The sequence below is a fragment of the Nelumbo lutea genome, chromosome 1 (genome assembly GCF_056320005.1).
Source record: "Nelumbo lutea isolate HS-2025 chromosome 1, American lotus-T2T, whole genome shotgun sequence".
In the NCBI taxonomy this organism is placed as follows: Eukaryota; Viridiplantae; Streptophyta; class Magnoliopsida; order Proteales; family Nelumbonaceae; genus Nelumbo; species Nelumbo lutea.
This window is the reverse complement of record NC_142684.1, coordinates 102,572,952-102,717,130: the sequence shown is the minus strand read 5'-3', so window position 1 is coordinate 102,717,130 and position 144,179 is coordinate 102,572,952. Positions and strand designations below refer to the sequence as shown.

General features: G+C 39.2%; 2 protein-coding genes and 1 non-coding gene across 4 annotated transcripts; all 3 read left to right on the top strand.

The window, feature by feature from the left end:
* The first annotated feature begins 6,208 nt into the window (after window positions 1–6,208).
* On the top strand, window positions 6,209–6,315 carry LOC148876487 (small nucleolar RNA R71). The gene has a single exon (XR_016106260.1). It is a non-coding gene; the product is annotated as a small nucleolar RNA R71 (small nucleolar RNA).
* A 19,117-nt stretch (window positions 6,316–25,432) lies between these two features.
* Window positions 25,433–113,554, top strand: D2HGDH (FAD-linked oxidases family protein). The gene is made up of 15 exons (XM_088966973.1): window positions 25,433–25,791; window positions 26,336–26,706; window positions 27,228–27,329; window positions 28,282–28,329; window positions 31,397–31,467; window positions 59,525–59,643; window positions 63,695–63,790; window positions 63,894–64,003; window positions 89,024–89,104; window positions 107,858–107,958; window positions 108,963–109,071; window positions 112,154–112,259; window positions 112,483–112,568; window positions 112,658–112,783; window positions 113,161–113,554. Exons 1-15 carry the CDS (start codon window positions 25,689–25,691, stop codon window positions 113,257–113,259), a joined length of 1,728 nt encoding a protein of 575 aa, XP_088823099.1. The 5' UTR covers window positions 25,433–25,688; the 3' UTR covers window positions 113,260–113,554.
* On the top strand, window positions 95,736–131,821 carry LOC148876485 (putative ubiquitin-conjugating enzyme E2 16). Of its 2 annotated transcripts, XM_088966976.1 has the most exons (7): window positions 95,736–95,751; window positions 127,329–127,395; window positions 127,537–127,640; window positions 127,785–127,887; window positions 127,973–128,036; window positions 131,206–131,294; window positions 131,382–131,821. In XM_088966976.1, the coding sequence occupies exons 2-7, from the start codon at window positions 127,366–127,368 to the stop codon at window positions 131,475–131,477; spliced, it is 486 nt and encodes a 161-aa protein (XP_088823102.1). In that variant the 5' UTR covers window positions 95,736–95,751; window positions 127,329–127,365; the 3' UTR covers window positions 131,478–131,821. The 2 variants fall into 2 exon arrangements, with proteins under 2 accessions (XP_088823102.1, XP_088823100.1); XM_088966974.1 differs by lacking the exon at window positions 95,736–95,751 and having other exon boundaries at window positions 127,031–127,395.
* The last annotated feature ends 12,358 nt before the right edge of the window (window positions 131,822–144,179 follow it).

The window sequence follows — 144,179 nt, the reverse complement described above, 5'->3', positions numbered from 1 at the left end:
TTCAGCGACTCGCAAGTGGTTGTAAACTAGGTGAACGGAGAGTATGAGGCCAGAGAGTGAAATATGGCCGAATACTTGGGCAAATTCCAAGAGTTAACTAGTCACTTCCAACACTTTGCTTTGCACCAAGTTCTACGGGTTGAGAACAAATGAGTTGGTCCCCTATCAAAACTTGCAAGCTATTCGGAATCGGCCCTTGTCCAAGTTGTGACATCGAGAACTTAACACATCCCAGCATCGAAAAGAATCAAGTGTCTCCCGTCGAAGCTGCACCTTGCTGGATAGATCCTATTCTTTCTTACTTATAACATGAACAACTACCATCTGACAAGAATGAGGCAAGTAGAGTCCGACGGCAGTTGGCACAATATGCCATACTTAAAGGCAAGCTGTACAGAAGATCCTTCACCCTACCCTATCTCAAATGCCTTCTCCGAGAGGAGGGCGAGTATGTGCTAAGAGAAATTCATGAGGGCATCTACAATAATCATATAGGAGCAAGGCCCTGGCATAGAAAGCACTCAGACAAGGATATTTCTGGTTGACCATCCAAAAGGACGCTATTAAGTTGGTATAGAAGTACGATCGATGCTAAAGTGGGGAATGGACCTCCTTAGACCTTCCCCCAAGCCATAGGGAACAAGAGACAACTCGTCGTGGCAGTAAACTACTTCACTAAGTGAGTCGTAGCCGAGGCCTTGGAAACCATTATGCCTAAGGCAATTCAGAGCTTCTTTTGGAAGAATATCATTTGTCAATTTGGCATCTCATACATGTTTGTCACCGACAACAGCTGACAGTTCAACAACTCCAAGTTTAGAGAATGGTGTGGAAGCCTAGGAATAAGGCAACAATACACCTCAGTCAGCTACCCTCAAACTAATGGGCTAGCCGAGGTCACCAATAGGATGATCCTAAATGGATTAAAGGCAAGGTTAGACAGAGCTAAAGGACTCTGTGTGGACGAGTTGTACAACATTCTATAGGGGTACCGAATGACACATCGGACTGCCATGGGTAAAATTCCCTTCAACTTGACATATGGAACAGAGGTTGTCATCTAGTAGAGATGATCAACCGACCCTTCGAACCAAGGCATACCAGAAAGCTGAGAACAATAAAGAATTAAGGAACAACCTTGACCTATTGGAAGGTGTCCAAGAGCAAGCCCAAATCAAGGTCACAACCTACTAGTAAAGAGTTTTAAGACACTATAACTCCTAAATTAGAAATCATCACTTCAAGGAAAGTGACATCATCCTCAAAAAGGTCATGGTACCTAAGCCTGACATTAAAAAGCTTGGCCCAAACAGGGAAGGTCCCTACAAAACCAAGCAAGTAGTAGGACCTGACACCTTTCGGTTGGAATATATGGGTGGAAGACCAATGCCTCCTACTTTGAACTTTGAAAATCTCCAAATGTACTATTAATAGAAATGTAAGGGCTTGTTCATTTGCTCTAAAGTCTGACAACTAAAAGTGCAATAATTGCATTAAGAGGTATATTGGTATTAGTAACATTTTTTTTCCTCTGAATTCTGAATTCTGAAAATTATCAAATATCCATTTTGACCCCATATATGAGAGTTTTTGTTTGTCTTTTTTTGAGGGTATCATTGGAAAATAAAAAGTTGTATGATTACACTTTAAGATATAAGAGATAAGAGGAAATGAACAACCAATTTTCTCTAAAAGTTAAAAAATTCCTCTTAAGAGATAAGAGTTATGAGGAAACGAATAGGCCCTAAATACCTTAGTGGAAATTTGTGAATGAAAAGTGCAAGTTCCTCTCATTTTTTATCGAATCTTTCTTTGTGTAAATGTTCTCATCCCCTATAGTCACCAGGACCCCTCGTCCAACCAACCGCAACATACAACCTTTCTTAAGGTTATACGTTTAGACCAGACATTGGCCCCCTCGGCTGACCGACTGTAGCATACAACATTCCTTAAGGTTATATGCCCATACCAAATGTCGACCCAAGGCATACAATCCTTTGCGAGTCATACACCTAGTTGCCTTTTGCCCTTTTTAACTTAGGCTAGAACCCCCGAGACCTTGACAATTGTTAATAAGTGGCCCACAATCCCAGCCTCAACCTCAAAGACCTTAAGAGGAGAGAGTCTTTGTGAAGGCCAAAGAGCTGACATCGGCCACTCACTTAATAAAAATGCAATGAATGATGCAATAAGTAAACAACACTTCTCTACTAAGGCAATCACCTTCTTTCTTCTTTGCTTTTGAGCACCTTATGATGTCAATCTCGGCCTAAAAGATTCTAAGGTGGAACATCTTCACGAAGGGCTCTTATGATGTCAACCTTTTAACAAGAAACTCAAGTTCCATTAATTTAAGTGTCTTTACAAAAAAAGGCCTCTTATGGGGAGGCGTCGGCCCCTTACAAAAAAGGAGAGAGAATAAAACAAGTACATGGAATAATCATTGAAAAAGGGGTCCTTGGCCTTGGACAAATATTTTTACTAAACATCCCCAGTTTGAACCTCGACCTTAGCATTCTCTTCAGCCATTACACCCTGCCTGATGGTCTAGTGAGCACCACCTTCAGTCTCAGTCATGTCCACCACATTGACCTTCTGTTGGTTCTCGCCCAAGGGATCTAATTAACTAATGTCAAAGTTCAGGAAGAACTTCGACACATGGATTCTATAGTCCTCATACCCCTCCAAGTAGGTTGTGGAGGCAAACTTGGCCAAGTCCTTCTTGTGCTCCTCTGAGGCCTTTAACCCTAGCAAGTGCACTAGTTATCAAGTAGTATAAAATATCGTTCCCACGATGATTTAACAAAACCATTTGATTTGTCTTTCTTTGCTCCTGATGCTTTCTTTCATGCCCTAAACAGAAATATGAGTCCAATTAGGTGCTAATTCAGTATAAAAGACAGAATATTTGGGGATAAAAATATGATAAATTCTACTCTCATCAAATCTCCCACACTTAAACTCTTGCCCGTCCTCGGGCAAGACAAAACTCAAAACAAAATTAAAACAGAACAAGCTAACTAAAAGATGACCTTGGATTTTTCTCAACAGGGTATTGGTTCTCCCGCATGCCTTGATCCAGTATTAATGGTCCTTCTAGTCATCCATTTCTTTTCCTCTTTAACTTGTCAAAGAATAATCTTAAATCGCCAATCCACATGTTCCCAAGTGAAATCGACAATTAAGGGAAATAGGCATCTCTTTGCATGAATAATTTAGGACTATAGTAAACCCTCTTTGTTTTCATAATCACATGCAGCAAGATTCAAAAATACCCTCTCTTGATTTTTCATAACAAAACAAGGAATGTTACTACCATAAGCTTGCTTATGTGTCACATTTCCACCACTTATCATGAGTCCACTGCATCAAAAGGTGAATTAGGGTTTGGGATCTAAGGATGAGTGCATTTTATGCTCCATCTCACCCTTTTCTTATTCTTTTAGTGTGTGTGCATTTTATGCTCCATCTCACCCTAGTTCTTTTTTTCTTTCGGTGTGAGTGCATTTTATGCTCCATCTCACACGAGTTTTTTTTTTTTTGGATAACATGTTCCAATACATGAACTCATTATCGTGGTCTCAACATGCTTACCAAAACAAGTTCTGCAATAATCAAACCATATTTTTCTATTAGAAACCAAATGCTCACAAGGGTCAAATCTGTATTGCATCTTGCTCGTTGATCATTCAAACTACTAGTATACTTTCCATAGCCAAAAATTTCAGCTAGATTTGTCTGCATCCTTTCCTGTCTATCCCACCTAAGCACATGATTCAGGGTGGTTTGCAATCATTCAAAAACAAGTCTCTAAGGAGCAAAAATTTCAAAAGGAAGGGTTAATAAGATGATTAAAGCATACTAGAGTCTGAAAAAAAAATTATCAACCTCTTAATCCTCCCCCACACTTAAGATATACATTGTCCTCAATGTATAGAATATGCATAACAAGAACAAGGGGAGAAAGATTTAAGAGGACTTCCCTGAATAACTTGTTGAGATCCTGCAGATGTGAGATACGAAAAAAAAAAAAAAAAACACACTCAAAAAAGAAAACTGAACAAAACAAACAACTAAACTTAATGGGTTGCCTCCCACAAGCGCTCTTTTAAAGTCGTGAGCTTGACTTTCTCCTTTCTTTCATGGCGGTTTCAAGGAGAGAATGGACCCATGGTGGATGGGTTGTTCTCCTTCAATGTAATGCTTCAACCGCTGTCCATTTACCTTGAATGTACTCCCATCATCATTATATATTTCAATCGCTCCATGAGGGAATACTTTAGCCCCTTTAAAGGGTCCACCCCACTTGGTTTTCAACTTCCTATGTTTCCCCCTTTCATCCTTCATAGGTGGGTTTAAACCTGGAATAGGGACCTACATAATAAATGGGAAGGGTTTTATGTGAGATGGAGGTAAAGATGCATTATGAGTTGTAATTTCAAAAGAATCTGGCTCAGAAGTCAAATTTTGCAATTATGATTTCAATACAAACTTCTGCTCTGCTTGTTGCAATTGATTAGGACTATTGTTAAGTGCAACTTTCAGCGTGTCTTCTAATTTAGATGTGTCTACTTCGGATGCACCAACATCAATGCTATCGATTGCATAAATTTCATGTTCAATTGTGTTGGGATGTTCCATGGTGTTAAATACAATGAACACCACTTCTTCACCATTGATTCTAAGGGTAAGTAGACCTTTTCGCACATCAATTAAAGCATCGCCAGTAGCAAGAAAATGTCTCCCTAGAATCAACGACATTGTCCTATCTTCCTCCATATCCAACATAATGAAATCAGTAGGAATAATAAAATTGCCCACTTTGACCAAAACATCTTCTACTATTCCCATTTAATGCTTCTATCAGCTAATTGTAGGATAACAGTTGTAGATATTAGTTCATGCAATCCAAGTTTTTCAAAAATAGAATAAGGCATGAAATTTATACTAGCACCTAAATCACATAAAGCTTTTTTTCAAATTCAGTATTCCCTATGGTGCAAGGTATAAAAAAACTCCCTAGATCCTTAAGCTTTGGGGGCAATTTCTTTTGAAGAATGGCTGAACATTCTTCATTTAGTTTTACCATCTCACCATCCTTCCACTTTCTTTTGTTGGACATTACCACTTTTAGGAATTTGGCATACTTCGGCATCTGTGACAAAACATCAAGAAGATGAAGGTTAATATGAATCTTTTTGAAAACTTCTAAAGATTTTTCAAATTGCTTATCTAGTTTAGCCTTCAAGACTCTTCTTGGGTATGAAATAGAAAGTTCAATTTCATGTAGATTCAGTTTAGGGGTACTTTCTTCATTCTCCTTTTGTAGATCGGCCACTTCAGCTTCCTTGCCATTTCTTTGAATTTCGTCTTGGGTATGAAATAGAAAGTTCAATTTCATGTAGATTCAGTTTAGGGGTACTTTCTTCATTCTCCTTTTGTAGATCGGCCACTTCAGCTTCCTTGTCATTTCTTTGAATTTCGCCAACTGTTTTCCCACTTCTTAAAGTTATGGCATTTACTTGCTCTCTGGGGTTCCTTTCTATGTTGTTGGGTAGCCTTCCCTCTTTCCTTTCTGATAACATGCTTACAATTTGCCCCACTTGAACCTCTAAGTTTTTAATCGATGCTTCTTGCTCTTGGAACCTTGCTTCAGTGGCATTAATGAACTTAGAGATCATTTCCTCCAGATTGTTCTTTTTTTTCTTGTGGGGGCGGCTGTGGTTGGAAACCAATAGGTGCCTTGTTACTCCATGAGAAGTTTGGGTGATTCCTCCACCCTGGGTTGTATGTATTTGAATATGGGTTGTAGTTTGTCCTGCCAGCATGAGAGATAAAATTAGCATTCTCATGGGAAATAAAGGGACTATTTATTTGACAATCAGAATTGGCATGTCCTATTTGACCACATAAATCGCATGAGATGCTAGATGGTGTACTAATGGCTGCAATACTAAAATTATCCAGTCTCTTATTTAGATTGGCTATTTGTGCAGATAGGGATGCAAAGGAATCAATGTGGTGTACTCCCCTTTGATTGGTTCGATCATTGCTCCACTAGTAGTTGTTTGATGCCATCTTCTCCACTAAGTCATTTGCTTCCTCTGGAGTTTTCTTCATGATAGTACCACCTACGGCAGCATCAATAATGGACCGATCAGAGGGGGTAATACCATTATAAAAAGTTTGTATTTGTCGCCAAATTGGTATCCCATGATGGGGACACTTCCTAAGCATCTCCTTGAATCTTTCTCATGCTTCATACAAAGATTCCCTCTCAAATTGAGCAAAGGTAGTAATATCATTAATTAACTTTGCTGTTTTGGAGGGTGGGAAATATTTAGCCAAAAATTTATGGGTTAGATCATTCCAAGTGGTGATACTTCCTGCAGGGAGTGAGTTAAGCCAATCTCTAGCTCTATCATGCAATGAAAAAGGAAATAATCTAAGCCTAATCGCATCATCACTAACTCCATTATGTTTAAATGTATCACATATTTCTAAGAAATTAACAATGTGTGCATTAGGGTCATCACTTGGTAACCCACTAAACTGAATGCTGGTCTGGATCATTTGAATTATTGCAGGCTTTATTTCAAAATTATTGGCATGGATGGTAGGCTTGCAAATGTTAGATGTCACCCTATCAATATTTGGACAAGCATAGTTCAAGAGGGTGCGATTTCCTTCTGCCATCTCTCCTTCTATCTCTATGGCTAGTTCGCAACTAACAACCTCTTCTCGTGCTTTTCCTTTGTTGGCCCTTTGCAACAAGCGAAGGGTCCTTTCAATCTCAGGATCGAATTCTACTAAACCTTCCTGTCTAGTGCGTGTCATGCACTAGTAAATCTGAACTAGCAGAATTCGAACAAATAAATAAAAATAATAAAAACAAATAAAAGAAAATAATAACAGAAATAAAATGTCCAAATTAATCAAGCTTAACAAATTCCAATATTATTTAGGATTAAATCTCCGGCAACGGCGCCAAAAACTTGATAGCTATATATATATAACTCTAGCAAGTGCACTAGTTATCAAGTAGTATAAAATATTGTTTCCACGGGGATTTAACAAAATAATTATTAGAACCACAGTCTTCTCTAATTATTTGAACAATCAAAATTCAGTTTTGAGCAAGAACTACTGAAAATAAAAACTAGAAAAAAAAAAATAGAGCAAGGGTGATCACTAACTGAATATGCAATTGATGAAATCGCTGGGACTTTTAGGTCCACCTAACCAGTGTAATGAATATTGATGGGTTTGATTAACCAAGATTATTTGTCATCCCCATAAGCTGAGGTCTTCTCAATTTTATTTAATATCCTCTCTCGAGATATACTAAACCTAGGTAACCCTTTGATCTCTCAAGTAGAGCTCCCAAGATGGAAGTGCATTAATTCCAAGAAAAAACATTAAGTTCAGATGAATCATGTATATATATCTCTATATACCATTCAATTCACACTATGAATTATTCCGTCGATTATGTGAATTCCTCTCTCGATTCATTCACATAACACAAATCAATTAAGAGGTGGTCAAGCTCTTAATTGCATTAAGCACAATAATTCATAGACTATATGGAAATCACAATCTTGGATAAATCATAAAGATAAAAATATATTCATTAACATGGTTATGCTTTCCACAGCCCTAGCAAGAAACAAATCAGTTCATGATAAGAGAATTAAAGCAAATAAAGGGAAAGAAAGAACTCTTGAATTCGCCCATGGTGCTGAGATCTCCTCTTCTCACCGCCACCTTCTTCTTGAGATTTTTTGAATTCTTGATCTTCTTCCCTCTGTTTCTTGACTTCTTTTCTCCTCTCTTGGTTGATTTCTCAATGCAATTCGTGATCCCCACAGAGATTGAGTGATTGTGTGATGCCTAAAGCTGGTCCTTCCCCTCCTTTATATAGCTTAAGGGGAGGGGGTGGTCTCCTACTTCCTCTTGAAGTTTATCTTACAAGAATAGAAAGTCCTATTCTAATCCTACTCTTATCTCTTTATCTAATGAACTCAATCCTTTTATCTTTCTAAGATTACATCAAGAATTTAGATCTGGAAGGACTCTTCTCAGTTTCTTGTTCTTTGATTCGTATTAGACCTCATTTGTGAATTGAGTAACTGCCAAGCTTTTCTACAAGTTGGGCTTCAACTACGGATTGGGCCTTCCTATGAATTTTTTGCGACTTCACACCCGGATTTTACTTCAATGCATACCGAATCTGTAAAAGCCCAAAACATAAAAGTTGTGGCTTTTTCTCTTATCTTTCCAGTGAGTCTTGAATTAGTCCAATCGGAGTTCGGATACGTGAGTTAGGCCTAGATTACTGAATGGTGCCGAAACTATGAAAAATCATCCGATTTGTCTTTCTTTGCTCCTAATGCTTTCTTTCATGCCCTGAACAGAAATATGAGTCCAATTAGGTGCTAATTCAGTATAAGATACAGAATAATTGGAGATAAAAATATGATAAATTCTACTCTCATCAGCCTTATAATCCTCAACGGCCCAAGAAGATGTCTCCTGAAGCCTCTACTCCATGGACTCCAGCATGGGCTTCGTAGACCTTAGCAGATCTTTCTTCGCTGCTACATCAGCTTCTAGGCCAGCCTATGCCTCAAACGCTCAGTCTCTTCTTGTGATTGGTGCAATTGTTGTACCAAGACCTCCACTTTGTTGTAGAGGCCCACTCCACAAGAAGCCACCTACAAAAAAAGAATAACTTTACATTAGGTGGAAAATTTTAACTAAGGGAGAAAGTAACATCACCAAGGAAACAAGATCTCTTCCTACCTCGGCTATCTTGTCCAACAATGTGTCCCAAATGGCATGGGTAGAAAGTTGGGTCCAGGACTGGCGATCCCTAGAGGGAATCATTCCAACCACCAACTAACAGTTGAAGCCTACATTGCTTAGGATGTCCCCCCTCCCTAACATTCCAAACCGGGTGGAACATCCAACGTTGCGAAAACAACTCATCCTCTAGGGGGTCCGAAGAATGAGGAGCTGTTGGTTCTAATCCTCCAATAATGCCCTCAGCTCGACGATCCTTCACTGAGACCTTTTCCGAAGCCTACTGCTCGCGGACAGCTTCGTCCGGCCACTTTTGTACGACCACTTTCATCCTTCTAGCCTCGGTGCCACCCCTCAGCTGAGGTGGGTTCTCTTCATTCTGCCTCCACAGCGTCCCCTCGGCCAGGCCCTTTTGGGACTTCACGGCTGCCTCTAGCAGTAGCAACATGTCTTTCATGTTATCCTCCATTTCTTCCAACAAGAGAAATAAACAAGTCAGAAAAGAAGCAATAAAATTCAAGTAATGTCGCAACTGGAAAACAATGGGAGTGTCCATACTAAGGGGGGCAGGACTAAGTTAGTGTTAGATAGTTTGTATGCCCTTAGCTCCAATTAGTTTTGATGTACTTTAGACATTTATTGTAAATGAATAAAGTGCATGTTTGATTCAAGTTGTGTGGTATGTTTCTGTGTAAGACCCTTAATTTGGACACTTAATGAGACTCGTGTTAATTTAAAATGTTCACAGCCAGTGAGTCAGTTTGGGGAGACCTATCCTGATAAGGCTATCACTGATGTGCCACTAAGTTGGTTGGGGAGGCGCTTGTCTCAGCCACCAGGGTGAGACCCGAGGTACATGCAGTGAGGGTTCAACTTGAAACCCTAAACCGGACCAGATTTTTAGTATTGCCCTGAACCTTGGTGATGAGTGGGCAAAACTGGAAAGTTACACCTGACCCCTAGACTCGATTATGATACTGCACTAGGTGGCGGATTGGGCTATCTTTGATATTCCAATTAGTGAGATCCTCAGAGGGGGTCAAAACCTGGGTATGTTGGGATGGTTCATGAACCCATCTGAGTGGGTGATCATAGTGACAGGATCAGCCCCTTTGTCGGACAAAGGTAATGATTGGGGATGCACTCTCTCTGATGGAAACCAAGACTGCTAGTAGCCGATTTCAACCGTTGGAAATTTGTTTTGCAAAATATATTTATAATGATATAATATATTATGTACGGTTTCAACTCATTTGCAAAAACGGTTTTAATCCCCGGGGTCCATCCTAGTGGAGAGTGCAGCACTGTGCCTTGCAATCGAGGGAGAGGTCCTCTCTTGTCGGGTAGTGTTTTTGGATCATTATGGGTTGAGAGGTTAAGTGTAAGGCCATATAGGGTTATACCTGATGGGCTAATCTTGCATCTGCCCACAGTCCCTAGGTTTTTATAAGATGGCTTGGCCCAAGGACCACTTAGTGTAAGTGTTGGGCCCATAGAGTCCATGTGATGGGCTCAAGGGGTTCACTGGGCTTTCTAGTGAATTTGGCTAGGCCTTGTAATAGAGGTTGGGCTGAGACCATGTGGCTGATGTGTAGATCAATGCTTAGGTCCCACACCATACAAAGAAACCCAACTGGGCAGCAGTTTGGAAACCTATTGAGCACTTGATGCATATTGGGCCTAAAGCCCATTTCGAACTGGGCTGATTTGATCAGTCACTTAAAGGGGCGGATCTGAGGTTAGGCCAAGCCAAAAGTATTGGGTCTTAACCCTATCCACTCATGGAGACCAAATTCAAATTAGTATTTGAATTTGGTAACCTCCTGATAAGATCAGGAGTGGGCTGATCTAATCTACAGATAGGATTAAGAGGACTCCTTATCCAAATACCGATTTGGATTAGGATAACTCCTAATGAGATTAGGAAGTTTCTTAATCACTAAGAAAATGAGGAGAAAACCCTAATTTCGAATTACAAGAATTCAAACCCTAAGGGTAATTTGTAGAACACACTGCAACTTGAGATAGGATCTTAGAGAAAACCCTAGAGAGAAGAAAGCTATTCACCACCTTTTGCTCTAGTTCTCTCCTCTAGTTTCAGCCGCCATCTACGGCTAGTTCATTTTTCTCTATAAGGGAAAGATCAAGAAAGGTTCTTGATATCAATCTTTGCTGAAAGGTTGATCGTGTGTGATGCTCATTGCTTCCATCGAGTTCTTTAGAAGAACCTGGTTCATGGGATGAACACTGCTGGTTCAGCTTCATTATCATTATGTCATCTTCAGTGGGAGCAATTCTTGGAAGTTTTGTTGGGTGTGAACACTGACGTTGGGAGATACTATTTCTCCGGATTAGGTATATCCCTTCCCCTCTCTTTTGGTTCAGATCTGGTTCGGTTTTGGTTTAAGTTAGATCCTTGAATACTGTATTCTAAATTTAGGGAATATGATTCCCAATTGGAAGAAAGGTAAGAAATTTTTGAAATTTGTCCACCCATTCCTAACCATTTTGGCATCCATATGATGGACCTTACCATTCTTTCAGTGGTATCAGATCAACAGGTTTGAATCTTGAATCAAATAAAAATCAGATATGAACCTGTGCAAATGGGCAGAAGGTGTTCTTCCTGAATTTGCGCAGATTATTTTAATTTCTAGAAAATTATTTCTGGATGTGGGGAGATTGATCTGAAATTTATTTTATAAATCTGAAATTGATTAAGAACTGTTCTTTATTTATTTCTTGATTTATTGGGTTGTTCGTACATGGAGATCGAAGAGCAATTTCAGCGCAGAATGTTTGCACATTCTTTTAGCAGTATTCTATTCATTGGTTCTGTAATTTTTTTTCTTTCTAGACTGAATGTATAGGATTCAATCAAGTTGTAATTAATTAATAGAAATTAGGTTTTCTATTTTTTTTTTCTTTCTTGATTGAAGTTGGCGGCAGTGCTGAAGGTTCACAGATATCGCTATCGCAATCTGCGTTTTTGTAGTTTATGAAACTGCAACCTTGCGTTCTAATCTCTGTTTTGCAGGTGGATTTAGTATGAACAACTCCTTGTCTGATTTTTGATTGTCTGTAATCAGATTTGTTAATTTCAGATCTTTCTTGAAATTGATTCTTGAATTGAAAATTAGTTTCAGACCATTTCGGACCAGATTGGACAAAAGATGTTTGGACCGAATCTAGGGTTTGAAGGAGACTGTCTTCAATCATTTTTCCCACTTTTAGGTTTGAAACTAATGTTTAATTATAAGAATCAATTTGACCCAACCTATAAAGCCCATTTTTAAAGAGTTAAAATTGCACAAGCCCACTTTTGTGCGAAAGCTATATGGGCCAAACTACTAACCGCTATTCAGCCCATATACCTAGATAATGTTAATTGTTAATAATATGGACTTTTAAATAGGCTTATTAATAAGCTTTACAGCAAGTGATTGATTGGATTAATTCTTCCATTGCATGTGATGTATGGATGTATGATGTGCTATGACCATGGGCCATAAGCACTTGGCCCATGATGATGCGATAGTGGCTCTTGCGCACAACGTGGTTGAATGCACATCATTTCCATGGTGTCCCTTACGGTCATTGGATAACCCCTCCCTTCATGGTGGGCCCCACAACCCTGAAAAGAGTCACGTGCAGAAATCTTAGCCAATTTGGGCCATCAGAAATTTGATTTTATGAAAGTCAGTAGGAGCCATTTTGGTTTGACCTAAATTAACTAGGGCATAATTTTTGTTCCCTCTAACAATATGAGTGCATGTGATAGGGAGATTCATTTGATGAACTCTCTAAAGGCCTTTCGTCATTAGCATGACGATGGGTCCTTCAGTAATGAGGAAACACACCGTAAAATTGGGCTATTCATTTGCTGTTGGATCTGTCAAAGTGTTTCATAAGATGATAGAGCGTCATAGACCGATGTGGGAGGGGCTTCATTAGAAAATGGAAAACCTCTCATGGTACATTGGAGTAACTCAAATATGATGGGTGAGCATTCACTGGACAGAAAGGTTTACCCTAAAATGGCTATGAACCTTGTCTAACAGAGGCCAAAGGGAAAACTCATACAATGAGTGGATGTGATCCTTCACAGAAAAGTGGTGGGGTTATGCAGCTGAAACAGTTGGCTCCATGCACCCTATGTGATTTCCCACATTTCCAAAGACATTTCGTCATCTCTGTCACTGAGATAGGAGGGAAATCTCATAGATGAATAAATGAAAATGGAACATAGATTAAAAGTCATATCTATGTAGATTACTTGAATCAAACTAAGGTTGTGGACTAACATTTTGTTGTTTAACCAAAAAATGGCAAACGGTCAATATGCAAAGCTTCTCGATGATAATAAGCTTAAGGGCCCAAACTATGCCGATTGGTATAAAAACCTTATGTTGGTCCTAACTTCAGAAAAGTTAGATAAGGTGGCAAAGAATCCTACACCGGAACGTCCGAGAGACAGGGCCTCAGAAGCCCGCAGGAGGGACTACCAAGAGTGGGAGAAGAAAAACTCCCTAGCCCATCCCTGGATAATCAGATACAGAGGTAGTTTGATCAAATCAAACTCGCCAAAGACATATTAGATAGTCTAAAGACTATGTACGAAGAGCAGAATTGTTCTACTCGCCAAAAGGTCCTAAAGAAGTTCATGACCGCACAGATGAACAAAGGGCAGCAAGTTCATGACCGTTGTCTCCGGATGATGGGCTACATAAACGAACTAGAGGCCCTTGGGTCCAGGCTAGATCTGGTGACACTGATAGACACCATTCTTAACTCCTTGCCTTCGTCCTTCAATCTGTTTATCATGAATTTTAACATGAACAAGTTGAACGTCAGCTTGCAAGAGCTCAGCAATATGCTGCAACGAGCCAAAGAACTGACTAAGAAGGATGAGCCGATAGCCATGCTTGTTGAAACTGACAAATCTGGCAAGAAGAGGAGGGCAAAGAGAAAGCCCTAGAAAAAGGCCACCAAATCTAAGAAACAAAAGAAAGACAAGGCATCCCGATGCCTGTCACTTCTGCAAGCAGGCCGACCACTGGAAGAGGAACTATCCCGCCTACCTGGAATCTAAGAAAGGTGATCTCGAAACTTGTGTCATAGAGACTAATCTGTTAGTTACTTCTGTATCCGGGTGTGTTGACTCCGGGGCTTCAACTCATGCGTGTAATTCACTGCAGGGGTTCAAAGTAAGCAAAAAGCTGAGTGAAGGGGAAGTGACACTTTACTTGGGGACTTCTACAAGTGTTGCAGCTATGATGATAGGAACCGTAGAATTAGTCTTTAGAGAAGGAATTCTTGTACTTAAGGATTGTTTTTATGTATAGAACTTAAGAAGAAATTTGATTTCTGCTTCCAAACTGTATGCTGATGGATATACTATCTATTTTAGTAATATGATTACTATTAAAAGCAACAATAAATTAATGGCATGCGGGGAACTGGAGAACGGTCTCTATGTTCTACATCCTTCTCTAGAAACTAACTTAGCCGAAACTACGTCAGTCGAAATCCCCAAGAAAAGAACTCGTGATATAGTTAGTCCCACATGCCTGTGGCATTACCGACTTGGCCATATCGGTATTGATTGAATCACAAGGCTGGTAAAGGATGGTCCTTTGGATTTTCTAACCGTAGAAGATCTTCCCACTTGTGAGCCTTGCCTCTGACTAAGATGAAAAACGGCCATTTAACGGTAAGCCTAAAAAATGTACAAACACACTTGACCTTATACATACTGATGTATGTGGTCCCCTGAGTATTAGAACTCCTAACCAACACATGTATTTCATCACCTTCACCGATGATTACTCACGATATGGTTACATGTACCTAATGAGACAGAAGTCCGAATCTTTTGATAAGTTCAAGGAGTTTAGACAAGAAGTCGAGAAGCAGTTAGGGAGAGAAATTAAGGCCCTTCGATCAGATCGAGGTGGCGAGTATCTCTCTGATGAATTCAGGGACTACTTGAAGGCCAACGGGATAATATCACAGTTAGCTCCTCCTGCTACACCACAGCATAACGGTGTTTCAGAGAGGAGGAATAGGACATTGTTAGACATGGTTCAATCACTTCTCACGCGCTCCCACATCCTTTTGGGAATATGCATTAGAGACTGCTATCTACGTGCTGAATCGAGTTTCAACCAAATCGGTTCCGAAAACTCCATATGAACTTTGGCCGAAAATAGACCAAGTGTTAGACACTTGAAGATTTGGGACTGTCATGCACACGTTAAAAGAACGAGTGCGGACAAGTTGAAATCCAAGATCAGTTGTTGCCTATTTGTAGGCTACCCAAAGGATTCGGTGGATTATCTATTCTATGACCCAACTGAGCAAAAAGTGTTCTACAATCAAAATGCCCAGTTCTTAGAAACTGATTACATCTTGGACACCCATCATCAAGAAATAGTTCTTGATGAGGAGAGCTCAGGAGCAATGGGAGGTGTCCCACAAGTTCCAGGTAGTGACCAACCTAGAAGGTCCACCTGGGTATCCAGGCCACCAGTCCGTTATGGTTATGACTAGGATAGTTACCTGGTGGAAGCCTTGACTAGTGAGGAAGATCTTGTGACTTATGTGGAAGCTATGTTGGACATAGATTCCCAGAAGTGGGTGGAGGCCATGAGAGCCGAGATGGACTCAATGGAGGTCAATGGAGTCCAGACTCCATTGAAACCTACAAAGCTCGTTTGGTGGCGAAAGGGTATACTCAGAAAGAGGGCATCGACTATGAGGAAACCTTTTCGTCTGTGGCCATGCTTAAATCCATTAGGATCCTGGTAGCTGTAGTAGCATACAATGACTACGAGATTTGGCAGATGGATGTCAAAACCACGTTCCTGAATAGAGATCTTAATGAAGATATCTACATGCAGCAGCCGCAAGGCTTCATTGTTGCTGGTCAGGAACACATGGTATGTAAACTTAATAGATCCATGTATGGACTTAAGCAAGCTTTTAGGAGTTAGAACATCCGTTTTGACACTGCTTCATATCGTTTGAATTTGAGTAGAATCCGGATGAACCTTGTGTTTACAGGAAGTCCAGTGGGGATAAGGTTACATTCTTGGTGTTGTATGTGGACGATATCCTACTCATTGGGAATGATGTAGGAATGTTGACTTCCGTCAAGGTGTGGCTTTCACAGCAATTCTCCATGAAAGATCTTGGAGAAGCCTCCTATATACTGGGTTTTCAACTCTATAGAGATAGATCGAAGCGGATAATAGGATTATCCCAGGCTGCTTACATTGACAAAATTGTCAAAAGGTACAGCATGGAGAACTCCAACAAGGGAAACGTTCCTTTTACGCACGGAGTCACTCTCTCCAAGAATATGTCTCCCAAGACTTCTGAGGAGATTGAGGGCATGAAAGACGTTCCCTATGCCTCAGCCATAGGGAGCATCATGTATGCCATGCTGTGCACACGCCCTGACATTGCTCAGGCGGTGAGTGTGGTAAGCAGGTTCCAGGCCAAACCAGGGCAGGAGCATTGGATTGTTGTGAAGAACATACTCAAATACCTTCGAAGGAAAAAAGAGTTTTGTCTAAGTATTCGATGGTAGTTCACTACAAACCCAAGGGTATACTGATATCGATTTCCAATCGGATCCAGATGATAGAAAGTCTACATCTGGGTATGTTTTCACGATAGGAAGAAAAGCAGCAAACAGGGGTCCACGGTAGACTCCACAACCGAAGCGGAGTACATTGTTGCAAGTGAACCTGCCAAAGATGCCGTGTGGATGAAAAAGTTCATTTACGAATTAGGAGTGGTTCCATCCAACACATCACCCATCCCGTTGTTGTGTGACAATAATGGAGCGATTACCAGGCTAAGGATCCTCGAGCCCACTCGAAGTCAAAGCACATCGAGAGGAAGCCATGTACTATGGGAGATCATTGGCAGAGGGGACGTCCTGATTCATAGGGTAGCATCAGGGGATAATGTGGTAGACCCATTAACTAAGCCACTCACACAGAAAGTGTTTGAGAAACACGTAGAAAGCATGTGACTCCGGTTTGTACCAAATTGGACCTAAGTGCAAGTGGGAGCTATTAGACAGTTTGTATGCCCTTAACTCTAATCAAATCGTACCGTGTGGTGCCACTGGCTAGGTTGGTTCATGGGCCAAGTCTTGGGCCAGGCTGGGCCACGAATTGGGCTAATGTTAAAATTTAACATAAATTAAAAAATAGACAAAAAATTAAAAAAAAAATCTTAAAATTTTATCGATGTACACAATTGTTTATATATGCAATAATAAAGTACAGGTTGGGCCACGAATTGGGTCGCAGGTGACAAGGTTCGTTCAATTGTACCATGCTATGCTGGCCTATGGACTTGAAGCCTTAGGCCTGGCATGGCTTGCAGTCTGTCATGTCAGACTGGCTCAAAATTGTGCCAGGCCGTGAATGACACAACCATATTTACACCTAGGGGCAGAGCTAGGGGTGGTAGAGGGGAGCCATGGCCCCCCTATGCTTTGAAAATCCTCATGGTAGCTATTTAAATCCAAATATATTTTGCTCCTCCTACCCATATTTCCTATCTTTTGGCCCCTATCCATGTTCACTAGGCTTTGGCCCCCCTCAATAAAAAATCCTAGCTCCACCCCTGTTTACAATTCTACCTACCACTATCCGGTTAATACTCTCTCTTGTGGTTCACTATGGTTGGGCTCTTAGGCAACTCGATGTAAGTAATGCTTTCCTACATGGCTACCTCGATGAGGAAGTGGCACTTTGGGCCTAGTGTCACTTTTGTCCCTAGGCTCTTAGACAATCCATGGGTTTTTTTGATCCCACATGACCACATTTTGTATGCCATCTTAAGCATTCTCTTTGTGGTCTAAAACAAGCTCTAAGGGCCTAGTTTACCTGACTACAATATCATTTGGTTCATCTTGGATTTAGTGAATCTTGGGTAGATAATTCTTTATTTATCCGTCGGTATGGTACTATGTCATCCTTCTTCTTGTATATGCAGACGATATACTCATCACTGAATCTTCTACTTCAGTCATTACTACTATCATCTCACAGCTCTCTACCACATTTTCTCTTCATGACCTTGGTGATGTCATTACTTCTTAGGATTGGAGCTCCATCATACTGTAGATGGTGTGCATCTTTCAGAATGAAAATATGTTCATGATCTTCTCCTCAAGACTAAGACGCATGAAGCTAAACTTGTTCATACACCTATGGTTGCTTTTACCCATTTTGATGTCACTCAAGGTTCACCTGTCTCTAATGCCACTGAATATCGCAGTGTGGTAGGGGTGTTGCAATATATTACTTTCACTCGGTTGGATATTAGTTTCTTTGTTAATAAAGTTTGCCAATTTATGGAGGAACCTATTGATGTTCATTGGAGTTCTATTACGCAAATCTTTGTTATTTGAAGTCCAATATTGATCATGGAATTCTTTTTCATTCCTCTCATGAACTGGCTCTAGAGGCATTTCCAGATGTTGATTGGACTATTGCCTGGTTGATCACTGCTCCCAAAGAGTGTTTTATGTTTATTTGGGTTGTAATCTAACTTCATGGATCTCTCATATCATAGCCTTGCCTCCACTATCGCTGAAACTATTTGGCTTCAGATGTTGCTACAGGAGCTCGATTTGAAGCTTCCTCGACCTCCAGTAATCTAGTGTGACAATTTAGGGGCCAAATTTCTCTCATCCAATCCTGCTCGCCACGCTTGAACTAAACACATAGAGTTAGATCTTCATTTTATACGAGAGAAGGTTGTAGATGGGTCTCTCATTGTCAATCATGTATGTAGTCACAATCAGATTGCTAACATTCTTACAAATCAATCATGTATGTAATCACAATCAGATTGCTAACATTCTTACAAAACCTCTTCCCTCCACCAGATTTCATCAGCTCATAGCCAAGTTTACAGTCTCTAAGAGACCACTAAGCTTGAGGGGGGATGTTAGAGGAGTCTCTTAGTTGCCCACATAACTGATTCAACAAATTATGTACAAGGTTATCATTATCTTAGATAAACTAACCCAACCCAATCTCTTAGCTGACATTATCTTATCTAACTAGTTTCCTTTTTGAACTCTAACATTGTACATATTGTAACAATCATCTATTTAAATACATGAGAGACCAGTTACAATTCGACTAAGTTATTCTTCCATTTCTCTGTTATTCTATTTGTTTATAATTTTAATCAATTACAAGTTGTTCACAAAATCCAAAAACACATTCCTCAAATTTCTTTGCATGCTTTGGCAAGATTCAATAATCTCCACATCCTCATCAATGGGATTTTGGTTCTTATTGACCAAGATACCCATGTTCTATTTTTTTCACCTTTATGTAGGGTCTATGGAAAGTTTATTTTCCCTAGTGTCAACACTCGATTTTTGCTCGGTCCGCTGCCTGAACCTCCAATTTGCCCCAAACATCCAATTAGACCCTTCTGATCCCTCCAAAGCACCCAACTTTCACCCTGAAATCCCTCAGATCCATCGTCAAACTTGCCCGATACCTATCTAATAGCTCCAATCAACCTACACTTACACCTCAACCATCAGATTAGACATAACCATCAATTCTCGGACACCCCCAAATGCTCACCTATGAAATCTCAACCCAAAATACCTCCATTAGCCCTTTAATCGCACCAAGATTCCATTTCAAGGTCCCATATTAGCAGAATCAAGCCCTTTCTAGATCTACCTGATCTAGGCCCAGTTGGGCCAATTTGACCCCAATAATCAACCCATAATCCCCGAAAAACCCACCTTACCAAATTTTAGCCAAAAATACCCACATTTACCTTTCCATCTAAAAAGATTCTATTTCATCAAATCTTGTTAACCCATAGACACAAAACCCCCATTGTAGTCTGACCCATCTCAACCCTCCATTTTCTGACCCAAAAATCCCCACCATTGAACCAGAAACCCAGCCTAACCCCCTTAAACCCGGTTTGACCCATTTTCCCAAAATTACAAAAATACCCCCTCTCACTAAATTACCAAAATGCCCTTGACCAAAGTTTACTAGAATATCCCCTAGCAAAATTACCAAAATGCCCTTAACCAAAGTTACCCCAAAATACCCCGACCTAATTCCCAAAATACCCCTCCCACTGAATTACCAAAATGTCCTTAACCAAAGTTCCCCAAATTACCCAACCAACATTACCAAAATATCCCTCCTTCCAAAAATCCCCTAAATTCCCAAAATACCCTTGACCAAAATTACTTGAACTACCCTTTGACCAATTCCCAAATTACCCCTGTCCCTGATCTAAATCCCAAAAATGTCCCTCCTAAAATTATCAAAATACCCTTGACCATAACTACCTGAAAGACCTCTTCAACCAAATACCAAAATACCCTTGACCTAACCCCAAATTACACCTCCTTCCAAAATTACCAAAATACCCTTCATTTGCCCCTTCTCTCCAAATGCCCAAAAATATCCTTAACCAAATAACCAAAATACCCTTCTGGTGAAATTCCCAATATACCCTTTGATCAAATTCCCACATCACCACCCAGACCAAATTACCAAAATACACTTCTCTAAATTTCCAAGTTACCTTTAACAAAATTACCAAAATACCCCTCATACCAAACTACCAAAATGTTCCCATTCCAAATTGCCAAAATATGCACCGAACAAGATTACAAAAGTTTCCTCCTTCCAAAATACCAAAATACCCCTTTACCAAATGCCTTTCATACCCTAAAATGCCAAAATTACCCCTTCATTTCAAATTCCCAAAATACCTTCATTGTGTCCAAATTCTCGAGATACCCCTCATTCCTTAAATCCCCCAAATACCCTTTAAACCAAAAATTACCAAAATGCTCTTCACTCTAAATTACCATAAATTACCCTTTGGACCCCAAATATTGAACCCTCCTATCCCTTTAAAACTGGACTTACCTAAACCGCACTTTCTTTTTTTGAAAATTGATAGAACCTCCCCTTGCCCTCCATTATAAATAGAGGCACCATTCCCAAGGCTAAGGGAGGGGAGTTTTTGGAAGAGAATAGGGGATCGAAAGGGGGAGTTCGGAAGGGAGAGACTCTCGGCTTTCCTTTTTGAGGAGCTGCCGAGCTGAGAAGGAAAGGAGCGCAGAAGAGGGGAAAGCTGGAGAAGGGGGTCTCTTCTAACAGAGAATAGGAAGCTCTCGGTGGTTCCCTTTAGAAAATCTATCGAATGGAGAGCTATTAAACAATTATGCCCTTAGCTCCAATCAAATTGATGTACCTTTTAACATTTATTGTAAATGAATAAAGTGCATAATTGAGTCATGTCATTGTGGTGTGTTTCTGTGTAATACCTTAAACTGGACACTTATGAGACTCATGTTAATTTAGAATCTTTACAGCCATTGTATAGATTTGGGGAGATTTATCCTACCAAGGCTAACACTGATGTACCACCAAGTTGGTTGGGGTGGCTTGTCTCAGTTGCCTGGGTGAGACCTAAGTTTCTTGAAGCCCTGAACCGGACCGAAATTCCAGTATTGCCCTGGACCTTGGAGATAGATGGGAAAAACTGGAATGTTACACCTGACCCCTAGACTCAATTATGGTATTGCACTAGGTGTCAGATTGAGCTATCTTTGATATGCCAATCAGTGAGATCCTTAGAGGGGGTCAAAACTTGGGTATGTTGGGACAGTCCGAGAATTCATCTGAGTAAGTGATCATAGTGACAGGATCAGCCCCTTTGTCGGACAAAGTGAATGATCGGGGATTCATTCTCTCTAATGGAAACTTAAAATTGTCGGCAGTTGATTTCAACTATTGAAATTTGTTTTCGCAAAATATATTTATATAAAGATACACACACACACACACACATATATATATATATATATATATATATATATATATATATATATATATATATATATATATATATATATATATATATTATAGTTTCAAAATATTTGCAAAAGATTTTAATTCCTGAGATTCGTGTAAGTAGAGAGTGCAGCATTGTACCTTGTAGCCGAGGGACAAGTCATTTCTTGTCGGGCAGTGTTGGATCATAATGGGCTGAGAGGTTAAGTGTAAGGCCATTGAGGGTTATACCTGATGGGCTAATCTTGCATTTGCCCACAGTACTTGGGCCTTTATAAGATGGCTAGACCCAAGGACCATTTAGTGTAAATGTTGGGCCCATTAAGAGCCCATGGTGATGAACTCAGGGGTTCACTATGTCCTACAGTGAATTTGGCCAGGCTTTGTAACAAAGGCTGGGCTGAACCCATGTGGTTGATGTGTAGATCAATGTTTGGGTCCCATGCCACACAAAGAGAGCCAACTGGGCAACAGGTTAGGAGGTTAAGTGAGCACATAAACTTAATGGGCCTAAAGCCCAATTCAAACTGGGTTAATTAGATTAATTTAATAGGGGCAAATCTAGGTTTGGATCAGTAGATCCAAATAAGAGGATAAGTATTATCCATTTAAAGAGTCCAAATCCAAATAAAGATTTGGATCAGGAAACTCCTAATTTGATTAGGATCAAGCTGATCTTAAACTGCAAATAAGATAGGGGATTATCCTTATCACTTAAAGAGTCCATATCTAAATAAAGATTTGGATTAGGAAACTCCTAATCAGATTAGGGGGTTGTCTTTTTAAGGCTATAAATAAGAGAGCAGGGTAGACATGCAAACACACAACAGACATTACAGTAGTCTACGGAGTTCTTCCCTGTTTTTGCTGCCCCTACCCAGTTCAATCTCCACTTGTGGGAGTGATCAAGAATTGTTCTTGATATTGTTTCTTGGTAGAAAAATCAATCTGAAGTTGTGCTCACTAGCCCTCTACTCCATTCTTGCTGAAGAATTCGGTTCTTGCTAAAGAGTCGTCCTGCTGGTCCTTCTTCACCACACACTGTGTCATTTTCAGTGGAAGTGGGTTTCGATTTTCTCCTTGGGCGTGAACACCTTCATTCGGAGTTACTGCTACTCCGTATCAGGTATATCCCTCTCCTCCATTTCGGTTTCAGATCTGGTCCGGTTTGGTTCGAGATTGATCCTTCAAAATATAGTTTTCTAAATAGGGAATGCAATTCCCAGATGGGAGAGAGAGAAATTTTTGAAAATTTGCCCAACTTTCCTGTTGGGTTTGGCCATCCATACGATAGATCTCTCATTCCTTCAAGAGCAGATAGTGTTTTTCAAAGAGGCAATTCGGCTGAGGAAAAAAAACAGAGAGAGATCGAACTGGGGAGTTTGAGAAGAAATTCGATATAGCTGAGAAAGAAGAAAAGAGGGAGAAGTTTTTCCAAGAATGAAAAATAGAGAGGAAGATATTGAAGTGACAAGGAGAGGGGGAACGGTTCGTTCATTCCAAGTTTGGCCATTTAATACATTGACCATCTCTGCTATCACTGTCGTCAACACCCATTCCGAATTCTAGTGTCAGGGTTAGCACCCCTAGTTCGCCATTCCATCACCTCCAGGGTAGGGTGTTGACAACACCAAGTTAATATGAACCTCTACTTGAGTTTGACCATTCCGATTATCCCTTTTATAGCATCATTAGACTGAAAGCTACAAGAGGTAAACACCGATTACCTCATATTCATCTCTCGGCTTCCTTTATTTCCCTTATTCCTTTGTATTTATTTATTTTTTTGTATTGTTCTTACTTTTCTGTCTTGCATTCAAATTCGAACTCGAGAACCATCAGGTTCTCCAACAGCCGAGAGGTTATCTTATTTTTTTTTTCTTTTACCCTCCAGCCCGACCAGTCAAGTACGATGGTGGGGGTTCTGATAGAAAAGGGGTGATTCATCCTTTTGCTTAGGCCCCTGTATCCAAAAGGGGGGTGATTTGGAGGGGAGAAGGGAAAACCTTATACCGTTTTGAATGAAGAACTTAAGCTCTCGGTCTAGATGTAAGATTAACTAAAGGGATATAGCATTCGCACTGACTAGAGAGAGGGGTGCCTAATCCCTTCCCTCTCTCTTTCTCAACTTATCTAGAATGGCCTTGTCCTGGCTAATCAGTATGGAGTTGTTAATTTTAAATGATTTCTTAAAATTCAAATCTGGGAGACCCATCACTCCCCATTTTTAATTCCTGATGGGTGGCGACTCTATAGCATCGGCCATGAAGTGAACTGCCGGTTTTTCCCAACATTCACTCCTAGGCATCACTTGCCCCATCTCCATAGTGGGTAAATAACTTTCGCACCTAGAGGGAAGTTGCCAACACTTGGATGAGACAAAATTGCCCCTTTAAATAATGGATTTTATGAATAAAAAAGTTAGTCTTATTTATCTGACAAATAAAAGAACATTTACCCGGTAAGTAACTTCTTGGAAAGCAAACATGGCCTCAAAAATAATTACCATGTCAAGTATAACCCCATCAATGAGTATCATACATGTTTGGGATGTGAAGCTATAAATCCTATTTGAAGCTTTGTTGACAACAAGTTGTTAGTAACGGATCCGGAAACAAAAAAATAGAAGGGAAGGTTTTGATTGCTCATGCCTATAACACCTTTTCGGCATCATGGATTTATCCTTCAATGCCTTCATAAGCATGTAAACGCGGTGATGTAATTGTTCTTGAAAGCCTTGGTTTACATGCCCATAACCTGCAAGGGATGTTTTAGACATTAAGCACTTAAGCACGCAAAAGTTTTGAATCGCTTGATGACTAATTAGATTTGGGCCAATAATACAATTAGGGAGCAACTTTGGTAAGGCTAGCCTGAACCAATCCCCGAAAAAGTTGGGTTGGGTGATGGTCAGGCTAAGATTAGGGTTGATTTTTGCCAATTTGACTTCATTTAACTTTCATGACCTGCACCAAATCCAAGTTTACTTGTTTTCATTCTATAATTTTATTTTTATTATTAATAATTTCATGATTTTAAATTTTAAATATAGATCTATCATAATTCATAATATACTTTAATCGTTTGAAACATTCAATTTTCTATTTTTACTTTTATTATACTAAAAAACCAATAAAACATTAAACAAGTAAATATCGATCGATAAATATATTCCATATGTGATTATAAAACATGGAGTTTAGGTTTCTTGGTGATGGTGCAAGACAAAAAGAGTGTAAGAGATTTTGGCAACGTTTGTTAATCGATTTACAACTCCACCTTTAATTCACATTTACATGCGTTTTCCAATGTAAAAGCGGACTGATGTAAAACTCCACACCCATCTACTTTTTCAGACATTTTTTTGTCAATGTAAAATTTCCATAAAAAATTAATATAAATCATTTAATTGGTTGATTTTTCCATTGATAATCAATGTAAATAATATATGAATTTACATCGATTATTACATAAAAAAACTCCAAGCGATCAATTCAAATTTTAAATGGGTCGAGTGAATTTTTCCATCAATTGACATTTATATCGATGATTTTCCTACCGAAACCAAATACAGAAAAAATAGCAGAAAATGTGAGAATTGGAATGGGCCCAACCCAATCGAAAGTCTGATTGGACGGGTTGGGGTTCATAACCTTAGATTGGGCTCAACTCCCTAATCCGACCAAATCCGGCCCGATTTGTACCACTACATAAAATAGAATGCTTATAGTATAGGAAATAAATGTCAATTGATGACCGTCCAATTGATCCTTATGATCATGCCGTACAGGTGTTAATGTTGTGCGTGGGCCATGCCAATTTTCAGCCATCAAGAATCGAGATCATTTTTGGTCGTGGGTCCTTTTCCATCTTCAATCTCTGCTGGTTGTTTACACACGGGTGTTATTCTTCCATAAACTGCATAAAGCAGTTGGCAGTCAGCAGTAGCACACAAGAGGAGAGCTGAGCTGATCACTGACGCTACTTGAACTAACAATGGAGAAATGGAGGATCTCACGGCATATCGTTAAGCGCTCCTCGACAAGTCTTTTTAAGTCTCTTCTAAGCACTAATTTTGAGAAGCCAATCAATACGTCAGGTTATTCTTTCTCGTCAATTTAACTATCCTTTAAATTCGTTCTGATCAATCTGAAACGATTTCTTCATCCTCATGATTTTCTTAATTCCTGTTTGCAATCAATACAAATTTTCAGATATTTACCGAAAATGGAGCTGTTTATTGGAATTTCAGACATAATTTAAAACAGTGGAAGTAGATGAGAGAGCTCTGATTTAGTCAAAGAAATTATTTATTTGTTGTTGATCTTACAGGAGTTAATGATGTTGGAGATAGTGTTCAATTAACTGTTTCATTTGTTTGTACTCGGACTTTTGCCGAATGTCGTTTGAAAATTTATTATTAGAACCGCTTCGACAAATGTCAATTATAAATTCGAGTTTGTCTAACCTCTCAGCTTCAATCCGTCGCTTTAATATCACTTTACTAGCATTGAATCGCTGCACCTTAGCCTTTTTTGTTTAGTTTTCTCAAATTCTGAATGCATTTCCTTTTGAAAGAGCAAAGTGAGGTTTGGAAGAGCTTCTTCTTTTGATATCTGCTTATTGAAGATTTCTTTGTGCAGGTTCTACGTATAAATCGGGAAGAAATTGCAATCCATATGTTGAACAATATTTTCAATGTCAAAAGCGTCATGTCCAAACATGCTGCCATCCTTTAAGAGATTACACGGGAAACCTCCATGCTTCTAAAGCAACGAATCTCGAACATATATGCAGGATCCAGTACAAGTCTTTTGGTTCGGTAGCAACACAGATTCAGAGGAACCCATCCTTTTCCACGCTAAATTCTGATGATGTTGATCATTTTAAGAAGATATTAGGGGAGAAAAATGTCATTCAGGACGAAGACAAGCTGTTGACTGCAAATGTAGATTGGATGGGAAAATATAAAGGCTCAAGTAAGCTTTTGCTGCAGCCTAGGAGCACCGAGGAGGTTTATATCTTTCACTTTTCTATGTTTCTTTCAAATTTTGTGTTGAAGTGATCTACTACTTTCAACACAAAACTTCTCCATTTTTGAAGCTTCCCTGAAAAATTCTGTATTTACCTTTAATGTCTATTTGAAAGTTTACTGGGTTCATTGCATATAGTCTTGTAAGCTGGCTGATTATGCAGCTTATACCGTTTCATCTTTTTAAAGATGTAACATGTAGCATAAATGGATTAGTTTCTTCTTCAGGTTACACAGCGGGGGGTAGTCCATCCCCCATCCCCTTAACCCCCTAAACCCTGGTGGCAGCGGGGTTTTGATCCCAGGTCTCTGCTACAGTGAGTCAGAGATCCTACCTACTGAGCCACCATCAGTTGGTAACATAACAACTTTTCAATATCATATAAGCACAGTTCTGCAAATTGTTTCTTACTTTTCTTTCTTGTTGCTGAAGCTTGCTAGAAAACTTAATAGATTTAGCTAATTAAAGATTACTTTTCTGGTATTTCCAATATTTTCTACAGGTGTCTCAAATTCTTAAATATTGTAATACTAGATGCTTGGCTGTTGTTCCACAAGGTGGTAATACAGGTCTTGTAGGTGGAAGCGTGCCTGTTTTCGATGAGGTGTGTGTCACTGAATACTTTTGTCTAGCACATAACTCCTACTTTTGCATTAGATCAGAGTTTGTTATGATTTACTATGGCATAGTGATTACATTCACATGCAAATAGAAAAGTCATGGAATTTACATAAAGCTTAATGCAATTCTATGAATCTGAGGTCCTTTTCAATCTAAGGTACAGTGATATAGAAAGAGAATCTAAGGTATTGAAACAGAATCACAGGTACAATTTGTCATGATTGTGCATTATATTTTTTCATCAATTAAAGACAACTTGACATAAAAAATAGGTCAATAGTTTCAAATAAGTCAAAATTTGAGGAGTCCAACTATGGTGCATTTCAAAATTTTTATGGTACATTACATCAAAATTTCAACCATTCACATTAAAGATGTCACATGGTCTACTTACTTTTCTACATAACTCTTATTAGGCCATCTTGGTTACCCGAGGCACACACACACACACATATATATTTATGGTAACCATGCAAGGATTTAGTGAGGTTCAGCCATTTGTTTAAATTGAACATCATATGATGACTGAAATGGTGGGGCCAAATAGGTCTACTTGTTCATCATCTCCTCTTCTCTTAACCTGCCAAGTTTGAGCCAAGGTATTTCTGTTGCCTGGCAGAATTGGAGGTCTTTTATTTTAAAAATAAAATGTAAAAAAAGAGAGTTCACTGGTTTCTATTCACACTGGAAAATGTGGATACATTGTAGGAATGGGGCTAATGCAATTTGATTATGCTAATATGGATATATGCTTGTGTTCTTAGTTCTTATAGGCTCTATGATGAATTCTTGTGTATTTGCATTTAGCTATGAATGAAAGCACAGGCTGACCTAGACAAACTCATTTACGTTTAGTAGATTTTGGTAATTCCTGTTTTAGTCTTTCTGTTTCTCCTTCTTGCGTCTGAACAAAAAATTTTATGAAATATATGCAGGTAATTATCAACGTTGGTTCCATGAATCATATCATTTCTTTTGATGAGGTAAGAATTTTTTATTTGGGGTGAATTTTGCTTCTGAGTTTTAACATCCTCCTCAAATTTATAGACAAAAGATATGTTCCTCCTAGTCTATTTTTGGGATTCAGCCTGTGATTTTTAAGCAGTTTGTTTCTAGATGTGCCCCTTGATCCAATGACAGAAAAATAAAACTGAAGTAGACGAGTTTTGTAATTTGATCCATTGATACCTTAAAGCTACTTTGCCCTTTTTTACTTTTTAACCAACTTTTGTCATTTTGTTATTATTGCCAAAGAGTTTGTTTTGACTCCTGATACATTTGTTGTACTTCAATCTAGGACATTGAGAAAATAAATGACAGTTATGTTCATAAAGTGAAAATGATCCTAGGACATTGAGAAAATAAGCTGTTAATAGGATGGCTGCAGACAAAAAGTCTGGGGGTGTGGACATTTAGACAGCAGATGAGGGAGATTTTTTCCTTAGCAAGGGAAGCTGGAGTACTCTTTAATTGGACAAGGAGGTCAGCCAATGATGGTGTGTGGTTGATACTTTGGTAAAGCAAGGGACTCAAAGGGAGAATCTTTTTTGGGATATGTTATAAATCTTGAGATAATATATGGGGTCAACACTCATGCTGTGAGTGGTTGACATTGTATATTCTTTTTGTTGGTTTAATGAAAGTTACTGTTTCCAATGAAAAAAATGATCTTAGGATACTGAGAAATAATAATTTGGGTCCTCTATGAATCTTGGGAACATCATTTTTGAGTGAACAATGAATTGAAAACCAAATTTGTTTCTTGATTCAAATGCATGCCTAAAGGTTCTCTTTGAAGGAAACAAATTGAAAAGGAAAAGGAAAATGACTGAGAGATCTTCAATCTCTTTTATGACTTGGGTCCAAACAGTTACCAAGGCTTTATTTCTCCCCATGCAAGGTGTAAGCAACAAGTTTACCTTCATAGTTCACTGTTATATTGCAACAAATTAAGGGATGGCCAGGTTGTAGAAATGAACAGGAAGGAAACAAGTACTCTACTATACACGTCTGAGGAGGGAAGTTATGAGATCCATGAGGATCAGATAATAGATACAGATACTGCAACAATAATGATTAATGTATTCATATGAAGAAGTTCCAATGGAAATGCCTGAACTATTAGGACTATTGAAAAAGATGATAAAAAACATAAGTAGGTTTTTCTCCAGAACTTCCATCTAATAAATTCAACTCAACAAATAATTATAACAGCGACTTAGGTTCAGTTATTGAGTCCCGTGTAACCTATCCTTTCTATCTAGGATTATGTTGAGTAAAGTGATGTAAACATATAAAGAAAAAATGGATTCATGTGGTAAATCATGGGCAGGAATGGTGATGGGATGAGTTTTACTGTGCTCCTCTTTTTTGTTTATAAGATTGGATTTGGGTTGAGGGAAGCTAAACTTGTGATGGACCTGGGCATGCAGCAACAGTAGAAGACCAAGTTCAATATCATTTCTCTCTCTCTCTCTCTCTCCCTCTCTCCCCCCCCTTCTCTTCTTATTTTCATTCCTTTTTTTTTTTTTGTTTTTTTCTCTATATTCCATTTACCCCCTCCTGCCTCCTTCTCTAGCCTCTTCTATATTTTATTTTTGGATGAAGGGGATGATTTGTTCTGTTTGGTTGGCTGACTGGACACCATCCCGTAGCCATCCCTTGTGGGCATAATAGGGAGAGGTGGGTTGTTCTATAATAACAATTCTTTGTCTAGAAGACAGGTGGCTTCTGAAAAATGCCTTTTATTCAATTTGGAAATAATATCAAGAAAATGCTCTTAAAACTATAGTGCACCAATCATAGTTAGTGCAATGAGTGCTTTCTCCAGAAAGAGGTGAAAGGTATTACAAATTCATATTCAGGTCTTCAGATTTCTGGTGCAGATTTCGATGTGCAATGATTAATAAGCAGTTGGGGTGTATCTGATATCTTTTGTGATAGGTTAATACCGCTTAGATTAAAGGGAAATTTTCATAAAAAAGTTGTAAGGCCAGCTATGTTGTATGGAGTAGAGTGTTGGACACTTAAGAAATGTCATTCTAAAAAATGAGTGTGGCAGAAATGTATATTCTGAGAATGATGAATGGAAAACCTAGAAAAAATAGGATCAGAAATGAAGTCATTCGGTGGAATGTAGTAATAGCTCCAATAGTTGATAAAACAAGAGGAAGTTGACTAAGATGGTTTGGTCATGTGCATAGAAGATCTTTCACAGCCTGCATAAGAAGTGATCCGTTGCAAGTTGAAGGGGCTAAAAAGGTAAGGGCCGACCGAAAAGGACACTGGTCAAAGTAGTAAGAAATGATTTAAGTGCTAATAATTTAACAATGATATGGCATTAAATAGAATGGAAGGGCAAAGCAGGATTCATGTAGTCAACCTAGGATAAGCCTTGGATGATGATTGGAATCAATGGCTGCTTTTCCCCCTAAAGTATGCATCTTGCAATAGCTCTAAGGTGCCCAATCAGAGTGTTATTTTGGAATATTTTTCAATTTCTGAGGCATTAAAAAGTCTAAGACAAGTAATTTAAGAACACCAAGTCATAAATGTCAACAACAAATACTGACATGCCCAAAATTATGTGATGTTATAGCTTCTTTGATGTTATATTAGTCCCTTGTGTTGAAAGAATTCTCTGATTTTAAAAGGGGATGATTTGGGTAGGCATTGGTCATTTGTATTAGATGTTCTACACATATTAAGAAATTATTTTGTTATAGATCAAGAAAAAATGACTTAGTGGAGGAAGTTACTGGATAGATGGTTGGTTGGTAATCTCAGATGATTTGGGTAGGCACTGGTCATTTTCTGCAGGGGTATTACTTTGTCTATATGTCCTTACATGTTGTTAGATTGTATTTTACTTAGAAAATTATTTGTTGGATTAATTCATTGCAGCAAATCTATATACATTCATGTGAAGGCAAGTATACACAGAGATCTGTTATTAACTTACCATTGTTCTCAAAGTCCATATTTTTCCATTCATGCATAAATGTATCCTTGGTTTCTCTTTGAATTGTTTATCTTACAGAATTCTTTTAGGTCAGCGGTATACTGGTGTGTGAAGCAGGATGCATATTGGAGAACCTGGACTCTTTCTTGGTTAACCATGGGTAACATTCTTGCACTAAAATTTTTCCTTGATGCGAGTGCATCCAACAACTATAATTGATCCAAATTTTATAGTTCCAGAATGCTATCAACTCATTTTGACTAGACCTGTTCACAGGCTGGGTATCGGGCCTGGTCCACTCAAATTTTTGCAAAATTTCAACCTGAGTCTGTTGGGAACCAAGACCCAGACCCAAACCCGAGGTCCAGACCTCCACTTACTTGCACCTACCTGAGAAAGAAGGCACGTAAGCAGCACCCAACTGCAGCAAGCAACACGTCAGCTGGTCCCTCTGCATGAATTCGTTAGAGCTCAGAGTTTGTTGTGAGAGCTCAGAGTTGGTTGAGATATTTTGTAACTGAAATCATTATAAGAATGGGTTGGGAGAATGAATGAAGCATGCAAAGATTGAACTCTCTTCTCTCTCTCTCTCTCTCTCTCTCTCTCTCTCTCTCTCTCTCTCTTCTCTCTTAGGAGGAAGGGTCTCCCTCGAAGAGACTCCTGAGGTGAGCAGCAACTCATCAATTGGTATCAGAGCTGCGTCAACTAACTTGAACAATCGAAGATGACCAACACCAGATTGGTGGTGCTAGACGAGAGGGAGGACAAGATCGAAGTCGATTTCCACCAGGTGGTCATGGGGCTTAAGGAGATCAAGGAAGCCATGTCGGTAATGGCATCTCAGAAGGAGAAGACTCCTCTGGCCGCAGGCCGAGAAAGTGACAATGAAGAATCCAACTGGGGCAGCAATAGGGGGGGGGGGAATTACGTCCCAGGAAGAATCATGAAACTGGATTTCCCAACACTCTACGGGGGAGATCCGATTCCCTGGATCTTAAAGGCCAAGAAGTATTTTGAGTATCATGATGTACAGGGACTCCAACGCAAGACCACCGCCTCTTTTCATCTAGAAGGGGAAGCGATTCTATGGTTTCAATGGTTCCGGCGCTCCCAACCCCAAATTTGAGGGATGAGAGATCCATCATATGGATGGCCGAACCCTACAGGTAGGTTGGGCGAAATTTCAAAATTTCTCTCTCTCCCATGTGGGAATCACATTCCCTATTTTAGAAAATTGCATTTTCAAGGATCAATCTTGAACCTAAGCCATACCAGATCTGAAACCAAAAGGTAGGAGAGGGATATATACCTAATACGGAGTAGTAGTAACCACAACGAAGGTGTTCACGCCCAAGGAGAATACAAAAAACTACTCCCATTGTAGATGACATAGCGTAGGGTGGAGCAAAATCAGCGGGGTGGTTCTTTAGCAAGAACTGAATTCTTCAACAAGAACTCAATTTTGGGCAGGTGAGCACGACTTCTGATTATCTTTTCTCCAAAAGATAATATCAAGAACTCTTCTTGATCTCTCCTACAGGTGGAGATCAAACTGGTAATGGCGGCAATAGTAGGAGAAGGCAAGAGTAGAAGATGGTGTTAGTCCAATTGTATGTTGTCTTCTCTCTTGAATCAGTAAGACTGAAGGATGATTTGGGGTTCGCCCTTCTCTTCTATTTATAGCCTCAAAGAGAGGTTCTCTTAATCCCATTAGGAGTTTCCTAATCCAAATCTTGTATTTGGATCTGGACTCTCTTTAATAGATAAGGATAATCCCTTATCTTATCTATAGATAAAGATCAACCCTCCTAATCTAATTAGGAGTTTCTTGATCCAAATCTCTATTTGGATCTGCACTCTCTGAGTGGATAGGGATAATCCCTTATCCTATTTGCTGATCTAAATCCCAGAACCGCCCCTCTTTAATTAATCTCATTAAGCCAGTTCGAATTGGACTTTAGGCCCATTAAGTCCATGTGCTCACTTATCCTCCAAACTACTGCCCAGTTGGATATCCTTGTATGGCGTGGGACCCAAACATTGATCTACACATCAGCCACATGGGTTCAGCCCAGCCTTTGTTACAAGGCCTAGCCGAATTCACTGTAGGAGATAGTGAACCCCTGAGTTCATCACCATGGGCTCTTAATGGGCCCAACATTTACACTAAATGGTCATTGGGTCAAGCCACCTTATAAAAACCCAAGGACTGTGGGCAGATGCAAGATTAGCCCATCAGGTATTACCCTCAATGGTCTTACACTTAACCTCTCAGCCCATAATGATCAAACACTGCCCAACAAGAGAGGACCTCTCCCTCGACTGCAAGGTATAATGCTGCACTCTCTACTCACATGGATCCCAGGAATTAAAACCTTTGGCAATTATTTTGAAACCATAATATATATATGTATATCTCTATATAAATATATTTTGTAAAACAAATTTTAACGGTTGAAATCGACCGCCGGCAGTTTTGGTTTCCATAAGAGACAATGCATCCCCGATCATTCACCTTGTCCGACAAAGGGGCTGATCTTGCCACTATGATCACCCACTCAGATGAATTCTCGGACTGTCCCAACATACCCAGGTTTTGACCCCCTCTAAGGATCTCACTGATTGGTATTTCAAAGATAGGCCAATCCGGCACCTAGTGCAGTATCATAATCGAGTCTAGGGGTCAGGTGTAACATTCCAGTTTTGCCCATCTATCTCCAAGGTCTAGGGCAATATTGGAATTCTGGTCTGGTTTAGGGTTTCAAGAAAACCCACACTACATGTACCTCAGGTCTCACCCTTGCAGCTGAGACAAGCCACCCCAACCAACTTGGCAGCACATCAGTGTCAGCCTTAGCAGGATAAATCTCCCCAGATCTATTCAATGGCTGTGAAGATTATAAACTAACACGAGTCTCATATGTGTCAAGTTTAAGGGTATTACACAGAAACACACCATAATAACATGAATCGAATATGTACTTTATTCATTTATATTAAATGTCATAATGTATATCATTCTAATTGGAGCTAAGGGCATACACTGTCTAACAAAATCTCATGGCATTGTGCATAAGATTCGGTCCTACTGGGTATGACGATTATGATGAGATGCTATTGAAGGGATGAGAGATCCATCACATGGATGGCCGAACCCTGTAGGAAGGTAGGGCGAAATTTCAAAAATTTCTCTCTTCCATCTGGGAATCGCATTCCCTATTTTAGAAAACTGCTTTTTCAATGATCAATCTTGAACCGAACTGGACCAGATCTGAAACCAAAAGGGAGGAGAGGGATATACCTGATACGAAGTAGCAGTAACTCCCAATGAAGGTGTTCACGCCCAAGGAGAAAACCAAAACCCGCTTCCACTGAATATGACACAGTGTGTGGTGAAACAAGATCAGCAGGACAGCTATTCAGCAAGAACCGAATTCTTCAGCAAGAATGGAGTAGAGGGTTGGTGAGCACGACTTCAGATTGCTTCTTCTACCAAAAGCAATATCAAGAACAATTCTTGATCACTCCCACAAGTGGAGATCGAACTAGGTAGGGGCAGCAACAACAGGGAAGAACTCTGCAGATTTCTGTGGTGTGTAACTAAGGATTTCACCCCCTTTATTTATAGCGTTCTCAGGATCAGCCTCCTAATCTAATTAGGAGAGGGTTCCTTAATCGGAATCTGATATTTGGATCTGGACTCTTGAATGAATAAGCCTTATCTTATCCTTCAACTAATCCTAATCAGATTATAAATCCTATCTTGCCTCCTTTTAATTAACTGACTTAAGCCTAGTTCGAATTGGGCTTTAGGCCCATTAAGTTTATGTGCTCACTTAACCTCTTAACCTGCTGCCCAGTTGGCTTTCTTTGTATGGCGTGGGACCTAAACATTGATCTACACATCAGCCACATGGGTTCTGCCTAGCCTTTGTTACAAGGCATGGCCGAATTCACTATAGGAGACAGTGAACCCCTGAGTCCATCACCATGGGCTCTTAATGGGCCCGAAATTTATACTAAATGGTCCTTGGGTCCAGCCACCTTATGAAAACCCAAGGACTGTGGTCAGATGCAAGATTAGCCCATCAGGTATTACCCTCAATGGTCTTACACTTAACCTCCTAGCCCATGATGATCAAACACTACACGACAAGAGATGACCTCTCCCTTAGCTGTAAGGAATAGTGTTGCACTCTCTACTCACATGTATCTCGGGAATTAAAACCTTTTGCACTTATTTTGAAACCATATTATATATATATATATATATATATGTATATCTTTATATAAATATATTTTGCAAAACAAATTTCAATGGTTGAAATCAACTGCCGGTAGTTTAGGTTTCCATCAGAGAGTGCATCCCCGATCATTCACTTTGTCTGACAAAGGGGTTGATCCTGTCATTATGATCATCCACTCAGATGAATTCTCGGACTATCCCAACATACCTAAGTTTTGACCCCCTCTAAAGATCTCACTGATTGGCATATTAAAGACAGCTCAATCCGACACCTAGTGCAGTACCATAATCGAGTCTAGGGGTCTGGTGTAACATTCCAGTTTTTCCCATCTATTTCCAAGGTCCAGGGCAATACTAGAATTTTGGTCCAGTTCAGGGTTTCAAGAAAACCCACACTGCATGTACCTCAGGTCTTGCCCTAACAGCTGAGACAAGCCACCCCAACCAACTTGACAGTACATCAGTGTCAGCCTTGGCAGGATAAATCTCCCCAGATCTATTCAACAACTGTGAAGATTCTAAACTAACACGAGTCTCATAAGTGTCTAGTTTAAGGGTATTACATAGAAACACACCACAATGACATGAATCAATTATGTACTTTATTCATTTACAATAAACGTCAAAAGATACATCAATCTGATTGGAGCTAAGGGCATAACTGTCTAATAGCTCCCACTTGCACTTAGGTCCAATCGGGTACAAGCCGAAGTCCCTTACTTTCCACGTGTTTCTTAAACACTTTCTGTGTGAGTGGCTTAGTCAATGGGTCTGCCACATTCTCCGCTGATGCTACTTTCTGAATCAGAATGTCCCTCACCAACTATCTCCCGCAGTACATGGTACTTCCTCTCGATGTGCTTCAACTTCGAGTGGGCTCGTGACTCCTTAGCCTGAGCTATAGCTCCATTGTTGTCACACAACAATGGAATGGGTGATGTGCTGGACGGAACTACTCCTAATTCCTGAATGGACTTCATCTAGACAGCCTCTTTAGCAGCTTTACTTGCGGCAATGTATTCGGCTTCGGTCGTGGAATCTGCGGTGGAACCTTGTTTACTGCTTTTCCAGCTAACTGCACAGGCCCCCATTGTAAAGATGTACCCAGATGTAGATTTTCTATCATTTGGATCTGATTGGAAATCGACATCAGAATACCCTTGGATCTGTAGTGAACTACCATCGAATACCAGGCAAAAATCTTTTGTCCTTCGAAGGTATTTCAGTATGTTTTTCACAGTTGTCCAGTGTTCTTGTCCTGGGTTAGATTGGTATCTACTTACCACAATCACTACTTGAGCAGTGTCAGGATGAGTGCACAGCATGGCATACATGATGCTTCCTACGGTTGAGGCATAGGGAATCGCCTTAATGCCCTAAATCTACTCGGGAGTCTTGGGAGACATACCCTTGGAGAGAGTGACTCTGTGCCTGAAAGGAACATTTCCTTTCTTGAAGTTCTCCATATTGCATCTCTTTACAATTTTTTCAATGTACGTAGATTGGGATAATCCTATTATCCTTTTCGATTTATCTCTATAGAGTTGAAGTCCCAAGATATAGGTGGCTTTTCCAAGATTTTTCATGGAGAATTGCTGTGAAAGCCACACTTTCACCATAGTTAACATTCCTACATCATTCCCAATGAGTAGAATGGCATCTACATATAAAACCAAGAACGTAACCTTATCCCCACTATAAACACAGGGCTCATCCGGATTTTGCTCAAAGTCAAACTGTTTGACGGTAGAGTCAAACCGGATGTTCCAACTCCTAGAAGCCTGCTTCAGTCCATATATGGATCGGTTAAGTTTGCATATCATGTGTTCCTGACCTGTAACAATGAATCCATGCGGTTACTGCATGTAGATATCTTCAGTAAGATCTCCATTCAGGAATGCAGTTTTGACATCCATTTGCCAAATCTCGTAGTTATGGTATGCTGTTACAGCTAACAAGATCCTAATAGACTTCAGCATAGCCACTGGCGAAAATGTTTCCTCATAGTAGATTCCTTCTTTCTACGTGTACCCTTTCGCCACAAGACGAGCTTTATAGGTCTCAATGTTACCATCTGGGCCCTTCTTCCTCTTGTAAATCCACTTGCAACCAATTGCTTTCACCCCAAAGGGTGGGTCCACAATAGTCCAGACCTTGTTGGTCTCCATCGAGTCCATCTCGACTTTCATGGCATCTATCCACTTTAGGGAATCTATGTCTAACATAGCTTCCACATAAGTTGTGGGATCCTCCTCACTTGTCGTGGCTTCCACTAAGTAACTTTCTTAGTCATAGCTGTAACGAACTTGTGGGACATCTCCCACTACTCCTGGGCTCTCCTCATCAAGAACAACTTCTTGTTGAAGATTCTCCAGGATGTAATCTTCTTCTAAGAAACAGGCATTTCGACTGCAAAACACCTTTTGTTCTGTCGGATCATATAATAGGTAACCTACAGAGCCTTTGGGGTAACCTACAAATAGGCAACGCTTGGTCTTAGATTTCAATTTGTCAGCATTAGTTCTTTTAACATGTGCTGGACAACCCCAAATCTTCAAGTGTCTCACACTTGGTTTCTTACCGGTCCAAAGCTCATAGGGAGTCTTTGGAACGGATTTGGTTGGAACCCAGTTCAGCACGTAGATCGCAGTCTCTAATGCGTATCCTCAAAAGGATGTACGTAATTCTGAGTGGACAAGAAGTGATCGGACCATATCCAATAGGGTCTGGTTCTTCCTTTCCGACACACCGTTTAATTGTAATGTAGCGGGAGGGGCTAATTGTGATACTATCCCATTGTCCTTTAAGTAGTCCCTGAATTCGTCAAAGAGATACTCACCACCTCGATCTGATCGAAGGGCTTTAATTTCTCTCCCTAACTGTTTCTAGACTTCTTTTCTGAACTCCTTGAACTTTTCAAAGGATTCAGACTTATGTCTCATTAGGTACACGTAACCATACCGAGAATAATCATGGGTAAAGGTTATAAAATAAACGTGTTGATTATGTGTCCTAACATTCAGGGGACCACACACATCAGTATGTATAAGGTCAAGTGTGCCTGTAGATTTTCCAGGCTTATTGTTAAATGGCCGCTTCGTCATCTTACCCTGAAGGCAAGGTTCATAGGTTGGACGATCTTCTATGGTTAGAAAACTCAAAGGACCATCCTTTACCAACCTTGTGATACGATCTATGTTAATGTGGCTAAGTCGGTAATGCCACAGGCACGTGGGACTAACTATTTCATGGATTCTTTTCTTGGGGATTATTTCCGACGTAGTTTCGGTAATGTTGGTTTCTAGAGAGGGATGGAGAACATAGAGACCATTCTCAAGTTCCTCATATGCAGGAATTTGTTATTCCATTTAATAGTAATCACATTACTAAACAAAATAGAATAACCATCCATGCACAATTTTGAGATAGAAATCAAATTTCTTCTTAAATTAGGTATGAAAAGACAATCTTTCGGTACAATTGTTCATTCTCTGAAAACTAGTTCTACAGTTCCTATGGTTGTAGCTGCAACAGTTGCAGAAGTCCCCAAGTAAAGTGTCACTTTTCCATCACTCAATCTTCTGCTTATCTTGAACCCCTACAGTGAGTTACATGCATGAGTCGAAGCCCCGGAGTCAATACACCAGGAAGCAGAAGTGACCAATAGATTGGTCTCTATGATGAAAGAATTGAACGCACCTTGTTTCTTAGTCTCCAAGTATTGAGGAAAATTCCTCTTTTAGTGGCCGGTCTGCTTGCAGAAGTGACAGGCATCCGATGCCTTATCTTTCTTTTGCTTTTTAGTTTTGCTACTCTTCTTTTGAGCATTCTTTTTAGCCTTCTGCTTTTTCTTGCCCAATTTGCCACCTACAACAAGTTGATGATATGTCTGGCCGAGTCATAGTAAGGTAAATAAGGCTTCCAACAAGTTGATGATATAATGTAGCATCAAGGAGTTGTCCATCATCGTTACTGAGCTTAAGGTTGAGTTCCAATGGGGTATCAACTTGCTTTGAATCAGAGAGATTGGCCATCTTAATTAGGTCACTAGCATATTTGTGTTGATTAACAAAATATCCTCGAGCACTTCTGGTGATCTCAAGACCAAGAAAGTAGGTTACAGGACCAAGATCCTTCATTTTGAAGGATTGACTGAGAAGTTGCTTCAACTGAGTGATCCCTTCCAAGTTATCACTAGTAATAAGTATATCGTCAACATATACTAGTAGAAGAGTCATTCCTTGGGGATGACGAAGAATAAAGAGGGAATAATTTGAGGCACTTTGCTGAAATCCTGCTTCAATAATAACCCCTCTGAACTTCTCAAACCAGGCTCGTGAGGCTTGTTTAAGCCCATACAAGGACTTCTTTAGTTTGCAGACTAGAGTAGAATCATCACAGTAGCTTGGAGGAGGCTTCATATACACTGTCTCACGGAGATGCCCATGAAGAAAGGCATTCTTGACATCCATCTAATGAACAGTCCATTGTTTAATAGTAGTGATAGCAAGAATAAGCCGAACAGTAGTCATCTTAGCCACCGGCGCAAACATTTCCTCATAGTCGATGCCATGTTCTTGTTTGTACCCTTGAGCAACAAGGCGAGCATTATATCTATCTAGGCTCTCATCAGAATTCAATTTGACTGACTACACCCAATGACTACCAATAATGGAGGCATCTGGTGGAGGAGAAACAAGCTCCCAAGTATCATTTTCCAATAGGGCCTGAATTTCCAAGCCCATTGCAGCTTTCCAATGCCCAATTGCTGCAGCCTGTTGGTAAGACTTAGGGATATCTGTAGAAGACAAAGTAGCAGAAAAGGAACTATGGATAGCAAAATATCCATAGCAGTCAGGAGGACGAGTAACTCTGGAAGAGCGTCGTAAAGGAGTGGGAGTAGGAGGTGAAGGATCACTTACACGAGAAGTAGACGTGGATGGTACAAGGTTTGAGGATGTCAAAGGAACATGCATTGGGGTCGATAAAGGAGGAGGCATAGGCATTGGTGTAGCTGGATACTTCCTATGATAGACTTGAAGAGGCAAGACTGAATCACCTGCAGGAGTAAAGTTATGTAGAATAGAGAAGGATGGTGCAAGTAATTTAACAACACATTAAAAAAAGGACAAATTCTCAAGAAAGATAACATTTCGAACGGAGACGATGAACTTTAGGATCATAACAGAGAAATCCTTTATGTTCTAAATTGTACCCCATAAAGGCACACATAGTTGATTGAGTAGTAAGCTTAGTGCGCCTATGGGGAGGAAGATGTATAAGGCAAATGCAACAAAAAACGTGAAGTGTAGAGTAGTTTGGAGAATGATGAAAAAGACAATAGAAAGGTGATTGATTACTGTTTGCTGGAAAACAAGTTTAGGCCCAATAACTAAGGCCCAATAACTAAGAACTTAAGACACAAATAGACTAACATAAACACTAAACCAGCCAAACCAACACTCCCCCTCAAGCTAAGCATGGATGTCAGTCATGTTTATCTTGCCAAGTAGGTCTAAGAATTTCGTTGAAGCTAGTCCTTTTGTTAGCACATCTACAAACTGCATCTCGGAAGGAGTATAAGGAATGCAGAGTTCCCCTGAGACTATCCTTTCTCTAACAAAGTGTCGGTCAATCTCAGTATGCTTTGTCCTATCATGTTGCACTGGGTTATTTGCAATGTCGATGGCAGCCTTGTTGTCACAGTATACCCTGAGAGGACACTCGACCTTTATCTCGAGCTCACCAAGAAGGGTCCTAAGCCACAATAGTTCAGCAACACCATGATCCATAGCTCGATATTCAGCCTCTGCACTTGATCTAGCAACCACATTCTGCTTTTTACTTTGCCATGTAACCAAATTCCCTCAAACAAACGTGCAATACCCAGAAGTAGACTTCCTGTCTCCAACAGAACCAACCCAATCTGCATCAGTATACGCTTCAATTTCAATTTTATTGTGTTTTTTGAACAGAATTCTTTTTCCTGGGCAAGTCTTCAAGTACCTAAGAATCCTTTCCGTTGCTCTCATATGAGGAATCTTTGGAGAATGCATGAACTGGCTGACAACATGTACAGCATAAGCAATATCTGCTCGAGTGAGAGACAGATATATCAACTCCCCTACCAGTTTTTGGTATCTCTCTTTATCAAGGTAGTCCTCTCCTACTCATTCTTGTAGACCATGGTTTTGTTCTATTGGAGTATTTGCTGGTCTACTCCCCATCATACCTGTCTCCTCTAGAAGATCAAGGACATACTTCCGTTGACATATATAGATGCCCTCATGTGATCTAGCAACTTTAATTCCAAGGAGTTATCTCAGATGGCCCAAGACTTTGATCTCAAACTTAGAAGCCAAGAACTCCTTCAATCTTTTTATCTCTTCTAGATCATTCCCTGTAATGACCATATCATCCACATAGACGATGAGTGTTGGAAGCCTGCTATCCTGTTTCCTTATGAACAAGGTATGATCTGCACCACTTTGAGTGTATCTCACTCTCTTCATGGCCCCACAGAGCTTCTCAAACCAAGCCTGAGGAGATTGCTTAAGACCATATAATGATTTCCTCAATTTACACACTTTCCCATCAAAGCCATAACCTGGTGGAGGATCCATGAATACTTCTTCATGTAGATCGCCATTTAAGAAAGTGTTCTTCACATCCAACTGATGTAGCTCCCATGAGAAGTTTGCAGCTAATGACAATAGAACCCAAATTGTGTTGAGCTTCGTGACTGGAGCAAAGGTCTCTTTGTAGTCAATCCCTTCTTTTTGAATAAACCCCTTTGCCACAAGTCTGGCCTTGTATCTTTCAATGAACCCGTCCTCCCTATGCTTCACAGTGAACACCCACTTGCATCCCACAGTGCTCTTCCCTTTTGGTAGATCCACTAATTCCCAAGTCCTTGCTTTCATTTCTTCATTCATAGCCTCTCTCCATCTTGGGTCAGACACTGCCTCTAAGTACCTAGTAGGGACATGCATGAAAGGGAGAGCAAACACAAAGGAATAATAACGAGGAGATAAACGTGAGTAAGAAACGAATTCAGCAATGGGGTGTCGGATAGTACAAGAACGGGTAGATTTACGAAGAGCAATAGGGAGATCCAAATCAGAAGTATGAGTGATAAGATTACCTGGAGTTGCTGAGACAAATTGATCCGAGTCCGATTGGTTGCTGCCATGAGTTAGAGGGTCTTTTTTCATTCTGTTGTAGGTGATTCTTATATCTTTTTGTTGCCTACTAGTGTCCTCAGTTACATCTGCAGCATCCAGAGTGGTAACAGGTTCAATGGGAGCCTCACTAGATTCACCTAGGATGCTACAACTAGGAGGATCAGGGGGAGAAGATGGAAGGCCCAAGGCAGAAAGAGGCACAAAAAAAGGGGGAAGAAGAATCCTCTTCCATCCCACTAGTCTCCCCCTAAAGAGGATTTTGGGAAGAATGAAAATAGGATTGAGACTCAAAAAATACCACATCTTTTGTGACGTATTTCTTCTTGGTAACGGGATCATAACACTTGTAACCCTTCTGTGTAGGAGAGTACCCTAGAAAGATTCCTTTCGTAACCCTAGGATCCAACTTGGTCTTCTTTGGATCCCTTACATGTATAAAACATACACAACTAAAGACTCTAGGTGGAAGAGGAAAGTCTGGAAGATTAGGACAAGGGACAAAGAAAGGAGTTTTCATACCCAACACCTTGGATGGCATCCGATTTATCAGATATGATGCGGTAAGGATTGCTTGAGACCAATAGTGCTTGGGAACTTTGTGCTGAAATAGTAAAGCTCGAGCGGTCTCCAATAAGTGTCTATTTTTGTGCTCAGTAACCCTATTCTGTTGAGGGGTACTAGCACAAGATGACTGGTGTAGCATGCCTGCATCCTCCATGAACAGGTTCAAGGATCTTTCAAAATATTCAGCAGCATTGTCTGAACGAAATTGCTTAATCTTCTTGTCAAATTGAGTTTCAATCATTTTACAAAATGCCATGGTTATCTGTGGCACTTCATCATGTCCTTTTAACAAGTAGATCCATGTGCATCGAGAATAGTGATCAATAAAACTGATAAAGTAACGAAAGCCATCTAAGAAACAAGAGGTGAAGGGCCCCAAACATCAGAATGGACCAAATCAAAAGGAGCTTGAATTTTGTTAAGTGGGGCCATCGATTTGTGTTGTTGAATGGGCCAATTTGTGTTTAGTTTATTTTCTTTTAAATTAAGAAGTTGTTGGGCCTTGGGCCCATTAGCTTTTTATTTTTAAAAGGGTTGTAACTATTTAGTTTGAGTTGCTGCCCTACTAAGGGCATCTTTGTAATATCTCATATTTAAGTTAAATATAAATAGAATGAGGGGCTGGCAGCTAGGGTTATGATACACAATCCTAGTTGACCTTCTCCTTTCTTCCCTTTTTTCTTTCTATTGCTGAAATCTACAACTTTCTCCTCTTCCTTTCACAAGAAGCTTGACCGAATCAGCAGATAGTGGTTTCTACTAATTTCATTACTAGAAATTGGATAAAGAGTTCTACATTGTTTTGATAACTGACACACTTCACAAACTAAATTTTGACTTGAAATACCCTTGAATAATTCAGGAAACAACCTTTGCAATGATGAAAAAGGTAAATGACCTAGCCTTGCATGCCACAAGTGTAACCTAGCTATTGACTCTTCATTATTTTGACTATTAGCAGCAGATGATTATAAGGCCAAACTGATGTCTGCATCAAAATAGTAGAGACTTCCACACTCATGACCGCTCCCAATCGTTCTCTTCGTCAGTCTGTCCTAAAAGACACAATGAGCAGGAAAGAAAGTTACGCTATAAATTAAATTCTTGGTAAGCTACGAAACATATAAGATATTAGAAGTAAGATTGGGAACATGTAGAACAGATTTAAGAGAGAGGTCCTTGCTTAAGTCAAACCCCCCCCCCTTCCCAGAGATGGTGGAGAGAGAACCGTCAGCAACTCTCATCTTATCTTGGCCAGACACCAAATGGTAAGAAGAAAATAAAGAGGACATGTGTGTCATGTGGTTAGTTGCACTAGAATCAATAATCCAAGAAGTAGAGTCTATAGAACTAGTTGCACTATAAATAGAGACAATACCTGATCTGGCAAGAGAGGTGGAAGCAAGGGAATTAGTACTTAGACGGGTTAAGGCCTGGCTAAGGACCTCTACCTCATCAGCAGTGAAACCCAAGGACCCGGATGTGGTGGAATTAGCAGTCTGTCCCATGGGAGGAGGTGTAACTGTAGATGTGTTCTTCGAGCTATCACCACTATGACTGGTAACAAGGTTCCCACTTGCTGTTTGATTCCTCTGGGGCTTCTTGTCTTTCCTTAACGCAGCTGGTTTCAGATGAGGATAAAGAACCCAACAAGTCTCTTTTACATGCCTTTCACCTCCACAATGAGTGCACTTAAGAAGCCTCTTGTCTGAATGCTTGCTCCCTTTTTGGTTTGAAGAAATCAGGGCTGAATGTTCAACAGGCTGTATTTGAGTGTCAACTTGCATCTCTTTCCTCCTAACCTCTTCATTCCTTACTAGATAGTAGACATGAAGTAAATTTGACATTTCATACCTTCCCAAAATTTGAGACCTTATGCTCTCATACATTGGGTCTAAACCAGCCAAGAACTTAAAGGATCTACCCTCTTCAATTTGTTTATCATGCCTCTCATTGTCTTTTACATTCTCCCAACCAAGAATAAGATGATGATCAAGTTCTTCCCATAGTCCTTCTAGGGTTGCAAAATACGTTGCAACTGTCATATCTCATTGTCTCAATGCATCAATGTCTTGGTTTAGCCTATAAATTCTTGCATTGTTCTTTCTCTGTCATAAGTTTTAGACACTTTCTCCCAAATCTTAGCAGTAGTGGGAAAATGTTGAACAGTCCTGGCCACTCTTGGAGTCATCGAAGCAAGCAGCCAGGACATAACAATAGCATTTTTCTTACGCCATATTGCGTACTCCACACTACCCACTTCAGGTTCCTTCTTCTATCCATCTAAATAACTCGTAAGTTCCCGAGAAGTAATGAAGAGCATGGCTGAAACAGACCATTCTCTGAAGTTATATTCATCCAACAATACACTGGTGATCTGCAAGCTGTGCAGATTTGGGTTTTCCAGATTAGAAGACCTCCCACCAGTTCTATTATCCCTAGAAGACACTTCTCCCGATATTGAAGACATCTCCTTCCTCTTATAGTGATCACAATTGAAAACTCAGTACAAAGAACACGATTTCAGACTTATCGAAGCTGTTACAAGTCTGAGAACCCCTCGTAACAGGTCTGAAACCAAGAACAATCCACCTCTGTACTGTGCTGAACTCTTTGAAGGGATGAGAGATCCATCGTCTGGACGCCCAAAGATTGCGGAATAAGGGGGCGAATTTCAAAAATTTCTCTCCCTTCAATTGGGAATCGCATTCCCTATTTAGAAAATCATATTTTCATGGATCATTCTTGAACCATAAACTGAACTAGATCTGAACCGAAAGGAGTAGGAGAGGATTATACCTGATACGGAGAAATAGTATCTCCCAACGAAGGTGTTCACGCCCAAGGAAGGATCCAAAGACTGCTCCCACTGAAGATGGCACAGTGCAAGATGGAGCGGATTCAGCAATGTTCTTCTCCAAGAACTCTGCCTTCGCAAGAAACAGCAGAATGGCACGTGAACACAGCTTCCTATCATTTATTTCTCAAAGAACTGATGTCAAGATCGAATCTTGACTTCTCCCACAGCTGGAGATCGAACTGGAAAACAGGGGCGGCAAGAACAGGGAGGCAACAAGAAAGAATTCTGCAGGGATGCTTAATTCTTCTTTCTGTAATTTCAGCACTCAAGAGGATATGAATATCTCATTCATCTAAAGGCTGCCGCCCCCTCCTTCTTTTGTTAACCTAAAGGATCAGTTCCTAATCCAATTAGGAGCTGCTTATCCAAATCATATTTGGATCAGCCTTCTCTTCAGGTGATAAGGATAAACCCTTATCTTATCTGCAGATTAGATTTGCTTTCTCCTAATCTCATTAGGAGGTTTCTAGATCTGAATCACATTCAGATCTGGACTCTCTGAGTGGATATGGTCAAGACCCTATCCTATCTACTAATCTTTCTCAGAATTCGCCCCATAATTAACTAATTAAACAACCCAGTTCGAAATGGGCTTTAGGCCCATTAAACTTATGTGCTCACTTAACCTTCCTAACTGCTGCCCAGTTGGGCTTCCTTGTATGGCGTGGGACCCAAGCATTGATCTACACATCAACCACATGGGATTGGCCCAGCCTTTGTTACAAGGCCTAGCCGAATATACTGTTATGGACAGTGCACCCCCTGAAACCCATCAAATGGGCTCTATGGGCCCAACACTTACCCATAAAGTACATCATTCTGATTGAAGCTAAGGGCATACAAAACTGTCTAACACTCTTCTGGACTAGGCTGGGCTTTGACTTCTGTTGTCGTAGACTGTGACCACCCTTACGATCTATACTAGGACTGTTTCATTCAGTCCTTCCACCTAGATCTGTTCCACGCAGATCTCTCTTAGCAGCCTAATGGCTACTACCTGCTGCAGGGTGTTTAGTAGGGCATAAGCTTCTGGAAGAAACTCCTCTTGGACCCTACAACCAAGGGAAACCCTAGATATAGACCTTGCTGTGTTCTGCGGTCAGCCCTAGGGTTTCTTCACAGCGGCCAAGATAGGAGAGAGAGAGAGAAAAAAAAGGAATAGAGAAGAGGAGAAAAGAGGCGGTTGTAACCAGATAGACGGATTAGTGCTCTGATACCATGTTTGCTAGAAAACAACAGCTGAAGAAGAAGAAGAAGAAGAAGAAGAAGAAGAAGAAGAAGAAGAAGAAGAAGAAGAAGAAGATTTGAGAATGGCGGCCTCCTCACTTCAGCCGGCCCTACAATCTTATATAGATGTTTACAAAGTAATGTTACATGAATGGACTAGAATGCCCTTGATTAGTGATGGGACACTTAGACAAATAAAAAATTAAACAAGTTTAGGCCCAATAACTAAGAACTTAAGACACAAATATGACTAACATAAACACTAAACCAGCCAAACCAACAATTACCAAGAACTGAAGATGGAATGAAGTTAATGAGATATACAGCAGTGCTGGCCGCCTCCACCCAAAAGGTAATGGGAACATGGGAGTCAAGAAGAAGGGATCTCACCATACTCAAGATGTGCCAGTTCTTGCGTTCAGCTACTCCATTTTGTTGAGGACTTCCTGAACAAGATCTTTGGGATAGAATACCATGTTTCTTTAAATAGGTTTGAAATTCTCCATTTTCCCCATCAAAATATTCTCCCCCTGAGTCAGAATGTAGAAAACGAATGGTGGCATTGTGTTGGGTCATTATTATGGTGTGAAAGTTCTCAAAGGTGGGAAGTACATCTGATTTCTTTTGAAGGAAATAAATCCAAGTATATCTAGTGCAATCATCAATAAATAAAACAAAGTATTTGTATCCAAGTCTAGATATAACGGGAGACGACCAAACATCACTATGTATTACTTGGAAAGGAACAGTAGCATGCACAGATGAAGATGGAAAAGGTAAAATATGAATTTTACTAAGACCGCAAGTTATGCAAGATTTATCAATATTCTTAGAAATAGAATTAATAGTAGGTAAACAACCAAAAGAAAATAGATGATCCAAGTTCTTAGCATGAGTGTGGCCTAAACGTCTATGCCATAAATGCCACACATTATTACAACGAGAATGTAACACATCACTAGTAGTAGAAAGAAAACAAGACGAGGATGTAGGTCTCTTCTCGAACTCAAGAGCAAACAGCCTCCCAAGCCTACTCCCCTTCCCCTTCACCTTCCCATTGCGATGATCCTGTATGACACAACCATCACGAGAAAATAGAACAAAGTTACCATTATCAACAAGTTGACCCATAGAAATAAGATTGGTAGTTAACTAAGGAATAAAAAAGGTTTTTGGGAGATGAAAGGAAGATGATTGAGAGGTAGAAGGAAATAAATCATCACAACTAGCAATTTTTAATGATTCATCATTAGCAGTAATAATCTAGTCAGTAGAAGGGTAGGGTTAAGGAGTCTAACCAAAGGAGGCCCCAATCATATGATTTGAGGCTCCAGAATCTATAATCCATATATGGCTAGGAGAGGAGCAAGTGGTAGAAGACTTTCCAGACAGGCCGATAGCAAAGAAGGCAGATGAAGTAGCTGAAGACACAAGCTATCGTATCTTATCCTCAATCAGAGTACCAGAAGGCTCCCCCTTTGAGTCTGAGTTGGAAGAGATAGTAATGTCAGATGAAGACTCCGTAACTGTTTGAAGTGCCTTGTATTGACCCTTCTTGGGAGGTTGGGTAGGGCATTTAGTAATGATGTGATCCTGTTTTTTGTAGTAGGTATAGAAATTCCTTTTCTTACGGTGAAAGGCCACATGTTCGAACTCCTTGCGCTCATAGCACTACATCTTGGAGAAGTCCTTTTTGCCCTTTGGCTTGGTAGCTAGGAAAACTGTATCATGTCCATGTTCTTTCTTGCTATCAAGGGAGGAGTGAGTGTATAGTCTAGTCTCCTCCCTTAATAGTTCACCCAATATGGTGTCTAGGTCAGCCACATTTTCCCTGATGAGTATGCTGGATCTTATCAACTCATAGTCGGGTCTAAGGTGCATAAGAAAGTGCATGATCTTCCTTTGATCGAAATGCCTTTTCATAGTTGTCACACAACAATCAGTTGTTGTGGCCCCAAGATGAACAAGTTCATATTCTGTCCATAGATTAACAAAACCATCATAATATTCATGTATTCTTCTCTCCCTCTGGGTGTATGAGAATATGTCCATTTCAATTTGATATTGTTTGGACATATTTGACTGCTGATACACCTTTTCAAGGTAGTCATACATCTCCTTAGCAGTTTTTAGGCCTCTCATAGGAATAGCTACATCAACAGTGACTAAACTTAATATCTAGGAAACTATTTGGGCATTACTGATTTTCCACTGTTTCATCCCTTCAGCATCTGTAACATTAGGAATGGTTGTGGTACCATCCAGATAGCCCCACATACCCTTCCCTTCAACAAAAAATTGGAAATGGAATTTCCAAAGAGCATAGTTTGTTCCATCGAATTTCATAGATATGATGTCACTCCTTTCAGATTCCATATTCAGTCAAGAAACCAAAGGAAGACTATAGAAAAGATAATAACAATCACTAGAAGTCGAGAGGAATACCTTGAGAAGGAGATAATAATCATTGGGAATCATTGAGACCCTCAGAGTAAGAAAACGAAGTCTGAAACCTCGGTAAAAAAATCAACAGTCCAAAAAAGGAAACTGTTAAGTAGCAGCCGCCCAAGGAAGAGGATCAAAACCCCTTCAAAACATCACCAAATCAAGAGATATTTGTACAACAAATAGATCTGGTCTAGGCGACACCAGATCTGAAGTTTTGCCCTGATTCGAGATCTCCCAAGAGAGATCTAATGAATTCTCTCTTGTAGAGTTCAAACTCTATCTGTATAGTAGGTAGGGTTGATAAAAAACTGTTAGACAATGTATAACCTTAGCTCCAATTAGATTGATGCACTGGTGCATTTATTGTAAATGACTAATAGTACATATTTGATTCATGTTATATGGTGTGTTTGTGTGTAATGCCCTTATACTGGACACTTATGAGACTTGTATTAGTTTAGAATTTTTACAGTTGTTGGATAGATCTGGGGAGATGTATCTTGTCAAGGTTGACACTGATTGATAGTTATGAATATAACCCTAGCATGTGTACTAGTTATCAAGTAGTATAAAAAATATCGTTCCCACGAGGATTTAACAAAATAAGTATTAGAACCACAGTCTTCCCTAATTATTTGGACAATCGAAATTCAGATTTGAGAGAGCAAGGACTACTAAAAATAAAAACTAGAAAAAGAAAATAGAAATAAGGGTGATCACTAACCGAATATGCAATGGGTGAAATCGCTAGGGATTTTGGTCCACCTAACCAATGTAATGAATATTAATGGATTCGATTAACCAAGATTATTTGTCATTCCCATAAGCTGAGGTCTTTCCAATTTTATTTAATATTCTCTCTCGAGATATACTAAAACTACACCCATCAGGTAACCCTTCGATCTCTTGAGTAGAGTTCTCAAGATGGAAGTGCATTAAGTTCGAGGAAAACCATTAAATTCAGATGAATCATGTATATATATCTCTATATACCATTCAATTCACATTATGAATTATTCAGTCGATTATATGAATTCCTCTCTCGATTCATTCACATAACCCAAATCAATTAGGAGGTGGCTAAGCTCTTAATTGCACTAAGCACAATAATTCATAGACTATATGGAAATTACAATCTTGGATAAATCATAAAGATAAAAATATATTCATTAACCTGGTTAGGCTTTCCACAACCCTAGTAAGAAACAAATCAATTCATGATAAAAGAATTAAAACAAACAAAGGGAAAGAAAGAACTCTTGAATTCGCCCATGGTGCTGAGATCTCTTCTTTCCGCCACCTTCTTCTTGAGGTTTCTTGAATTCTTGATCACCTTCCCCAAGTTTCTTGATTTGTTTTCTCCTTTCTTGATTGATTGCTCCTTTGCTTCTTGATTCAATCCAGAGATTGAGTGATGCCTAAAACTGGTCCGCCCTCCCCTTTATATAGCTTAAAGGGGAGGGGGTGATCTCCTACTTCCTCTTGAAGTTTATCTTGCAAGAATAGAAAGTCCTAGTCTAATCCTACTCTTATCTCTTTATCTAGTGAACTCAATCCCTTTATCTTTCTAAGATTACATCAAGAATTTAGATCTGAAAGGACTCTTCTCAGTTTCTTGTTCTTGGATTCGTATTAGACCTCCTTTGCGAATTGGGCTGCTGCCAGGCTTTTCTGCAAGTTGGGCTTTAGCTGTGGATTGGGCCTTCCTACGAATTTGCCCTGACTTTGGGCCCGGATTTGACTTCGATGCAGGCCGAATCTGCGAAAGCCCAAAGCACGAAAGTTGTGGATTTTTCTCTTATTTTTCCAATGGGTCTTGAATCAGCCCAATCGGAGTTCGGGTATGCGAGTTAAGCCCAAATTACTAAATGATGTCGAAACTGTGAAAAATCATCCAATTTGCCTTTCTTTGCTTTTGATGCCTTCTTTCATGCCCTGGACCGAAATATAACAAATGAGTCCAATTAGGTACTAATTTAGTATGAAAGACAGAATATTTGGGGATAAAAATATGATAAATTCTACTCCCATCACTGATGTGCTGCCAAGTGGGTTGGGGTGACTTGTCTCAACTACTGGGGTGAGACATAAGGCACATGTAGTGTGGGTTTGCTTGAATCCTTGACCCCTAGACTCGATTATGGTATTGCACTAGGTGTCAGATTGTGTTGTCTTTGATATGCCTATCAGTGAGATCCTTAGATGGGGTCAAAACCTGGGTATGTTGGGGCAGTCCGAGAATTCACCAGAGTGGGTGATCATAGTGACAGGATCAGCCCCTTTGTTGGACAAAGTGAATGATCAGGGAATGCACTCTTTCTGATGGAAACCTAAACTGCCAGCAATTGATTTCAAACTTGTTGAAATTTGTTTTGTAAAATATATTTACATATATATATATATATAATATATTACAGTTTCACAAAATGTTTGCAAAAGTTTTTAATTCCTGGGATCCATGCGAGTAGAGAGTGCAACACTGTACCTTGTAGTCGAAGGAGAGGATTTGGTACACTCTTTGGGCGTGAACACCTACGTTAGGAGGAACATTCTTGTGTGGATTTCATATCAGGTATATCCCTCCCTTAATTTGGTTTCAGATTTGGTCCGGTTTGGTTACAAGAACGAACCTTGAAAATGCAGTTTTCTAAATTGGGAATAGAATTCCCGGATGGGAGTAAAGAAATTTTTGAAATTTCGCCCAACCTTCCTACAGGGTTCGGTCTTCCATTTGATGGATCTCCCATCCCTTCAAATTCATCAGTTTTACACACTCAGAAATCTACAGAATTCTTCCCAGTTCTTGCCGCCCCCTACCCAGTTCGATCTCTGTTAACAGATGTTATTTTATATATGTATTGTACCGCAGGGGTACTATTGTACTTTTCCTTTCTTTATGTTTAGTTGTTGGTGCCCTAGTAAAAATAATAACATACTGCTCCGCTTGCAGTATCTTGTTGGGCTCTCAGTCCTCTCGTCTCTCCTCTCCTCTCTCCCTTTTTCTCTTCTTCCTGTACAACATGGTATCAGAGCAGGACGTCTAGGTCTGAAGGGTGAAGTCGAGCAATCTGCCTTTTCCTCTTCTAGCATGTAGAAGACTTTGTTTCGAGGGTGACAGATTTTCAGAAGTTATCATCTGCTGTCCATCTGTTGTTTGGCTGCCCTGATGTTCGACTGAAGTAACCTTCTTTTACTTTGTTCTCATCTGCTGTTCGGCTGCCCTGAGGTTTGACTGAAGTACCTTTTGTCTACTCTCTTCTCCTTTCTGGTCGTGTGCCTGTACTAGACCTGTACTAGGTCTGCCGAGGTGTGAGGTGAGCTTCATCCTTTTCTTTTCCTTCTTGTTGTGGGGTTGTTTGATCCCTATGAAACCGTAGGTCATAAGGACCTTGTTTATGTGCTGCAACAGCAGTTTTTCTTGGATCCCTATGAAACCATAGGTCATAAGGACCTTGTTTATGTGCTGCAACAGCAGTTTTTTGGTGGACTGAAGGTCTGGAAGTGGCTGGTACCTTCTGTAACAACTTGTTGAGGCTGTGTTCCTCTTTTTGGGTGTTGTTTTTGAATCTGAAATCATGAGTAGTGAAGATTCTGCTACATCCGGAGTTTCCTCAACGCTGAATGGAATGAGTGGGGGTGTGGACCTATCCTTTCCCATGGCTGTTGTCCCTCTTGATGGTTTAAATTATTTAGGGTGATCAAGAGGATCAAGCTGTACATCACTGCAAGGGGGAAGATAGGTTATATTAATGGGAGAATTAAAGAACCACACTCTGGGAGTGCTGAATATGATAGATGGAATCAGGAAAGCAGCATGGTTATGTCTTGGCTTTTAGTCTCTATGCAACCTCAAATAAGGAGGAATTTCATGTGGGCTGAAATGACATATGAGATCTTGGAACAAGAAAAATCAACATATTTGGAACTGCGACACTATGCAAAAATCTACCAACTACAGGCAAAATCGTCTATTTGTAAACAGGGGGAGAGGTGTTTATCTATATATTACTCTGACTTGACTTTTGTCTGGAAGGAGTTGGATCATTATCAGAGTGTGGAATGGAAGTGTGATGAAGATGCAAAACTGTACAAAAAACTCGTCTCCCAGCAGAGAGTGTTTGCTTTCTTACATGGTTTGAACCCTACATATGAGTCTATTAGGGTCCAGATCCTCGGTTCTAAAGATCTTCCATCAGTCCAGGAAGTTTATGCTCTTGTACAATCTGAAGAAAGCAGAAGGAATTTGATGAACAGTTCTGGTGGAGATGTAGTTGTGTTGGCCGCGAAAGGGAGTGTTAATACTAGTGGAGGAATCTCTTCCAAGAAAGGAGATCTTCAGAAAAAAATGGATGACAAAGAAAAATTGTGTACTCATTGCCAGAAGCCCCGACACACCCAGGATTCCTGCTGGGATCTTCATGGAAAGCCGAAATGGGCTCAAGATCTAAATAAGAAGCAAAGTTCAAATGTCAATAAAAGGACATGACAACAAGGTACAAAGAAACACACTATGGCCAACATAGCTATTCGAGAGAATCAGCCCCTCATCCATATTGTGACTCGGACACATTCATCTGGATCTGACCCAAGGGAGGATATTATGAATTCCTTCCATGACTATTTAGAGCTCTATGGTAGAGAAATTCGTCAGATGGATGCTCCTTCCTCAACCTCACTTGCGTCTACATCAGGTAACTCTGCCACAGCTTTCCATGTTGCTTCTCATACCCTTGACTCTCCATGGATCATTGATTCTGGAGCGTCAAAACACATGACCGGTACGTCCTCTTACTTTCAAACCTATCACCTTCTTTCTGGAAGAGACAAGGTGAGACTAGCTGATGGATCATACGCTTCCATAGCTGGTCAAGGAACCGTCTCTCTTCCCCTTGGCCTTACCTTCTCTGATGTTTTACATGTTCCAAAATTTCCCATTAATTTGTTCTCTGTTAATAGTGTTACTAATTCCTTAAACTGCTCAGTGACCTTTTTCCCTTCTTACTATGTGATCCAGGATCTGGCCTCGGGAAGGATGATTGGTAGAGGACGTATGGTTGATGGACTTTACATTCTGAAGAATAAGGCTGGTCTTCATATTATAGAGTCTATGAGTCAGTCCTATAAGAGTCAAGTTTATTTATGGCATTGTCGCCTTGGTCATTTGTCTTTTGAGTCTTTGAAAGTTGTGTTTCCAGATCTGTTTAAGTCAGTGTTCGTTTCAGATTTCTCTTGTCAAACGTGTCAATTGAATAAACATTATAGAACTCACTTTCTTCCAAAAAATAGTAAATCTGAATTTCCATTTCACATTGTTCATTCTGATGTGTGGGGCCCTGTTACTTTACCATCTGAGAGTGGTTACAAGTATTTTATTACCATCATTGATGACTATTCTAGATATACTTGGGTATATCCCATGCGAACCAGGGAGGAAGTACCAAAAATTATCCAAGATTTTCAACAGATGGTCTTCACTCAATTTCAAACTGAAATCCAAAATTTTCAGTCAGATAATGTGAAAGAGTATTTTCATAGTGATCTGACAAAATTCTTTGCTTCGTGTGGTTCACTTCACCGTAGCTCTTGTGCCAGAACACCGCAACAAAATGGTGTTGCTGAACGAAAGAACCGATATCTCCTTGAAGTGGCCTGGGATTTACTAGTCCATATGAATGTCCCCAAACATTTTTGGCTTAAGGTTGTCCTTTGTTCTACCTACCTCATTAACTGTATGCCCTCTCGTTGGTTAGAGTGCAAAGCCCCACATCAACTTCTCTTCCCTAAGGCCCTCCTTATTCCCATTCCTCCTCGCGTATTTGGTTGTCGGTGCTTTTCCAAAATCTGTCTCCCACTCGTGGGAAATTGGATTCTCGTGCTATTCCTTGCATATTCCTGGGGTACTCCTTCACTCAGAAGGGATACCGTTGTTTTGATCTTGTTTCTCGGAAATTCTATGTTTCCATGGATGTCTCTTTCTTTGAAAATGAGCCTTTTTTTTCCTGTTTCTCCTCAGGGGGAGTGTAGGAATGAGGAGAAACTGGTTCATCTACCTCCTCTTCTTGATCCTCCACCTTTTCGTGTCTTCTTTGGCGTTGCAAAGGCCAACCAAATTCAAGAGCTATGGAGAATCTAAAAGTTGTACCTCTTGTGCCATCAAACTCCTCGGGGGCGGGTCATACTCACTCAAGTACCGTGGTTCCCAATGATGTCCCTGACCTCATTACAATTAATACCTCTATTGCTAGTGACCTTGACCGTCCTATTGTTCATAGGAAAGGTGTTAGATCATGCACCACTAAACACCCCATTTCCAACTTTGTTTCCTATGAAAACATTTCACCCTCCTTTCATGCATTTCAACTCTTTGGGCGTGAATACTTGCTTAATTTTGGTTTAAGATCCGGTATGGTTTTATTTCAAGAATGAACCTTGAAAAATGCAGTTTTTTCTAAATCAGGAAATAGGACTCCCGGATGGGAGAAAGAAATTTTTGAAAATTTGCCTAGCCACCTTGCATGGTTCAGCCATCAATATGATGGATCTCCCATCCCTTCAAAAACAACCCTATACACTCCACCAGTTGAAGGCAAGGTTCAAAGTATCGATATGATACGGGTTTTGGTTGTATCGTATCGGTACTTAGAATCGGCCGATACATACTTTTTTTTAGTTTTTTTTTCAAAGTTTAGTTTTTTTGGGAAGCTTATAAGATATTTTTTATTATTAAAAAAAATTGGGGGTCCGAAACACCTGGAACCGTATCTTTTTCAAAAGATACGATACGATACGCCCCGTATTGGGCATATCGTATCGATACTTTGAACCATGGTTGAAGGGTTCAGTAGATCTCAGTGGAGAGATGAGATTACAACCCACAGAAAGTGATAAAGAAGCAAGAATAAGATCAGAGAGCAACCTGCTCTGATACCATGTCAGTTTCAGTCGAAGAAGAGAAGAGACAAGAGAGTCACATGAAAATGGATGGGTGTGTACAGTACCACACGCCCAGAAAAAGATATTTATATATTAATGTGAGAATGGACAGTTCTGTCCTTACAAATGTGAGATATGTACAGTAATGTACAAAGAGATATACAAAAGAGCCAAATAAAAGAAAGTAAAATTACAAAGCTACCCCTCATCCTCTCTACACAGAGAAGTTGGATAGTGCATTGGGTGCCCTCTAGAGGGCTTATTTGGGATGTAGAGGAGGTAAGACCAGAGAGTTGTAAATAACACCTGTAATAAATCTGAAAACAAACCAGAAGAAAAAAAAGAAGGTGGAAGAAGAAAGAGTTCAGAAGGAGAAGAGAATGGAAGGAAGAGGAAGAAAGAAGAGAGCTATTTGGTCCTCTCTTCAGTCCCCTAAAACACTTTTATTAAACCTGATTGCAATTCAGGTACAGTTTCAAGGGTGCCCTCAGTGGGGTGGCTACTCAATAAAGATAATAAAAGAAAAACGAAACTGACCCATAAACTAAGGCCCACTAACTAAACAAAACACATCATTAACAGCACAAATAAAATAAAAAGATTAAGGCCCATTTGGCCCATCATATCTACAGCTTTGTAAAATATCCTACAATTGGGAATGCATACCATGAATCTGTGACGTAGTCATCCATATATAAGAGGTTCTCTGAGGATCTCTTTCGTATTTCCTTTTCCACTAAGGATGGTGTATCTTTGCAAGGCACAATGAGTAGTCCTTTTATCATCATAGGGTCTTTAGGCTGTCTAGTAAAGCAATCTTCCCTTCTCTTATGGTTAGAAAGGATTAGATGTAGCACCAGTTAAGGGCTATGAGGTTGAAGTAACTGCTGAGGTGTTGGCCATGTAAAGTGTTACCTTGTCCTTCAAACCTGAAAAAAGGATAAAAAAGGGCTGGCAAACGTAAAGAGTAGCCTAGTGCATGAGTATCCTGCCAATGCGGGGTCTGGGGAGGGACAGATCTACACTACCTTTACCCCTGCACCTATGTCACAACAGAGGTTTCCAAATCTCAAACTTAAGTGCAATTGCAGAACGACCTAAGAAAAGAGGGAGAGATCAAGATAGAAAATTGAGGAGCCATTGAGAGGATCAATAAATATAGGTTTTTGGAATGAGCAAAGGCTTCAAAGCATTTTGAGGTATATGTAACATAGTCTACTTATTTTTATTTTTTAATTGACAAGTTGGAACATTTTGAGTTTGATTGTAGATTGGCTCAAAGCATTTGGGCTTCAAGGACTTTGAGTCCCTTTCTAGGGGGCCTTTAATCCATAGGGATGTAGTTGAACCATTGATGAAATTTTTGGCTACTACATGTTTTAGAACCTCAAAAATCTGGAGGATGCTTTTATGGGCCTAACCCTCCAGGTAGGTGTTTGGTAGTGTGGTTCTTTTCCCAGGAAACACTGCCATGTCAGCGGCATGTAGGCATTTTGAGCAACTTCTTATTTGGTAGGATTGGTTCAAGTAAAAGTGGTTGTGTTTCTTTTACCTCAGTTTCTATGAAAGTGACTTTTGGTGAAAACAACTTTTTGAGGTTTCTTACTCCCAGGGGCATTTTCAACTCTTTTGTACTATGTGGCGTCTAATGGCACCTAGGTGTATTAAACCAGAATAAGCAATTGTGTAACGAACTATGTGCAAAACTCACCTGCTCTTCTGATTTCCAAGGTGAAAATGTTTCCTCAGGCAACAAACACAATACCAAACACTGCCTAGGAAAGGAGATATTTCTAGAAGAGTTATTCAGCATTAAAATAGAGATAAGAAGATTGGTGATGGACTGACTCACATCATTGCTAGTAAAACAGCACTCTCCAGGATATGTTCAAAATTACCACTAACTGATTCAACACAAGTTAGTAAAACAGCACTCTGATTGCATGGGCTGGTTTGCAATTTACCTTTTGATGTAATCATTGGTTTATGTGCCCCAAGGGCACATCTGTCTTTATACCTTTATGTAATGGTCGTCCTACACATATAAATAATATAGCTAGTGCCGCCAGCCTATTATTTTGGATCTCTTTCATTTTTCTCTCATCTCTCTTCTCTCCTTCCTTTTAACTTTTCTGCACCAAGACAATACTTTTCTTTTGTAACAATTAAAAAGTTAAATTGTTCAGATAACAAATATTGTGAACTGGAGTCAAGGGGATGGGCTTGATGTATTGGAGAAGAGTCTTGTTTATTGGATGTTGTTCCTGTTTTTGTTTTTTACTTCCTGCAAACTTTTTCTGCTAATATCCAAGAGAATGACTATTCTCCTATCATAGACTAGCACAAACATAGTAGACATATGGTACATACACATACTGGCATACTTGAAACCAGACATCCACATGCTTTTGTGTCATATACCTATATCGTTGTATTGCATATCTGTGCACCAATACCATTCCTTCTGAATTGGCATTTGGCAAAATGAGAGTTGGATGAGAAATCTCTCTATAGTAGCAAATAGCAATTTTAGCATTCTTGAAAGGTGTTTATTGTTGGATAAATGGTTATTTGCAAAAAGTTTTTGTCCATGCCAATTATATTCTCCTTATATACTCACCCTTTCCCATGACTTATGGTAGAAATTTCAAGTTTCTGATCCAAAGAAAAAAATTATCTGCATATTTAATAGAGCTCTCTTGATGCCAATATTTTGGGTAGGATGCATTAGATAAGCTTTACTGTTTATCTTCAGGTTTATGATGCCACTTGACTTGGGTGCAAAGGGAAGTTGTCAAATTGGGGGAAATGTATCAACTAATGCTGGAGGTTTGCATTTTGTACGTTATGGATCACTTCATGGGAATGTCTTAGGTAAGGATAACAACAGATATTATTTGTCTTAAAAGATAGTATTGTTCTTTATGTGAATTTTTTTTGTTTTATATTGTAATGCTGATATCTGCATGGTGAAACTATGAGGTACATGGTTAGGATTTTATTTATTTATTTTGCTTTTTTTTTTATGGATGACGAGAATTTCATTGAAGACCATGCTTTTTCAATGTGAAATGGGTTCAAGATAGTCAATCTGAAATATCTCAGCTTTATTTTTGTTAGACAGTTTTGTATGCCCTTAGCTTCAATCAGAATGATGTACATTATGAGTTTATTGTAAATGAATAAAAGTACATATTTGATTCATGTTCCCTTGGTATGTTTCTGTGTAATACCCTTAAATTGGACACTTAATGAGACTCGTGTTAGTTTAGAATATTCATAGCCAGTGGGTCGGTCTGGGGAGACCTATTCTGATAAGGCTGACACTGATGTGCCACCAAGTCGGTTGGGGTGGCCTATCTCAGCTGCCAAGGTGAGACCCTAGGCACATGCAGTGTAGGATCAATTGAATCTTTGAGCCGGACCAGATTTCCAGTATTGCCCTGGACCGTAGAGATTAATGGGCAAAACTGGAAAGTTACACCCGAACCCTAGACTCGATTATGATACTGCACTAGGTGTCGGGTTGGGTTGTCTTTGATGTACCAATCAGTGAGATCCTTAGCGGGGGTCAAAACCTGGGTATGTTGGGACAGTTTGAGAATTCACTTGAGTGGGTGATCATAGTGACAGGATCAGCCCCTTTGTCGGACAAAGGTAATGATCGGGGATGCACTCTCTCTGATGGAAACCAAGACTGCCGGCAGCCGATTTCAATCGTTGAGATTTGTTTTGCAAAATATATTTTATATGAGATATAAAAGTATATATACATTATGGTTTCTAAAATGTTTGCAAAAGGTTTTAATTCCTGGGATCCATATAAGTAGATAGTGCGACACTATTCCTTGCAGCCGAGGGAGAGGTCCTCTCTTGTCGGGCAGTGTTTGATCATTTATGAGCTGAGAGGTTGAGTGTAAGACCATTGAGGATAATACCTGATGGGCTAATCTTGCATCTGCCAACAATCCCTGAGTGTTACAAGGTGGCTTGGCCCAGGGACCACTTAGGATAAGTGTTGGGCCCATAGAGCCCATTTGATGGGTTTCAGGGGGTGCACTGTCCATAATAGTGTATTCGGCCAGGCCTTGTAACAATTGCTAGGCTGAACCCATGTGACTGATGTGTAAATCAATGCTTGGGCCCCATGTCATAGAAGGAAGCCCAACTGGGCAGCAGTTAAGAAGGCTAAGTGAGCACATGACCTTAATGGGCCTAAAGCCCATTTTGAACTGGGCTGTTTTAATTAGTTAAACATGGGGCGAATTCTGAGATGGATCAGTAGATAGGATAGGGTCTTAACCCTATCCACTCAGAGAGTCCAGATTTGAATGTGATTCAGATCTAGAAACCTCTTAGTGAGATTTGGAGAAGGCTGATCTAATCTGTAGATAAGATAAGGGTTTATCCTTATCACCTAAAGGGATGTCTGATCCAAATATGATTTGGATCAGCAACTCCTAATTGGATTAGGAGCTGATCCTTTAGGGTTACAAAAGAAAGAAGGGGCGGCAGCCTTTAGAAGACACATATTCACATTCTTTTTAGAGCTGAAATCACAGAAGAAAGAATTAAGCAACCCTGTAGAATTCTTTCTTACCGCCTCCTTCTTCTTGCCGCCTACCTTGCCAGTTCGATCTCCAGTTCAGTGGGAGAAGTCAAGATTTGATCTTGATATCAGTTCTTTGTGAAAGGACTGATAGGAAGCTATGCTCACGCGCCATCCTGTTATTTCTTGCGAAGGACTAGGTTCTTGGAGAAGAACACTACTGATTCTACTCCATCCTGCACTGCGCCATCTTCAGTGGTAGCACTCTTTGGATCCTTCTTTGGGCGTGAATACCTCCATTGGGAGATATTATTTCTCCGTATCAGGTATAATTCTCTCCTACTGCTTTTGTTCAGATCTGGTTCAGTTTATGGTTCAACATTGATCATTGAAAATATGATTTTCTAAATAGAATGCGATTCCCAGTTGAAGGGAGAGAAAAATTTTTGAAATTCGCCCACCTAATTCCGCAAGATTTGGGCGTCCATACGATGGATCTCTCATCCCTTCAATTTTCACCTCTTTTACAAAGAAAACCTTGTTTTCTGATCCTTTAAATTGAAATAGATGCAGCCAAAGCAAAAGGGTTTAGAAAATGAGGTGTCAGGATGACACATCAAATGCCAAAAGTTATGCACTATATACAAAAAGATGATTGTCTATACAATACAATTCACAAGATCCAAAACATCTGTCTCCAAATGCCTGAGAAAGATTTTATTATTTAAGGACATAAATCATGTGCATTTTTTGATATTGACATATAATATAAATAGGTATTGCTTATAGATCCCATTCACTTAGTACTTTTGATAAAAACTTTGATTATTTCAGTTGGGACTTGATTACAGGAACGGAACAATCCAAGACTATAGTCTGGAATTCATTCCCTAGCATCTACTTCTAAAAAGGGGCAATTTCCCAATGTTGGTACCTAGCTAATCAGCTATTTGCAGTCTTTAGATGTGTGGACAGGATATGGACCTATCTTTGGTATTTTTTGCACAAGGTGGCCATTCACAGACTATAAATTAACTTCTCATTCTCAAAAGTAACTAATGAGAAGTGATCATGTTTCATGGTATGGGTAGAGGATAAATAAGAAATGCGATTAGGAAGTGAAAACCAAGTTAGGGATGATTAAATCATCCATAATTATTTACATTGATGTGAGTTAACAATATTACCCTCGTAAACTTGGATACACTTGTTGCTATTTCTTTCCTTCCTCGAGTTGTGCACAAGTACCAATCCTGCTCAAAAACATGCATAATACCATCATCAGACATCAGTAGGTATCCAAAACAGATAGTTTAAGTAAATGCTAAATGTTTTAAAACGCGGAGGCGTGACGCGAGGCATTCCACTATCTAGAGGCGTGAGGCGTAGTTCAGAATGCAAAAGGCGTAAGCCTCCCGAACACAAGGAGGCATAAGCCTCCTTAAGAGGAGGGGGGTTAGGAGGAGGAAGGGGAGGAGGATGAAGAGGAAGGGGGGATCTCATTTATTCTTTATTTTTAATAAAAATCTTTTATATTAAGAAGAATAAAGATGCAAAGCATTAGTTGAAAGGGGGGGTCTTGTTGATATAATTTCCTCCTTTTCCTTTTATTCTGGTGGAGAACTTTCCACCTTGATGTAATTCCTTCTATTTGAAGTTTAATAAAATTTATCTTTATTGACCAAAAAAAGTTTCAACTCTAATAATTCAGTCACCCAAGTAGACACTGATCTTTATTTAGCTTCACCACTAAACTGATAAAATACTAGAATGTTTATTCACTTCTCTATGTTAATATATTTCCACTCACAAGTTAACAACATACACTAGTCTATTTCCAATCATCTAGAGCCCCTTAATATGGGCCTCAATCATCAAATTTCATTGTTAAGAGAACGCCCCTATACTTGAATATTTCAAGTATCTCAGCATCCACTATGAAGCTTCTTGATGAGGAGCTTAGAGAACTTCTGTACATTGATTAATCACTGACACTGCATAAAATATATTTAGTTTGATTAGTGAAAGTAAAGAAGTTATCCTACTTGTTCCTGGAACTTTCCTTCATCAGATGATAGCTCTCATGTTCATTTGAACTTGTGATACCAACCTTTTAGCTTGCATTTATATATGTATATTTCGTCACATTTTCAATGTTTGATAATAGAATGCTAGAACTCTGCATTATGCAGATCTCTTATGGAATTCAATCAAAACCATGCATAAGAATTAAACTAGTGGTTTAATCCCAGCTTCAATCATTGGCAACAAAATTCTTTTAGTGGTTACTATTTTGCCAAAGAAAAGATTGCATCTTTTGAAAGGAATACTGTATAAATTTCCTGTCGTCCTGTTTCTCTTGTTCTGGTCTTTCAGGTCTTGAAGCTGTCCTAGCAAATGGTACTGTGCTTGACATGCTTGGGACTTTGCGCAAAGATAATACAGGCTATGACTCGAAACAGCTATTTATAGGTATGCAATGCCAACTTACTGATAAATTCCTACTTCAGCATAAAACAAAATAATATTTTACTAGAGGATATCATTACATGTGGCTTTACCTTCATTGTTATAGGAAGTGAAGGATCTTTAGGAATTGTTACTAAGGTCTCAATACTGACACCTCCCAAGCCATCCTCAAAAATTCTAGCTTTTCTTGCTTGTAAAGATTATCTTAGTTGTCAGGTATGGTCCATTTTTATGCCTTTATTTTGCTTAATATTTTTAATCACTTTACTATCTAGATCTCACTGCAGAGAGCATTAGCAAAATTAAGGGGTCCTTGTCGGACTAGTTGGCACTCCAAAATAAAATATTCATGTTAATAAAAGTGTATCACGTGGGCTAGATTATGTTTGTTTCATTTAAATAGGGAATGAATTTTTTCCCATATTTTCTTTTCCATTTTGTTCATTTTTTTACACATAGGAAATGTTCTTACTTTCTAAGCATACAAATTGAATTGATTTGGGCAGTTGTTAGAATTGTGTATACTGATCTTGCAATTTGTCTGTGAAATGAGCATAATGATGCTTGACCAGAAACAGTAGAAGGGGAGAAATATGATCTTCTTGGGGAGTCCTATGCAAGGTTCAAAAGTATCGATACGCCCTTGTGTATCAGTACTTAATATTGTGCAGTCTAGCATTGTGGGCTTGGGCCTATTTATGTTATGTCATAACATTTACTTGTATAACTTCCTTCCTGGGCTAAATGGGCCTGGGTCTACTTTGTTTTTATGTTTTCTTACTGCCTACTAATCAGGGTCAGATTTGTCATTGTATCTCTTTCTTATTGCCCTAGTATAAAAGTTGTCTTGGAGGGCTGGAGAGAGGAGCCGCCAATTTCTTCTAAACCTCTTTTTCTTCATTTCTCTTCTTCTTCTTCTTCTTTTTCTATAGAACTGAATACAGACAAATACAGGCATGGTATCAGAGCATTGATACTATCCTCTTCACTGATTCAAAATCTTATATACTGTTCTCTTTTCTTTTTCGTTTTCTTTACGTAGGTTGTAAAGAAACCTTAGTTCTGCTCGTGGTTCTCCAAACCCAGTTGCTTTCTTGGGTTTTCCCTTGGGAGAAGATCCAAGGAAACCTAGAATAAGTTCGGTAATTCTCCAATAGGGCAAGATAAGCTGTGAGTAGTCTCTGGACTACTAGAGTAACCTGCAGTAAGCAGGTTAAGATTTTGAACTGCAGGAAGGTGCAGTCCAAGAAGGTTTTCAGATATCTTTGTGGAAGACCTTTTATGTTCGGTTAGAGGCTTCCATCAGACTGGGAGTGGAGTACAGGTTGTTGCCCTCTACTTCAAATTTTTAGAAGCTGGACAGTGTCTGGTTGCAGATTAGGTGTTTGTTTTGTGTTGCAGCCCAAGTTCCTCTATTTTTTTCCTGCTGTTTTGTGTTGAAGTATTCTCCAGTCTACATGCCGGTAGCACTGATTGTTCTCTTCTGTTTTTTGGCTGAAATTTCACATCAGAAACAATTCCTATCATAAAATGGAAGACTCTCTCACGGTACCTTGGTATTCACAAATATGATGGGTAAGCACTTACTGGACCGAAAGGTTTTAACCTAAAATGGCAATGAACCTTGTCTAACAGAGGCCAAAGGGAAAGCTCATAAGATGAGTGGATATGATCCTTCACAGAAAGTGGTGGGGTTATGTAGCTGAAACAGTTGGCTCCATGCATTGTATGTAATTTTCCACATTTCCAGAGATATAATCGCGTCTTCATCACTGAGATAGGAGGGAAATCTCATAGATGAATAAATGGAAAATGAATATAGATTAAAAGCCATATCTATGTCGTAAACATGAATCAAATTAGGTTGTGGACTAATATTTGCTTTGCCTTTTATCAGAAATGGCAAAGGGACAATTCGCCAAACTGTTGGACGATAATAAGCTTAAGGGCCTAAACTACGCTGACTGGTTCCATATCCTTATGCTAGTTCTGAGGTCTGAGAAATTGGACAAGGTTGCTAAGAACCTTGCTTCAGATCGTCCAGGTGATAGGGCTTCTGAGGCTCGCAGGAAGGAATATCAAGAATGGGAGGAGAAAAACTTTCTTGCCCGATGCTACATCATAGCCTCCTTAGATAATCAGATACAGAGACAGTTCGATCAGATCGAAGTGTCCAAAGATATCTTGGATAGTCTAAGGACCATGTATGAAGAGTAGAATCGTTTTACTCGCCAAAAGGTCCTAAAGCTACTTATGACCATTCAAATGTCCAAGAACCAACTGGTTCATGACCATTGTCTTAAGATGATGGGATACATTAATGAACTGGAGGCTCTTGGATCTGGGCTAGATCATGTCACCAAAGTTGATGCCATCCTAAACTCTTTGCCTCCTTCCTTCAATCAATTCATTATGAACTATAATATGAACAAGCTAAACGTTAGCCTTCAGGAAAACGACAATATGTTGCAGAGGGCCGAAGAACTGATAAAGAAGGATGAGCCCATGGCCATGCTTGTTGAAGGTGGCAAATCGGGCAAGAAGAAGAGGAAAACAAAGAAGAAACCTCAGAAGAAAATTAGCAAGCCTAAAAGGCAGAAGAAGGACAAGACATCAGATGCTTGTCACTTCTGTAAGCAGATCGGGCATTAGAAGAGGAATTGTCCTTAGTACCTGGAGACCAAGAAACAAGGTAATTTCAAATCCTTGTCACTTTCTACTCATGCATGTAATACATTGCAGGGGTTTAGGACAAACAGAAGACTGAGTGACGGAGAAGTAACTCTTTACTTGGGGACTTCTGCAACAGTTGTTGTTACAGCTATAGGAACTGTAGGTTTACTTTAAAGAGGAGTTGTAACCTTAAAAGATTGTCTTTATGTACCAAATTTGAGAAGAAATTTGATTTATGTTTCAAAATTGTGCATTGATGGTTATTCTATTTTGTTCAGTAATGTGATTACTATTAAACGGAATAACAAATTCATTACATACGGAGAACTTGAGAATGATCTCTATGTTCTCCATCATTCTCTGGAAACAAATTTAACCAAAATTACGTCGGAAATGGTCCCAAAGAAATGAACTCACGGTACAGTTAATCTCACATGCCTGTGGCATTACCGACTTGACCACATTAACATAGATCATATCACAAGGTTGGTAAAGGATAGTCCCTTCGATTTTCTAACTATAGAAGATCTTCCAACATGCGAACCTTGCCTTCAAGGTAAGATGACGAAACAACCATTTACCAGTAAGCCTGAAAGATCAACAGGCACGCTTGACCTTATACATACTGATGTATGTGGTCTCATGAATGTTAGGACACATAACCAGCACGTTTATTTCATAATTTATCGAAGATCATTCATGGTATGGTTACATGTACCTAATGAGACACAAGTCTGAATCCTTTGAAAAGTTCAAAGAATTCAGACAACAGGTCGAGAAATAATTAGGAAGACACATTAAGGCCCTTTGATCAGATCGAGGAGGCGAATATCTCTAACGAATTCAGGGACTACTTAAAGGATAACGGGATAGTATCACAACTGGTTCCTCCTACTACACCACAGTTAAACGGTGTGTCAGAGAGGAGGAATCAAACTTTATTGGATATGGTCCAATCACTTCTCGTCCACTCGGAATTACCTACATTCTTTTGGGGATATGCATTAGAAGCTATGATATACGTGCTGAATCGGGTTCCAACCAAATCCGTTCCAAAGACTCCCTATGAGCTTTGGAGCAGTAAGAAACCAAGTGTGAGACATTTGAAGATTTGGGGTTGTCCAACACATGATAAAAGAACAAGTGTTGACAAATTGGAATCTAAGACTAGCCGTTGCCTATTTGTAGGTTACCCCAAAGGCTCTGTAGGATATTTATTCTATGACCCAGGAGAGCAGAAAGTGTTCTGTAGTCGAAATTCCCATTTCTTGGAGGAAAATTACATCCTGAACAATCATTGTCAGGAAGTTGTTCTTGATGAGGAGAGCTCAGGGGTAGTGGGAGATATCCTCACAAGCTCTAGATAATAATCAACCTAGGAGATCTACTCGGGTATCCAGGCCTTTAGTTCGTTATGGCTATGACCAAGAAAGTTACTTCGTGGAAGTCATGACCAATGAGGAGGATCCCGTGACTTATACGGAAGCTATGTTGGACATAGATTCCCTAAAGTGGGTAGATGCCATGAAAGGTCTAGATTCTTGTGGACCCACCCTTTGGGGTGAAAGAAATTGGTTGCAAATGGATCTATAAGAGGAAGAAGGGCCCCGATGGTAAAGTTGAGACCTAGAAGGCTCGTCTTGTGGCGAAAGGGTAAACTCAGAAAGAGGGAATCGACTATGAGGAAACATTTTCTCTCGTGGCCATGCTTAAATCCATTAGGATCCTGCTAGCTGTAGCAGCATACCATAACTACGATATTTGGCAAATGGATGTCAGAACTACGTTCCTGAATGGGGATCTTACTGAAGATATTTATATGTAGCAACCGCAAGGTTTTATTGCAACAGGTCAGAAGCACATGGTATGTAAACTTAATCAATCCATATATGGACTTAAGCAAGCTTCTAGGAGATGGAACATCCAGTTTGACTCTACCCTCAAATAGTTTGACTTTGAGCAAAATCCGGATGAACCTTGTATTTATAGGAAGACCAGTGGGGATAAGGTTACGTTCCTGGTTTTGTATGTATACGACATTCTATTCATTGGGAATGATGTAAGAATGTTGACTACGGTGAAAGTATGGCTTTCACAACAATTCTCCATGAAAGATTTTGGAGAAGCCTCTTATATCTTGAGACTTCGACTCTATAGAGATAGATCGAAGAGGATAATAGGATTATCCCAGTCTACTTACATTGACAAAATAGTCAAGAGATACAGTATGGAGAACTCCAAGAAAGCAAATGTTTCTTTCAGGTATGGAGTCACTCTCTCCAAGGGAATGTCTCCCAAGACACCTGAGGAGATTGAGGGCATGAAGGAAGTTCCCTATGCCTCTGCCGTAGGGAGCATCATGTATGCCATGCTGTGCACTCGGCCAGACATTGCTCAGGTCATGAGTGTGGTAAGTAGATACCAATCTAACCTAGGAGAAGAGCATTGGACTGCTATAAAGAACATACTTAAATACCTTCAAAGGACAAAAGAGTTTTGTCTAGTATTCGATGGTAGTTCACTATAGACCCTTGGGTATATCGATGCCGATTTCCAATCAGACCCGGATGATAGAAAGTCTACATCTGGATACATCTTCATGATGGGGTCCTGCGCAATAGCTGGAAAAGCAGCAAACAGGGGTCCACCGCAGATTCCACAACCGAGGTCGAGTACATTGCCGCAAGTGAAGTTGCCAAGGAACCCGTCTGGATGAAAAAGTTCATTCAGGAATTAGGAGTCATTCCATCCAGCACACCACCCATTCCACTGTTGTGTGACAATACTGGGGCCATTGCACAAGCTAAGGAGCCATGAGCCCACTCGAAGTCAAAGCACATCGAGAGGAAGTACCATATACTACGGGAGATAGTTGGAAGCGGGGACGTCCAGATTCAAAAGGTAGCATCAACGGAGAATGTGGTAGACCCATTGACTAAGCCACTGACACAGAAAGTGTTTGAGAAACACGTGGAAAGTATGGGACTTTGGCTTGTACTAGATTGGACCTAAGTGCAAGTGGGAGCTGTTAGACGATGTATGCCCTTAGCTCCAATCAGCATGATGTACATTATGACATTTATTGTAAATGAATAAAGTACATATTTGATTCATGTTATTATGGTGCGTTTCTATGTATTACCCTTAAATTGGACACTAATGAGACTCGTGTTAGTTTAGAATCTTCACAGCCATTGGATAGATCTGGAGAGATTTATCCCACCAAAGCTGACACTGATGTGATGCCAAGTTGGTTGGGGTGGCTTGTCTCAGCTACCAGGGTGAGACATGAGGTACATGCAGTGTGGGTTTTCTTGAAACCCTGAACCGGACCAAATTCCAGTGTTGCCCTGGACCTTGGAGAGAGATGGGCAAAATTGGAATGTTACACCTGACCTCTAGACTCGATAATGATACTACACTAGGTGTCAGATTGGGCTGTCTTTGATATGCCAATCAGTGAAATCCTTAGTGGGGTTCAAAACTTGGGTATGTTAGGGTTGTTCGAGAATTCACCTGAGTGGGTGGTCATAGTGACAGGATCAGCCCCTTTGTCGGACAAAGTGAATGTTTGGGGAGTGCACTCTCTAATGGAAACCTAAACTGCACGCAGTGGATTTCAAATGTTTTTGAAATTTGTTTGCAAAATATATTTATATAGAGATATACTTATATATTATGGTTTAACAAGTTGTTTGCAGAAGGTTTTAATTCTTAGGATCATGTCAGTAGAGAGTGCAGCACTGTACCTTGTAGCCGAGGGACAGGTCCTTTCTTGTCGGGCAGTGTTGGATCATAATGGGCTAAGTGGTTAAGTGTAAGGCCATTGAGGGTTATACCTGATGGGCTAATCTTGCATCTGCCCACAGTCCTTGGGCCTTCATAAGATGGCTGGACCCAAGGTCCATTTAGTGTAAATATTGGGCCCATTAAGAGCCCATGGTGATAGACTCAGGGGTTCATTGTGTCCTATAGTGAATTCGGCCAGGCCTTGTAACTAAGGCTAGGCTGAACCCATGTGGCTGATGTGTAGATCAATGATAGGGTCACATGCCATACAAAGAGAGCCAAGCTAGCCAACATTAAAACGAGGTGGGCCTGAAAGCTTAATGGGCCTCAAGCCCATTTCGAACTGGGTTAATTGGATTAATTAATTAGGGGCAAATCTGGGTATGGATCGACTGATGAGGATAAGAGAATCACTCTTATCCACTTAAAAAGTTAATATCCAAATAGGGATTTGGATTAAGAAACTTCTAATTTGATTAGGAGTAGTTGATCTTGATCTACAGATAAGATAAGGGATTATCCTTATCACTTAAAGAGTTCAGATCCAAATAAAGATTTGGGCCAAGAAACTCCTAATTAGATTAGGAGATCATCTCTTTAAGGGCTATACATTAAGAGCAGGGCGGACCTGGAAAGGGTTACACAGTTTGACTATTTCTGCCTCCAGTTCTCTCCCACTACTCTTGCCGCACCACCCTATTCGATCTCCATCTCTTGGAAGTGATCAAGATTTGATGTTGATATTGTTTCTTGCTAGAAGAAACAATTCTGAAGCTGTGCTCACTACCCCATTCGATTCTTGCTAAAGAATCAGAGGTTCTTGGTGAAGAACCTTTGCTGATCCTACCTTATCCTAAGTTGTGTCATTTTCAGTGGAGGGAGGATTTGGTACTCTCTTTGGGTGTGAACACCTACGTTGCAAGGAGATTTTTGCGTGGATTCCATATCAGGTATACCTCTCCCCAATATTGATTTCAGATTTGGTCTGGTTTGGTTACAAGAATGAACCTTGAAAATGCAGCTTTCTAAATTGGGAATACGATTCCCGGATGGGAGTAAGAAAATTTTGAAATTTCGCCTAGCCACCCTGCATGGTTCGGCCATCCATATGAAAGGGGGAGATGAAAGAAATCTAAAGTGCTCGCACTATGGGGGAGAAAGACATACTGAAGATACCTGTTGGGTCTTGCATCCTCACCTTAGTTGAAAAACAGCCCACTTGATGTATGGAACTGTTTGAGATTAGATGCAAACCAGAAAATGAACAAACAAGAGAGGAAGAGAAGAGAGAGCTGGCGGCAATGAGTGTTAGAGAGTAAGAGGTTCGAACATAACCTCTCTCTAACACTTTAAACATCTTATTAATAAGTTAATCTTTGACAAATTACAGAGAGGCCCTTGAGTGAGTAGGAAAATACAAAAAACAGAATATTACAGAGTATGGGCCCAGAATAAGGCCCACAACAGAGAGAAACATAACATAACATAAAATGACAGTCTATGGGCCATTCGGCCCATCTTCTCTACACTCCCCCTCAAGCTGAGCATAGATGTTAATCATGCCCAGCTTGCCAGTGTCATGTTGAAGCCTTTCCTTGGAAATGCCCTTGGTGAGAAAATTTGCCAATTGTCCTTCAGAAGTAATGAATGGAAGACACACTTCACCGGAGGAGACTCTTTCATGAATAAAGTGTCTATCAACCTCAATATGTTTGGTTCTATCATGTTGTACCGGGTTGTGAGCAATGTTGATGGCAGCCTAATTATCACAGTACAACATCATGGGTTTGTCATGATCTACCCCAAGTTCTTCCATTAAGGACCTTAGCCACAACAATTCCGAGACTCCATGTGCCATGGCTCTATATTCTGCTTCTGCGGAGGATCGAGCCACAACTGTTTGTTTCTTACTCCTCCAAGAGACAACATTACCAGCCACCAGACTGCAATACCCTAAAGTAGATCTTCTATCATCAATATTTCCAGCCCAATCAGCATCAGTATAGGCTTCAAGTTTCAGATGACCATGTTTGGCAAATAGAATTCCTTTTCCTGGAGAGCCTTTCAAATAGCACAAAATCCGTTCTGCTGCTGCCATATGGGTATCTCTAGGAGCATGCATGAACTGGCTAATGCAACTGACAGCATACGCAATATCTGGCCTAGTCATGCACAGGTACAAAAGCTTCCCAAGAAGTCTCTGAAAGACCCCTTTGTCTTCCAACAAAGTTCCATCCGAAGCTGAAAGTTTGTGACTCATATCAATAGGAGTTGCAGCTGGTCTTGCACCCAATTTTCCAGTTTCAGACAACAAATCAAGGACATATTTCCTCTGAGAAATAAGAATCCCATCCCTGGATCTGGCAACTTCTATGCCAAGGAAATATCTCAACTCCCCTAGATCCTTAATCTCAAATTCTGTATGGAGGAAAGACTTAAGGCCCAGAATGCCTGAGGCATCATCACCAGTCACTATAATGTCATCAACATACACAATGAGATACACTGCTAGAGACCCACCTTTCTTCACAAAAAGAGTATGATCTGACTGTGTCTGAACATAGCCGAATTTAACAAGTGCAGCTCTAAATCTCTCAAACCAGGCTCTAGGAGATTGTTTGAGGCCATAAAGAGATTTCTTCAGTTTACATACCTTGCCTTGCATATCTTTCCCATACATTCCTGGAGGAAGACACATGTAGACCTCCTCATGTAAGTCACCATTCAGAAATGCATTCTTTACATCTAACTGATAGAGAGGCCAATCAAAGTGAGCTGCCAGAGATAAAAGAACTCTCACAGATGTCATCTTAGCAACAGGGGCAAAAGTCTCCAGATAGTCAATCCCATATGTCTGTGTGTAGCCCTTTGCAACAAGTCTGGCCTTGTACCTCTCAATAGTCCCATCTGCCCTGTATTTAATGGTAAAAACCCACTTGCATCCAACTGGATCCTTCCCTTCAGGCAAATCCACCACCTCCCAAGTACCATTTTCATGTAGAGCATCCATTTCAGCCTGCATGGCATCTCTCCATTCTGGAATCCCAAGAGCTTCTGATACAGACCTAGGAATGGGGTTAGAAGCAACTGAAGAGAGGTAGGCACAATATGAAGGGGAAAGTAGGTCATAAGAAAGGTGTTTGGAAATGCAGTGTGCAGTACACTTCCGCTTTCCTTTCCTAACAGCGATGGGGACATCAAGATCTGGGAAGGAGGATTCCAAGGGAGCTGAAGCAATACCTGTTATCTCATCCGTGATTGGGAGGGTATGAGCCTCATCTGTTGTAAGGGAAACCACTTGCTCATTCCTGGATCTCTGCCTTTGATACACTTTGGGATTATGGGTAGGACGAGGAGGTAAAGAAATAGGAGCATTAGGACAAGAGGAATGAAGTGGTTGATCCTCCTTTGATTCATTTTGTGAGGATACAGATTTGTCAAGAGACTGAACTGGGACAGGAAGGGGAAGAGCAAAAACTTGTGACAGACTCTCCCCCTGTTGACAATGTCCTTCCTGAGAGGAACCATAAAAAGGAGAAAGTTCATCAAAGGTAACATCCATAGAGACATGTCTGGTGCCAGTCATTGGATCAAAACAACAATAACCCTTTTGTGTGGGGGAGTAACCAAGGAAGATGCATTTGTGGGCTTTTGGTTCAAACTTGTGTCTCTGCACACTTGGAATGTGAACATAACAGGTACAACCAAACACACGAAGAGGAATTGGGAAGAGATCCTTATCTGGATGAAGAAGACTGAAGGGGGATTTAAACCCTAAAACCTTGGATGGCATACGGTTTATGAGATAGGTAGCAGTAAGTACAGCATCACCCCAAAATCTTGTGGGAACATGTGAGGCAAATAAAAGGCTCCTTGCAACTTCAACAATATGTCTATTTTTCCTCTCAGCAACTCCATTTTGTTCAGGGGTTCTAACACAAGAGCTTTGGTGAATAACCCCCATGTCAGAGAGATACAACGATAAGCTCTTCTCAAAATATTCTTTTGCATTGTCAGATCTGAAAACCTTAATTCTGGTACCAAATTGAGTTAAAACAAGCTCATGAAATTGCCTCACAAGTCTCGGGACTTCGTCTCGGGATTTCATTAAGTATATCCAAGTGAATCTAGAAAAGTCATCAATAAACAGGATAAAGTATTTGTAGCCCCCCATAGAGGATAAGTGGTAAGGCCCCCACACATCAGAGTGTACAATATGAAAAAGAAAAGAGGATCTTTTATTGCTCACAGGGTAATTTTTTCTACAATGCTTTGACAACTGACATGACTCACAATTGAGACTGGACACACTGACTCCCTTAAACAGTTTGGGAAGCAAATGACTTAAAGCAGAAAAAGGTAAATGACCCAACTGACAATGACTCAACATAATTTGACTGACAGACTCTGAAGAAGTAGAATCAAAAGCAACATTCTTGGGATGATCAAAGCATTGGTCAGGGGTGTCGAGCAAGTATATTCCATTCGTTTCATGGCCACTCCCAATCACCTTCCGAGACTTTAGGTCCTGAAACACACAGTGAGAAGGGAAAAATGTTACACAACAATTCAATGACTTGGTCATGCTACTTACAGATAACAAGTTGGTATTTAACTTAGGTACATGAAGAGTGGAAGATAAGAGTAAAGAGTCTGTAGGCTTGATAGTTCCCTTGCCAGAAATAGGGGCAAGAGAACCATCAGCTAAGGTGATTTTGTCACGACCAGGAAGCAAATCATATGACACAAACAAAGTGGAAAGGTTGGTCATGTGATCAGAAGCACCTGAGTCAATGATCCAAGGGGTCTTGGGATTACTTGAGGTAGATGCATGGTTAGCAGAAGCCCTTATACCTGAGTGAGCAAATGCAGTGGTGGTTGGACTTCCAGAAGGGTTGGATGATGAAGTTACACCTTCAAGCTGGCTGATCATCCTTCCAAACTTCTCATATTCAGCTTTCATGGCTGCCAATTGTGCACTTGCAGACTCAAACTCTGTATCTGTACTTGTGGCTGTATGTGCATTTCCTGTCTTTCTACTGTCATTCTTCTTCTGGAATCGGATAGGGACAAGACTGGTATGCAATTTCCAGCACTTGTCCTTAGTGTGTTTCGGCTTCTTGCAATATTCACACACCACCTCCTTCTTTCCTGTGCCACTGGGAGCTCCTGTAACCCCTTTGGGTTTGATTCCCATATTTGCAAAATGATTATTGATACTGACCCCTTGAACCTGCACTTGCTTCCTACTTTCTTCACTGCTGACCAAAGCATATGCTTGAGACAATGAAACATCTTCCTTGGACAAGATGTTTTGCTTTGTAATGTCATATTCAGAATTCAGCCCTGTCAAGAACTCAAAGACCCTATTCCTTTCAACCAATTTCCTATATGTTTCAGCATCCTTAGGGGTATCCCATGTCACGGCCTCTATCAAATCAATCTCTTGCCATATAGATTTTAGGGCTGAGAAGTATGCTGCAAGTGACTTCTCCCCCTGTCTTAGATTCTTCACATCACTTCTCAGTTTGTAAGCTCTGGCAACATTCAACTTCTGGGAGTAAGTTTCTGCAACACTATCCCAGATTTCTTTAGCCGAGTTCATCCACAGATAATGTTGACTAATCTGTGGCTGCATTGAGTTCACAAGCCACCCAATCACTGTGTAGTTTTCTTGTACCCATCTCTCATAAGATGGATCATCCTCTGGAGGATCTTTCTTGCTCCCAGAAATAAAACCCCATTTTCCTTTGCTACAAATGTGGATTTTCACTGATTGTGACCAAGCCAAGTAGTTGGTCCCATCAAGCTTAACTGTAGTTACAGCCAGCATAGAATCAGTTGGGGTTCCCAAAATCTGTCCATATTCAGCAGCATTCTTGTTTTCAAGACTTGAGAAAGCCATCATGTAAAGGCTCCAATTAGGATTTTTAAAAGGTTTCTCAAGGTACTGGGGTCTTGATGAGTTTAGTTTGAGCTGAATAGGCAACAACAACTAGCTCACAGAATCAGTTCAGACTTGATAACTGTGACAGTCCAGTTCGGTGGTAGTTTTTTCTTTACTGTTTCACCCTTTAAAGGACACCCAACAAACCTCCAATCACAGGGTATTTCAGGTTCTCAACAGCCGTTGTCCCAAAGAGAAGAAAACAAGGCCACAGTCCTTAAGAGACCTTTTGTCGAACACTTAGTGTGCAGTAGTTAACAGCCTACTGTTAACTAGAAGAAACCACTTCAAGGTGTTCAGTATAGGTCCAAGAAGAGGCTGGGATGAAGATGAGACTAGTGCCACTTAGTTTTAGATCAGTTTCAGCAGCTCGGCAGTCCAATAATCAACCGAATAGCACTTCCAAAACAACCCAGAAAAAACAGTCCAGCAACAGTGGGCCGAATGTTGTGGGCTTTGAATGCTTTAATAGTCCTCCCAAACAACAAAAAATAACTCAGCAAAGTACTGAGAAAATACTTACAGCAAGAGAGTCTCTGGTTTGTACTATAAACCAGGCCGAACACTTGTTCTCTGAGATAACTTCGAAAGTCCTTTTCTCTGATTTCAAATCAGGCCAAACAACTTGCTCTCTGATTCTTCCTGGTCACCGAACCCTTCTCCAAGTGTATAGAAACTTGGGCACCCTCCAATGACCTCCAAGAAGCAGGCGGATGACTGTAAACTTTCAGCCCTAGAACCTCCTCATGTAGTTGGCTGAACTAGAACCACATGAGGGACACGCCAAGCAATGGCCCGCTCTGATACCAAGTTGAAAAACAGCCCACTTAATGTATGGAACTGTTTGAGATTAGATGCAAACCAGAAAATGAACAAACAAGAGAGGAAGAGAAGAGAGAGTTGGCGGCAATGAGTGTTAGAGAGTAAGAGGTTCGAACATAACCTCTCTCTAACACTCTAAACATCTTATTAATAAGTTAATCTTTGACAAATTACAGAGAGGCCCTTGAGTGAGCAGGAAAATACAAAAAACAGAATATTACAGAGTATGGGCCCAGAATAAGGCCCACAACAGAGAGAAACATAACATAACATGAAATGACAGTCTATGGGCCATTCGGCCAATTTTCTCTACAACCTTAAACCAGAACCTTATGAACATGTGGCAAGTTCAAATCTGGTGGATGGAATGCAAAAGCCTATCACCTTGAGTGCTTCTTCGTGTCTGGGACAGACCACTATTTCCCCCAAGTAGCTTCCTTGCATTTACAGCAACAAAGGTAGACATTCTAAATCGGGCTATGGCTCAATTGAAACAATCCACTATTCCTTCCTCGTCCTTTTCCAAGATAGGTATGTTTTCTGCCCTTAGTGCTATTCAGCCTCATCGAAATGACCCTTGGGTGATTGACTCGGGTGCCTTTGAACGTATGACAAGCAATTCCTCCTATTTCTCATCTTATCATCTTGGTTTTGGGCAAGATAAAGTAAGAGTTGCTAATGATTGTCTTTCCCTTATTCAAGGAAAAGGGGATATCCAACTTGGAAAGGATCTTCCTCTTAAATTTGTTTTGCATGTCCCAAACTTTACTGCTTTCAGTTTCTAAAATCACCACATACTTGGATTGTACTGTGACCTTTTTCCCCATACATTGTGTTTTCTAGGATCGGATGACGAGGCAAACGATTGGGATTGGTCATGAGGCTGGTGGTCTCTACTACCTCAATGAAGATATCAGTTCAACTCATGAAGCTTCAACAAGTCACATTGGGGAATGCAAGGAGTCTATTGCTACCATCTATGTTTGGCATGCTAGATTGGGTCATTTATCTTTTACCTTGTTAAGAGTTTTGTTTCCAGAGTTGTTTCAAAATGTGTCAATTGAGAGTCTATTTTGTGAAGTCTATCAGTTGTCTAAACATTGTCGAACAAGTTATCCCTATTAGACAATGTATACCCTTAGCTCCAATTAGAATGATGTACATTATGACATTAAATGTAAATGAATAAAGTACATATTTGTTTCATGTTATTATGGTGTGTTTCTGTGTAATATCCTTAAACTGGACAAATATGATACTCGTGTTAGTTTAGAATCTTCACAGCCGTTGGATAGATTTGGGGAGATTTATCCTGCCAAGGTTGACACTGATGTGCCGCCAAGTTGGTTGGGGTGGCTTGTCTCAGCTGTCAGGGTGAGACCTAAGGTACATGCAATGTGAGTTTTCTTGAAGCCCTGAACCGGATCAGAATTCAAGTATTGCCCTAGACCTTGGAGATAGATGGGAAAAATTGGAATGTTACGCCTGACCCCTAGACTCAACTATGATACTTCACTAGGTGTTGGATTGGGTTGTCTTTGATATGCCAATCAGTGAGATCCTTAGAAGGGGTCAAAACCTGGGTATGTTGGGACAACCCGAGAATTCATCTGAGTGGGTGATCATAGTGATAGGATCAGCCCCTTTGTCGGACAAAGTGAATGATCGGGGATGCACTCTCTCTGATGGAAACCAAAACTACTGGCGGTCGATTTCAACCATTGAAATTTGTTTTGCAAAATATATATATATATATATATTATTTTTTCAAAATGTTTGCAAAAGGTTTTAATTCCCGGGATCCATGTGAGTAGAGAGTGCAGCACTGTACCTTGCAGCCGAGGGAGAGGTCCTCTCTTGTCGGGCAGTGTTTGATCATTATGGGCTGAGAGGTTAAGTGTAAGACCATTGAGGGTAATACCTGATGGGCTAATCTTGCATCTGCCCACAGTCCTTGGGTTTTTATAAGGTGGCTTGTCCTAAGGACCATTTTGTGTAAATGTTGGGTCCATTAAGAGCCCATGGTGATGGACTCAGGGGTTCACTATCTCCTACAGTGAATTCGGCCAGACCTTGTAACAGAGGCTGGACTGAACCCATGTGCTGATGTGTAGATCAATGTTTGGGTCTCACGCCATACAAGGATATCCAACTGGGCAGCAATTTGAAGGGTAAGTGAGCAGATGAACTTAATGGGCCTAAAGCTTAATTCGAACTGGCTTAATGAGATTAATTAAAAGGGGGCGGTTCTAGGATTTTGATCAGCGGATAGGATAAGGGACTGTCCCTATCCACTCAGAGAGTCCAGATCAAAATAAAGATTTGGATCAGGAAACTCCTAATTAGATTAGGAGGGTTGATCTTTATCTGTAGATAAGATAAGGGATTATCTTTATCTCTTAAAGAGAGTCCAAATACAAGATTTGGATTAGGAAACTCCTAATGGGATTAGGAGATGCTCTCTTTAAGGGCTATAAATAGAGGAACAGGGAGAACCTCCAAGACACAATTCTCAGTTCAAAGATTATAAAGAGAGAAGAACCTGCAGTTCGACTGCTCCTGTCTTCTTCTCTTTCCTACTCTTGCCACCATACCAGTTCGATCTCCACCTGTGGAAGCGATCAAGAAGTGTTCTTGATATTACCTTTTGGCAAAAAAGGTAATCAGAAGTCGTGCTCACTAGGAGATATGAATCAAGACATTGCTGCCTTGAGACAAGGAGATATGAGTGTTGCAACATATTTTGCTACACTAGAAGGACTATGGGAAGAGTTAGATCACCACCTTATTATTGATTGGGAGAGTGTCGGAGACAAAGAAAAGCATGACAAACAAATTGAAGAGGGTAGAGCATTTAAGTTTCTGGCTGGCTTAGATCCTATATATGAGAGCATAAGATCCCAAATTCTGGGAAGGGATGAAATGCTAGACTTACATCATGTTTACTACCTTGTAAGGAATGAAGAGGTGAGAAGGAAAGAGATGCAGGTTGATACTCAAACAAAACTAGCTGAACAGTCTGTGGAGCATTCGGCCCTAATCTCTACAAATCAAAGGGGAAACAAGTACTTTGACAAGAGACATCTGAAGTGCACCCACTGTGGAGGGGAAAGACATGTGAAAGAGACCTGTTGGGTTCTCCATCTGCATCTGAAGCCAGCTGCATTGAGGAAAGATAAGAAGCATCTGAAGGGTCAATCTGCAAGTGTGAATTTGGCTACGGGTCAAAGTTATGATGGTTCAAAACTCTCATCTACAGTTACTTCCTCTTCCATGAGACAGACTTCTAATTCCCCTCGAACCGGGTCCTTGGGTTTTACCGCCGATGAGGTAGAGGTACTTAGCCGGGCCCTAGCCCGTCTAAGGACCAATTCTCTTCCATCCTCCTCCCTTGCCAGATCAGGTATTGTCTCTGCCTTTAGTGCAACTAGTTCTATTGATCCTGCCTCTTGGATTATTGATTCTGGTGCAACTGACCACATGACACACATGTCTTCTCTATTTTCTTCCTATCATTTAATGTTTGGCCAAGATAAAATGAGGGCTGCTGATGGTTTTCTCTCTACCATCTCTGGGAAGGGAGTGGTTGACCTAAGCAAGGACCTCTCACTAAAATCTGTCTTGCATGTTCCCAATCTTTCTTCAAATCTCTTATCTGTTTCAAAGCTTACCAAAAATTTGAATTGTAGCATAACCTTTTTTCCTGCTCATTGTGTCTTTCAGGACAGATTGACGAAGAGAACGATTGGGAGCGGTCATGAGTGTGGAGGTCTCTACTACCTTGATGCAGACATCAGTTTGGCCTTGCAAACATCTGCTACTTGTAGTCAGTCCAATGTGGAGTCAATAGCTAGGTTACATCTATGGCATGCTAGGCTAGGTCATTTACCTTTTTCATCATTGGAAGTGTTTTTTCCAGAATTATTCAAAGGTGTTTCAAGTCAAGAGTTAGTTTGTGAAGTCTGTCAACTATCAAAGCAATGTAGAACTGTTTATTCAACTTCAAGTAATGAAATTCGAGCTTCTTTTGACTTAGTCCACTCTGATGTTTGGGGCCCCTCTCCCATTATTTTTGTTGATGGCTTTCGATACTTTATCAGTTTTATTGATCACTATTCTCGATGCACATGGATCTACTTATTAAAAGCACGAGAAGAAGTGTTGCGGGTAACCATGACATTTTGCAAAATGATTGAAACACAATTTGGTACGAAGGTCAAACAATTCAGGTCAGATAATGCTGCAGAATACTTTGAAAGGTCCTTGAATCTGTTTATGGAGGATGCTGGAATGATTCATCAGTCATCTTGTGCTAGTACCCCCCAACAGAATGGGGTTGTTGAGCGCAAGAATAGGCACCTATTGGAGATTGCTCGAGCCTTACTATTTCAGCACAAAGTTCCAAAAATCTATTGGTCTCAAGCAATCCTTACTACATCATATCTGATAAATCGAATGTCATCCAAGGTATTGGGGATGAAAACTCCTTTCTCTGTTCTTTGTCCTCATCTTCCTGACTTTTCTCTTCCACCGAGAGTCTTTGGTTGTGTATGCTTTATACATGTCAAGGATCCGAAGAAGAGAAAATTGGATCCTAGGGCTATAAAGGGAATCTTTTTGGGGTACTCCCCTACTCAGAAGGGATACAAGTGTTATGATCCAGTCACCAAGAAAAAATATGTCACAAAGGATGTGGTATTCTTTGAGTCTCAATCCTATTTTCACTCTTCCCAGAATCCTCTTCAGGGGGAGACTAGTGGAATGGAAGAGGATTCTTCTGTTCCCTCATTCTTTGTACCTCTCTCGACCTCAGGCCTTCCATCTTCTCCTCCTGATCCACCTAGTTGTGGTATCCCGGGTGAATCTAGTGAGGCTCCCATTGTACCAGCTACTACTAGTGATGTTGCAAATATTACTGAAGACTCCAGCAGGCTGCAAAGAGATATCAGAATCACCTACAACAGAAGGAAGAAGGGTCCTCTAACTCATGACAACGACCAATTGGACTCGGATCAACTTGTCTCAGAAACTCAAGGTTAGATCTTCCTATTTCGTAAGTCTACTCGTTCTTGTACTATTAGATACCCCATTGCTGATTTTGTGTCTCACTCATAGTTGTCTCCTCGTTATTGTTCTTTTGTGTCTGCTCTATCTTCTGTGCATGTTCCTACCAGGTATACTGAGGCAGTATCTGACCCAAAATGGAAAGAGGCTATGGATGAAGAAATGAAAGCCTTAATGAAAGCAAGGAAATGGGAATTAGTGGATCTACCAGAAGGGAAAGGCACTGTTGGATGCAAGTGGGTGTTCACTGTGAAGCATAGGGAGGACGGGTCCATTGAGAGGTACAAGGCTAGACTGGTAGCAAAAGGGTTTACTCAAAAAGAAGGGATTGACTACAAAGAAACCTTTGCTCCGGTGGCAAAACTCAACACAATCCGAGTTCTATTATCATTAGCTGCAAATTTCTCATGGGAGCTACATCAGTTGGATGTGAAGAATGCTTTCTTGAATGGCGACCTGCATGAAGAGGTGTTCATGGATCCTCCACCAGGTTATGTTTTTGGCAAAAAGGTATGTAGACTGAGAAAGGCCCTATATGGCCTTAAGCAATCCCCTCGAGCTTGGTTTGAGAAGCTATGTGGAGTCATGAAGAAAGGGAGTTACACTCAAAGTGGAGCAGATCATACCCTATTCATAAGGAAGAGAAATGACAAACTTACGGCACTTATTGTCTATGTGGATGATATGGTAATTACAGGGGATGATCAGGAAGAGATTAAAAGACTAAAGGAGTTTTTGGTTGCTGAATTTGAGATCAAAGATCTGGGCCAACTGAGATACTTTCTTGGGATTGAAGTTGCAAGATCCAAAGAGGGCATCTATATATGTCAGCGCAAATACATCCTTGATCTTCTTCAAGAGACAGGCATGATGGGGTGTAGGCCAGTCGATACTCCAATAGAACAGAATCATGGTCTACAGGTGTCAGTAGGAGAAGACTACCTTGATAAGGAAAGATACCAAAAGCTGGTGGGGAAGTTGATTTACTTGTCCCTTACTCGCCCTGACATTGCTTATGTTGTACATGTTGTCAGTCAGTTCATGCACACTCCTAAAATCCCTCACATGAAAGCTATGGAAAGGATCCTCAGATATTTGAAGTCTTGCCTGGGGAAAGGGATTCTGTTAAGGAAAAACAGTAAAATTGAAGTTGAAGGATATACTGATGCAGATTGGGCTGGCTCTGTTGGGGACAAGAAGTCTACTTCTGGGTACTGTACCTTTGTTGGAGATGCAGATTGCAGATGTTCTGACTAAAGAGCTAGCTACAATGAAATTCGTGGACTTACTTGGCAAGCTAAACATGATTGACATCCATGCTTAGCTTGAGGGGGAGTGTTGGTTCGGCTGTCTTAATTTGTATGGTTATCTTTGTTGGGTCTTAAGTCATTAGTTATTGGGCCTTAGTTACTGGGCCTAATGTTATTTAGTGTTTATTTTGACTAGGTGTCCCATCACTAATCAGGGGCATTCTTGTCTATTTATGTAACATTATGTAATGTCTTTATATATAATAGATTAGGGCTGGTTGAGCATTCTTCTGCCGCCCATTTCATTTCTTTTCTTCTTCTTCTTCCTCTTCTTCTCTCATTCGATAGCCCTATTTCAGCAAACAATTGTTACTTCGTATCAGGTATAACCCTCCACTCCCTTTTGGTTTTAGATCTGGTCTGGTTTAGGTTCAAGATTGATCCTTGAAAATGCAGTTTTCTAAAATAGGGAATGTGATTCCCACATGGGAGAGGGACAAGTTTTTGAAATTTCACCCAACCTTCTTGCAGGGTTTGGCCATCCGTATGATGGATCTCTCATCCCTTCAATCCCAACTCTAGTAATGAAGTTAATGCTCCTTTTGATTTGGTTCATTCGGATGTGTGGGGTCCTTCACCCATTAGTTCTATGGATGGTTATCATTACTTTATTAGTTTTATTGACCACTTTACAAGATGTACTTGGATTTACTTGCTGAAAGGAAGAGAGGAAGTACCTAGAATCACCATGGTTTTCTATAAAATGATTGAGACTCAATTAAACAATTTTGTTCTGATAATGCAGCAGAATACTTCAAGAATTCTCTAAATGTGTTTTTTGAAGATGTGGGAATATTACATCAGTCCTCTTGCAGCTTCACTCCACAATGTAACGGAGTTGTAGAGAGGAAAAATAGACATCTACTGGAAACAGCTCGCGCTCTCTTGTTTCAAAACAAGGCACCAAAGAAATTCTGGTCCCATGCTGTTATCACTGCATCTTAACTCATAAATAGGATTCCATCTAGAGTTTTGGGTATGAAGGCTCCTTTCTCTCTTTTGTGTCCGGATCAACTTGCCTTTTCCTTACCCCCAAAGGTCTTTGGTTGTGTGTGTTTCATTCATATCAAGGATCCTAAAAGGACAAAGCTGGATGCAAAGGTGTTTTTAGGCTATTCTCCTACAAAAAAGGGATATGAGTGTCTAGATCCAATTATTGGGAGGAAGCTCATTACAAAAGACGTCACCTTTCATGAGTCTCAGTCCTTTTTTGACCCTCCTCAGAATCCTCTTCAAGGGGAGACTAATGGGGTGGAAGAGACTTCCTCAAGGGTTAATCCTTTTGTTCTTGCTCCTACTCCTCTTCCAATTGCTCCTCTTGATCCAGTTCCTTCTAAACCTACTGAGTCTACTTGTTCAGTTGATGAAGAAGTCACTGCTCCTAACCATTGTGATGAAGAAGCCAAAGAAGCGACTTCTCCTAGCCATTGTGATTTAAGTGCTTATCAAAGGAAAAGAAAGAGAGACTTGCTAGTTCATGATTGCAACCAAGTGGATGCCCCTGAAGCCGATCAAGGTATGGTTCATCTCACTACATCCACTAGTCTAGATCCTGATCTTCCCATTTCTTTGCGGAAACCAATTTGATCCTGCACTCTCCATCCTATAAATAGATTTGTCTCGTATTCTCATTTGTCTCCTACCTATCACTCTTTTGTTTGTGCATTGTCTTTTGTTTCTACCCCTTCTGGGTTCTTAGGGACTGTTGTTGACTCCAAATGGAAGGAAGCTGTGGATGAAGAAATGAGAGAATTATTGAAAGCAAACACTTGGGAGCTAGTGGATCTACCAGATGGGAAGAACACTGTGGGGTGTAAGTGGGTTTACACAATTAAACATAGAGTAGATGACACTATTGAAAGATATAAAGCTAGATTGGTTGCAAAAGGGTTCACCCAAAGGGAAGGTATTGATTATAGGAGACTTTTTCTCCAATTTCCAAATTAAATACAATCAGAGTGTTACTTTCTTTAGCAACAAACCTTTCCTGGGAACTGCATCAATTGGATGTTAAGAATGCCTTCCTAAATGGAGACTTGCAGGAAGAAGTGTATATGGACCCTTCTACAGGATACAACATGAGAGGAAAGGTGTGTAAACTAAAAAGGGCTTTGTATGGGCTTAAACAATCCCCAAGAGCATGGTTTGAGAGATTGTACGGAACAATGAAGGAAATAGAGTATAAACAGAGTAGTGCAAATCATACATTGTTCTATAAGAGGGATGGTGAGAAGTTGACAACTCTGATTGTCTATGTTGATGATATGTTGGTTACTAGAAACGATGCAAAGAAAATTATGGAATTAAAAGGTTTCTTAGCCTCAAATTTTGAAATCAAGGATCTAGGGCACTTGAGATATTTATTGGGAATAGAAGTGGCTAGATCCAAGGAAGGGATTTACATCTGTTAGAGAAAGTATGCTCTTGACTTGCTGAAGGAGTCCGGGAAGTTAGGAATCAGACCTACCAACACTTCAATAGAACAAAATCATGGATTGCAAGGAGGTGATGAGGAACCTTATCATGACAAAGAAAGATATAAATGGTTGGTTGGAAAACTGTTGTATCTATCTCTCACTAGGCCGGATATTGCATATTCAGTCCATGTAGTTAACCAATTCATACATAATCCACAAGTCTCACATATGAAAGCAGTAGAGAGAATCTTGAGATATCTCAAGTCCTGTCCCGGGAAAGTCTCACAAAGAAAGATATCAATGGTTGGTTGGAAAACTGTTGTATCTCTCTCACTAGGCTGGGTATTGCATATTCAGTCCATGTAGTTAGACAATTCAACCAGTAGGATATGATGTACATTTCTATTAATGATTAAGAGTTTCTCATCTGGCATATGATGTTCATTTCCCTTTGCAATGTTTTCAAAATTGTAGAACATCTAAATACTGAAACCCCTCCTCTTAAATCTCATCTTTCAGGAAATAGAAGAGGTGTAAGAAAGGGAAGAAAATACACTTGTTGTCCTAGCCATATGATCATAGAATCTAGAGTCAATAATCCAAGTAGATGAGGAAGGTGGTTTAGATGCCAAACAATCCATACTTGAGTGGGCAAGGTTGGCAGTATTTCGCTATGAGGTTGCTTGAAGGAATCTTTCATACTTATTACATGGGATACTTGTCATCTCTTTCCTAGTAGCAGCTGTAGAAGTCAAAAGTCCTTGATTGGACTGTTGATGAGAGCTACAACGTGATTGGACCAAATATATGGTGGGCCATGCAAATCATAACAGTAATTGATAGTATGACCATCCATTTTGCAATAAGTACACTTCCGGGGACCACTACCATGACCTCCCCCAGACTCCCAACCTCCAGCACCACCTTCACAACCATACAAGGGATCACTTCCACTCTGTCCCTCTAGTCCCATTACCAACATTCCTGCCTCCATGACCTTCCACCCTTGCTGCGGCCAATGTAGACCTATTAAAGTTAGTAACTGTCTCTGTAGATCCCATGGCGACTCTATGTTGCCTAGAAAACACCTCTTCAAGAGAGTGGGGGGCTGAACTCTCTAAGATTTGTGTTAGGACAAGTTCATACTCTTGCCTCAAACCTAATAAGAATTGAGTCACATCAAGTTGTTGCTGCTGAACCTTAATGTCAGAGGTTAAGGGCTGATACACATTAAGTTAACTTCATTGTGAAGATTTTTTATGCTGGCATATTACTTTTAGGCCTTGTTCACGTCTTGGTAGATGACTTACCTGGGTAAATGCACTTATCCGGGTAAAGTCTGGATAAGAACACTTATCAATGTTCTTTTATTCCCTAGGTAAATGTGTACAATGACCGATTTATCCAAAAAAGTGACATTATTGAAGGGACAATATTGTCCCATCACATCGTTCTTTTCCGTAGGACCCACTAAGACTGGACAACAAACGTGTTTGTTTCTTTTCTGTGGGACCTACCAACCAACCTGCCCCTACTTCCTGGAAAACGAACAAGGCCTTAAAGACTTTGGTTGCCTTGTTGTATGTAAAATTCTTTTGGAAGACTGGAAGAGCTGATAAACACTTGATAGTGTTGTCCTGGCCTGAATATAACTACTTAACATGTACCTATATCTCTTGTCATATCAAGAACATAAGATTAGTACTTATCTTAGGTTCCATAGTGTTCCACAACCATGTCATGATTTGGGAATTTCCTGTTCCCAATCACTATACCCAATTGATTCTGCCAAAGGCTTGTCATCCTTTGCATACTTCAATTTGCCTTTGGCTTTCAAAACACCTACACTGACTTGGCCCAAGGCACATAATTCTCATAATTTAACTTAGTGGAGGTCATCTGCACATTGAAATAATCAGAGGGCACCACTACACTTGACTTTTGATCAATACCACTGTTTCCCAAGGCTCCTATGATGTTATTCTTCAATGCCTTATACAATTAGCATCCTTGTTGCACAAATAAATCGCACAACCTGATAAGGCTTTCTAAACACTCCACCGCACCACAAAGACTTCACCTTCAATTATCTAGTGCTGTTCAACTCACACAGCATAAAAGATATGCAGAAAACTGATCACCACTCCACTGCAGCCCAACACTAACAACTCACTGCCCTCTTGGTAACTACCCAATGGAGGGTGTAGTTTACACTAGTACACAACCACCACGTCTGTCACCCATTGCGATAACAAGTAACTGAAAGAGAAAGAAGGTACAATCACCCCTTACCTGTCTGCTTTCTCAGGTTAAGAAACAGAAAATAAAGAGAAAAAAGGAATAAGAGAGATTGCAGCCCTTTATTAGATCAGATCACAACCTTCTAGTATTCTCTAGTTCTATCATACCATGATATCATATCCGGAACATAAGTAGAAACCTGCAAAACCAGTAGGGAAAAGGAAGGAAAAGAGAGAAAGAAGGGTGAAGAAAAAAGAGGGAGAGATTGGAAGAATTGAGGGCTGAATGGGTTAGATCACTTCTCTTGTCCCAGTCAGCTGCTATTTATAGATTACTTAAATGGAGTACAATAACAATTGTGCCTTTAATTTAATATGGGACACATGGCTAAAGATGGGACATAAAAGTCCATGCACATAACATTAAAACATAATGGAATGGCTGAACCACCCTAATAAGTCAACGGTTAACAATAAGAAAGCTAGTAGCATCTGCAAATGCTTGAAACATCATGCCTGTTTATTTATTTCCATATGCTCCAAATGATGGGCCAGGGAATCATAATCCACAAAATAGCACCTCTAGAACTGCAATTATCAAAGGTCAATACCATAAGACCTGTCTAATTGATGCAGGGGAACCCGAGAGAGACCAAACAACTAAAAGAACTCCCAAACAAGAGTTGTTACAGGGCAAATGAAAAACAAATGATCTACAATTTGAAAATGTGTATGACACTGGCACATTTATGTATATCACATGCATATTTCATGTATTAGTATACACATGTTACAGTCTCTATTGCTTTGCTTTCTTCCATGTTTGAAAAAATAAAAAATATATCTTGACTGGTCCGTGAAGAATTTTTCACACATGCTTATTTCTTGCATTAAGTATACACTTCTATGCTACACAGAATACATGCATATTTTGTGCATTAGTATATAATAAATCTCTGCTTCTTTGCATCCAGAAACTTCTACAGGAAGCAAAGAGAAAACTTGGAGAAATTCTTTCCGCATTTGAATTTTTGGATAGCCAATCTATGGAATTGGTAAGATCACAAAACAACACACTTATTCCCCAAAGTAGAAATAGCTATTCCTGATTTCTTCTTGATGTCCTCTGGTGAATCATAACTATTTCTTGATTCTATCTCATAACTTGTAACCATATTTTCATTGGTACACAAAGAAGTTATCTACATTTTTGTAATGTTTTAAAACCGACCTCTGGACCTGGAAATGGAATTGCTTTTCTGTCTAGGAGGTGGGTCAGTGGTTCAGCCATCTGGGTCAAATGGGTCAACCTTTGATTTCATATTATAGAAAAATTTGTGCATATCACTAATATCATATATTCACATATTAAACAAAAATAGTTGTGATAAATAAAAACTATTTCTATTAATGATGGAAATGGATAAAACGAGAAAAACAGAAAAAAGAAAATTAATATCTAAACTGTGACCTGCTGACTGGGTCAAATGGTTGGTGGGTCAACTGGCCAGGTCACTAGATCGATGACCAAGTCAACAGTTTGCAGGAAAGCATTTCAGTGGTGAGACAGACCCAGAATTTTGGCTGGGTGATGGATCAACCAGTCCAACTGAGTGGTTTGACTGTGGCTTGAAAACACTATTTATTTTTTGTATTGATAAATTGAAGTAATATGTGGTCCAGTCTCTAAATGTAAGAACATCATTTGAAAGGATTTTCCTTCAGAATATCCATGACAAAAACAACAGAAATTTGCTTCATCCCTCTGGTCATTCTAACAGACCCCACTTATTTTTTGATGGATATGACAAATCCCACTTATTGGATTCTAGACAAAATTGATTTGCACAAAGAATCCAGAGCTTTGACTGGTTATGTGTGAAATTTTGCCTTCTAATAATAGTGCTATTTTCTGGTTGAATAGCAGAATAATTTAATATGAGATCCCTCAATATTTTGAGCAATCATAAAACTTCTACTCTCTCTGTCTCTCTCTCTCTCTCTCTGTTTTTGATTGGGAAGAGAATCAAAACTTAATTTGATCACTTCTCTTGGAGATGGAGTACAGTGCTGCAGTGCTGCTGTACTGGCTGTCTCCGTATGGATGTTCTCTGTAGGGAATCTTCTAGATGTGATTCAAACCAATAAAATCAGTAGAATATTTCAGAATAAAGCAAAAGAAATCAGAGAAGAAGAAGGAGACAGCAAGAAGGAGGAGGATTGGAGAAGAAAGGAGAAAGAAACGAGGAGTTTGAATATCTCCTCTTTCTCCTACTCTAGTCTTTTATTAAACTTACTTAAGTTACATAAATTACAAGGAGGCCCTTAAGTAGGCATCCACAACAGCTCTAAACTTATAAAACATAAATAAGAGCTAAAGGCCCATAAAGAAAAGGCCCAATAAGAAAACATAACACGAAAGAACTAATAAGAAAGACACTAATGGGCTAGGGCCCATTTGGCCAGTCTCTGTACACTCCCCCTCAAGCTGAGCATAAATATCTATCATGCCCAACTTGCTCATATAATGAACCAGCTTTCCTTTAGGAACACCTTTTGTCAAAACATCAGCCAATTGTTCTTCAGAAGCAACAAATGGTAGATAGACTTCTCCTGAGGCAACTCTCTCTCGTATAAAATTCCTGGTAACCTCAATGTGCTTAGTTCTGTCATGTTGAACAGGATTGTGTGCAATGTTGATAGCAGCTTGGTTGTCACAATATAACATCATTGGATTCTCACAGTTTATACCCAATTCATCTAAAAGTGATCTCAACCACAAAAATTCAGAAACTCCACGTGCCATTACCCTGTATTCCGCTTCAACTGAAGATCTTGCCACTACAGACTGCTTCTTACTCTTCCATGATACAATGTTCCCTGCTACCATAGCACAGTAACCTGAAGCAGACCTCCTATCATCAATACATCCAGCCCTGTCAGCATCAGTGTATGCTTCCAGCTTCATGTGTCCATGCTTAGCAAACAAGATACCTTTCCCTGGAGTCCCTTTTAGATAGCATAGAACTCTCTCAGCAGCTTCTAAATGTGTATCTCTGGGAGAATGCATAAACTGGTTGATTACACTAACTGCATATGAAATATCTGGTCGAGTCATGCAAAGGTAAAGTAACTTCCCAACTAGTCTCTAGAACACCCCCTTATCAGGCAACAGTTCACCTTCTGTCGTTGACAACTTATGATTTAGGTCAATAGGAGTAGAAGCAGGTCGAGCCCCCAGTTTCCCAGTCTCTACAAGGAGATCAAGAACATACTTCCGTTGAGAAATGAAAACGTCATCCTTAGATCTGGCAACTTCAATTCCCAAGAAACATCTGAGTTCTCCCAAGTCTTTAATTGCAAACTCAGTGTTAAGAAAACTCTTGAGGTGAAAAACTTCCTAAGTATCATTTCCTATAACCACAATATCATCAACATAAACAATCAAGAGGGTCACTAAGGAATCTCTCCTCTTAATAAATAAAGTATGATCCAACTGAGTCTGTGTGTACCCAAAAGCAACAAGAGCAGCCCGAAATCTATCAAACCAGGCTCTAGGAGGCTGTTTAAGGCCATAAAGAGACTTCTTCAGTTTACAAAACTTTCCTTGCATCTCCTTCCCATACACCCCTGGAGGTAAAGACATATAGACCTCTTCATTTAGGTCCCCATTCAAAAAGGCATTCTTTACATCAAACTTATGAAGAGGCCAGTCAAAAGCAGTAGCTAAAGATAGCAAAACTTGAACTGAAGTCATCTTGGATACTGGGGCAAAAGTTTCTAAGTAGTCAATACCATACATTTGAGTATATTCTTTAGCAACCAAACGGGCCTTATATCTCTCAACAGTACCATCGGAATGATACTTAATAGTGAACACCTACTTACAGCCAACCGGTTCCTTTCCCTCAGGTAAATCCAATTTCCCAGGTATTGTTCTTATGCAAAGCATCTAGTTCAGTCATCATGGCGTCTCTCCATTTTGGTTTGGATAAGGCATCTGGGACAGACTGGGGAGTTACATGTGTTGAAACAGAGGCAAGAAATGAATAGTTGGAAGGGGAAAGGAGATTGTAGGACAGGTGTTTGGAAATACAATGAGTTGTGCATTTCCATTTGCCTTTGCGAAGGGAAATAGGGAGATCAAGGTCAAGGAAGGTATCCGAAGTGGTAGAAGAGGGATGACCTGTTATCTCAATAGTGATGGGAGGAGCAAGAGGCACATCTGAAGGCATGGATACAACTTTCATGTCTCTAAGTCTTTGTCTCTGGTACCACCTTTGGATAATAGGATGGGAAAGAAAAGAAGGGGGATGAGTAGGAGGAGGAGGTGGAGCAGGGATAGATGACTCAACTGGAGGAGACTCTATGTAAGATTCAATGGGAATTGGAAGAGGAAGACCCCCTCAAGAGAAGTACCAAAGAAAGGGACTGACTCTGCAAATGTGACATCTCTAGAAACAAAGCGAGTGCCATGAATTAGATCAAAACAGTAGTACCCCTTCTGTGTGGAGGCATATCCCAAAAAGGCATACTTGTGTGCTTTAGGCTCAAACTTATGTCTTTGATGATTGTGAACATGGACATAGCAAGTGCACCCAAACACCTGAGAGGAAGAGAAAATAGATCCTCATTTGGAAAATGCAAGCTAAAGGGAGTTTTAAACCCCAGAACCCGAGAAGGCATTCAGTTTATCAAGTATGTAGCTGTAAGAACAGCATCACCCTAAAATTTAACAGGAACATGGGAAGCAAAAAGAAGGCTCCTCGCAACCTCAACCACATGTCTATTTTTTCTTTTTGCCACTCCATTTTGTTGAGGAGTGTAGGAGCAGGAACTCTGATGAATAAATCCAAAGGTATCAAAGTAGGAGGAGAGACTCTTCTCAAAATATTCCTTTGCATTATCATATCAGAATATTTTGATTCGAGTGTTAAACTGGGTAAGTATAAGTTCATGAAACTTTTGTACAATATTTGGTACTTCATCTCGGGATTTCAGAAGGTAAATCCATGTGTAATGAGAGAAATCATCAATGAAAAGATGAAATATTTGTAGCCCCCTATAGTAGGTAAATGATATGGCCCCCACACATAAGAGTACACAATATGGAAAGGAGAAACAGATATTTTATTACTCACACAAAAAGATTGTCTACAATGTTTAGCAAGTTCACATGACTCACAATGAAGACTCGGTAGGGATATTCCCTTAAACATTTCTGGAAACAAATGACTCAAAGCTGAAAAAGACAAATGACCAAATTTGAAATGACATACCATGACTCTATTAACTGGCTCTGATAAAATAGACTCCAAAGAAACTCCACAAGTATATCCAGGACTTTGATCAGAGACATTCAACAAGTATATCCCATTCGCCTCATGGCCACTCCCAATCGTCCTATGAGACTTCAGGTCCTGAAAAACACATAAAGTAGGAAAGAAGGTTATGTTGCAGTTCATTGATTTGGTTAAACTACTAACAAATAAAAGGTTAGTGCCAAGTTTGGGAACATGAAGGATAGACGATAATACAAGTGAATCAGGGGCTTTAATATTCCATTTGCCAAAGATGGGAGCGAGAGACCCATTGGCAAGAGAAATCTTCTCACTACCTGAGAGGAGCTGGTATGAACAAAAAAGGTTGAGTAGGCTAGTCATATGGTCTGATGCACCGGAAACTATGATCCAAGGAATTCTATGATTACATGAGACTGTAGCATGATTTATAGAAGCACAAATACCTGAATGGTCAAAAGCGGATCTAGAGGGGGGCCTGGGGAGGAAGATCCAACAGTAGACTCCAAGTGATTTATCAACTTCCCAATCTCTCAAATTTCTGCCTTCATTGCTGCCAGCTGTTCCACAGTAGATTTCTTCACATTCAGATACTATGGCAACATTTGCATTCTTGGGTTTTCCAGACTAGCCACCCTTCTTAGAGCTGTTGTTGTTCCGAAACCTCTCAGGAAGAAGATCTAGATGAAGCTTCCAACAAGAATCCTTAGTATGTTTCGGCTTCTTGCAGTATTCACATATCACTTCCTTTTTCTCATTCAGCCCCTTTGGTTTTATTCCAGCATGTGCAAAATGTTATGGAGGAGGTGGGTTCTATAGTTGTACCTGTCACCACTCTCTTCATTGCTCACCATAGAGTATGCCTGTGCAAGTGACAAATCATCCTTGGCCAAGATATTCTGCCTTGTAATATCAAATTCAGGATTGAGTCCTGTAAGGAACTCAAACACCCTATTTCTTTCCACAAATTTCCTAAAAGTTTTGGCATCTTTGGTGCTTTCCCATTCAAATGCTTCCATAACATCCAACTCCTGCCATAGTGACTTCAACATCGAATAATAGACAACCACACTATTCTCCCCCCGTCCTAAATTCTTCACATCACTCTTTAGTTTGTAGGCCCTTGCAACATTTAATTTCTAAGAGTATGTTTCTGTCACACTATCCCAAATCTCCTTGGCTGAAGTCATCCACAGATAGTGCTGACTTATATGGGGCTGCATAGAATTTACCAACCACCCAATAACTGTGTATTTATCCTGCATCCATTTCTCATATGTAGGGTCAGACTCATTCGGCATCACCTTACTACCCATTAGAAACCCTAGTTTACCTCTATTACAAACATGGATCTTAATAGATTGTGCCCACACAAGGTAATTTGTTCCGTCAAGTTTAATTGTAGTCATTCCTATCAAAAAGGAATCTACGGGACTAATCCCCGACACTGGGATTTGCTTCACCTCGCTTCCAAATTGCTCCATCAATCAAACAAAAATAAAAAAATAATGTTTTTAACCTCTATAGACCTAACTAAGGTTAGTCAAGCACTCAAAAGCCCCCAAACTAGGGTTTCACCATACTTGACCTCCGGGGAGAAAGAAAGAAGAGGTAGCCACTCAAACCAGAGCTATCCAAACCACTTCCAACTACAGCCGCCCACGTTTGGAGATAAAAAGGAAGCCTCCAAGCCTTGAGCGCCACACCCAAACAGCCTCTTCAACTTATAACTGAAAATTCTCTAGTCGGCTAGGATTTTGGGAAAAAATTTGCAGTCCCACTTTCTTGGTAATCTTCGACCAACTTCTAACTCTCCAAACCCTCTACCAACTAGGCAAACAAGATCTCTGAATAATCAGCAATTCAAACCAATAAAATCAGTAGAATATTTCAGAATAAAGCGAAAGAAATCAGAGAAGGAGACAACAAGGAGGAAGATTGGAGAAGAAAGGAGAAAGAAAGAAGGAGGAGTTCGAATATCTCCTCTTTCTCCTACTCAAATCTTTTATTAAACTTACTTAAGTTACATAAATTACAAGGAGGCCCTTAAGTAGGCGTCCACATAAGCACTAAACTTATAAAACATAAATAAGAGCTAAAGGCCTATAAAGAAAAGACCCAATAAGAAAACATAACATGAAAGAACTATAGAGGAGATGGGCCGAATGGCCCATAGACTGTCACTTCATGTTATGTTATGTTTCTCTTTGTTATGGTCCTTATTCTGGGCTCATACTCTGTAGTGTTCTATTTTTTGTATTTTTCTACCCACTCAAGGGCTTCTCTGTAATTTATCAAAGATTAACTTAAATAAAAGGTATTAGAGTGTTAGAGGGAGGATTAAGTTCGAACTCCTCATCCTCTAACCCTTCTTGCCGCAGTTCTCTCTCTCTCTCTCTTCTTCTCTAATCTTCTCTAATCTTCTCTTGTTAGTTTTTTCTGGTTTTCTAGCACAGTCCCTACTTCTAGGACTGTTTTTCAACTTGGTATCAGAGCGGGTCGTTACTTGGCGTGTCCCTCATGTGGTTCTAGTTCAGCCAACTGCATGAGGAGGTTCTAGGGCTGAATGTTTACAGTCATTCGCCTGGTTCTTGGAGGTCATTAGAGGGTGCTCAAGTTTTCTATACACTTGGAGAAGGGTTCGGTGACCAGGAGGAATTAGAGCAAGTTTTTCAGCCTGATTTGAAATCAGAGAAAAGGATTTTCGAAGCTAGCTCAAAGAGCAAAGAGTTTGGCCTAGTTTGAAGTTCAAACCAGAGATATTGTAAGTTGTTTTCTCAAGATCTTTGCTGAGTTATTTTTGGTATTTGGGAGGACTGTTAAAGCATTCGAAACACAATATGAGTATCTCTAGGAGCATGCATGAACTGGCTAATGCAACTGACAGCATACGCAATATCTGGTCTAGTCATGCACAGGTACAGAAGCTTCCCAAGAAGTCTCTGAAAAACCCCTTTGTCTTCCAACAAAGTTCCATCCGAAGCTGAAAGTTTGTGACTCATATCAATGGGAGTTGCAGCTGGTCTTGCACCCAGTTTTCCAGTTTTAGACAACAAATCAAGAACATATTTCCTTTGGGAAATAAGAATCCCATCCTTGGATCTGGCAACTTCTATGCCAAGGAAGTATCTTAACTCCCCCAGATCCTTAATCTCAAATTCTGTACTGAGGAAAGACTTAAGAGCCAAAATGCTTGAGGCATCATCACCAGTCACTATAATGTCATCAACATACACAATGAGATACACTGCTAGAGATCTACTTTTCTTCACAAACAGAGTATGATCTGACTGTGTCTGAACATAGCTGAATTTAACAAGTGCAGCTCTAAATCTCTCAAACCAGGCTCTAGGAGATTGTTTGAGACCATAAAGAGATTTCTTCAATTTACATACCTTTCCTTGCATATCTTTCCCATACATCCCTGGAGGAAGACACATGTAGACCTCCTCATGTAACATCTAACTGATAGAGAGGCCAATCAAAGTGAACTGCCAGAGATAAAAGAACCCTCACAAATGTCATCTTGGCAACAGGGGAAAAAGTCTCCAGGTAGTCAATCCCATATGTCTGTGTGTAGCCTTTTGCAATAAGTCTGGCCTTGTACCTCTCAATAGTTCCATCAACCCTGTATTTAATGGTAAAAACCCACTTGCACCCAACTGGATCCTTACCTTCAGGAAAATCCACCACCTCCCAAGTACCATTTGCATGTAAAGCATCCATTTCGGTCTCCATGGCATCTCTCCATTCTGGAATCCCAAGAGCTTCTGAGACAGACCTTGGAATGGGGTTAGAAGCAACAGAAGAGAGACAGGCAAAGTATGAAGGAGAAAGGAGGTCATAAGAAAGGTGGTTGGAAATGCAGTGTGCAGTACACTTCCGCTTCCCTTTCCTAACAGCAATTGGGACATCAAGTTCTGGGAAGGATGATTCTAAAGGAGCTGAAGCAGTACCTGTTATCTCATCTGTGATTGGGAATGTATGAGTCTCATCTGTTGTAAAGGAAACTACTTGCTCATTCCTGGATCTCTGCCTTTGATACACTTTGGGATTATGGATAGGACGAGGAGGTAAAGAAATAGGGGCACTAGGACAAGAGGTATGGAGTGATTGATCCTCCTTTGATTCATTTGGTGAGGATACAAGTTTGTCAAGAGACTCAACTAGGATAGGAAGAGGAAAAGCAAAAACTTGTGACAGACTCTCCCCCTGTGGACAATGTCCTTCCTGAGAGGAACCATAAAAAGGAGAAAGTTCATCAAATGTAACATCCATAGAGACATGTCGGGTGCCAGTCTTTGGATCAAAACAACAATAACCCTTTTGTGTGGGGGAGTAACCAAGGAAGATGCATTTGTGGGCTTTCGGTTCAAACTTATGTCTCTGCACACTTGGAATGTGAACATATCAGGTATAGCCAAACACACCAAGAGGAATTGGGAAAAGATCCTTGTCTGGATGAAGAAGACAGAAGGGGGATTTAAACCCTAAAACCCTGGATGGCATACGGTTTATGAGATAGGTAGCAGTAAGTACAGCATCACCCCAAAATCTTGTGGGAACATGTGAGTGGAAGATAAGAGTAAGGAGTATGTAGCCTTGATAGTTACCTTGCCAGAAATAGGGGCAAGAGAACCATCAGCTAAGATGATTTTGTCACGGCCAGGAAGTAAATCATATGAAACAAATGTTAGACAATCTTGTATGCCCTTAGCTTCAATTGGATTTGATGTACTTTTGTTATTTAATGGAAATAAATTAAAGTGCATGTTTGATACATGTTGTTTGGTATAATTCTGTGTAAGACCCTAAAACTGGACATTTATAGAAACTTGTGTTAGTTTTAAATGTTCACAGCCATTGGATAAGTCTGGGAAGATTTATCCTGCCAAGGCTGATACTGGTGTGCCACCAAGTGTTGTGATGGCTTGTTTCAGCCATCAGGGTAAGACCCAAGGCACATGCAATATGGGATTGCTTGAACCCTTGAACCGGACCAGATTTCCAGTATTGCCCTAGACCGTGGAGACAGATGGGCAAAACTGGAAAGTTACACCTGACCCCTAGACTCGATTATGACACATCACTAAGTGTCGGATCGGGCTGTCTTTGATGTGTCAATCAGTGAGATCCTTAGTGGGGGTCAAAACCTGGACATGTTGGGGCAGTCTGAGAATTCATCTGAGTGAGTGGTCATAGTGACAGGATCAGCCCCTTTGTCGGACAATGGTAATGATCGGTAATGCACTCTCTCTGATGGAAACCAAACTGCCGGCAGTTGATTTCAATCGTTGGAATTTTGTTTTGCAAAATAAGATATATATAAATGTATATGTACGGTTTCAAAAGATTTGCAAAAGGTTTTAATTCCCGGGATCCATGTGAGTAGAGAGTGCGGTACTATTCCTTGCAACCGAGAGAGAGGTCTTCTCTTGTCGGGCAGTGCTTGATCATTAAGGGCTGGGAGGTTAAGTGTAAGACCATTTAGGATAATACTTGATGGGCTAATCTTGCACCTGCCCACAGTCCCTAGGTTTTTACAAAATGGCTTGGCCCAGGGACCACTTAATGTAAGTGTTGGGCCCATAGGGTCCATGTGATGGGCTCAAGGGGGTCACTGAGTCTTTTAGTGAATTTGGTTGGGCCTTGTAATAAAGGCTGGGCCGAACCCATGTGGCTGGTGTGTAGATCAATGCTTGGGTCCCACGCCATACAAAGAAGCCCAACTGGGCAACAGGTTGGAAACTAGTTAAACACTGAACACTTAATGGGCCAAAATCCCATTTCGAATTGGGCTGATATGATCACGGGCGAATCTAAGATTAGTGTTAGTAAAAGGATTGGGTCTTTGACCTTATCCACTCTAAGAGACCAAATTCAAATTAGATTTGAATCTGGTAACCTCCTGATAAGATCATGAGTTAACTAACTTAATCTGCATATAGGATTAAGATTAACCTCTATCCAAATACTGATTTGGATTGGGATAACTCCCAAAATATTGGGAGGTTTCTTAATCAAGAAGAAAGAGGAGAAAACCCTAGCAGAAATATCAGATTTCGAATTAGGGGGTTTGAGTAAGCAAGAAACACATCCTGCAATCTGAGATTTGATCTCTCACAGACTCCAGAGAGAAGAGACAATTCTGCCCTCTTCGTCCCTGGACTTCTCCTCCTTCAGCCGCCACCACTACCTGTTGGAAGATTGGATCTTTGTAGCAACAGGAAGTCAAGAAAGCAATTCTTGACAATAGTCTTGCAAGAAAGACACTAGGATTCGGTGTTCAAGTTTTCCAGAGGGTTCTTGTGAAGAATCCAGTGTGTAGGACGCACCCTGCTGGTTTCGTTCCATCCACAGCTGTGTCATCTTCAGCAGGAGCGGATCTTGGTTACTTCTTTGGGCGTGAACTCCAACTTTGGGAGATATTATTTCTCCGGATCAAGTATAATTCTTCCTGTTTCCTTTTGGTTCAGATCTGGTTTGTTTATGGTTCAAGTAGGATCCTTGAATAATGTATTCTAAATTTAGGGAATATGATTCCCAATTGGAAGAAGGTAGGAATTTTTTTTGAAATTCGCCCCCATTCCACACCTTTCTTGGCGTCCATTAGATGGATCCTACCATTCTTTCAACAAACAAAGTGGAAAGGTTGGTCATGTGATCAGAAGCACCTGAGTCTATGATCCAAGGGGTTTTGTGATTACCTGAGGTGGATGCATGGTTAGCGGAAGCCTTTATACCTGAGTGAGCAAATGCAATGGTTAGCGGAAGCCTTTAGGAACTGGCTGATCTAATCTGCAGATAAGATAAGGTTTATCCCTTATCTTAAAGGGACTTCTAATCCAGATATGATTTGGGTTAGCAACTCCTAATGGGATTAGGAGCTGATCCCTTTAAGTCTATAAAAGGAAGAGGGGGCGGCAGCCTTTAGACACACAATTACCAGCAACAGTCTTGTCTTCAGAGTTGAGATCACAGAGGAGAGAATTCTACACCCTGCGAATTCTCTCTAGCCGCCTCCTTCCTGCAGCCGCCTATAGCAGTTCGATCTCCATTGCTTGGGAGAAATCAAGATTGGATCTTGATTCCAATCTTTTGGAGAAAAGATTGGTAGGAGTTGTATTCACTAGCCGTCCAGGTGATTCTTGTGAAGAATCAAGTTCTTAGGAAGGACACTGCTGATTCTGCTCCACCTTGCACTGCGCCATCTTCAGTGGGAGCAGATTTTGGTTTCTACCTTGGGCGTGAACACCTCCATTGAGAGATATTATTTCTCTGTATCAGGTATTATCTCTCTCTCCTTCTTTTGGTTCAGATCTGGTTCAGTTTATGGTTCAAGAATGATCTTTGAAAATATGATTTTCTAAATAGGGAATTTGATTCCCAGTTGAAGGGAAAGAAAATTTTTTGAAATTCGCCCCCTTTATTCCGCAATCTTGGGCGTCCATATGATGGATTTCCTATCCCTTCAGAATAGACAATGAATACCACTTATGGGCTGGAAGATGAAAAGTCTCTATAACTTCTGGGTCGAACTGAATACAACTGATTAGCAGTTCGATGGATACAGCCCTGGGAGATGAAAAGACTATATGCTCGACATTGAACAATAGGTTTGCTTGACACCACCCTTCAGGCCTGGACGACTTGCTCTGATACCATGTTGAGCAAGAGCAAGAGCAAGTGAAGAGACAAGAAAAGAGAAGCGAGGGAGAGAGGAGAGGAGAGCCGAGAGGACTGAAAGCCCCTTCTGAACTTAGGGGGCGAAAGAATGATCTATTATTATTTATACTAGTACAGTCGAACAATGTAAACAAAGGAGAAATTACAACAGTACCCTTATGGTACTAAACCTGAATACATAAACAACTAACAACATTATGGTTCCTCTCAGGAAGGACATTGTCCACAGGGGGAGAGTCTGTCACAAGTTTTTGCCCTTCCTCTTCCTGTCCCAGTTGAGTCTCTTGACAAACCTATATCCTCACCAAATGAGTCAAAGGAGGATCAATCACTTCATACCTCTTGTCCTAGTGCCCCAATTTCTTTACCCCCTCGTCCTATCCATAATCCCAAAGTGTATCAAAGGCAGAGATCCAGGAATGAGCAAGTAGTTTCCTTTACAACAGATGAGGCTCATACATTCCCAATCACAGATGAGATAACAGGTACTGCTTCAGCTCCTTTGGAATCATCCTTCCCAGACCTTGATGTCCCCATTGCTGTTAGGAAAGGGAAGCGGAAGTGTACTGCACACTGCATTTCCAAACACCTTTCTTATGACCTACTTTCTCCTTCATACTTTGCCTATCTCTCTTCTGTTGCTTCTAACCCCATTCCTAGGTCTGCCTCAGAAGCTCTTGGGATTCCAGAATGGAGAGATGCCATGGAGACCGAAATGGATGCTTTACATGCAAATGGTACTTGGGAGGTGGTGGATTTGCCCGAAGGGAAGGATCCAATTGGGTGCAAGTGGGTTTTTACCATTAAATACAGGGCTGATGGAACTATTGAGAGGTACAAGGCCAGACTTATTGCAAAAGGCTACACACAGACATATGGGATTGACTACCTGGAGACTTTTGCCCCTATTGCCAAGATGACATCTGTGAGGGTTTTTTTATCTCTGGCAGTTCACTTTGATTGGCCTCTCTATCAGTTAGATGTAAAGAATGCATTTCTGAATGGTGACTTACATGAGGAGGTCTACATGTGTCTTCCTCCAGGGATGCATGGGAAAGATATGCAAGGAAAGGTATGTAAATTGAAGAAATCTCTTTATGGTCTTAAACAATCTCCTAGAGCCTGGTTTGAGAGATTTAGAGCTGCACTTGTTAAATTCGGCTATGTTCAGACACAGTCAGATCATACTCTGTTTGTGAAGAAAAGTAGATCTCTAGCAGTGTATCTCATTGTGTATGTTGATGACATTATAGTGACTGGTGATGATGCCTCAAGCATTCTGGCTCTTAAGTATTTCCTCCATACAGAATTTGAGATTAAGGATCTGGGGGAGTTAAGATACTTCCTTGGCATAGAAGTTGCCAGATCCAAGGATGGGATTCTTATTTCCCAAAGGAAATATGTTCTTGATTTGTTGTCTGAAACTGGAAAACTGGGTGCAAGACCAGTTGCAACTCCCATTGATATGAGTCACAAACTTTCAGCTTCAAATGGAACTTTGTTGGAAGACAATGGGGTTTTTCAGAGACTTCTTGGGAAGCTTCTGTGCCTGTGCATGACTAGACCAGATATTGCGTATGCTGTCAGTTGCATTAGCCAATTCATGCATGCTCCTAGAGATACTCATATGGTAGCAGCAGAACGGATTTTGTGCTATCTGAAAGGCTCTCCAGGGAAAGGAATCCTATTTACCAAGCATGGTCATCTGAAACTTGAAGCCTATACTGATGCTGATTGGGCTGGAAGTATTGATGATAGAAGATCTACTTCAGGATATTGCAGCCTGGTGGATGGTAATGTTGTCTCTTGGAGGAGTAAGAAACAATCTGTTGTAGCCCAATCCTCCGCAGAAGCAGAGTATAGAGCCATGGCACATGGAGTCTCGGAATTGTTGTGGCTAAGGTCCTTAATGGAAGAACTTGGGATTGATCATGACAAACCCATGATGTTGTACTGTGATAATTAGGCTGCCATTAACATTGCTCACAACCCGGTACAACATGATCGAACCAAACATATTGAAGTTGATAGACACTTTATTCAAGAAAGAGTCTCCTCTGGAGAAGTGTGTCTTCCATTCATTACTTCTGAAGGACAATTGGCAGACTTTCTCACCAAGGGCATTTCCGAGGCAAGGCTTCATCATGACACTGGCAAGCTGGGCATGATTGACATCTATGCTCAGCTTGAGGGGGAGTGTAGAGGAGATGGGCCGAATGGTCCATAGACTGTCACTTCATGTTATGTTATGTTTCTCTCTGTTATGGGCCTTATTCTGGGCCCATACTCTGTAGTGTTCTGTTTTTTGTATTTTTCTGCCCACTCAAGAGCTTCTCTGTAATTTATCAAAGATTAACTTAAATAAAAGGTATTAGAGTGTTAGAGGGAGGATTAAGTTCGAACTCCCCATCCTCTAACCCTTCTTGTCATTGTTCTCTCTCTCTCTCTTCTTCTCTAATCTTCTCTAATCTTCTCTTGTTAGTTTTTTCTGGTTTTCTAGCATAGTCCCTACTTCTAGGACTGTTTTTCAACTAGAACTAATAAGAAAGACACTAATGGGCTAGGGCCCATTCGGCCCAGTCTCTCTACACTTTTGTAGCTAATTCTATGTATTTCTTTACTAAATATCAATGGAAAAGCTACCTATGATGTGATAGATCTGGTTTGGTAGTGACTAAAGGGAGTGGTCGTGGAAGTAGAAGTGGTGGTGGCAGCAGTGGACCTCCAAGCAGTCGTGGTGGACACATGTTTAACCGGGCTGGTGGCCGGACTGGAGGCTGTGGAAAAGGAAGGAATAATGCTCAGAGAAAGTGTACACATTATGGCTTAGAGGGGCATACAGTTAATTTCTGCTATTATTTGCGTGGTCCACCCAACACTTGGGCTCACCATGCTACATCTAAGAGTAGTAGCACAATTACTGAAAGCCAGCAAACTGACCCAACCCCCTCCACATCTGCTTGTGCTTCTGGGCAGGAAATGGTGAGTGTACCACTTGCAGTATATGAGCAGTTCCTTCAAACATCTCAGCAGAACACCGCTACACTTGCCCATTCAGGTATGGCTTACTTAGCTTCCAAAGGCTCACCCTGGATCATTGACTCCAGAGCCTCGGACCATATGTCTGGGACTCTTGATGTATTTTCTTCCCTTTCTCGCTCCTCCACATCTCAAATAGCTACACTTGCTAATGGTTCTACATCTCCTATCTGTGGTGTTGGTGATGTTGATCTCTCCTCCTTCTCTTTAGCATCTGTTTTATATGTCCCTAAGTTCCCTTTTAACCTTATGTCTATTAGCAGATTAACCAAGTCCCCTAATTGTTCTATAACCTTCTATCCTTCTTCTTGTGTGTTTCAGGATCTCAAGACGGGGAGGAAGATTGGTGGAGGGCATGAAGCAGGTGGTTTGTATTTCCTTGATGGTGGTGGCCCCCCAGTGGCTTTTCAGTCGTCTCTTACTCCTCCCTAATGGCACTGTAGACTCGGTCATCCCTCTCTCAAGGGTTTGAAGCTGTTGGGTTCCTTCCTTGAGTCATCTTTCATCATTAGATTGCGAGTCATGTCAGTTGGAAAACATCATCGAGTCTCATTTAGTCCAAGAATTGATAGTCGTGTCTCAAGTCCTTTTGCTTTAGTTCATTCTGATGTATGGGGTCCAATTAAAGTAGTACCATATAATGGGTATAAGTATTTTGTAATCTTTGTTGATGAGTTTTCAAGGATGACATGGATCTATCTTATGAAAGATCATAGTGAATTGTTCTCTATTTTTCAAAAATTTCATTCTGAAATATGCACTCAATTTGGTGTTCATATGAAAATACTTCACTCCAATAATGCCAAAGAATACAACTCCTCACCATTTCAGCAATACCTAGAACATCAAGGGATAATTCATCAAACTTCTTGTGCCTACACCCCGCAACAAAACGGTGTAGCTGAACGGAAAAATAGACATCTTGAAACTGCTCGGTCCTTGATGATCAATATGAATGTCCCAAAGCATTTTTGGAGTGATGTTGTTCTTACATCCTGTTTTCTGATAAATCGGATGCCCATGTCAATCCTTGGAAGTCAATCCCCTTTCTCCATGTTGTTTCCCACTTTGTCTCAATTTCCTCTCACCCCAAGAGTCTTTGGTTGTGTTTGTTTTCTTCAACACTTGGGGCCTGGAGTAGACAAGCTAGATGCTCGAGCTACGAAGTGTATCTTTCTTGGCGACTTGAGGATTCAGAAAGGGTATAAGTGTTATAACCCAAAATCTCATAAATCGTTTGTGTGCTCTGATGTCACCTTCTTTGAATCAATTCCATTTTTCTCAGATGTCGGGGTCTCTTCTTCTCCCTCTGTGGTTCCTCTTCCTGTACCAGTTGCGGACACTCTTCCCGTAGCCCCCATTTCTACTACAGATGCACATCATATGCCTGTTACTACTGAGAGGCTGCCAATTACTCAAGTGTATACCCGCAGAAGTGCTTCGGCCCCTCCACCACTTCAGTACCTGTCAACAAATCCTACTACTGCTCCTTCTCCCTCAGATCTTGATCTCTCTATTGCTTTGCGGAAAGGTAAACGTACTTGTACTTCTCATTCCATTTCAGACTATGTTTCCACTACTCACCTTTCTGCTTCTCATTGCAAGTTTATATCATTACTCTCATTTGTTCCCATTCCCAAGACTGTACAGGAAGCCCTTACCTCCCCAGGGTGGCGGTAAGCCATGGAAGAAGAACTCTCTGCTCTACAACATAATCACACATGGGAACTAACGACTCTTCCTCCTGGTAAGCACACTGTTGGGTGTAAATGGGTCTATACAGTGAAGTATCTTCCTGATGGCAGTGTGGAACGATTGAAGGTTAGTGGCCAAGGGCTATTCTCAGTTATATGGTGTGGACTATATGGAGACATTCTCTCCTGTGGCTAAAATTGGTTCAGTTCGGGTGTTGATTTCATTAGCTGCTATGTATGATTGGCCTCTCGTACAACTTGACATAAAAAATGCCTTCCTACATGGTGATCTTGTTGAGGAGGTGTATATGGAGCAACCACCAGGGTTTGTTGCTCAAGGGGAGGCTGGTAAGGTGTGTAGGCTCAAAAAGGCAATCTATGGACTGAAACAATCTCCACGTGCATGGTTTGGCAGGTTCAGTGAAGTGGTGAAGGCCTTTGGGATGAAGCAGTGTCAGGTTGATCATTTTGTGTTCAGCTATAACTCAAAAGATGGGAAAATCTTGCTAGTCGTGTATGTGGATGATATTGTCATAACTGGAAGTGACAACAATGGAATTGACAGGCTGAAGAAATTCTTACAGGACCACTTCAATACGAAAGATCTGGGGAAGCTGAAGTATTTCCTAGGCCTGTCAGAGAAAATATGTTCTTGATCTACTTGAAGAAACAAGGTTGTTAGGTGCTAAACCAGCAGAGACCCCTATGGAACTCAATGCCAAGTTGTGTGGATGCAGGTGAAAAGTTTGATGATCCTGGAAGATACAAAAGGTTGGTGGGAAAGTTGAACTACCTAACCATTACCGACCAAATATATCATTTCCTGTGAGTGTGGTGAGTCAGTTTATGCAACATCCCCGTGTTCCTCACTGGGAAGCTGTTCTGAGAATTGTTAGGTACCTAAAGGGTGCTCCAGGTCGTGGTTTGTTATACCAAAATGGAGGAACTCTTGAGATAGTAGGGTACACAGATGCTGACTGGGCTGGTTCTATATCAGATAGGAGATCAACCACAGGGTATTGTACCTTCCTAGGTGGCAATCTTGTAACTTGGAAGAGCAAGAAGCAAACAGTGGTGGCAAGAAGTAGTGTAGAAGCAGAGTACAGGGCTATGGCCCATACCACATGTGGACTAGTATGGCTGAAGAACTTACTATAGGAGATGGGATTCTCAATTGATAAACCCATGAAACTATACTGTGATAACCAAGCTGTTGTTCACATCTCATCCAATCCCATCTTCCATGAAAGAACTAAACATATTGAGGTGGATTGTCACTTTGTGAGAGAGAAAGTGATAAGTGGGGTAATAACTACATCTCATGTGAGCTCAAGAAACCAGTGGGCAGATCTCTTCACAAAGGGATTGTCTCGGGGAAGAATGGATTACATTTGTAACAAGCTAGGACTATATGATATATACTCTCCAGTTTGAGGGGGAGTGTTAGAATGCTCGAGTCAGGGGTATTTTGGTCATTCTGGTTTATCTTCTTGAAAGAGAAAGGTTTATTGTGTTTGAGTTTAAGTTATGTGTCCCATCTTCTATGAGGAACAAAATAGTCTTTCTTGTAATTCTAAGTTTTTTGAATAAATTCAAGTGGGCCGGCTAGGAGTGATTTTACATTCTCTCTTCTAGTCTGGCCGAATATTCTTCTTCTTTCTCTTTTCTTTCTTCTTTCTTCTTCTCTACTTTGACCTAGAATCTACTAGGATTTACTCACATGATTTTTCCATACAAGTGTTATTTCCATTTTATAATTTTATTGAAGTTGGATTTCATACTTGGGTGATTGTATGCAATTAAATTATTATTTGTTTTACTAATATATGACCAAGACTCCAAGATATGAGGAACATTTGAATAGTTTCAAGAACTTGATACTATTAGAAGTTCCGAGATGTGTTGATATGATTTATGTTGCTTCTTTTACTTATAGTGTGCTCTCCCAGTTTGGGGGATGATGTATTGCTTCTTTTCATCTTGATACAATTCCTGATCTTGTTACTGGTCCAAAGAAGAAAAAGAATGCTGTTAGTGTTTGTTTCATCCTCACTATTCTTTCAAACATCTTTTGTATTGTATATAACAGGTTTTGACTCACTTAGAAGGTGTTCGCAATCCATTACCTCCATCAATCTATGAATTTTATGTTCTTATTGAGACACAAGGCACTGACGAGTCATATGATAAGTATGACCTCTACCAGTTTGACATTTAACCCATAGAACTAAATTGATTTATGTATTGGTATATCCTATATTATAAATACTTTGTAGTTAAAGCTTTGGTCCACATCATCTTTGGTTTGATTATCTTGAATGAAATTCCAAGTTGCTTAGGGATCCCTTCTTATTTTAAATAGATGGAGTAAAGTAAGTAATGCTCTTTCATCTCGGTTCTATCCTATGCCAAAAGCAAATAACAGAACAATAGATCTCCTTCAACAGGTTTATATCTATTCTTTTATGTGCTATGAATTTCCTCTTGTGTTGCATCTAATTTAGTTTTGTCAGTTCTATAATACTATGTGCAAGTTCAGAACTGTCCAATTTATATGAAACATGGTGAAGGAAAATACTAGCACAGGCAAAAAATACCTTTCATGCCCTCACCAACAGATATGAAACCCAAGTGAACCCAGAGAAGCCAATAAAAGGAGGTCAGCAATATGGAAGAGGAAATTTTGAAGAATTGGGTTTAGTTTCTATTTAGATATTAGGTCCATAGTTAACAATGGGCATGACACTGAATAGAATGGAATAGCAAAACAGGATTCATGTAGCTGACCCATATGAATGGGACAAAGCTTAGATGATGATGATGATGATGATACAAGGCCCCTGTACCAATAACCTTTTAAATTTCTTCATTTTATCAATAAATTGATCTCTCAGTAAACATGACTTCATGGATAGAACTCCATTTATGGGTTTGAATTTTTCATATCACTAGTGTAGTTTTGTACTCTTATCATGTGGCATCTGTATTGAGCAATTTTATGTAGATGGTAATTAACCTATCTAAATGTTTTATCTAATTGTTATTTCCCTTGAGCAGTTATAGTTGACAAAGATAAATTTTTTAGTTGAACTATTATTAGAACATGCATTCAATTGATAAATCACAAAAAAGAATGGATGTTTCATGAGAAATTCTGATTGCTGAAATGCTTCTGTTTATATTGATTGTTCTAGAGAGAAGCTTGAGGCATTCCTACTTAGGTCCATGGAAGGTGGTTTGATAGCTGATGGTGTTGTTGCACAAGACATAAACCAAGCATCCTCGTTTTGGCGTATCCGGGAGGTTCTCTTATAAATTCCTTAGATTTTCTCAAGAACTTAAAATTATTTTGGTACTATTGGAGATCTGCATTGCTATTAGGACCCGCCCACTGATCAAATCGTTACACTTTGTTTGTGTTTTCTAATTTCACCATTCGCATACCTTATATTGTATTAAAGCCATGAAAGAATATTGTTCTAGTCAAATCAAAGGACATGAAAATGCATCTTGAAACTGAATGAACTAATTAAGGAGATAGTGAGAATAGTCTTTGGTAAAGAAATCTGCATAAATTTTTTAGGATACTTAGCAGTATGATGAGGGTTTATTTATTAAATAATAGGATGGGGATGATATGATCATTATTATTCCCCTTTAGTTTACCTTGGTTGATTTGACAAGATTTTGAAGTTTCTAATATATTAACATTTGATCAGGGAGGACAAAACATCTTTTTTAATTTTCCAAAACAAAAAATGTATTAATTTGTCTTATAAATTTTGATATATATATATATATATATATATATATATAAGATTTAAATTTAATTGTATCTTATATATTATATTGTTGTATAGCTCAAACATGTCTTTCTGTTATCTCATATAAGGTGCACCCATTACTTTTTATAATTAGAAATTTAATCTTGCCCTAAATTCAATGTTAAATGCATTCATTAAACTTTATCCTAAATTCAATCAGATAAAAAGCATGGAAAGCCAAAGACTGGTCACTTCATGCTAAAATACCAAAGCTTAGGTCCACATCCAGTCCACACTCCCCAGGATCCTAGATAACTTGGACTAGCACTAGGTAGCTAAATAGCAAATTCAATGCTTATGTGATATTATGATCTGAATTCAAGTATTATTACACTTATTATATTATCCAAACCACTTAATACTTTCTTGTTTATATTTGTGGTGTCAAACACATGTGTATGCAATCAAGCATCCAAACAACTAGAAGAATTCACAAACATTGAATGTTGCACTGAAGGGATGAGAGATCCATCATATGGATGGCCGAACCCTGCAGGTAGGTTGGGCGAAATTTAAAAAAAAAATTATCTCTTTCCCATGTGGGAATCACATTCCCTATTTTGGAAAACTACATTTTCAATGGTCAATCTTGAACCCTAAACCAGACCAGATCTGAAACCAAAAGGTAGGAGAGGGATATACTTGATATAGAGTAGTGGTAACTCTCAATGAAGGTGTTCACGCCCAAGGAGATCACCAAAGACTGCTCCCACTGAAGATGACACAACATAGGGTGGAGCAGAATCAGTAGGGTGGTTCTTCAGCAAGAACCTGATTCTTCACCAAGAATCCGATGGAGGGCGAGTGAGCACGACATCATATCAGTTTTTGAAAAACTGATATCAAGAACCTTTCTTGATCGCTCCTACAGGTGGAGATCGAACTGGCAATGGCGGCAGCAACAGGAGAAGGCAAGAGCAGAAAATGGCACCAGTCCAACTACAGTTGTCTTTTCTCTTGTATCAGTAATCTGATTGGGTCAACTGGGGTTCACCCTTCTCCTCTATTTATAGCCTTAAAGAGATGTTCTCCTAATCCCATTAGGAGTTTCTTAATCCAATTCTTGTATTTGGATCTGGACTCTCTTAAAGAGATAAGGACAATCCCTTATCTTATCTGTAGATAAAGATTAGCCCTCCTAATCTGATTAGGAGTTTCCTGATCCAAATCTCTATTTGGATTTGGACTCTCTGAGTGGATAGGGACAATCCCTTATCCTATCTGCTGATTTAAATCCCAGAACCGCCACTCTTTAATTAATCATATTAAACCAGTTCCAATTGGGCTTTAGGCCCATTAAGTCCATGTGCTCACTTATCCTCCAAACTACTGCCCAGTTGGGTATCCTTGTATGGCATGGGACCCAAACATTGATCTACGCATCAGCCACATGGGCTCAGCCAGCCTCTGTTACAGGGCCTGGCCGAATTCACTATAGGAAACAGTGAACCCCTGAGTCCATCACCATGGGCTCTTAATGGGCCCAACATTTACACTAAATGGTCCCTAGGTCAAGCCACCTTATAAAAACCCAAGGACTGTGGGTATATGCAAGATTAGCCCATCAGGTATTACCCTTAATGGTTTTACACTTAACCTCTCAGCCCATAATGATCAAACACTACCCAACAAGAGAGGACCTCTCCCTTGGCTGCAAGGAACAGTGCCGCACTCTCTACTCACATGGATCCCGGGAATTAAAACATTTTGCAAACAATTTGAAACCATAATATATATATATATATATATATATATATATATTTTGCAAAACAAATTTCAACGGTTGAAATCGGTTGCTAGCAGCTTTGGTTTCCATCAGAGAGAGTGCATCCTCGATCATTCACTTTGTCCGACAAAGGGGCTGATCCTGTCACTATGATCACCCACTCAGATAAATTCTCGGACTGTCCCAACATACCTAGGTTTTGACTCCCTCTAAGGATCTCACTGATTGGCATATCAAAGGCAGTCCAATCCAACACCTAGTGCAGTATCATAATCGAGTCTAGGGGTCAAGTGTAACATTCCAGTTTTGCCCATCTATCTCCAAGGTCCAGGGCAATACTGGAATTCTGGTCCGGTTCAGGGTTTCAAGAAAACCCGCACTGCATGTACCTCAGGTCTCACCCTGGCAGCTGAGACAAACTACTCCAACCAACTTGGTGGCACATCAGTTTCAGCCTTGGCAGGATAAATCTCCCCAGATCTATCCAATGGCTATGAAGATTCTAAATTAACACGAGTCTCATAAGTGTCCAGTTTAAGGGTATTACACAGAAACACACCATAATAACATGAATCAAATATGTAGTTTATTCATTTATATTAAATGTCATAAGGTACACCATTCTGATTGGAGCTAAGGGCATACACTCTCTAACGGTTGCCATGTCATAGAAATTAATGTCTTCTTGGTATTGCATATGACAATATGAAATTCGCCTTTTATGACATGGTATAATTGATATAGTCTAATTTTGGGAGGATGAGCAAAGCATAGGATTATGTTTGTTATGATCTTGAAACAAATTCCTAAACAAGACTCTTCTATATGGTCACAGGGTTTATCAGAAGCATTGGTGAAAGCAGGGGCTGTCTACAAGTATGATTTATCATTGCCCATCGAAAAGATGTACAGTATTGTTGAGGAAATGCGATTACGACTTGGTAATTGATAGTCGTACCTACAATATTGTGCATATAGTTTTACAGCTATTGTTGTTAGGAATATATCATCATCATTTCCTAATTAATGAAAGTTTTTAAATGTGGATACAATGTTTTCCTTCTAAAGTATAGCTTAACATGGTAGCTTTATTATCATGGAAATAGCTGTCAGAAAACAGAACAAAATCGCATTACATTTTCAGTCAGATTTTGGAAATTGCAGGTCAGTCAGAAAAAGTATTAGGATATGGCCACCTTGGAGATGGTAACTTGCACCTGAATATCTCAAGACCTAATTATGATGATTCTGTAATTTCCTTCTCCTACATTTTGAAAGAATCTTCTGTGCCCTTGAATATCTTCTCCTGAGCTCCTTAATTTTATATTGAAAAATGTAGGTTTTAGCAAAAATTGAGCCCTTTGTCTATGAATGGACATCTAAACACCGTGGAAGCATCAGTGCAGAGCATGGCCTAGGACTGATGAAAGCTAATGAAATTCATTACAGCAAGTCACCCCAAACTGTAAGTACTTGTACTACAGATCCTTGTGCCGTAAGTTTAACCATTTTTTGTGAAGAAATAACGGTTGTGCCCAGGCCTGTGCACATAAGAGATTAATGGTGTTTTTTGGTATTATCAATACTAACGGTTTGTGATTAAATAAAATTTCCCATGTGCCCTTCAAACGAAGTGGATTTTTAGTCATTGGTTTGGTGACAGATGTGACTCATATCAGGTAAAAGCCTCACATGTGAGGGACCTCTCACTGGAACAAAATTCGTGCACATATATACAAGGCCATTCTGTTTCTTTTTTTCACTTGTCAGGCATATTTCAGAAAGAATGTTTAGTGCTCCAGAGAGATGTCTTAGTCTGAACCATATCTGGTCTTTTTGTAGGTGCAAGTAATGGCTTCGATCAAGAAGTTACTGGACCCTAATGGGATTTTAAACCCTTACAAGGTTCTTCCACACAACATCCTTTATCCAGAGGCCTGATGCCTGGAACTTGATCCCTGAAACTGGTTACCCAACCAAAGAGCAACCACAATATCATAGCAGATGTATACACATATGTTTCTGATAGATCAGTGTTTGTGGCTGACCTGGTCGTTCCAAAACATGGGGAGGATGCCGAGAATGCTATGAGTAAAGTTTTTTTTGTTACACAAAATTTGAGAATAAATGTTGTAAATACTCAAGAGGAGGAAAACATTTTCCTTCCATCACTGAGTTGAATTGTACAACATTTGAATGACTTGGAACCAATCGCAAGTGGATTTTTTCCTAAAAAGGAGTTTTCTCATCTGTGAGGTGCCAAGCAAAGTCGGTTTTATCCTTGTAGTTTAGAAATCCGTGGAATTAATCACCACACAGAAAAAGGCTTTCAAAAAAAAAATCTAAAACACAAAAACAGATCCCATGGTTCAAACCTTTTTAGAGGCTTTTTACATTCTTTTTCCGCCATTTCATTTTGTTAGAACAACTCTCGAAGCCTTTACTTGACGTAATTTTTTAGTAAGTTGAAACCCATAATATTACACTGGAAGATTAAATAAGGTCGAGTCCCAGACATGGATGATGGACCTAAGCAGTTTTCCCAGACATATCCATGAAACGTCAGACCCAGACTCCAGTCACCTCAGTACCTCACCCAACTTAAATAGATCGTCATACTCAGACTTTGAATTACTCAGGTTGTTGCACTCATTGAGATCCCAACAAGGGAAACTCTGGCAATCTTTGATAGTCTCTCTTCGTAACCGTTCTCCAGTCTCCACTTCTTACTAAACTTGATTGGAATGGTGCAGATTGCGGAACCCTTGGCGTACCCTTTTTACATTCTTTAGAAGTCACGGTCTACGTAAGTTCCAAACGTGGATCTATCTTTACTCTTTAGAAGCAATACTGATGACCCTGTCGGTGCATGATTAAATAATAAATATTAAAAGCCCCACTGGCCCTTTTCAAATGTGAGTTCAGGCATTAACTCCCACCTCCTTGGGGATCCATTGGCCAATACTGTTAGATATTGATCTGAATTCTACGTATATAGTCAGAGGCTTTGAGGTGGATCCCTATTCGACTAAGCTGAGCTTAGCGGTACAGGCTTAAGAGTTTAAAAGAGCAAATGAGCCAAGAGGGTTCTGGTAGTAAGAGTGCCCATAAGATATCTCACCTTGGGTGGTGTGTCCTTATATAGGTGCCATGCCATGGAGTGGTCTCCACCCGATCGAACCATTAGGACCGAAATGCAAGTAACGTAGTCCGCCGAAGGTGGGACAAGTAGATTGGGAGGCGGTTACACCAACCTTGACGGTTGATCGGAGTTCGGCCAGCATTTGCCACGTGTCTCATCTCACTGGGGCCCTTGACTACATGGTGGTCTTCAACTCGGCCATTTGTTGTCTTCCCACTAGTCCATGTGGTGGTCCAACCTGGGCCCAATTTTTTTATCACATTTAGGCGCCCTTACCCTCAAATCAAAATCTCCCAGTAAAGAGATGTTTGTAGGTTTCACATTCTTTGACACAAACGAGAGGTTTGAGACGTGCTTCTCTGTCCATGATTTCAAAGAACCAAGACTACTTAAACTTTTATCATTCAGGAATCAGGATCCTCCTGTTTAATCGATCTTGATTAGTAGTGGAAGGTTTAAACCGGTAAGTAGTTAGCACTTTTTAAGGACAAAGCTCAAAGTTATTCTCCATTGCAAACTTCAAACCGGTAACCTTGAAGTTTACTCTTCTTCTGCTGTTTGTTAAGTAGCATTGGATTTCCTTTGTATTTTCCTTTTTCACAGCAAAATGTGTGGATGGGAAAGACTCGCTACGTTCCAACATGGAGAATGACAATAACATTATAAATAGGGAGAATTCCAGCTTGTTCCATCCAATCGGCAAACCTAATCTCTTACGACGACATGACCTAACATCTTCTGGTAAGGCCTGAGTCCTGTGCATTTGCATGTGGGTTGGGCAGCAAGCATGAGCATGACAAGGTCGGTCTTTAGCTTTCTTCTGCCCAACGATTGATTGCACGCGTACCCCCCAACAACTCTCAATTATTATTGATTTATTACAAGTGGGTCTGTCCTCAACAACCTCCCCCACCATACGTAGCTAGCACACCGATATAAATATAAAACTCAAAAATAAAGTCAGGTATCAATCGTTCTATTTGTTTGTTAATCATGTTTCAGCAAAATGTAATTGTTTTTTCTTTTTTTTTTTTTTCTTTCAAATGGAAATTATGGAATAGTCTGTTAAACTAGATTATTTTAATACTAAAATTATTGAAAAGACAGGCTGGCCCAGCTTCTTATGTTGAGTGGGCCTCTGCTTTCATCTGTCCCCTAAAGGCTTAAACAGGCAATAAGGCCCCAAATTTCATATATGGCAGATTAGGGGTGCAAATGGATTTTTAAATTTGATTTTATTTTGTTGGATTCGAATATTCCCTTTGGGATTTTCGGTTCGGATCGAATGAGATCAGATAATAGAATCTTATTAAAATTGGATTGGATCGATTCGGATATCCTCTGCGTGTGTATTATTTATTTATTTATATGTTTATATTGTATTTTGTAATTTTTATATTATTTATTTTTTTATAAAAAGACATATATATGATTAAAATAGTTGAGAAAATGTTTGTATTTTTTTTATATAAAATTTTATATTTTTTTCTTTTAACGAATTATTATTAAATTTTTAAAAATTAAATCTAATCAAACTAAATTTAAATATCTGGCATCCTTATTAAGATATAAGATCTAATCGAATATTTATAAGATATAAGATCTAATCGAATCTGATATAAGATCTAATCAATATTTATAAGATATAAGATCTAAGATCTAATCGAATCTGATATTTATATTATCGAATTGGATTCAGACATTCGAATCCAACCTCATCTGTTTTCATCCCTATGACAGATCCAATAGAGTGGCTCCTTGGCTGCTTAGCCTGTAATTCTCTAAATGGGGATTCACTCCCTATGGTACCTTCTCTTTTTATTGAATTTTTAATTCTAAAAAAGATTAAGCCATAAAACAACAAAAAGAAACGCTAAATTATTATAATATGATATATCTATAAATGTACAAATTTATCTATAATCTATAAAGGTTTAAAAGGAATAAGGAACCCCCACCGACCTCAGTATGGGGGACCCAACCCAACCTACCCACCCACTCACCTAATGCAAATGCTTTAATGACTTCATCCATGATCCTCGAAAAGCTGTATTATAAAATAAGCTTCACTCCAATTCATTGGTCTATATTAATGGGTGCCACAAAATTACAGAAAGAGCAAAATAGAATAAGAAGAAAGCTAATGATGATATGAGTCTGAGAGTAGAGGCATCTAGATCAATCGTTAAGGTTATGTTTGGTTTGGAAAAATGTAAGAAAAGATAGGGAAATCTTTATAATTCTTGAATTAATTTTTTATCTTAATTTTTCTTTCTTTTTCTATCTTTTCTTTCAAACCAAACATAGCCTCAACGAATCCTTATTTACAGGTTGATTGCAACAAATATGATGCATTTTAGAACAGTCGAATTAATATAATGTATTTGAAATTGGCTTAAATTCATATCATAGTTCTAGAATATGGACTGGTGCAACATGTCAACCAGTTTCTCTTGAGACTGGGCTGAACCCACCAATTTTATCTGAACAACGAAAGGGGCCAACGTACCTGACACTGAAGACTGAGCTAGACTTGAATAAAATAGGCCTTTTTAACTCAGAATTGAGAAATTAATTCCACAAATGTATTTATCCCACCCACTCCCTATAAATAGCATCCTCCGGTGAATTGGGAAAGTTCCCACTAACACTTATTTATGGCATTATGAATTTTGAGGTGTACTAAACTCAAATTATTCCAATCACATCATCATATAGTCTATATAGTGTGTGTTTTGTTATGTGGGCATTTCATGATAGGCATTTATTAAAACGCCATCATGTCATTGCCAAATCAACATTTTTTCTATCATATTATCTATACGCATTGGTATTCACAAAAGTGGGTTTTAATTTATGTGTAAACCAATTATTGGGTGAAACTTTATTTTAACACTTCCTCCAATGTAAAGGGTCGTACTACCCTTCCTGGTGAAAATTTTGGGGGTCGGCCCGGCATGTCCCATGGCCCATGGCCCAAGCCCATGCAGGCTCGTGCCATGCCGTGGGTCGAGTTGTAAGCTGTGCCGGGCTAGGCCACAGGGTGGGCCTTGGGCCTAGGCCGAATTGGACTAGATTGATTTTTTTTTCTTTTTTTTTTTAATTTGATTTCTCTTTTAAGTAAAAGTGTAAAACTAAAATATTTAACTTTCCTTTGAACTTTGGGAAGTATTTGAAAAATTAAGAAATGAGAAATCTAAGTTATCTAACACAAATGAAAAAAATACTTAATCAAATAAGAATGATGGAATAACAAATTGAAAGAAAAATAGGAATTTTATTTCATTTAAATTTGAATGATACAAATTACAAATAGAATGATTGAATCATTAGATACTTGGATGAATGAAATATGAAAATGGAATAAATTAATAAAATATAAAAAATACAATATAGTTACAAATTGAAAATACAAAATTACATTGTTAAAAAATTGAAAAATAGCAAATAAATTAAATAAAATTAAAAAAATTTACAATAATTTGAAAAAAATAAAAATTCTATACAACTAGTCAATTTCATGAATCATGACTTTCATCATCTGCTTCAAGTGAAATATTCAGTGTTGTATTATGCCCTCCTTTGTCTTGTAATCTATCTTCTGCATCTAGCCAATCCTTAAAGCAAATGCACATCTCTATACTTTTATTGTTCATGCAACTTCTCTTGTCATCAAGTACCATGGTACCTGCACTAAAACAAGACTTCGATGGAACTATAGATACCGGAGGGGTTAGTAGATCACATGCCATGGCGGTGAGAACTGGATAATTTTTCGAATGTTCACTCCACCAGGCTAATAATATCAAAATTATTTGTTCCCTCACCTAAACTAGAAAAATTTGCTTGTAAATAATAATTAAGTTTAGTAAATGAACTTGTTGTAGAAGTAACAGATTTTTACCTTCTACTTATTAAATAAAAAAGCTTTTCTCTTCTACTACTGGGCTCAAGATCAGAAGTAGAAGATGTTGTACAAGTTGTAGGAATATTTCCTATTGTTTCATATTCATATAAACTGTACATTTCAAATAACAAATTATTAATTTCTTCCTTTTTATTTCTAATTTCAATATTCATATTTTCACAATATGTTTAAAATAAAATATTTTAACCATCTTTCCTAATCCTAGGGTCTAATATTGTAGCTAAACAATAAAGGGGAGAAATGTTCTCCCAATATTATTTTAAATTTATTTTCTATTATTTCAACAATACATTTAAATTGTGGATTATTTCTATATTTTGATAAAACTATCACTAATTACTATTAATTGATAAGGTAAATTACAACTAGTTGGATAATAAATACCTGATAATTCATTAGTTGCATCATAAAAATGTTTAAAAAAATCTCTTATACAAATCCTCATTTCTAGTCTTCCTCAAATATACTTTTATTAGACATTTTTTGCATTATAAAAATTAGTAAGAATTTGTTTATGAGAAATACAATTTTCTAACATAGCATAAGTAGAATTCCACCTATGTTTTACATCTAATATAAAATGTTTATATTTTAAACCATAATTTTGAGATAAATATTTAAATTCTTGCTTTTTTGCTCCTGAACTTTTAATATATATATATATATATATATATATATATATATATATATATATATATATATATATATATATATATATATAATACAATTTCTAATTTTAGAAATATGAGTAAAAATAATATTCAAGGCATCTTGAATACATAAATTTAAGATGTGACATACACATCTACTATGAAATAATTTACCATTTAAACATGGTTTTAATTGAAAATTTAAAATATTTATTACAGAATCATTATTGCTAGCATTATCGAAAATAATAGAAAATAATTTATTTTCTATTCCATAAGCATGTAAAGTATTTAAAATACTTGCATCAATAATTGGGCCATTGTGTTTCCATTCAAGCCTAGTAAAACTTAAAATTCTTTTATTTAAAAGCCAATTTTCATCAATAAAATGAACGGCAACACAAATATAACTTATGTTAAATTTAGATGTCCAAATATCATAAGCAATTGCAACTTTAGAATTAAGATTTGATAAAAAATAAATTAAATTTTGTTTATATGGATTAAAGTTTTTTAAAGCATCCAATCTAATAGTATTCCTAGAAACTTTTTTATATTGTGGATTTACAGAATTATACAACCATTTTTCAAGTTTAGTATCTTCAACTAATATAAATGATTGTTCTACATGCACAATATACTTTGCTAATTCTTGTCTCATTTTTTCTTGTGAATATTTAAATGTATCAAAACTCCCCCTCCCAATTTGTGTTTGTGTTGTTTCTCTCCCTTCTTCTTCTTCTTATTCCTTCTCATGTGTGAGCAAATGCCTGATCAAATGACCCATACCCCCCTTGCTACAAGCTAAAGTTTTTTATACATTTTTGGCAAATTACTCTTTTTCCCTTCCCCTTAATATTCTCTACTTTAAAAATTTTCCAAACCGGGCTACTCAACTTAGAGGCAATCTTTTTCTTTCTCCTAGCATTAGTACCAAGGGTGAAAGTTCCACTTCCATCAATATCAATAGCATTAGTACTAACACTAACATGATGTGATTGAATATCATCAACAGTGAACATGTTGGGGAATCGGTTTTGGGAAGAGCTGGCATTTTTTTTTAATTCTAAAAAGATAAAAATTAATTTAATTGAACTTACTTGGATTGTCAGTTCAGAATCCCAACTTGATTTCAATGGTTAAAGCCTTTCAACATCCAAGCCTCCCAAATTGAGATACTTGAGCTGGTTGAGCAAGCTTTCTTCTTGTTAAAACTTCAATTAAGTTGAAACTTGATAATTGGAGAATCAGATAATCAGCCAATTAGAATTACTCAGATTGTAGAGAATGTATGAGCATGAGAGAGAGAGAGAGAGAGAGAGAGAGAAAGAGAGAGAAGAGATTAAGACAATTGTTGAATTGGTGTGATGAGATTGGTGGAGGATAAGGCTATTTATAGGAGTTGAACATAATTCAATTGTCCAAAATACCCTAAAAATTAGCTATTTTTTAGTTGTTTGGGAGGGGTATTTTGATCATTGTAAAGTTATTTATAACTTTACCTAAAAAGTCCCCCTAAACTAGTTGTTATATAGGTGTTAGAGGGTATTTATGTCATTTTTCTCCCCTCCATAAGTAGAATACATAAATAACCCCTTATATAGCTGTTAGGAAGGTATTTATGTAACCCCCCACCCAATGGCTAGTTTTTGGATGGGTCAGCCTAATTTATACCTTCACTTCAATGGTTGAGCATTTATTCACTGTTCCACTAATGTAGTCTATAAGCAGTTTATTAAATACTTTTCTTATTTTGAAAATAAATCAAGTACAAGCGTACGGAAGTATACCAAACACATACATAATTTTATTCAATCATTTCATCATGTTAGATTTGAACCCACGCAGCAGCATATATATTCTGATTTGATATCCCGCTCGGTGCTGACTTGAGAGTTAAGCGCATCAGCATCAGGCTATAAAGCAGCAGGAATACGTGAGTTTTAATACGTGAAATTGCATTGCATCCCTCATATGCAATCAATTCAAGTTTGCCACATGAGATGGGTCCAAGCATCACAGCTAAGAAAAAGTATAAGCAATCCAAAACGAATAACTCTTCCTCATCGTCTCCCTCTTGGATGCCACTTATGCTTTGAAATTTTTAGAAGAAAAGAGGCACGCATATTCTAATATTTGTAAAGTAATTAAGGAATAAATTATGATAATAGCAACAACGTTGATGCTCTTCTCCATTTGTGCATAATAGTCATATACACACCCTCTTGCCTGGTTAGAGAATACAAGTGTTGGAGAATAAAAAATTATTCAGGGATCTCATTTAATGGTTTAAGTTTTTAGGTTAAAATGGTTATTTGAGATGTATCGATCATCAAAGTTTATTTGAACCAAGTGATCTAGTGTTTGATTCTCATTATCTCGCCCTATTATAATTAATTAAGTTTCAACATAAAGGTACAGATGGATTTATATTTGTCTATGCCTGATCAACTTTTACATAAAGGAGCATGTTAGAGAATAAAAACGCATCTAGAGACCTCATCTAATAATTTAAGCTTTTAGGTTGAATGGTTCCTTAAGACTAAACTGGTTTGCAATTGAGACGAAGAAAACGACTAAGAAGGAGAATTGATTGAACTTAATTCATGAGATTTCATTTCTCTAATTTGGGAATTGAGATATGGATTCCATTGTTACATATCAATATTATATACTTAACATCAAATCTTTGAAAAAAAAAATTAAGATTTGTTTCTTTGTTTTTTCTAAACCTTTTTTGTTTTGTTGCTATTCTGTACTCCGTTTCCTTCTTTTTTCTATTTAAGGTGGTGTAAAATATAAAGTTTGCAGGTTGGAAATGAACCTGTTGAGACCCTAAAGCTAAGGAACTAATTCCCACCGAGCACTTGTCTAAACAGAAAATGCACTATGACTCTTTGCTTATCAGTCTATATGGACCCTCCTTGCGTATGGAGAACATATTCACCAGCTGGGTTCAAAATGCATACGTAGGAATGAAGAGAATAAGCAAGTCAAATGGCAGAAAGTTGGTCCCCCGATTTTTCTTTTTCCTTTTTCTTTTTTCTTTTTTAATGAATCAAGACGGATAAGATGGAATTGGTGGAGACGTGACAAATTAACATCACGCATGAAGCAGAGAGGTTCTCTCCCCAGCCCCTAGGCCTTATTCTTTTCTGCCTACCACATTTTGCATTGCAACTGTTTGTAATTTGTCCCACAAGAAAATGGATTGGGCCACCAGGAGGAATTTTCCGCTGGCCTACTTTGCTGCAGAGAAACTGAAGGAAGAAACAGTAGCAAAAGAAGCTCCAGCGTTGATGTTGTTGTCACCAGATTCTCAGGATTGTTAACAATCGGCCCATTCAACCAAGCTACAGGCCCAAGTCTGTCAACACGGGCGTGGAGTCCTTTGTCAAACTGATTTATTGTCTACGTCTGCCCTTGACAACAAATTACTGGTGAATAAATGAAGGCTTGGGGTCTTCAATTCTTCATAATAGTTGAAGTTGCTAAACTGAATGACTTGTTCTGTCTTTTAGTAAATAAAATAGTAAAACATTTAAATTGATGGTAGGCAACAAAAAACCATGATCTACTCAAATATTTATTCATTCATCGGAAGACAAAGCAATAAAATTTTCAGCTCAGCCAATTCAGTTTTGGTCAAACTGACAAATTAAAGGGTCCTTCAGAGATGAAATGAAATTAAAATGTTTATTTGGGTTGGGTTTGGAGGATGGGGTGGGGTGACAATATTGACAAATAGGGGTGTCAATGGACTGGTTTTGGATTGGATCCTGTCTAAACTAAAGTCAATTTGGATGGATTAGATGAAACAACAAGACATTGAATTGGACCACCCAAGATTTAATGGTCCAAAGCATTTATTGGATTGGATTGAACCCGGTCCATCCATAATGAATTTATATTGGATAGTGATAATATTTGATTCATTGATAAAAGATAAGAATATATGTATCAATGGATCAGATTTGGGTTAAAACCAATATAAATTAAAATAAATTGGACAGTCTAGACACTAAATTGGACTGGCTCAAAATAATCCAAAATATTTATTGGATTGGATTCGACCTGGTACATTTATAACGGACTCACATTGGACTGAAAATCCAATCTAATTGACACCCCTACTGACAAATAGTCAATGTCACTTGGCTGAGTAGATCTTTGTCAACCATCAATAAGTATGCTCCACGTGGCAATGAAGTTAGATCACCCTCAAAATGGTTTCTTCCATGAGTTAGGTTGGCTGGATCCATCATCATTCCTCGCCCTCTTCTCATCTTGTCATGTGGTAATTGTCAACCGGAGGCTCTAACTAACCTTTGTTTAAAAAGCCGTCGAACCGGTTGCGGACCGACAATAGGCAAAGTACTTGGTTGGGTAGTGGCCAGTGGGTTTGGTGGTTCAATCATAAAAAATCTGGGATCCAAGTTAGCTGTCCGGGTCAGTGATGCACTGGTTCAACAAAATGGTTTGAAATCAATTAATCAATTTTGTCCACACATTTTGACCAGTGGACCAATGTTGAACATCTGTATATGTATGGCACGAGAGATGCTATGGATTTTCCACATTTTGATTTGTGGTGACTAGAGCTGTTCATGTGATGATCAGATTTATACCCCTTCATTGGGTTGGGGTCTTATCTTCTATTGAATTTCAATCTACCTGTTCAAGATTAGTTGGAATAATTTTTTGGGCCACACCAACTATGCTTAATTTTCACCCCAAAAAAAATGCTTAATGGTATTCACTTTTCACATTTCAAGAAAACCTAAGCTTGCAGACAGCATGTTGGACGGTCTAACCAACTGGTTCATCCACTAAAATAATCATTATTGTCAACAGCCTACGTTATACGTTATTAGTGATTGTATATCGGAAATTTTTATAATATTTCGCATTAAAGATGTCATATGGTACATTCATTTTTCACATTTTATAATGAGTATTTTATGTTTCACAAAGTTACTTGACATTAAAGACTTTAACCATGTTAAAGATGTAAATGTAACATGTCAGTGATTGTTTACCTTTGAATTTTGTTGCACTAATTTCCTTAGAATGCATCATAAATTTTGCCACAACAATAACATATGATACACCCAAATCTAGAGATCAAATTTTCGAGTTTTTTTATTTTATTTTATTTTTATTTACCTCTCTTCATTCTCATTGTCACCTCAGTCGGTATCAGTAGAAATGGAGCTAAAATTCTTAATCAATTTTCTCTCTCTAATATATATAATTTTTGGATACTAAATTATAAGAAATTAAAAGATGCAAAGACTAAAACATTAGGAAGCCTAACTGTTTTACCGTTAAATACAAAATGCTCCAGCTCAGAAGTTTTAGTAGCTTGGGCTAACAGTAACAGGTGCGCTAAGAGTTAAGAGTATTGAGAGAGAAGACTTAGAAGAGGTCTGGTCGTTGATAGCAAAAGGAGACAGAGCCAAGGAAGGCATTGGGAAAGGTCCTGTTTCTTGAGTCACATTCACTACCAATGGTTTGGACATGGAAGCCATAGACCCATAATGTGGGTTTGCATTACTCGGTTAGTAAAACTGAACTAGTCCTTTGGCTCTCTTCATTTTTTGGATTCTGAATGGAGAAAGTTGGTCAATAGGAAGTTTCCATTGATCACTTTTCCATGTTTGTTTTTCACATTCATGTAGGACCCATGGAAGTGATACCCATCTCCCAGTGAATAACTTTTTCATTTAGTGGAAAATTTGATAAGATGTGTTGAAACAATTTTATTCATTCTAACAATGCATTTTATGGATAAAAGAATTATTGTATAATTTACCTACCCGAAAAATAAACACAAGTAAATGAAACGGCCCCTCTAATGTGGTTTTCATTGACTGCTTTTCCCATGTTTGTTTTTCACGTTCACCAAGTAAAAAATGAATAGGCCTTAATGTAATGAAAATGAAATGGCCCACCTTTGCATTGATGGCCCCCTCTAATGTCCAATCCATTTGTCCTATTGTTCCACTAGTTAAAAGGTGCTAACTAGCTTGCTGGTAAAATCTCTAGCTGATTGGAGTAGAGACTTGGGATTGAGTCCCCTCTTCACTTAGCTAGGAGTTTGGGGAGGTTTACCCCTTGTCCTATAGCCAATTACCAAACACAGAAAAGTTATAATTGCCCTCTCTTGTATGAATCACTTCCCTTCATGTTTTAGTGTCTAGATTGTGTCTTTTGATAAGAAAAATTGAATCAAATCTTTATCAATACCCAAAAGAAAGAGTAAATTAGTGTACTGAGGCAATAATACTTAGGTCCTTCAACTTTCATTTATATTAGAGAGCTACCTCGTATCAGATCTCTAGTGTAAGCTACCCTGTAATACCAAGGGGCAGTAATACTTAGGTCCTACTTTCATTTATATTAGAGAGCTACCTTCTTACCTTAGATTGGGACACTCCATTCCCTTAAAAATACTACCATGATTGTGTGCCGATTTAAACATTTCAAAAATCTAAAGTGCCGTTGTATCATTTTATGAGACCATGGGGTAGCCCATCCTACATACCCTAGTTGAAGCGGGGTTTGATCCCAAATCTTGCTATAACAAACCAAAGAACCTGTCCACTCAGTCTTCATTTATTGGTACCAAATCTTACTTGGTATTTTATTTATAAAATATTGATATTATTGTGAAAATATAGGAAATTTAATAGAATATGGAAAAACAAAATAGAAACTGCAGGAAATTGATAAAATTCAACAAAAGTTGAAATTAAAGAAAAGTTAAGAACTTGGAAAAAATACAAAAAAAAAAAAAAGAATAGGAAAAGACAAAAAACTAAAAATAAAAAAGAGAAACTTGCAAAAAATACAACAAAAAAGAGGAAAATACATAAAAGAAGAACTACAAAGAATACAACAAACAAGAAGAATAAAACACAAGAAAAAAGGAAATATAGAAAATACTAAAAATTGCAAAAAAGCTGAAATACAAAACAGCTGTGCATAGCACAACTCCCAGGTCCCAACTAGTAATACCCATAGTATTGAACATGGGAGATAGTCCCTAAAATATTTTCTTGCTAAAATATTTCAGTTACTAATCTTACCATCTTTATAGAACAAGTTTTTTTCCTATTTCTTTTGATGTAAATTGCACGAAAAAAATAAAGGGAGAATGATGGTTCAGCCAATGGCCAGAATTTGTAGACCCAAAGTACTGTTGGGGTAGGTGTCAGCTTGGAATTGATGCCAATTCATAGGCCGGGCATTGGTGCATAAAGTGTGGGTTGTTAACATTTTAGATGTTTATAGCTCTGCAGTGGAAATTAGAAATCTGTATTGGGCCTGCCCATACTTTTCCAAAAAATAAAAATTTCATCATAAAAGGAGTGAAGATATAACTCCAATAGTTTAGCTTAAAAAATTTCCCTCCATTTAAATGAAAAATTTGAAACCGATGTAGCTAAGTGGTATTTAATCTTTAGAATAACTAAGGTCTTAGTTTTAATTGTTAATCATCACTCTCAACTTAAATATATCCTCATGTTCCATAATTCTTTCTCTGCTGGGCTTTATGTGTGCATGAAAAAAGAGAGTTTTTGCCCACCTCAGTATATTTTTGGTGTAGCTTTTAGTTAGTCGGAAGTTTAAAAGACCAAAAAAATGGTTATTTATTGTTTGGTTATTTGCATAGATTGAAAGTCTCGAACACGAACTTATGAAAATATTGAAAATGTTAAAATTCGAAAAAGCTTTAAATAAAGTTTTTAATCTTTTTGCACCAAAAATAATCTTTTAAATATTTTTAATAATTCTATAGACTGCAATATAAATTAAACAGTTTTAATCTTTAAAGATAAGACTTCAAAAATTCAATATATTTTTTTTTATCTACTAAATTATTAAAAGATTTATATAAAATAGATTGCCAAACAGCCCCAAATCTTTGTAGGTGTTGAAGTATGTATGGGTGGTGTTGAAATATGAAAGCACAGGGCAGCAAAAGTTGAGGGAACCTGACATTACAGAAGGGTAGATGCATGCAATTTATGTAAATGTCAGTAGGGGGCAAGAAAAAGATGCGGGATCCACCAAATCCCACTGCGTTATCAAGAATATAAAAGTGTTTTAGTCATTGATTAATGCCTCCTATGACCATTGGTGCAGCAACGTAATTCAGTGCCAGAATATCTAGAAAATAATCAGGGGCATTTATGTAAATTAGTTTGTCAGACATAAAATAAAAGAAGACTGAAGAGGACAAAAGCAATACGCGAGGACGGTTCTCTCTCTCTCTCTCTGTTCTCGTCAACCCTCATCAATTTTCGCCTTGTCGAAGAAGCATGACCAGCTCCTCCGCCGCTTCTCGCAAGGTTCTACGGCCTTCTACTCTTATCGATGTTCTTCTCGTGCCGTGATCTCGCTTTAATTTTCGTTTTCTGAATCTATGTGTTCTTCATCACATATGTATCTTATTTTTTTTTTTTTGACAATTATGTTGAATTCCTGATTAGGCTTTGAGCAAGATCGCTTGCAACCGGCTCCAGAAGGAACTCGTTGAATGGCAGGCTAATCCTCCCTCAGGGTTCAAACACAAAGTCACCGATAATCTCCAAAGGTTAGGGTTAGGGTTATTGTACTCTCTATTTCTTACTTTGTTAATTTTGCTTTATTTGTTCAATGATTCCTAGATTAGTCGATTTGTTTTTTCGCTCTTTCCTTGATTTTGAGTCTTAAAATCCTTGTTTTTGCTGATTCAAAGGTGGGTTATCGAAGTTAATGGAGCCGCGGGAACTCTTTATGCTAACGAAACTTACCAGCTCCAAGTTGATTTTCCCGAGCATTACCCTATGGAAGCACCGCAGGTGGATATCGATCAACTTTGATATTTTTGTGGGTATTTTTTTATGTGATTTTCTTAATTTTTATACTTTTTCTTTGGTCGGATAGGTTATTTTTCTCCATCCTGCTCCTCTGCATCCACACATTTATAGCAACGGACATATATGTCTAGGTAACTTTTGGGGATTTTGTTTGCTTCCACATCCGATCATATTTATGCTGACTTGTTATTTACTCAGTCTGGCTTCTCTAAAATCTTTGATGCTTCGAAGCTTCGTTTTTGGTTTTGTGCTTGGTCTATTGCTTCATTCTCAAAGATACACATAATGAGTATATACTTTTCTTTCTATCTTTTTTTTTTTTTTCAGACTTCCTTGAATATTATTTGGCTTATATTTTATATGGTAACGGGACAATTTGTGCTTTGAATGGGTCATTTTTTATAATTGTGCTGATGCCGACTGTTTTTTTTTTTTTTTTCCATCTTTGAGTTTGTCCGTGATATGCTGTTAGTTGCCCTATTCCTCAGCGCTTCAGAAGTTTGTTGCATACCCATTATCCATTGTACAGTTAAGTTGTTATTACTGGTGTTTTTTTATTATTCTGCAGATATCCAAGTTTTAAGTAAACGAGAAAAGAAAAAGGTCCTGCAAAGAATTAATAGCACAATTCCCATTATGATTGTCAGTCCTTTTTAAGGTTCACAATTTAATATCAAAATGTGTCACATATAAAGTGGAAGGGAATGGAGATAAACCTCAACTGTATTCATGCTGTCATAATCAGTTAAATTGGTTACTGTTAATTAAATCAAAATTGATACAGTCAACATTAGAACCATTTCATATGTTGAGATGGTTTCTCTTTGGAATTTGCTAATGCTGCTCATTCATTTATCCTAATAAAAGATATTTTTAAAAGACACTTAAAGTTATAAAAACTTTTTTATAGGGATTCTGGATTTGTTTGGGCTTGCCTCAAGAGGCTTGGTACAAAGGGGGCTCATATAATCAAGAATGCATAATGTTTAACATCACATTGGCTATTTGAATTTTCATTTAAATATGTTTTACATGTTATGCTTTATGTATTTTAATTTGAGAAAATAGGTTTTTCAAAACATTTATTTTAAAATTTAAGTTTATATTTGTTAATTAATATTATATTTAACATTTTGCATTTTTTTTGAATTTCTTGTCATTTATTTATTTTTTTTGGGGTTCTTTTGAACTTTTTACTATTTTTTGCATTTTTTCCTTGCTTCAGAAAGGCGCATGCCTTGCCTTCCACCTCACACCTCAGGCGTAAAATGACCCTTTCATTTTTTTTTCTTTTAATTTTTTGATGAACAGTGGCCCTTGCACTTTTAAAACACTGACCTTCTCTAAAGTCTCAGAAGTTCATGGTATTTTTATTATTCTTCAAAGAAGATTTGATGTTGCTAAGATAAAGGCATTGGGAGAATGGACTACCCTTGTAATTTTGATCCCTAAGGAGATCCTCTCTTATGCTTGAATCAGGTAAGTGGATGAATCAAAGTGAATTAGTTATCAGCTGATTCAACCAAGATAAGTATGTAGTTTCTTTTATTGAGAGATAACCTGAAGATTTGCTAAAAGTTGAATCTAATTTGATTGAGAGGTACTCCTGGATAATTAATCTTGTAGAAAAATGAAGATAAAAAATGAAAATAAAAAACTTGGATGTATTGTATTCATGGAAATGATAGATTTCAATATAATGTTCTGCTTTTGGTGAACTTGGGAAATTATCAGGTTTTGTCATGATAAGATTTGTGAATTGAGTAGGGTAGTAACTTGGACAGGTTCAATTGTGCAACTTGAATTTTTTCATGGGTTCCACCGGGGTTTAAGGGCTAATATAGTTTGCTGTTGAGCCTAGAAGGTGAGGGCTTTGACCTGAGTAGGTTGGGATTGGGGTAAGTCAATAGTCCAATGTACTAATCTATATGTAGTACGAAATCTATGTACATGAAGCACTAAAGCAGTATATATGTGCAAACTTTTTAATTTTTTGATGTCTTCATATACTTTAAGTTGATTATTTTAGGGGAAAACCTGCCACTGTAGTATTTCTCTCTTTGTTATTCTGACAGCAACCTGAAATCAGACCAGCCAAGCCACTACGGTCCAACTAGATCCAGATCAACCCAACTGGGCCTGAGGAACCCTACTGAAGTTGTGTTAAAGCCTAGATTGGGTTGTTCTAGGGCTCACAAAGTCAGGTTTATCTTTGAGTTGGACTAGTCCTTGACTGAGATTTGATTCTTGTGGTTGGGCCTTGGCTACAGCTGGCTTTATATCCAATCCAAGTGACCCAAGTTGCATCCTTATTTGTGATAAATTATAAGTGCAACACTGTATTCGGAAATGGAACAAAAAACATTCTGAATGGAATGTTAATCTGAGATGAATAATTGTTAGTACACAGTTGCAAAGGAGTTTCCATGAGACACTCAAAATTTCCCCCTCAAAACAAAAAAGTAACAAAAGGAATGTGTTGCAAAGATCACTGTTTATACGGGAAGACTTCTTTATACGTCATTGTCTATGATGATTAGAAGTTTCAAAATCTAATCTAGTGTATCATATAGACTAAAAATTGTGATAATGAATGTGAATCTGGGTGAACGTCACGATATTGGCACAATTTTCTCCCTATCCCACTCCCCATCAAAAAGATAAAAGGGGTTCTCTTTCATTTGTGGATAATTCAAGTGTCTTCATCTCATTGGTGACCTTTTAGGTAAGAACTAGTCTAGTGCTTCTTTGCACCAATCCTATACCTCTCCCCTGTCTGTTCACTCTTAGTGAGTCTAGCTGTTGAAGGTTGACTAGGTTCTTTTTTGTTTTAGTTTACTTTTAATTGAAGTTGTTTGGAATGAGGTTCTCTTGCAATGTAGCAAGGTTTTATCTAGTTGAAACTTGCAATTATGGGGCGAGGATATAATTTTCTGGTCAATACTGCTCAATTGAGGATGACTGTTAACTGTTCTGCCTCGGCTGAATATATTTGTGTATGTTCACTCGACTTGTTTCAGCATTGGAATCATTTTCATCATAAGATTTAGTGATTGAGTACCTACCATTTTCTAGTCCGTTGCTTGTCTTCAAGAATCTTTCTTTTTTTTTTTCTTCAATTTGCAGATCAAGGATAGCCATTGTTGCTATTTAAAATCTCTCTCTCTCTCTCTCTCTCTCTCTCTCTCTCTCTCAGCACACAAACAACCCACACCACTTTGAGCATTAATATTGACGGCTTACCCTTTTTCAGAAATTTGTATGGTTAATTAATTGCACTTTCTCCTTTATTTGAAACAGATATTCTGTATGATTCTTGGTCTCCAGCGATGACTGTAAGTTCAATCTGTATTAGCATTCTCTCGATGCTATCAAGCTCAACCGTGAAGGTTTGAATGAACTGCATTAGGATTTGCAATTGCTTAGTGTATTTTAAGTCGAGATTGATTTGTGATGGATTTTGGTTTTGGTTGCAGCAACGCCCAGCAGATAATGATCGCTACGTGAAAAACTGTAGGAATGGTAGATCTCCCAAGGAGACAAGATGGTGGTTCCATGATGATAAAGTGTGATGATTAAATAATTTGACAACTACAACATCTTCCTGTTGGGTGATCGTCGGATAAAGAAAACTAATAGGTATCATTTTCATCTGAAAGAAGAAGAAAAAAAAAATAGAATTAAAAAAAAAACAATTGTGAAAGAAAAGGCACTTGCAACGGCCTCATGAGAAGTACGCGGGTAAGGAGCAAAGAGCTGCCGTAAAGTTGTAATTTCTGGTAATTTGTAAAGGAAGAGGAGGGGGGTGTTAATCTGTCGTGAAGGGAACAATAAACAAACAAGTTTATGGTGTTCTGGGTATCTTTTGTCTCTTCCATATTTGTGTTGAGTATTGTAGCTCCTACTTGTATGTTCATGATATCACCTTGCCATCTGTTTTCTTATTGACTTTTAGAATCTGAATATCAATTTGTAAATGTCCACGGCCCGACTAGGTAGACACGCTGCTGGGTCCGGAAAGAGATGCTGTCGGAAGGAACTCACTTTGCCAGTTGCCACAGGCAGGCCCATAGCTAGTCTGGTGCTGTATTGCAAAACTCTTGCTCTTAGTCTTCTTAGCTGTTAGCTGAACACGTAAATTCGGGAGCCCAGACAATTTATGTTTTCTGCTTGTAATGGACTCGGCTGCCTGTGGTATGCACTCGAGACTCCAGTGACTTCAGTCCCGATCCCGAACAGAACGAATTTGGGAACAAGTTGATGGGGGACAGGTCTTACCCCTGAGAGTTTTGGTGGGAGGGCTGAAAAGGCTGCCGTGTAAGTCCATTGGTTTTGCGCTCTGTTTTTCCAAGTAAAAGACATATATATTTTCTTAATAATTATTCATAATTTTTTAAAAAAATTATACATTTTATATAGAAAATTAACATATTTTATTATAGAAAAAGAAGTTGAAGAAGTGGAAGAAGAAAATATGATCTTTCAAGCATGCAGTGTTTATAAAGTAAATAGAATAGGCAATGTAATGAAGTACCACATATGCTAGCTTATAAAGTATATAAAGGGGCTGGTGACACCACCCAGGGGAATGTGTATTTAGAACCTGTTTTCCTTGTTAATGAAGTAGCTTTGTGTGTGTTTAAAAAAATAACTATGATCACTCGTTTATTTAAGTTGATGGCCCATTCTACGTCGGCATACACAATGTTTCAACTAACAGTGCTTAGTTTTGATCTTTCTAGCATACATAGTGCTTAGTTTAATATTATGTAAATATAGATTGAAAATAAATAATTTCTTTCTTTTTTTGTTTTTGACCAGTCAACAATATCTTTTGGAATTTTTGCATAAAAATTAAAGAAGTTTAGCAAATTGGCAACTTTGGTTATGTTTTCAAATAAATTGCAAAACAAGTTATCCGTACAAAAATCTAAACTTTTTTGACAAAATTGCCCCTCCCTTAAATTTCGTGAGCTTTTGCTATGTTATTTCCCCACTTCCTACTCTCTAACTCTTCTCATCCTTTGGCCATGGTTATTTGGCAAAATTTTCATGTGGAAAGATAGGCAAGAACTTGCCGCTTTCTTGTTCTCCTCTCTGTAATTTGATCTGTTTCATAAGCAAGAAGAGCTTCCAGCATTCTTGTTCTCCTCTCTACTACAAAAGCCTCTCTCTCTCTCTCTCTCTATGATTAGTATTTGATTGAAGTTGGTTAGTATACTGGTGCGTACTAGCCATTGGCAAAGCAAACATGCATCCGCCTTGAGTTCTGCTATCCAATTTTGATCGAGTGAGTTATATCAGAAAACCTAGCTGAAATAAATGAATCCACAAATCCTAATCTTCTTTAATTTTTATGCAAAAATTCCAGGTTCTGTTTACAATTCAAAGTCGGGGTCTTATTTAGTTGTATCATAGAGAACGTATTTCTAACTTGGATGTTTAATTAGTAGGCTTTCAACATTTGGATTTCTAGTTATTGTGTCTCTACATGCATTTCCACAATAAATTTTACAAATATAGAAAATCCAATATCAAGGATATTTGTTCCAACTCAAATATACCATTATTAATTTCTCCAAACCTGCTAATTGTATAATTTCATCAATATATAAGAGAAATTATGAAGGGAAAGGTAGTAAAAAATAGAAAAGCTGACTTTACAAATTATATGGTTGAGAGTAAAAGGCAAAAATTGAACACTCCTTTAGCAAAAAGTTTCCATGGATATGATCTTAAGTAGAAGACAGATTCTTAACAGATTTAAGGGCTTACCTTGGAATGTTAATAGTTTTGGTGAATTGATTATGACTCAGATCTAATATTGAACAAGGCAACAGAAAATCTACAAGAATCAGTCCAAATAAGCAAAATATAAGAATGATAGAAAACCTGAAAGAGAGTGAAATTGAAAGATCAGAATATCTTTTCATTGTTTTATGCCTCTGTTGTCTCTATGATATTTTTCTAAGTTGAGCCAAAGCTTTGATCACCTACCCTTCCTATTTCACATGTTACAATCTATCCAGGTAGCATAGCTCCCCCAATACAAATTATCCATGCCTGTCCCTTCCATAACCAAATGCATATGCTAGCACATTTGTAGATGATTCTGACCCACTAAATAAGTTCGCCCTATTTGAGTAAGAGATTTTACCTCTTTAAGTGAATGACAATACATTCTTGGGCCTTCCTTTTTAATGACTATGTACGGATACTCATTTTTACATTGTCATATCCAAAGGGAACGATGGAATTTGAGCTCTTAGAGTGGGCATAGCTCTACACTTATATGCATCCTCTGGCTCTCATCTGATTCTACAACCCATATGGGTATGGATAGAGTATGGTATTAGGCTATACCCAACCTTCCTGACCCACATTATGTGGGAAAGCATATGAACTTTATGTATTATGTGTTGAGTTAAAAAATATTTTGAATTTTATGTGAAGGATAATTGATAGATTATGTGTTTTTTAACATGTTTTAATCAAATAATTAGAATTTGCAAAACACTCTTCAAACCTGCCGCATTACCATCCCTAGGTAGCATAGCATGAAGTTGTTATTCATCCAATCAGTGTGAAGGATTTATTTATTTATTTTACAAATTTCTTCATATATGAATAAATTTGGACCATTAACAAATTTAGACACCACCCAACAATAAACAAATCGAATGGTGTTTAACAGATTTAGATAACATTTGGCAATGAACATATCAGATGGTGTTTAACAAAGTTAGACACCCTCCAAAATTAAACAGAGCACATCACCTTTTTGAAAATTTCAATTATTAGATTGTAGCAAACATCGATCAACCATATGATCTCATAGTATTTTCACCCTCAAATACGTCTAAAACCAATAGACCACAAAGTTGTATATGATTCTCATAGGTACTTAGACCATCTAGTATATAATATACTAGATGGTGTTTAAATGATTTAGGTAGCATCCGACAAAACACATACCAGATTGTGTTTTTTAGACTTAGAAACCAACCGCATTGCACAGGCCAAATGATTACTTTCAATTTTGAGTTATCAATTATAGTTACAATAATTTATTATGCAAGTGATCTAACACACTCAAATTCTTTTAAAACGGAACAAACCAGATGGTTGTATATGAGAATAATAGATGCATAGACCATTCAGTATGCATAAGACCAGATGTTGTACTATAGACTTACAAACCATGCGACATTACATAGGTTGTTTTTTTTGGTAAATACAGGTTGAATGATTGCTTGCAATTTTGAGTCATCAATTAGAGTTGCAATTGTAGTCATCATTCATCTAAAGCCCATCAAACCATAAGGTTGTATATGATTTTTATAAGTGTACAGACCATCTGATATAGCGAAAAGACTGGACAGTGTTTTATAGACTTAGAAACCACCCGGCATTAAACATATTGGATGATTGCTTGCAATTTTGAAACATCATTACAGTTGCAAGAATTTATCCCCAGATGATCTAGTTTTAGTTACACTATCAAATATATTTGGAACCCAATAAACCACATCATTCTGTATGGTTCTCATATGTATATATACCATTCGGTATAGGGCATGTCGAATGGTGTTTTGCAGACTTAGCAACCATTTGGCATCACAACGTCTAGATGGTCTATTGCAGTTTTGAATCATCAATTGTGATTGTAAATATCTATCATTGAGGTGATAAAATAGTATTTGCACCCTCAAATTCATATAAAGTCCAACAAATCATAAGGTTGTGTATGATTCTCACAAGTGAATAGACCATCCGGTTATACCGGATGATGTTTTATAGACTTATAAACCATTTGAGATTACATAGGTTGGATGATTGCTTACAATTTTGAGTCATCAATAATAGTTGCAATCATCTAGTACGCATCTGATAAAATAATTGATAAACCCTCAAATTCATCCAAGACCCACTAGACCATTAGTTTGCATATGATTTTTACATGTGTACAAACCATCTGGTATACTGAAGACTGAATGGTGTTTTATACTATCAAATGCATCTAGAACCCAATGGACTACATGATTTTGTATTATTATCATGTGTACAGACCATCTGGTATAGGCAGCCTGGATGGTGTTTTACAGACTTAAAAAACCATTCGGCACTGAACATACCGTATGGTTTTTAGCATATTTTTCCAAAAAAGGTGTTAATGGTATAAACCATTTGGTAAAATTGGAAATACATATACAAAGGTTGGAATGGATATAGGATAAGTATAATCCATATTAAATAAGAAAAACAAAATGTTTCTTAGAATGCCAAGCATTTGTAAAATTAGTTACATTTGTCTATATTTCGAACCAAAATAGATTTAATTGATGACAAAATTCATTTAAGAGTCCATTGTGTTTTCCTTTTGGGTTAACTTTTGAGCTCATACCCTCTTTTGTATGTGAAGTAGCAAGATCAACAACACGATTACAAACTTTTTCTTCTTTTGTCTTGCATGTGTTGGATTATTCAATGAAGGCTCAGGTTCATTATATACTTTATTGTTAGTTGTGGATACAACTGCCAATGAAACAATAACATCCAATGCTTCATGAACATATTGCCTAAGATTGTGTTCAAATTTTGCAAGCGGGAATAGCGTAGGGAGAAGACACTTCAAATGTCTATTGTTGAAGCAAAATATAATAAATGTCAATTTGTTATTTAAGAAAATAAAGATCCAAATTACTAAATAAGCTACTAAGTTAAAGTAACATGAAAATTTATTTTATTGCCATGTCATGTAATTGAGCTTGCAAAGACTACGTTTTCTCATCATAAACTTGATTTTCATAGTTCATACTTGATGGTCTATGAAGATGATGAATTCGTTTGTATGAAATCCGATTAAACCATTCTTTATAGTCACTTGAAGTGGAACCACCAACTACTTGAATAGGTACATCTAAATCATGGGTAATGCCATTTTCCAAGGTATTCCACATGGGTCTATCAGTTTTGAGCAGAGATGCAATTTTAGGATTGTCACTGTTGCACATGATGTTATGTTGATTCATCACCTATCACCTACTACCGTGGTGAGGATTTAGGAGGGGGATATATGCATTCCATGGGATCTATGTCTTGTGCATCTTAGAACCATGAAAATTAAGACCCAGACCTACTTCAAGGGACACATGTTAGTTCAATTTTAAAGTGTGATAATGGAGTGGAGGATGGTGGTGGTGGTTTAGGTATAATAGCTTGGGAGACAAGTTGGGTTTTCTAATTTTATTGGCTTTCAGCAACACAATGTAGTACGTCTAAGCATTAAACCTATTCAAGTAATCAGACATCAAAGGATCTATAGGACCATAGATATATCCATTGGTATCAGATAATTTAGTAGAAAGTTCAGATAGAGGTTGTACCAAGGAGAGCCAGACAAAAATTACAAAACAAAATTTAGATTTTCCAGTACCTTAGCAAAAATTGGAGTCAGCAAATAGAGATCCAAGCCCTTATGCCAAGTCCATAAATAAAGCCAAATTTACTAAAACTCCAAAAAGTCAACAAACAGTGTTGGCTCCAGCTATCCAGGGCCTAAGAGAGATGATCTGGATATATGGACCTAATCATTGATGAATTGTATATGGCGTATGGTTCTACCATTATTCGCTTCTAAATTTGTTTCTTTCTTTTAGATAAAAAACCCTTCTATACATGATTTGAATTTTTTGTTGTCTCCTTTACATCCTACATCACATGTTTATCTTAATGCATAGTAAGGTAATATCCATCCTAATTAAACCATTCCTACAAACTCTTGTGGAACCACATGGTTTAGACTTTATCATTGGATTTTGTGATTTATCCTAGTTGTAGGATTAGTCAAGTATAATAATGAAATGTCACCGTGTTACCATGTTAAGATAAGAAAAGAGGGGATAGGTTCCTAGATCCCTCCATGTTTCGCATGGTCTTTGTTGTGGAAAAATAAGAAATTGAGTTGGGTTGGATGACTCGGATCCACTAACACTCACCATATTCACTGAAAAGAAAAGAAAAAAAAAAAAACTATTTCTTGATAGGTCAAGCAGGAGTGGTTGAATTATATATATAGTATGAAGATGAAAACCAAAATCAAGAGAGTAACGCTGGGGTTATAAGACAACCAAAGATTAGGAATAACTAGCATATATTCATATAAGTATGTCCTATGCAAGACAATAACTCAATAATGTTTTTAGAACACAAAAATGCTTTCTAGCACCCCGAAGGGATTGCCTGAAGAAAGGAAATTCAAAGGAGAAGTTCTTAAATAATGCTTCTTTATAATTATACACTGTAGAGATCAAATCATGAATACGAATTTAACATTAACATTTAAAAAATATATATACCGTTGCTATAGGAGATACAAGGGATTCCTAGTAAATCTGAATTCACGAATGAGTGAAACAGCTGTAGAAACCCTATTTCTTTTTAGGGGACAAAATTATATAAAACTCTGTATGAAGCTCTTGAAAACTAGTGTGTAAATTGATGAAAATCGAAAAGGGCAAACGAATTGTACTTAGCTCCAAGAAGAATATGACATTATCAACTTCAATAAAATAGTAACCAAAGAATGAGAGAGAGAGAGAGAAAGAGGACAATGAGAGAGTTAAAGGCTTTTTTTGCTTATGACGATTATCAAATTATAAAGAGAGGAATGAGAAAGCTAAAGGTTCTTCTTGCTTTTCTTTCCACATGAAGATTTTTCACTAGAGGGCCTCGTTTGTCTCTCCTTGCGAGAAAAAATACAGCTAAACAACCATGGTCGAAGGTTGTCAAAGAGTAGAAAGCGGGAAATAACAGAGCAAAAACACTCGAAAGTGATGTTTTGCAATTTATTTGAAAAACATAACAGAAGTTAACAATATTGTAAACATCTTTAATTTTTTTTTCTTTTTTTCTTTTTGCAAAAAGTCCATTTCTTTTTCATCTTTTGCTTATGCAGTTTTCTCTTCATGGAAAAAGAAACTTTTGTCATTGAGTGTAAAGATGGAAAGAACTATTAAGGATGCAAGAGCTAGTCACGTTGAACCACTCCCCTAATGCCAAGGCTTTTTTAACTGATATGACCAACTGATCAAACCGAGAAATCAACTAAATTGAGAAATCCAGTTTGGGTTGTTTTTTCACATGTTCTCAATTAGTTTCGAGTAACCCAAACATATCGGTTTGATTGGACAACTTACATACAACCGAATCGAATCCGTGAACAACCCTAATACCTGATCACCTTTATTCAAAATATTTTATGTATATTGATGTTTTGAATGGTTAAAAAAAGGAAAATATCTTATGTATATCAATATTTTATGTATATTGATGGGATTGAATTAGTGCAAAGCCCGTTTGAATGCCCATTATATCCTTGCATTGGGAATTGATGAGGGGTGATTTGGCTCGACCTACCAATAAGCAGACACTTGGATGCGACCAGTTGATTCGACATTGACAAAACACTTCCTGCCATCTCAGCAGGACAGATCACTTCGGGTACCTCAGGCACCTCGGTCAGGACCAAGGACCAAGTAGTTCGTTATGACCCGATTTGCCAAGGTGACACGTAGCAGACTTCTAGAAGCAAGCCAACTATCTCTGGGCTCTTTGGGATCATGCTGCACAACGGCAAGACTTATCCTCATCTCGCCCAAATCAGGCGGACTTGATAAGCCTTATCGACTATCATGAACCTCCTGGTGCAAAACAGACTCCTAACAACACAGGCGGAAGATTTCGGAGATGTTTCATGAGACCTACGGTAGCTCACCTATATAAGGGCATCTACACCAGTGACACAAGGTACGCGCGATTATTTATATACGGATACAAATATATATATATATATATATATATATATATATATATATATATATTATGATTTCAAAATGTTTGCAAAAGGGTTTTAATTCCTGGGATCCATGTGAGCAAATAGGGCATCACTATTTCTTGTAGCCGAGGGAGAGGTCCTCTCTTGTCGGGCAGTGTATGATCATTATGGGCTGAGAGGTTAAGTGTAAGACCATTGAGGGTAATACCTGATGGGCTAATCTTGCATATGTCCACAATCTCTGGGTTTTTATAAGGTGGCTTGGCCCAGGGACCACTTAGTGTAAGTGTTGGGCCCATTAGGAGCCCATGTGATGGCTCAGGGGGAGCACTGTCCATAACAGTGTATTCGGTTAGGTCTTGTAACAAAGACTGTGCTGAACCCATGTGGCTGATGTGTAGGTCAATGTTTGGGTCCCACGCCATACAAAGAAGCCCAACTAGGCAGCAATTTGGAAGCATACTGAGCACTAAGACTTCATGGGCCTAAAGCCCATTTCGAGCTGGGCTGATTTGATCAGTTAAATTAAGGGGCGGATTTGAGATTAGATTAGCAGATAGGATAGGGTCTTAACCCTATCCACTCAGAGAGTCTAGATCTAAATGAGATTTAGATATGAAAACCTCCTAACAAGATTAGGAGAGGGCTGATTTAATCTGTAGATAAGATAAGAGTCTATCCTTATCACTTAAGGGGAATTCATATCTAAATATGATTTGGATCAACAACTCCTAATGGGATTAGGAGCTGATCCCTTTAAAATTAGAAAAGGAGGAGGGGGCAATAGCCTCGTGTATCAACACATCCTCAATTTCAGAGCAAGAGTTACAGAAGAGAGAACATAACATCCAGTGAGATTGCGCTATTTTCTCCTTGCCGTCTCCTTCCTGTTATCGCCATAACTACCAGTTCGATCTCTTCTTCAAGCAGGAGCGATCAAGATCAGATCTTGATATCAACCTTTGGGGAAAGGCTGATTTGAAGTTGTGCTCACAGCCTCCAGCGAATTCTTGCGAAGGGTTCAGTTCGTTGGATGAGAGCACTGCTGATTCTGCTCCAACATTAAATGTGTCATCTTCAGTGGGAGCAGTCTTTGGAGTCCTTCTTTGGGCGTGAACACTTTCGTTGGGAGATACTGTTTCTCCATTTCAGGTATATCCCTCTCCTGCTTCTGGTTTCAAATTTGGTTCGATTTAGGGTTCAAGATTGATCATTGAAAATGCAGATTTTCTAAAACAGGGAATGTGATTCTCAGATGAGGGGAGATGAAATTTTTGAAAATTTCCCAACCTTCCTGCAGGGTTTGACCATTCATATGATGGATCTCTCATTCCCTCACATTTTACTAATGGCATCATCAAACAACACCTGAAATAGTATTGAGATGACAGTCACCGAGGGGCTGGACCAACGTGCATTTAACCTAGAGATCCTCCCTATGTGACCATTGGTCAGTTTACCATCCCCCTCACCATCCCAAGGGTATTGACAATTTAGAGCCAAACGTTCGTCACCCAGTCGGTCAGCGCACCCCTGCCCCATGTGAGCGCCGCTCTCCCAACTGCAGAGCCCTCTGTGGTTCCTGTTGGGATAGAAGCTCGGCAATTCCATGAGCTTGTGTAGAGCGTCTGACTCATGCAACTGCAGATGCAACAGGTATAGTAGTTCTAGCACTACTAGTGCCAATACCGACAATTTCATTATCAATAGCAGTTTCCCCCTCTCCAATAGAACCAACAAAATGTGAACTAGCAACATGGACGCCGGTCACCACCTTGGGGATCAGTGCCATCACAGGTCCCAACTCCTTGGAACCAGACCCCACCTTGGGACCCTACGATAGGTTGGCGTCCATCACCACCCTAGTAGGTAGTGGACTAGAGAAATCAATCGCAACGCGACCGTCAAAGAAATCAGCAGTAGCGATCGCACAACGACCAACACCATCACCTCCATGATCAATAGTAGATCAACAACCAACAGAGGCGAGGACCCAACTTTGGACCCCTCAATTCCCCGTAACAATCAGAACCCAAACCGCATTTGTGAGAATGCCAACAACGGAGACCAACTCCCTCCTTGCGGCAGTGTTTGAGGTCGGGAGAATACCAGAGTCAAGATACCAACTAGCATTGAGGTAAATAGCACCAACTAGGAAGCAGCAAAGAAGCGATGTCGTCACTGAGCACACCGCACCTCGGGTAGGAGTAGTGCACCAACAGTAGAAGCGGAGAAGAGATGGGAAGAAGTGAGCTCAATAGCTGCATAGTTGGCTCCTACTTTATTGAGCCAACATTCCCCTCTAGCACCAGAGATCATCTTGGCCCCAAGGCCGGAAAACTTCAAGACACCCACCCTAGAGACCTATGATGAAAATTGAGATCCAAATGACCATGTCGATAGTTTCCAGTCACTAATGTTGCTTGCTAGGGCGGACAACGCTAGCCTTTGCATGGCCTTCTCGACAACCTTCAAAGACACAACCAGGTCATGGTATAGGAACTTACCTTTGGGATCAATCCAAAGCTGGCAACAGTTCGTGGACCTGTTCACCACCCACTACGTCACAAGTATTAACTGCCCAAAATCTATGACGAGCCTTCTGAACGTGGTTCAATGAGAGAACGAGTCCCTAAGAGACTACATTAAGAGGTTCAACACAGAGAGGCTACATGTACCTAACCTTGACCGCGTCGTGTAGCTCATTGCGGCCCAAAAGGGAATCCGCCAGCTAGACTTCCGTTGGCATCTCAAGTTGAACCCACCAAAAACAATGAAGGTGTTCCTCGATGAGGCTGACGGGTTCATCAAGGCTAAAGAGGCTCTCGGGTCTTGGTTAGAGCTATACCAGGCCAGGAAGAGGAAGAGAGCTGAAGAGGAGAGCAACAATAGCAAGCATCAGCGAAAGAGCAAGTCACTGAAAAGAAGCAGGTCACCGCACAATAGGCAAAGCAAGTCGCCAAAGAAGAGTCGGTCACCACCTCAAGGTTCTAAGTCAGGTTGGTGATCTAGAACCCCTCCTATTCAAAGATCCAGTTATACTGCACTGAATGCCAAGCGAGGTGAAATTCTGATGGCCATTAAGGACACCGGCTACATCAAGTGGCCACCTAGGATGAGAGAAGACCCAACCAGTAGGAATCCCAATTAGTTCTACCATTTCCACCGTGAAGGACGAAATTGAAGAACTGATCCACCGCGACTATTTGAAGAAATTTATTAAGTATGAAGATAGGGACGTGGAGCACCGACTTGCCGACTAGCGGAGAGACACGCCAGAATCAAGCAGGTAGAATGACCACGAGCAGTAGCCACCTCGGCAGTTGCCACTAGAAGATAGATCGATCCGTGAGGTGATCAACATGATCACCGGTGAATCCATTGTAGCAAGTTGCAGCACGACAACGGGGAAGCATCAGTCCGGGAGCTTGAGCATGAAGAAGAGAACCCGTCGAATCGCCCTCGAGTAGAGGAGGTGATTTACTTCACCGAGGATGATGCTTGCATGGTCCAATATCCGCACAACGACGCCCTCGTGTTCAAGATAATAATCAAACTTCGAGGTGAAATGGGTCCTGGTAGACTCAAGCAACTCTGTGGACATCATCTTCTTGGAAGCTTTTGACAAGCTAAAGTTGGAGTGAAAGGATCTTCAGTCGGCGAACACGCCCCTGGTTGGGTTTAGTGGAGACATGGTGAAACCCCTTGGAAAAATCACGGTTCCTGTTGCAGTAAGGACCATGCCCAATACAATTAGGTTTGAGCACACATTCTTGGTGGTTGCCACCCCGTCACCCTATAACGCCATTTTAGGTCGGCCCATCCTACATGCACTATGCGCGGTGGTGTCGACCTACTATTTGTCGATGAAGCTCCCAATGAGCTACGGAGTAGGGGTAGTATGGAGCGACCCGTTCGAGTCACGAAAGTTCTATGTGGCCACAATGAAGGTCAAGGCTAAGTTGGTGGATGACGTGGAGCTGGAATTACCCCCCGAGCACACTAAGGAGTGAGCTGCACCGATGGAGGAGATAGTCTAGGTCTCAATTTCTGATACTGAGCCCTCGAAGACTCTCCAGATCAGTGCTCACCTAAACGAACTACTTCAGTCACAACTAGTAAGCTTTTTATTGAATAATTTAGATGTTTTTTCTTGGTTGGTAGCATAAATGTTTGGGATAGACCCTAGTGTTATAACTCACAAGCTCAATGTGGACCCTTTAGTTAAGGCAGTTAGACAAAGAAAAATGAACCTTGCCACGGAGTGGTGGAGGGTAGTAGACGAGGAGGTTAGAAAGCTCACCACGGTAGACTTCATTAAAGAGGTCCAGTATCCGAGCTAGGTAGAAAATCCAACACTCGTGAAGAAAGCCAATGGCAAGTGGCACATGTGCGTTGACTACACTGACCTCAACAAAGCCTGCCCAAATGAGAACTT

Coding starts and splice junctions, on each gene's coding strand:
- D2HGDH (XM_088966973.1), top strand. CDS start 25,689: ATGGAGAAATGGAGGATCTCACGGCATATCGTTAAGCGCTCCTCGACA. Junction 26,707..27,227: donor AGCCTAGGAGCACCGAGGAG/GTTTATATCTTT, acceptor TATTTTCTACAG/GTGTCTCAAATTCTTAAATA. Junction 112,784..113,160: donor ACAGCAAGTCACCCCAAACT/GTAAGTACTTGT, acceptor GTCTTTTTGTAG/GTGCAAGTAATGGCTTCGAT.
- LOC148876485 (XM_088966976.1), top strand. CDS start 127,366: ATGACCAGCTCCTCCGCCGCTTCTCGCAAG. Junction 127,888..127,972: donor ACCCTATGGAAGCACCGCAG/GTGGATATCGAT, acceptor TTGGTCGGATAG/GTTATTTTTCTCCATCCTGC. Junction 128,037..131,205: donor CAACGGACATATATGTCTAG/GTAACTTTTGGG, acceptor TATTTGAAACAG/ATATTCTGTATGATTCTTGG.